This window comes from Mauremys reevesii, linkage group 10, assembly GCF_016161935.1.
Source record: "Mauremys reevesii isolate NIE-2019 linkage group 10, ASM1616193v1, whole genome shotgun sequence".
NCBI classification, from domain to species: Eukaryota; Metazoa; Chordata; order Testudines; family Geoemydidae; genus Mauremys; species Mauremys reevesii.
In genome coordinates, this window is record NC_052632.1 from 64,610,603 (window position 1) to 64,754,781 (window position 144,179).

At 42.9% G+C, this 144,179-nt stretch overlaps 2 long non-coding RNA genes across 2 annotated transcripts; one reads left to right on the plus strand and one right to left on the minus strand.

Annotated features, from left to right (window-relative positions):
- The first annotated feature begins 47,528 nt into the window (after positions 1 to 47,528).
- Positions 47,529 to 101,863, plus strand: LOC120373752. The gene is made up of 4 exons (XR_005585690.1): positions 47,529 to 47,666; positions 58,059 to 58,267; positions 100,207 to 100,356; positions 101,283 to 101,863. It is a non-coding gene; the product is annotated as an uncharacterized LOC120373752 (long non-coding RNA).
- Positions 99,062 to 100,230, minus strand: LOC120373754. The gene is made up of 2 exons (XR_005585692.1): positions 100,154 to 100,230; positions 99,062 to 99,169 (listed from the first exon to the last, which is right to left on the minus strand). It is a non-coding gene; the product is annotated as an uncharacterized LOC120373754 (long non-coding RNA).
- Positions 101,864 to 144,179: the final 42,316 nt, after the last annotated feature.

Sequence of the window (144,179 nt, forward strand, 5' to 3'; positions counted from 1 at the left end):
CTCCAGGTGGAAGGGACAGATAAAGGAGGCAGCCCAACTCAGTCTGGGCTGGCTGAGGAGGAGGAAGGGAATGTGCTGCATGCTCCTGCAGAGGCACCTGCGACTCTCCCAGAGGTGGGAACTATGGACCCGGACTACACTGTGGATGACCAGCCGATAGCGGAGACCAACTGGGACACTGAGCCACTGCCGGCTGAGACGATGCCTGAGATGTTGTAGAAAGTGAGCCAGGGAATGTTTTAGGAGCTGATCCTTAAACCCTTAACTGTGAATTTCCCAGCTTCATAGGGCCCTGGTTCAGAACCCAGTGGATTAGGGTGGGCCCAGGTTCCCCTACACCCCTCACCCACTTGCCATTAGGTGAGGCTACTGAGGGCTTGATCTGTCCCACCAGGTGTCTACAGACTGATTGCTTGTTCTGCCTCACCCAGAGGGTCTGCACTCCAAACAGCTATTGCCTCCCCCAGCCAGGAGACTCAGGGGCCATAGACTGTTTGCTTTTGCTCTGTCCCATGCAGGGGCTGTGGACTGATTATTTGCTCAGCCCTGCCAGGCATCCTAAGCACTCCTTATTGCAATTGCCTGATCCCACAGGGAGTCCTAACGATTGTGCGGCAGGGTGTACCAACCCTGCACTGGGCCAATGAGGGCGGCCCCACTCGACACGCAGGGCCCTCCATGACAAGGTGTAAATGTCATGATCTCAGTAGCATCTCGGGGTGAAGTTTGGGGAAATATATTAGGGCAGACGTAGTGGCACCCAAAATAAAGGAGTTGATTTGCAGTCTCAAAGAAGCAAGATTGTAAAAGTGGTTCTCACACAGGAAGGGGAAAAATTCTGTTTCCTTTTCTATGTTCTTATGTAAAATGTATAACACATAGTCCCTGATCGACAGCCCACTGAATTTAATGGGGAGCTTTTCCATTGACTTCAGTGGGCTTTGGATTAGACCTTATGTGCTTTTTTGCATTATGATTTCCAGTGGAGAGAGAGTAGAAAACAGTAGGTGAGGGTGCCTTGCCACAGTCAGATAGTGCAGCACATACTTTCTTCTGGTAAACCTAATCAGCTCCAACACAAGTTTCGGTAAGTGGCCCTGAAACAAGCAGTGGTGTGGCCCTGCAGCAAGAGAGACAGATTTTCCTTTAGAACAACAAACATGGTTCTTCTTGGAGTGCTTGCTCGTATCTATTCCAATTAGGTGCCGCGTGCACAGTCGCCGTCGGGTCCGCTGTGGAGCCCCCTGGAGTTGAGCCTTCATGGCGCTGCATATAGGGCCCTGCCGACCCACCACCTCTCCAATTTCTTCTTACCGCCAGTGACGGTCGTTGGAACGCTCCCTCTCTCACTTATTGAGTGGTCCCCTAGTAGCTTTTGCTTATTTTTTCTTGTAAATAGTTTAGACAGTTGTTATAGTTGTAGTTTAGATAGGTAAGTTTTAGTGGTTATCAGGGGTTCTTCTCCCTGTTTTTTCCTTTCCCTTTTCTGGGATGGGGCAGAAAAGGGGTTCAAACTGTGTGGGGTCTGCCAAAAATGGATGCCCAAAGGCAACCCACACACAGCCTGTCTAAAGTGCCTGGGTGCCCCAAACAGACAGGTGCAAGATCTACAGGAGTTTTCATCCCCACACTAAAAAGGAAAAGGACCATAGATTAAAGCTCCTGTTTATGGAGGCAACCCTGCAACTGCAATCGGAGTCGAGGCCCAGGGATCCAGCACCGGGTTCCTCTGCATCAGTACGCGGTGCACCAGCTTTGATTAGGGAGGCCGCACCAAGGAAGGATTCTGGGACTAGAGATCCTCAGCACCAGCACTCCCCGGCACCAAAGACAGCACCGTGTGAGTCTCGACACTGCTCCCAGTAACTTGTGCCTTGTAAGAGGTACAGGAAGACTGACAGGGGGTGCTCCCCTTCTCAAGCGCCGTAGTGTGAGACAGTTAAGGGAATGGGACCCATGCCAGGTCACTCCTCTCCAGCAGTGCAACAAGCGGCACCACTGACTCCAGGTACACAAGTGGGCCCGTCGAGTCTGGCGCCAGTGGAAGAGAGACAGGAGGAGGACCTGGACCTTTCGTCTACCCCTACCCAGAGACTTTTGAAGAGGCCCAGGACCTCATAGCTCTGACGGATCAGCATTTGCCAGTGCCCGAGAGACCATTGGCGAAGCCACCAGTGCCATCCTGAGGTAAACCCTCAGTGTCATGGCGACACTCACCATCCCCCTGGCACCGCACTGCCTTGGTCATCGCGGTCCAGTTCCTCGGTGTCCGACTCTGACGCAGACTCATAGGTATCGAGGAGGAGCAGGCACAGAGGACAGGGGCTGGACATGACCAGACCTTTTTTCTGGTACCGTGGCCGGATGGTACATGTGTCACTATTCCTGTCTACAGGAATCAGGCCTACCTGGAGAGGTGCAGCAGACAATACAAGACATACCTTTTGAGGGGGCAACGTTATTCTCGGAGAAGACTGACTCCAATGCATAGCTTGAAGGACTCCCATGCTTCTCTAAGATCGTTGGGACTGCACAAGCCAGCCAACCAACACAGGCATTTTAGGCCTGCACTTTGCCCATACCAGGGCCAGCCCAGACAGGCCCACAATAGAAGGTGGCCTAGAAACCAGAACCACTGTCGCCAACCCCAACCTCTGAGCAACCAGGGATCTTGTTCATCTAGACAACTGCTGGGCCCTAGACAGACCTTTTGAAGATATGCCTGAGGATGACATACCAATGAGCCAACCAGATCCTTCCTTCCCCTTTTTGGCACATCTATCCCATTTCTACCAGGCCTGGTCCCAAATCTCTTAAGATTTTTGGGGTCCTTTGCACAGTAGAAATGGGATAGTCTCTCTAATTCTCTTAGCCCTCCCTCCCCCTTCCCCATCCCTCTTCAGGGACCCTTCTCACAAGCATCTCCTTTTGCAGGAGGTGTAAAACCTCCTGTTAGCAGGAGCTGTGGAGGAGATTCTGCTGGAGCTCAGGGGAAAGAGGTTTTACACCTGGTATTTTCTAATACTTAAAGCAAAGGGGGGGCCTCAGACCCATCCTGGACCCACACAACCTCCTCTCCCCTATGTCAGGAAGTCCTCCAGCTCTGGGAGTTCTGTACAACACACTCGATCCTTCTGGAAGCTTCCTACCTGCTCGGATCTCGGAAAGAGCTGGCCCAGGTCCCAATCCAGGAGATCTGTGGAGCCGTAATGTGGTCCTCAGTGCACATGTTCACATCTCATTATGTTGTCACCGAGCACTGCAGGGATGATGCAGCATTCAGCAGAGCTGTGCTTCAGACAGTGATTCCATGAACTCTGACCTCATCGCATAGGTAAAGCGTGGGAGTCACCTAATTGGAATTAATATAAGCAAGCACTTGAAAAAGAAACAGTTGCCTACTTTCTTGTAACTGTTATTCTTTGAGATGTGTTGCTCATATCCATTCCTAACCCAACTGCCTTTCCCTCTGTCAGAGTAATCTGGCAAGAAGGAACTGGAGAAGAGGTGGGTCGGCAGGGCCCTATATGTGGCGCCATGAAGGCGTAACTCCAGGGAACTCCACAGCCGACCCAACGGGTGCTGCACAGACACCTAATTGGAATGGATGTGAGCAACACATCTTGAAGAACAACAGTTACGGGAAGGTAGGTAACCGTTTCTTCTGTGCTCTTGCCTGAGGGTCCAAAGTTGAGAATATCTCATTGAGTCACTTTTACAAAAGGATCTGAAAGCTTTGGGTAATTTTCATATGATTTCTTGACTCTCTCAGGCTATAGTTGTTCTTTCACATTCTATTGACTAGCTCTTGTACTTTGCCTATTCAAAGATGGTTCTTTTCAGAAAAAAATTGCAGATCAATTTTGTTTTGTTTTGTTTTGCATAAAGGTGAGGAACCTCATGAAAAATACATAACCAAAACACTTTGGACTAAATCTTTCCATCGTGTAACTCCATTGACTTCCCTGATTTCAATTAGATTACCCCAGGGATGTACATGGGATTTTTCTGCCTAATAAGACAAAACCTTCCTTTATTCAGTTTCTCTCTCTGTCAAATAATAGTAGAAATGAGTTCTCTTTAAAGCAAATGAGCAAGGAAATGAGCATCATGCATAAATATGCCCATACTGTATTAGAATGAGTGCTTGAAGTATCCACAAACACATCAGGCAAAATGGGTGGTATAAATTCCTTTGTCATGAAAACACTACATTAATCTTTGATTATTGAGTGAAAACAGTAAGACTCTTTTGGTGCCTGAGACAGGGAGCACAGCACACTGCCAAGAAATGCTTCATGCTTCAGTTGCTAATAGGTTCACTAGCAAGTGCTTTTAAAGGACTGACTCTTACATTTCTCTGTGTAAGTCCTTGCTGGCTGATTTCATTACATATACAAGTTTATTACTATGCTTAACTCTGTCTTAATTTTGTCTTAGTGGACATTAGTAAAGTATTAGTTTTTAAGAAATGTTTAGAAAGGCTCTTACCCTAATGGGATACTGAAGCCAATCAGCTGAGAAATGATTAAGCAGCAGAAGCCATCAATGGAAGATATAGGCATTCTTCTGCTTGATTGGTAATGAGTTTAAAATATAGGGGTTTATAGTATACTTGATAGGTAATTGTAATAAATGTTAACATTCATAGACGTCATATGAGGGGCCCAATCCTCAGCTGGTTTAAATTGGCATAGCTCCATTGAAGTCAGTGCATTATGCCTGAAGCTCCATTGAGGTCAGTGGAGCTGTGCTAACTTATATCAGCTGAGGAGTATTTTAATGAAAATTATGGGTTTTTTAAACAAAACTGTATTTTAGCAAATCAGAACCAAAAGGAAAAAAAGCAGGAGATTGGACAACTCTGTACTTTTTTGTTAAGGACATTTGAAAGAAAGGGCACTAAGTATAAAAATCATCCCACTATTTAATATACCATTTAATTCCTTTTGAAAGTCAAAGCCGAGTTCTATTTCCTTATCAATTTCCTCTGTTATATTAGGTTTGAGTTATTGCTTGCTCATAGATGTTAGGCTGTTGTCATTGTTTTTATTTTTTAAAATAAGTACAACTAAATCCCATATACAATTAGTAGGTGGCCCTTTAATGTAAACTTAGTCATTATGGTACCAGTAGCTTCAAAACAAAGTACTGAATGCTCTGATTGAGAGTAACAGATAAGAGTGCTTTATGTGATATTTAAGGAACCAAGTATCAGCATATGACTGGAAGTGATAATACACAGTGACACACAAAGATGTTTTGAATGAGATCCCCTTTCTTGCATGCCACTTAATATATATTGAGTAGTGTCACTACCCTATCCTTTTGGGAAGTGAGGGATGAGTGACAGAGATCTTCACCATGACCCTCCATAGGGGCTACTAGGATGAGATTATTCTTTCCACACCCTGGCAAGGCTTCAGGAACCCATCCATTTGTAGTGAGTCTCTTTCCCCAGAGACAAGGGGAAATTTTTTAACTTAAGTACTCCTGTTAGGCTACGTCTATACTACCCGCCCGGGTCGGCAGGTAGCGTTCGACTTCTCGGAGTTCGATATATCGTGTCTCATCTAGACGCGATATATCGAACTCCGAACGCGCTCCCGTCGACTCCGGAACTCCACCACCACGAACGGCAGTGGCGGAGTCGACAGGAGAGCCGTGGACTTCGATCCCGCGGCGTCTGGACGGGTGAGTAGTTCGAACTAAGGTAGTTCGAGTTCAGCTACGCTATTCGCGTAGCTGAACTTGCGTACCTTAGTTCGACCCCCCCCCCCAGTGTAGACCAGGCCTTAGTTGCTTTCCCTGCTGGCCCACCCATTTTCTGCCCATGTTATGCCTCCATCTAATTTGTCTTCTAGCTTTTGGATTTGTATTTCCCAGTCATGTATTATACTGACCTTCATGTCAAAATATCAGTGTGAATGTACTCTGCTATAATTTTACATTGAACATGGAAGTGTTTATTTAAATTATGGAACAATTAGACTTTTCCTTAGACTTCTTGAGACTTTGAAAAGGACCTGAATCTTGTTAGAGTTTCACCACTTTTTGCTGCATGGTAGTGTGCTTCTGGAGTGGAATTTTCAAAAGTGCTCAGTACTGTCCTAACTCCACCTAAAGACTTCTAATTGGAGCAAAGAGTCAGGCCAATGCTGAGTGTTTCAGAAAATCCCATCCAGAATTTACCTTCATTTGCTGCTTGACCTGAAATTCAGTTTGAATATTCAAAATTTAACCTCCAAATATGTCTGTCTTTATCTTTCACTTTATAAAATGGTCTTATCACAACTTCTAGATACATGTACATGTGTATTAAAGTGTCACAACTACAAATGGACAAAGCAAGTCAATTCAAGAGAAGCCATGCAAATCACCCACCAAAAAAATCCTGACTAGCCACCCCCTTAAACTATCTAATCTACCTAGAGTCTTGTAACGGTGTCCATCACTGTAATATCTGAGAATTAGATTCTGCCATCATATAGGTGTAAAGCTGGATTTTCACTGTTGTAAGAACAGAATTTGACCATGAGTGAATAAGTAGGCCTTTCAGTGTCTCCTGAAAGTCAACTATCTGTCTCCTGAAAGTCTCTACCAAAAGGGGAAGGAAATTCCAGAACTGAGGAGCCCATTGAGACAGCATGGATCAGATTCTTAGTTTGATCTCAGTTACACTAACATAAGAATATAAGAATGGCCGTACCGGGTCAGACCAAAGGTCCATCTAGCCCAGTATCTGTCTACCTACAGTGGCCAATGCCAGGTGCCCCAGAGGGAGTGAACCTAACAGGCAATGATAAAGTGATCACTCTCCTGCCATCCATCTCCATCCTCTGACGAACAGAGGCTAGGGACACCATTCATTACCCATCCTAGCTAATAGCCATTTATGGACTTAGCCACCAAGAATTTATCCAGTCCCCTTTTAAACATTGTTATAGTCCTAGCCTTCACAACCTCCTCAGGTAAGGAGTTCCACAAGTTGACTGTGCGCTGTGTGAAGAAGAACTTCCTTTTATTTGTTTTAAACCTGCTGCCTATTAATTTCATTTGGTGACCCCTAGTTCTTGTATTATGGGAATAAGTAAATAACTTTTCCTTATCCACTTTCTCAACATCACTCATGATTTTATATACCTCTATCATATCCCCCCTTAGTCTTCTCTTTTCCAAGCTGAAGAGTCCTAGCCTCTTTAATCTTTCCTCATATGGGACCCTCTCTAAACCCCTAATCATTTTAGTTGCCCTTTTCTGAACCTTTTCTAGTGCTAGAATATCTTTTTTGAGGTGAGGAGACCACATCTGTACACAGTATTCGAGATGTGGGCGTACCATGGATTTATATAAGGGCAATAATATATTCTCAGTCTTATTCTCTGTCCCCTTTTTAATGATTCCTAACATCCTGTTTGCTTTTTTGACCGCCTCTGCACACTGCGTGGACATCTTCAGAGAACTATCCACGATGTCTCCAAGATCTTTTTCCTGACTCATTGTAGCTAAATTAGCCCCCATCATGTTGTATGTATAGTTGGGGTTATTTTTTCCAATGTGCATTACTTTATATTTATCCACATTAAATTTCATTTGCCATTTTGTTGCCCAATCACTTAGTTTTGTGAGATCTTTTTGAAGTTCTTCACAATCTGCTTTGGTCTTAACTATCTTGAGTAGTTTAGTATCATCTGCAAACTTTGCCACTTCACTGTTTACCCCTTTCTCCAGATCATTTATGAATAAATTGAATAGGATTGGTCCGAGGACTGACCCTTGGGGAACACCATTAGTTACCCCTCTCCATTCTGAGAATTTACCATTAATTCCTACCCTTTGTTCCCTGTCCTTTAACCAGTTCTCAATCCATGAAAGGACCTTCCATTTTATCCCATGACAGCTTAATTTACGTAAGAGCCTTTGGTGAGGGACCTTGTCAAAGGCTTTCTGGAAATCTAAGTACACTATGTCCACCGGATCCCCTTTGTCCACATGTTTGTTGACCCCTTCAAAGAACTCTAATAGATTAGTAAGACACAATTTCCCTTTATTGAATCCATGTTGAGTATTGCTCAACAGTTTATTTATTTCTTTGTTTCTGACTATTTTCTTTTTAACTATTGTTTCACCTAATTTGCCCGGTACCTACGTTAGACTTACGGTCTGTAATTGCCGGATCACCCCTAGAGCCCTTTTTAAATATTGGCGTTACATTAGCTAACTTCCAGTCATTGGGTACGAAGCGATTTAAAGGACAGGTTACAAACCTTAGTTAATAGTTCATAACTTCACATTTGAGTTCTTTCAGAACTCTTGGGTGAATGCCATCGGGTCCCGGTGACTTGTTAATGTTGAGTTTATCAATTAATTCCAAAACCTCCTCTAGTGACACTTCAATCTGTGACAGTTCCTCAGATATGTCACCTACAAAAGCCAGCTCAGGTTTGGGAATCTCCCTAACATCCTCAGCCGTGAAGACTGAAGCAAAGAATCCTTTTAATTTCTCCGCAATGACTTTATCGTCTTTAAGCGCTCCTTTTGTATTTTGGTCGTCAAGGGGCCCCACTGGTTGTTTAGCAGGCTTCCTGCTTCTGATGTACTTAAAAAACATTTTGTTATTACCTTTGGAGTTATTGGCTAGCTGTTCTTCAAACTCCTCTTTGGCTTTTCTTATTACACTCTTGCACTTAAGTTGGCAGTGTTTGTGCTCCTTTCTATTTGCCTCACTAGGATTTGACTTCCACTTTTTAAAGGAAGTCTTTTTATCTCTCACTGCTTCTTTTACATGGTTGTTAAGCCACGGTGGTTCTTTTTTAGTTCTTTTACTGTTTTTCTTAATTTGGGGTATACATTGAAGTTGGGCCTCTATTATGGTGTCTTTAAAAAGGGCCCATGCAACTTGCAGGGATTTCACTTTAGTCACTGTACCTTTTAACTTTTGTCTAACTAACCCCCTCATTTTTGTATAGTTCGCCCTTTTGAAATTAAATGCCACAGTATTGGGCAGTTGAGGTATTCTTCCCACCACAGGGATGTTGAATGCTATTGTATTATGGTCACTATTTCCAAGCGGTCCTGCTATAGTTACCTCTTGGACCAGCTCCTGCGCTCCACTCAGGATTAAATCTAGAGTTGCCTCTCCCCTTGTGGGTTCCCGTACCAGCTGCTCCATGAAGCAGTCATTTAAAGTATCGAGAAATTTTATCTCTGCATATCGTCCTGAAGTGAAATGTTCCCAGTCAATATGGGGATAATTGAAATCCCCCACTATTATCGGGTTCTTAATTTTGATAGCCTCTCTAATTTCCCTTAGTGTATAAATCTAGAGTAGCCATTGACTTCTGTGGAGTTACTCTGAAATTGCACTTATATAATTGCAAACAGAATCTAATTCTCCCTATCCTCCAGCGGTCCAAATTTAATCTGAGAACTGGTAGCAAGAGCTTAACTCAAACAGCTTAATAGGACTAAATCAGAGGACCCGGATAATCTCCATCCAAGAATATTAAAGGAACTGGCATATTAAATTGAAAGCCCATGAATCTGTAAACTCAGGGGTCATACACTATGACTGGAGAATTGCTAATATAGTTTCTATTTTTAAGAAAGTGGAAAAAATGGGATTTGGGAAATTACAGGCCTTTTAGTTTGACCTCAGTTATCTGCAAGGTCTGGGAACAAATTTGGAAAGAGAAGGTAGTTAAGTATATAGAGGTAAATAGTAATTGGGATAAAATACAATATGGTTTTACAAAAGTAGATTGTGCCTGACAAACCTGATCTCCTTCTTTGAGAAGATAACTGACTTTTTGACAAAGGAAATGCAGTAGATCTAACCTACTTAGATTTCAGTAAGGCATTTGATACAGTTCCACATGGGGAAGTATTAAATTGGAGAAGTTGGGAATTAAGATGAGAATTGAAAGGTGGATGAGGAACTGGTTAAAGAGGAGACTACAGTGGATCATACTGAAAGATGAACTGTCAGGCTGGAGGGAAGTTACTAGTGGAGTTCCTCAGGGGTTGGTCTTGGGACAAATCTTATCTAACATTTTTATTAATGACCTTGGCATAAAAAGTAAAATTTACAGATGACAAAGTTGGGAGGTATTGCCATTATGGAGGAGGATCGGAATATCATACAAGACGATCTGGACAACCTTGAAAACTAGAGTAAGAGAAATGGGATGAAATGTAATAGTGCAAAGTGCAAGGTCACTTAGGGAATAACAACAAGAATTTTTGCTATAAATTGGTGACTTATCAGTTGGAGGCGACAAGAGGAGGAGAAAGACCTGGGTGTATTGGTTGATCACAGGATGACTATTGTGATAGAGTGATAGGTATAAAGGCCTGAGTCAGCACTCTTCACAGCCAGCTCCAATCAGGCAAGGCAGATTGGAACCAACTATGCAAAGCTGTGCAAAATTTGTGGGCGGGGCAGGGCAAAAAGGCCAATTAAGCCATTAGTCAAGAGCCCACAAAAAGGCACAGGAAGAAAGAGCACAGGGGGAAGCAGGTACTAAGAGGAGAGAGAGATTGCTCTTCTCTGCTTGGGAAAGGTCTTAGGTATGCTGTGAAGGTGGTAGGATGCAACTGTAAATAAACTGCACAGGGTGTTGAACCAGCAAAAGGATCCCCGCATAATCTGTGGACTGAGAAAGAGTCAGGATCAAGGCAGCTCTGTTACTATGGACCTCCAATGTGATGCTGCTGTAAAAAAGGCTAATGCAGCCCTAGGAGGTGTCAGGCAAGGTATTTCCAGCAGAGACAGGGAAGGGTTAGTACCATTATACAAAGCACTGGGTAGACCTTATCTTGAATAGTATGTGCAATTCTGGTTTCCCATGTTTAAGAAAGATAAATTCAAACTGGAACAGGTGCAGAAAAGGGCTACTAGGATGATCAGAGGAATGGAAAACCTACCTTATGAAAGGAGACTCAAGGAGCTTGCTTGTTTAACCTAACCAAGCAAAGGCTGAGGGGAGATATGATTGCTCACTATAAATACATGAGAGGGATAAATACCAGGGAGGAAGAGGAGTTAAATAACTAGTTAAGTTAAGGGCCAATGTGGACACAGGAACAAATGGATATAAACTGGCCATCAACAAATTTAGGCTTTAAACTAGACCAAGGTTTCTAACCATCAGGGAAGGGAAGTTCTGGAACAGCCTTTCAAGTGGAGCAGTGGGACAAAAAACCTAACTGGCTTCAAGATTGAGCTTGATAAGTTTATGGAGGGGCTGGTATGATGAGACTGCCTATAATGGCATGTAGCCGATCTTCGACTGCTAGCAGTCACCATCAACTGATGATGGGACACTAGATGGAAAGTGCTTGGAGTTACTACAGAGAATTCTTTCCTGGGTGTCTGGCTGGTCAGGGTCTAACTGATCACCATATTTGGGGTCAGGAAGAAATTTTCCAGTGGATCAGACTGGTAGAGACCCCATGGTGGTTTGTTTGTTTTTTGGCTTCCTCTGTGGCATGGGGCCTGGGTCACTTGCAGGTTTAAATTAATGTAATTATTGATTATCTGTAACTTGAAATCTTTAATTCATGATTTGAGGACTTCAGTAACTCAACCAGAGGTTAGGGGTCTATTACAGGAGTGGGTGGGTGAGGTTCTGTGGCCTGTGATTTGCAGGAGGGCAGACTAGATGATCATAATGATCCCTTCTGGTCTTGAAGTCCTTTAGTCTGAGAGTCTGTAAGCTTCCTATATGTCAGGCTGGAGCCCAAGAGGAGAGACTGTCTCTGTTAACCAGGAGCCAGGCTATGTAATGTTTATATATAGCACCTCGGCTTAATAACAATGAAAAAAAACATTTAAAGGTCCAAGCAATGAAATGTTGTATACAACAGGGGTGGCCAAACTGTGGCTCACGAGCCACATGAGGCTCTTTTACTGTTAAAGTACGGCTTGCATAGCCCCCTCACACTCCCCATTCTCCACCTACCAGACTGGGGGGTGGAGGGGCAGAGCTCGAGACCTCTACCTTGCATCAGGGTGGTGGGGCAGGGGCTTTTGCTCAGCGGGGCGGGGGTCTCAGGGCTTCAGCCCTTCAGAATGAACCTGCCAAAGCTCAGGGCTTCAGCAGGAGCAGAGCTGAAGCCTCAAGCCCCGTCAGGCTCCTCCCACAGGGCTGAAGCCCTGAACCCTGGCAGGAGCACCCATGCTCTCGAACTTCTGAAGATTGTCATATGCGGCTCCGAGAGTCACTAAGTTTGGCCACAGCTGATATATAATGTATTCCTTGCATTGTTAAAATCACCATGCTCTTGTAGTAATGTTGTAACTGCTCAGAAGAAATGCACTAGTTATCATATATTATAGGCTAACTAATTAACCAGGTTAAATTTTAAATTTGAAGAGTACACACATGATGTTTGTGACTGGTAGTTGCACAAACATGCCTTTTTTTTACTAATGAAACACTGAACTAAGTTGTATGAGGCAATTGTGCATTCTCAATGTAGCAATCACAGCCTCCCATTGATTTTTTGTTAACATCAAGAACATTAGCAAGAAACTGGCTTAAATAAAAAGCAAAGTGTTGTTGCTTAATTGGCAATAGATCAGCTATTGACAGGAGAATGTTGAAATTTTTCTAGTTTTTTTCTTTTTAAGGTTTGAATCATTAATTTAAATTAATTACATCATTTATTACATGAGGAAACTAGGCCCCTTCAGGATCAGGAATCTGTTCAATATTTTTACACTTGCAGTCTTGCCAGAAAAACTTTAAAAAAAAGAAATTTCTGTAATGATTTAATGATTTAGAACACGTGCTTTTTAAATACTTGCATGGCCACCATTCTGCTGTATCTGTAGCTTTAATACAGGACTGAGCAAAACAGGAAATTTAGTGCAACGACTGGAGGACAACAACAAGCAGGCCTGAGTTTCTTCTAAAAGTACTGCTTAATGAATTATTTCATCCTTATGCTTTACTGCACCAGATCTCATTATTGTGAGGTGGTATCAGATATTGTGATGCTAATCTCAGATAATGATGGTCATGCACATTCTTTCATTTATTTCACAATGTAATGTTGGTGGATGGAAGGAGATATTTTGGCTAGGAATACTATTTTGATAAAACCTAGAGTAATTTTGGAAAATACTGGCATTTAAAAAGGTGATTTTTGAAGCCGTTTTGATGATCCTCATTTTGATTTTATAGAGGTACTGAAGTACAGTGCCATATGAAAGAAGAAGACCAAAGTAAAGGTGAGTAGGACTGGTAGGTTGGAAACTGATCAGAATAAGTTATCAATCAGTTAGAGAAGGTGAAAAAGATGGTGCAGCTGAGAGCAGTTTTGCTCTGGAAAAAGAGATTTCAGGAGAGTGGTTTGATCAGCTTGACATGACATAGAAGTTTCAGAGGAGGAAAACAAGCCAGTATTGATTCCTGACTTTTTGTACACATGTCTGTTCTGTCTGTCTGTCTCTGTCAAGGACACAGCAAGGAGGCTTCTTTTAATAATGTTTTGAAGCTTGGACTCCTTTGCCTTATCACCACATACCAAAAACAAATGTGTGGGATAGTTGGTTTCTGATACATTTTGTTTCTTTGAAACCAAGAAGTCTTCCAGAAATGAAGGAATGTTACTATTTTTCTTTACTTTCATGCAAAACAGAGAAGTATTCCAATTCTATAGGATTTGCTTCATAAAATTTGTAGACAGAATGGTTTAAATTAGCGCTGTTAATTAATCACAGTTAATGCCTGCAATTAACTGAAAACAAAATTAACATTTACATTTTTTTTAATGGCATTGATCACATACCTCTGGGCGGGGAAGGAGGCATTGACTTGTGGAGGGACCTGATAGTGTCCGTTCAGTCGCAGTAACCCAATCCGTCTCTGGAGGGCAGGAGAGAAGAGAAAAGAGGAAGTGCCTGCCATCCCATGGTGGGAGGGATAGCTCAGTGGTTTGAGCATTGGCCTGCTAAACCCAGGGTTGTGAGTTCAATCCTTGAGGGGGCCACTTAGGGATCTGGGGCAAAAATTGGTCCTGCTAGTGAAGGCAGGGGGCTGGACTTGATGACCTTTCAAGGTCCCTTCCAGTTCTAGGAGATTGGTATATCTCCAATTATAATAAAAAAAATCCTGGCTCCGGCGGAGAGATAGGGATCCTGACCTTGCTGGGCCCCATTACTCCCAGCTGGCCTCTTGCTCCAGGGACTGACCCCTCCCCCACAGCATGCCTCATTGCCCTGGCCAGCCCCTCACTATGGGGGTATCTCATAGAGAACAGGGGCCTGGAGAGCTCAGTCTCCCTGTACCAGCCTTAGGCTTGCCAACTTTCCAATGGCATAAAACACCCTAGTCCCACCCCTTCCCTGAGGCCCTGTCCCCTGCCTCAACCCTTCCCCACGTCCCCACCCCAGCTCACTACATTCTTCCTCCCTCAGTGGCTCACTCTTCCCCACCCTCACTCACTTTCACTGTGCTGGGGCAGGGGCTTGGGGTACGGGAGGGGATGAGGGCTCCAGCTGGGGCTGCAAGCTCTGGGGTGGGGCTGGCAATGAGGGATTTGGGTTGCAGGAGGGGGCTCTGGGTCTGGGGGGGGCACTCAGGGCTGAGATGGGAGTTGGAGTGTGGGGGGGTGAGGGCCCTGGGGTGGGGCCAGGGATGAGGGGTTTAAGGTGAAGGAGGGCTCCAGATTTTGGGGGGCTCAGGGCTGAGGCAGGGGGTTGGGGTGTGGGAGGGGGTGAGGGCTTTGGGGTGCAGGAGGGGGCTCTGGGTGGGTGGGGTCTCAGGGCTGGGACAAGAGGTTGGGGCTTGGGCACAGGCTTACCTCTGGTGGCTCCCAGTCAGCAGTGCAGCGGGGGGAGCTAAGGCAGGCTGCCTGCCTGTCCTGACGCTGCGTTGTGCACGACCAGAAGTGGCCAGCAGGTCCAACACTAGGCAAGGGGCAGGGCAGAGCTGCTCTCAGCTGCCGCAGGCACCACATCCAGCTCCCATTAGCCGGGAACTGGCCAATGGGAGTGCAGAGCCGGTGTTCAGGGCAGGGACAGCGTGCAGAGCCTAGGAGCCGGAACTGCTGGTCGCTTCTGAGGCACAGTGTGGTGTCCCAGGACAGGAAGGGACTAGCCTGCCTTAGTGCTGCAGCACCACCGACCAGACCTTTAATGGCGCAGTCAGCAGTGCTGACCGGAGCCACCAGGATCTCTTTTCGACTGAGTGTTCCAGTGGAAAACCGACATCTGGTCACCCTACCTAGCCTCTCCTCCCCTACCACATGTTGAGTCCCTGGTATAATCTACCGTCTCTTGCAAACAGGGGCTCGCTCACATGAAGATGGCCCACCTTGCTCAGGAAAAGGCGGTGAGCCTGAGGAGTCCAGTACCAGAAACCACCTTTCAGAAGCAGCAGCAAGACACTTCACTCATCCTCCTGCACAAGTCATTGCTTGCTCTCTCTTCCTCTCCACCCATGTCCTCCCAGCACACTGAATGCAGATTTCTAAGATGAAACTCTTCCTCTTTGGACAGGAGGTGAGCCTGGCAAGCTCACCCAACCCGACAGGAGCAACATCAAGAATTCACCATTTTTCTGCACAACTCACACCCCTCCCATCTCCAGAATTCTGACTTCCTTAGATAAAAAATCTTACACCCCACCACAAGGGATATCAACCCCTCACCAGTGCAACAGGGACTTAACTCTTCTCTCTTGGCTGAGGAGGCCATGCTCCCTTGGCTCTGTTGGGCATAATCCAACTGGAGACAGGATATTAAAGGCAGCAGAGAAGCTCAATCTGCGCTGACCCCCGGTAAGGAAAGAGGAGTGCTGCTGACTGCTGAGGGAGGACCTCCTGCATGCCAGGATGCGGAGGCCAGCCAGCCAGAGACAGGCCCCTATACACAGGCTTGAGATGCCACAGAGAGGGGAGACACCTTGGAGACCCAGAGACTATGAACTTCTGAGAGTCGGGTAGGAAGTAACGCAGGGAAACTTGGTGGGGAAGCAGTTGTAGAACCAGAGACAGGCTTGGTGTGTTTCGGTAGGATCCCCACTGAGCAGGTGGTGGGCAGCCCTGCCAATGACAGGGCCCTGGGTTGGGACTTGGTGAAGAGGGCAGGCCTGGGTCCCCCTATCCTGACCACCATCCATCCTGGGGTGGTGGCCCAGCTCCCTAGCACTCCCCGTATTATTGACTCTGGCCATCAGGCTGCGCTGCCCTGATCACAAGGGTCGTATCACTGACTAAAGCCACAGGGCCACGCAGCCCCAAGATCAGGGGCAGCCCAACAGATGCAACCACCGAAACGCACCCCACCCCCCATGGTGATGGGTGTATCAACCCCGTGATGCCCCTTCAGTAACCCAAGACTCCTCTAAAGGAGGAACAAGAAGTAGGACTCACTGGATTTGTAGGCTCTAAAGTTTTACATTGTTTTATCTTTGAGTGCAGTAATGTTAAAAAAAAAAGTCTTAGTAAGTTCAACTTTTATGATAAAGTGACTGCGCTACAGTACTTGTATGCGATGAAATACTATTTTATCTTTTTTAAAGTGCAAATATTGTAATAAAATAATATAAAGTAACACTATATGCTTTGTATTTTGCATTGTAATTGAAATCAATATATATGAAAAATGTAGAAACCCCCCAAAATATTTAAATAAATGGTATTCTATTATTGTTTAACAGTGTGATTAAAACTGCCATTAATTCGATTAATTTTTTTAATTGCTTGAAAGGCCTAGTTTAAATGAATAAATCATGATAAACAAGTGAAAAGATTTCCTCTTATATTGACTCCTGCATCACAATGATTTGCAGAGTCAAAAAGATGAAAATGCACAAGTGCCTTCAAAACTTTTTTTGGGTGAAAAATGCGGATTGGTTAGAACAAAAATTTGGGAAAGGGTCACTTTCAATGAATTATTCAAGTAAAAAATATTCTGAAAAAAGTTTCAAAATTATCAAAATGTCCCATTTCAACATTTTCAAAATGAAAATTTGCAGTTATCTGGTTTTAAATGACTTTTCATTTTGAAATTTAAGATAATTTGAGTAGAATTTTTTTTAAAATGGTTGAAATCACAACGAAATGTCTCAATTTTCAAAACAAAAAGGTTCAATTGACTTGAACCAATTTTTTTTCAGATTTTTGTTTGTGAAAATTTTTGGTATTTTGATTCTTTGACCTGATTCAGGATGGGAAAATATTTGGAAATGTCAAATAATTTTGTGGGACAGGAAAACTACTGTATTTCCTGCCCAGTATACTTCAAGGTGCACAACTCCGGAGGCTCTTAAAATGGTAGCATCAGCTACTGGTAGACTAAATACATAGGGCCAGAATAATCTCTAGTTTATACTGATATAAAACTGGAGTAACATCATTGAAGTCAATGGAGTTACATGGGTATACAGTTAGTGCGAGTGGAAAATCAGATTCAGACATGCTGATTTAACTGAGAGCAAAATTCGACCCATTGATTCAAATTTATTGTTGCATATGCGGGCCAACGTGAATTATTTCAGTGGAGAAGTGTCCCTTTTTGTCAATGGTGAATTTATCCCTTTGGCTTTTGTCTATCTCCCCCCCCACGCACCCGCTTCATAATTTGGAAGTTTGCTTGCTCTGCCTTTGCATCCATCAAAGGATATAGCAAAGAACTGCTACTTCCACACTTATTTAAAGAACAGTCTTTGAAGAATTACTAAGTCTGTTCCACTGCAAATTCCATAGTTTGCCTTCTCTAACAACTCTATGCCCAAGGCCAGCGTTCAACTTGCTGGTGCCCAGGGCTGAAGCCGAACCCTGAGCAGTTGCCTGCTTGCCATCCCCTAACACCAGGTGCTATCTGTGCCATAACTCTGTCTTCACTAGCACTGTGCATTGATGTTTCATTATAACATTTTGCAGCATGATACATGAAAAAATGAACATCACACAATGAGCTAACGTATTTTTGAATTCTCTGTGGTTGCTTTACTTTTCACAACTGGTGATGATCTAAGACAGGCATGTTAGATCTAAATCAGTTTTGCTAACTGAAGGAATAATTAAGGCAGACACCAAGGGAAATAGGAAGTGTATTGCTGGGCTTATCCACCTAATTTGCTCTTTTAATTCCTGGGTTTCAACTAGATCGGTAAAATAAGTGTTTCTTCCTTTTTCTAAGCCTTCTTCCCATTAGTAACACAGTGTTACTGTAATTGTGTGAAGTTTTCATTGTAATGAAAAGAAGCATAAAAAAATTCTGAAGAGAAGAATCTTTTTGATCCATATTTCAGAGAGCTTGAATACACAGAATTTCTATTGTATTCTTTTACCCTCAGCATTGTTGGAAAAAAGTACCCCTTTATATGTAGTCTTTTAAGTGCAAAGATAAAAGCTCTTCATTCTTTGTATTCCGTTTGCAAAGAGCTCTGTCCTTGCAGAATGAAAACATCTTTTTAATGCAATTATTTTTGTTGTCGGGAACTTAAAAAAGGCAGTTTTAGTCATTGAAGAATGTAAACAGATAAGCATTGCTTGCATGCCTCATGCATGTGATTGAATTGTCATGTGAGCAGTTTTGAGTCACTGGGGAATCTTTGAAGTGGGACTTGCATGAATTCTAACCACATTATGATTCCTGTTAAAAAATCAAGTGTCTGAGATTTCAGTCACCCCATTCTAAAATACAATAGAACGTTAGAGTTGTGAACACCAGAGTTACAAACTGACTGGTCAACCACACACCTCATTTGAAACTGGAAGTACGCAATCAGGCAGCAGCGATCCCCCTCTCCCCTCCGCCTCCCAAGCAAATACAGTACAGCACTTTGTTAAACATACACTACTAAAAATAAAGGGAAAGAGTTGACAAGGTAAGGAAACTGTTTCTTTGCTTGTTTCATTTAAATTAAGATGGTTAAAAGCAGCATTTTTCTTCTGCATAGTAAAGTTTCAAAGCTGTATTAAGTCAAAGTTCAGTTGTAAGTTTTTGAAAGAACAACCATAATGTTTTGTTCAGAGTTATGAACATTTCAGAGTTAGGAACAACCTCCATTCCCGAGGTGTTCATAACTTTGAGGTTCTACTGTAAAACGAATTATTCACTAGGGAAGGAGGGAGTATTATCCTAATGCATTTTTAATAAAATTATCTTTTAATGTGTTAGAGAGGGTAAGACTGTTTTAAAAATCTTAACCAATGGATATCTTCCTTCTGTACCACTTACAGTGCTTACAATTTTCTGTTGTTGTGTATGCTTTCATCTATCCTTTAACACCTCACCACTGATCATCTTGATTTTAGCTGATATCTCTAAGCCAAATGCATGTTGGGATATATGTCTGAAAACATCATTATTCCTCTCACACTCACATGGTATATGCCTGTGGTATGTTGGCAAAAACAAACGTGATACCAGGTCCTTTGTTAACCTTTCACTGCCCATGTTTACTAAGCACACTGGGATTTCATGATGAGAATTGTTTCTTGCTTACAGCAAGTAATATTGTGAGACAACAATAAGAGAATGTGGGAGGGAGAATGTCTGTCTACTTTTTTTGTAACATCAGAAAAAGAGCAACATTGCCTGAATCTGTATTACATGTGAAACATTTTACGCAACTCTAATTCAAATACGAAAAGGCTGAAATAGAAGTAAAATTACAAAGTGGTGTCAGTGTGATCTTTGTATGCATCAAGCAGATGAATACATTTTGATAATGTGTGAACAAACAGCTTTTTATTCTGATGAAAGGAAACTGAGGCTTTTGTTTCAAAGTATTAGGGCAATGAAAATAAGAGGAGATTAAGTGCCATAAATTGAGGTGGCATTTTGTGATTCAAATCCCATTGTCTGTCTCCTGGTATCATGGAGTCTTATCCATATGATCTATTTATTAATATAACCCCTGGCTTTATTGGATCTGAACATCACACAATTGTTAGCCAATTTAGCCTCAAAACAACCATGTGAAGTGGGAAAATATTCCTTTTTCTAGGCGGGGATCTGAGGCACAGAAAGATAGTGACTTGCCCACAATCACACAAACTTTGTAGCAGAGCCAGGACTAGACCCTAGGTCTGCTTGTGTCTAAAGTGCAGTGCGTTAACCATACCACTGGCCTTTTGCTCCCTGTTGTGCGATACCTTTTTTGTAAGATCATTATTAATAAGGGTCAATTAATAACATTTTAATGTTATGAAGTTCAAGTAAATGCAGCTGAACAGAAGTTGAAGTTGCTGCCCTTGTTCTGAATCTTAAATCTGCTCCTAAATTTCGTGATTTGCTATGTAATTTAGGCCCAGTCCTCCAGTTCTGATGTAGGCATATCCCTGTGATCGTACGTATCTCTGCATTCACTCCTGGCACACTATTGTAATATTCTGTGTTCAAAGTATACCTTGTGAGGTATCATTTGAAAACTCACAATTTGCTGATCATTATTGATAAAATGTGTGTGGCAACATTGTATATAAAGTTATAAAATTCCACTGTATGGTGTTACTAAAACATGTTCCAAGCCTGGGGCGTGGCCAAACCAGTTCCTCAAATAGAAAGGACAAGCTGATACCTGAGCCAGGTGTAAACAAGGACAAATGGGCCATCACCTGCTAAATGGCTGTTCACTGGCAGGAAAAGGAACATGAGTGAAAAATCTATGTCTTAGCAAAGAAACAGCATGGAGTTCCCATCTTCACAGTTTGCCTATTGCCATGCTCCCAGTTGGAGATGTTTCTCAAAGGAGGGAGAGCACTGTAAAAAAGAGGAGCAGAATCCCCAAAGTATTCCACCAGAAGTTTAAAAAATACAGGACAAGAGAATCAACTAGGATTATGAAGACAAAAGTAGTTTACTCACTGCAAGATGAAATGCTGAATATTCAAAGAAGCACAGTGCCACCGGTTTACAGCCACAGAGCACTTGCCCATTCCATGTAATATCACCTCACAGCATTTGGAAAGTCTCATACACAGTCAATGAGGATTCTCTCCAAAATTTCAATAGAAATTTTTAAAAGTTTGCTTTTTGATGGTAAAATGTTTCTTGAATGGGAACAGGGACTTGTTCTTGATGAAACGATCCAAGGTGGAAGCTGGTCCCATAGGGCCATACATAAGAACATAACATAAGAATGGCCGTACCGGGTCAGACCAAAGGTCCATCTAGCCCAGTATCTGTCTACCTACAGTGGCCAATGCCAGGTGCCCCAGAGGGAGTGAACCTAACAGGCAATGATCAAGTGATCTCTCTCCTGCCATCCATCTCCATCCTCTGATGAACAGAGGCTAGGGACACCAACATTGTGTATAAATGGTTTAGAAGAGCACGTATAAAGTATCCCTCTCCTTAAACTAAGTAATTCTATTCATTTAAATGGAAATTGTGTAGGCAAGTTAGTAAGAAAACCATACTGTTTTTGATCTAGCATTGATTGGAGGGGAGGAGGGGGTTAAGGGAGGCAAATATCGGATTCTATTCACTGGGCTCAGAAGAATCTGTGTTGAAAAAACTCAGTTTGCTAAACAGATTCAGGCAGGAGTTTTCAATCACTTTCACAGTGCCGAGTGCATTTTAATAGAGAGAGAGGCCAGTTACCTATTTGCAGCCTCTTCCAGGCTGCTGCCCTGTCCGCATGCAGTTGATTATCAATGCACTTTCTTCCATGGAAAAGTAATATGCATAAAGTTGTTTAATATTGCAAACTCTACTCTTGTCTTTAGCTGCTAAGGTTACATGTGACTAGCCATGTACCACAGGTTCAGAACCACTATGTTAGTACGTGTGTTGTATAAAAAGTCAGACTGGTATAATTTAGAATCCTGTAAAAACTTTTTACGTTGGATCCATTTCAGCAAATGTCTTTTGAAAGAATATAACTTTAACTGCAACCACTAATAGTTGTACAGCTGATAGTAATCTCAACAATAATACAATAACATTACAGTAAAAGTTACATCATCCAGTTGGCCCAATTAATCATAAATTAAAAAACAAGTTAAAACAAATAGAATACATCTTAAATTTGCACTTAAACAGAATGAGAGTAGGAACATTCTTGTTAACCAGGGCAATTCACTCCAACAACAAGTGCATGCTATTGTCTTTACTGTATGTTGTCATTTCAGGTGACACATTTTGGCACTGAAGCTGTTAGATCTAAATCAATCCAACTGATGACAAGAGGAGCAAGGAATACTAATTCTGAGGTCATGCAAATTGGTTCCTGTTGTTTTTGAAGGGCTTTCCAAGTCAACTCAAGATCTTTATAAATTAATGTAAAACTTAAGTAGTAATCAAAGGAACTAGGACAAAATTTGATCTGTCATGGAATGTCATGCACCAAACAAAATTCCAACTGCTGCATTCTATATTAATGGAACATTATTAATCAAACAATTTGGAATACTAAAGTCAAGCACTGTAGGAGGTCACACAGATATTGATCATAAACTTAACACCAAGAGAGGAGAGAACCCTAAAATTAATGGAGATCAAAAGATGTAGAGTATGTTGGCCCCATGTATATAACAATTTCATTCAATTACATTTAAGAACATATTAAATATCATGCCTTAATGTTTAAAAACAGGTGATAAAATATAAATTGCAGAGAAGCACTATTATTCAAATAATACTATACATAATGCTAACCTATTCTGTTGGGTCATTTAACCTGAAAGGAATGTGTAAACACTGAATAATAATGGAACAAAAGGGAAACCCCAGGAGAATATACAAGGAACAGGATATGGCTAAGTAAATAAAGCCACAAGTTGGTATCATTGCTGAAAAACCTATCTTCAGCTTGATTGCAAGATCAGTGATACCAAAATGCAATCAGAAATTAGTCATACAAATCTGATAATGCTTGGTCATGAGTATATGGACATATCATGTGCATTGAGAAACGGGACTTTCACCACCAAACCAATGCACTCTGTGTACAACAAATGGGTTGCAAAGCTGCTTGTTAACACTCTAAAAGATTGCTAACAACAAGGTATCGAGACAATTGTCTGGCTGTGACCCACTTGAGCATTTTGGCAAGAAGGGGTAAATTAAACACTGCTCAATAATTGGATTGTACGTCATGATCTAATTCACTCTTTTTCTTGAAAGGATTGGGGTTACGAATGGGTTGTTTTAGGAACTGCAGAAGCAATTTAATACAGTTGGGAGAGCTTTCATTAGCAGTTTGCTAATGGGCATCAGTAAGCTTAGGGATCAAGAGAACAGACTGGAGGCTTACATTTCTGAACTAGTTTCCTGACCTCAATTTACTAGATGACATTAAACTCTGAAAACGTTGGTATAGAAATAAGTAGAATAACCATTGGCTTTTAATCACTAATGGAGAAATGAGAGAGGAAGTGAACTTCAATCTTATCCATGACAAGGCAAATTCCCCATCAGGAAAAACCGTACGATTTGTATCTGTACTGCCATTAAGTATAAGGAATTGATCAATGTTTTAAAATAGGGTTCCTCTGGGATTTTCCAGACCATCAACAATGAGAGCTGACTAATACCTCTCCCTAGCCAGCCCTGTAGTTTGATTGTATTCATTAAGCTATATATTTTCAAAGCAACTTGGTGTATAATAAAGCCAGTTGCTCTCTAATAAGGATGCTTGAGTTTGCAACCTTTTCAGTTTCTCAGGTGGCTAGTAAACCAGGCACCAAAAATTCTGTTGACCCAGCCTAGATATAACTGGAACATTTGAATTTGTTAACCCTAGGAAGTGCTTGAAAGGACCCCAGCATTTCCCACCCTGGTCAATGGGGAATGAAGAACTGTAAGGATGAATTTGCCTTCAGGATAATGGAAGTTGGAAGTGGGAATTTAATGAAAAAATATTTGAAATTATGATACCATTCACATGTAAGTTATATGCTATAGGAAGGAAGATGTCTTTCTCTGACCTTAATGGGAAACTCAATGCTTTTTAAAACAATGGGGCAGATCCTCAGCTAGTATAAATTGTCATAATTCTGTTGAAGCTGTGATAAATGAAAGGGAAAATGTCTGGGAAGATGCAATTAGGTTTATCTCTCTTATTTCTTTATGACTTGTGGATTCCTCTGTGCTAACCCCAGGTGCTTTTGTTTTACTTATAACTTTTAAGCTGGACCTCAAGAGAGCTATCTTGATGCTTAATTGTTTTTTTTGTTTTTTTTTAATCTAGCAAAAAGCCTAAGTTCCAAATGTATTTTCTTTCTTTTTGTTTTTAATAAAATTTACCCTTTTTTAAGAAGAGGATTGGATTTTTGTGTCCTAAGAGGGTTGTGCATATGTTGTTTAATTAGCTGGTGGCAACAGCTGATTTCCTTTGTTTTCTTTCTCAGCTCTTCCCTAGAGGGGGGTGGGGGTGAAACGGCTTGAGGTTACCCTACAGGAAGGAGTTCCCAAGTGCACCTTCCTGGGTTCTTAAAGGGGTTTTTTGCACTTGGGTGGTAGCAGCATCTACCCATCCAAGGTCAGAAAAAAGCTGTAACCTTGGGAGCTTAATACAAGCCTGGAGTGGCCAGTATTAATTTTTAGAATCCTTGCGGGCCCCCACCGTCTGCACTCGAAGTGCCAGAGTGGGGAATCATCCTTGACAAGGTGGCAGAGCGGTGGGAGCATTTTGAACCAGAAGCACAGACCTCAGGATTTTAAAAGGACACATTTTTCCTTTTGGCAGCCTGCAAAGCCAGGGAGTTTTTTTCTTTCTTTCTTTTCTTTTCTTTGCTGCTTGAGGGGGAACAGACACGAAAAGAGTTCAGCCTGCCAAGCCAGGGAGTCTAATAAGCAGTTTGCTTTTTTTTTCTCCAGCTTCATGGCAACAAAATAGGCTAGAGTAGGGACGCCCTGTGCATGAGAGTGCGGTTGGGCACCGAAACCATAGAGCAACCAGTCTTCCCACAGCTGCATGCCCCAGATCCAGCCCAGACATCCAGCTCCATGACAGAAATGCAGGGAGGGGATGAGGGACCAGAGCCTTCCCAGGAGAGAAGGGTCAGCCCTCCCCCACCTGAGATCCCAGGGCCAAGATGGGTGCCCTTAACCCAGGTCGAGTTCTAACTGCAGAAGAAAGGAATTTCTTCCTAGAGATGAAGCACTTGGAAGCAGAGGAGAAGCGCTTGGAGGTGGAAGCAGATGCAAAGTGCGTGGAAGTGGAGGAGAGGAGAAAGGCAAAGCACTTGGAAGTGGAGCTGAAGTGCTTAGAGCTGGAAAAGGCTAAGCTGGGTCAACCAGGTAGCCCTAACAGTCCTTCTACAAATACTGCTCCCCATTCCAAAAAATTCCCCACATACAAGGTAGGTGATCATACAGAGGCTTTCCTAGAAAATTTTGAAAGGGCCTGCCTTGGGTACAGCATGCCTCCAGACCAGTATATGGTGGAGCTGAGGCCACAAACTCAGTGGGCCCTTAGCAGGGGTGGCAGCTGAAATGCCTAAAGAACACATGAACAAGTACGAACTTTTTAAACAAAAGGCCAGAATTAGGATGGGGCTAACACCGGAGCATGCCTGTTGGTGGTTCAGAGCCCTAAGGTGGAACCCAGACATAGCATTTTCCCGACACACCTACCACATTGTAAAAAATTGGGATGCCTGGATATCAGGAGCAAATGTTAAGTCTGTTCTATGTTCTATGTTACATATGCCGTATAACATATCTCTGTAAAGGTTATGATCTACTGAATATATTCATCCTATTTGTATGCATGTATCATTTTTGTATTAAAAGTTATGAATATTTGCTATGTACTTGTTTAATTTTAAGTAGCCTCAGTGAAGCAGTTGATCAGCTTCCTTACTATTCTCAGTAAGTGCCCAATCAAGAAACACTTAAGCTAACAATGAACTTTGAGATGCCAATCCACATCTGAGCTTTCCTGAGAATGTGGCCTGGCTTGTAAGGATTGAGTCATGCATGGACATGTGACTTGTCCATATGACTCCAAAACTCCATCTTGGAGCTGGATCCTGCACAGGAGAGAGGAGAGGGTCTCCACTCACAAGATAAAGTCTATTTAAGCCCCTGGGAGACCCCTCCATTTTGTATTCAGCTGGCTCAAGAGATAACCTTTCCACCCCCAAAGGATACCTGAAAGAAACTGGAACAAAAGATAGTAACCACAGAGGTGTGAGTGATTGCTGGACCCAGACTAGAAGGAGGCTAGTCTGTAAAAGAAGCTTACTGGAACATCTCTGAGGATAAGATTTCATCTTAATCGCTTTATGACTGTATTAGGCATAGACTTGTGTGTTTTATTTTATTTTGCTTGGCAATTCACTTTGTTCTGACTGTTATTACTTGGAACCACTTAAATCCTACTTTTTGTATTTAATAAAATCATTTTTTCTTATTAATTAACCCAGAGTATGTATTAATACCGGGGGGGACCAACTGTGCATATCTCTCTATCAATGTTATAGAGGGCGAACAATTTATGAGTTTACCCTGTATAAGCTTTATACAGGGTAGAGCGGATTTATTTGGGGTTTGGACCCCATTGGGAACTGGGCATCTGAGTGTTGGAGACAAGAACTGTTTTAAGCTGTTTTCAGTTAAGCTTTTAGGGGATGTGGTTCAGACCGAGGTCTATGTTTGTAGCAGGCTAGCGTGTCTGGTTCAAACTAGGCAAGGTTCTGAAGTCCCAAACTGCCAGGGATATTTTTAAAGAGATAAATTAAATTGAAATTTAAAACATCAAAACCCAAACTGTTTAAATTTGTCTTTTTCTTTAACAATTAAGTAATTTTCAATGTAAATTTATTCCCCTCGAACTCCACATATGCCCTAATTCAGCCAAGTACTGTAGCATGTACTTCATAAAGCTGGCCAATGAATAGTTGCAAGGAAAAAGAATATTTTTTTGTTTTCTTTGAAATTCAGGTTGTCATAAAAACAAACCAAAAGCAGTTTTTATTGATGAAAATTGAAAAATGTTGGCATTTTGAGATTTCAATTTTTGACAAACTGATTTTTTTTATTAACATGGTGTTTTTGTCATTAAAAATTTCATTTTGGTGAAAAATGTTTGACCAACTGTAGTGCTAAGCTTTAAGCATGTAAGTACTCCTATTGACTTTGGTGGGACTATTCTTGCTTAAAATTATGCACAGTCTTACATACTTTACTGAATTGGGGCCACAATGAAAGATATTTTACCTTCTCCAAAAAAGTCCCTATTTGCAAGCTCTAGTAAGGGAATTTAGTATAGCATTGTTAGGACGAATAGGTTTCTTGATTCTATTGCTTTTGCAAATAGCAGATCCTTCAATACAAACTACTTGCATATTATCCTTCCAAACAACATACTTTTAGTGAAGTAGATAGACAAAGAGGGGATTATTGCACCACTTGTAATATGTTGATGATCCCAGTGCCATCACCATGTAATCATACCTAGGCTTTTGAATCACTGCTTTTAAAAGGAATTTGAGTTCTAGGAGGAACGGTGAAATGTTCCAAAATATTGGTGCTAAGGGGTGAAGCAGTTTCCTTTCTGTGAGATAACAAGGTTTCCAAAAGTGTGAATGTGAACAGATATGCTTCTTTTATGAATGTTTTTACTATGCTGAGCTTCTGAGATCCAAGCATCTATTTCCCCAAATGTTAATTATATTGCTCTTCTAACTTCATCATTTATTACAGAGGCTTAAATTATTAGCACTTGTCTATACAATGTAACCTTTCCTGGTCCCAGAAGCAGCATTTAAAGTCTTAAAATTATGTCATCATAATATTAAATGTGAGCTTTAAAGGTTAGAATAAATGATGCATCTTATCTAAAATGTAAGGTGAATTCCTTGTATCAACTAATAGTAACACCATATATATATGAAGGACAATGGTTGGACACAATGTACACATCTTTTTTCTTTATATGTAAAATATTTACTAGTAAACGGTTGTAGATTTTTAAAAAAATATAACACAATTCTGGGAATATAGCCAGCAGAGGGCAGGTCTGGAGGTCCACGGTAGAAAGATAGCTCAAAAAATGATTTTGCAGGAGAGTGCAATGTGTAATATCAGGGGAGGAAGCCCAGGCATTGGGGTTAGCATGCACCAACTTTATTTTGGGAGAATGTGACCAGCACCCAAACAAGATGAAGTGGGTTTGCAGGGTGCAAGCTGGGCAATAAGAGATTGTAGAAGAGATGCATGTTTAGCTATCGCTTATTGCAGTCTAGCAGCTGGAACGAAAGTGAAGAGGCAGCACCATGTGTCCAGCCAGCTGTCTGCAGCGAGTACTCTACAGACCACAGTTTGGGAAATTTCTTCTTAATCTCTATCAGTAGTTAATCTATGCCCTGAAGTATGAGGGGATATATTCCTTATTCAGTATGTTAATCTAACTAATGTAACTGGATCTTCCCATTACCCTTTTTTGAATCCTACAAAACTCTTGGCTTATATCTTGAGGCAGTGAGTTTCTTCCACAGAATAGTTATAAATTATGTAAAAAAAATTTCTTATCTGTTTTAAATTTGTTGCCTTTCAGTTTCTTTGGCTTTCCCTGTGCCTCTTATATTATGAGAGAGGGTATATGGAAGTGCCCAATTTACTTTCTCTGTAACATTTATTAATTTAGCTTATTAAAGAAGCAACATGTATTGACACATATGATTATTGGGTTGCTTCACCTTTGGCGTAAATGGGCATAGCTCCATTGCAGCTATGCTAGTTGAACCTGCTTATGCTAGAATTAATCTGGCTATTAACAGCTAATTAGAATGTAAACTAGACAAAGGTCTGGCTTGAGCAAAGACTTACTTGTGATAGCTTTGCATTACTAGATGCCTGAGCTCAATTCGAAGTTGTAGATGAAAATTGTTTATGGTTCTTTTAACCCAAAGCATCTCTGCACTTCTCTGCTAGTGTACCTCAAACTGGCCCTGTATCTATCTTTAGTCTTTTAGCCCAGATCTTTTTATTCAGACATTACCAATTGTGGCAAACATTTACCAGTCAAAAAGAGGAGGGCACAAACTAATTTTCACTTTTGAACAGAATCCTAAAACAGGATTTGAACCTCCAAAGTATCCGGAGATGAAAAGCTTCTGAAATGCAGAAATTTAAAGTGCAAAAGCACAAAGAGACACTTTTAAAACTTTATAGACTTGGTTGTAGTACAGTTTCTCAGTCTAAAAAAAAGAGAGATTTCCTTTGTGATGTCTCCCCCCATATTTAGGATGCTTATCAGCTATTTTTCGGAAGGCAAATGTTACCTTGTTAATTTTTATAGTCTTAGGGTCCATTTTGTGCTTTGCTGTACTTAACTCGCAATATCAGTTCTAGGTAATAATGATCAAAACAACATAGTCACCTCCTTAATTTGTGCTCATAAATCCCATTTTCATTTACAAAGATCAGAAGACCTTTCTCTTCACAATGGACTCTTGATCTATGATAATATTCATAGACTCCAAGGCAAGATGGGACCATTGTGATAATTTGTCTGACCTCCTATGTAACACAGGCAATAGAACTTCCCCAAAATAATTCCTAGAGTATATTTTTAGGAAAAACATCCAATCTTGATTTTAAAATTGCCATTGATGGAGAATTCACACCTCATGGTAAATTGTTGCAGTAGTTATTACCCTGTTAAAAACATTTGCACCTTATTTCCAGCCTGAATTTGACTAGCTTGAAACCTTTCTCTGCTAGACTGAAGAGCCCATTATCAAATATTTGTTCCCCATGTAGACTGTAATCAACTCACCCCTTAACCAATATTGGATTTGCATTAACTACAGCACTTAGAGCACTTGAAGTTGCCAATTGCTGCATTAAGTGTCATGCAATTATTGGGGAAAAAGGCAACTCAAATAACTCCCTAAGTTAAATCAAAGTTCTTTTCAACTGAAAGTGATTTTATTCCAACCTCTGATCTGACCCAAAACAAGTTACTATATTATGGAAAATGTATGTGGGTTAATAAGGATGAACTGCATCAGCTAAACCTTAAGAGCTATAAATGAATACAGAGAATTTAAATAATTTTATTTTTGTCAGACCATTACAAAAATATAATATAGGAATATATTCAATCAAGAAAAGAGTAGTTGCAAATCCTATATTAATCTATCCTGAGTAACTCCTGTAGTTGTAGTACAAATAAGGTCATTTCTGACATTATATTCACCCCAAATGTTCCTATCTCTGCTGCCAAAATGATTCCTTCATCCTGTTTGCCTTTCAGTCCTTTAAAGCATGTTTTATGGATAGAGTCCCTGAAAACTGGAGAAAGGTGTGAAACTGAGGCTGTCCCATTTGAATAGGCCACTGTGCAATTATTAATGTTTATCCCAGGTTGGGGGGGAGTAGGAAGCAGTGGAACTGCATTCTTATTTTTGCCAATTTCACCTTCAGATATACATTTAATTGGCTTTGGCAAATGTATGACATCAGGTCCATGCTTGTGGTTTCATCTATCCATTACAAATATATCCAGTTAACAGTTAAAAGCAGTGAGAATATCTGAAATAGATGCTGCCTTATTCAGAATAATAGTTGACAGGCATGAAAGAAATTGTGGTAATTGATGCACATCTTACGAAAATGAAAAAGTAGAGACGCGACAGTGTGGATGAAGAATGATGTAAATAGGTTGTCAGAAAATTAAGTCAGCTGGTAAGATTTGTAGAAGAGACTGAAGAACACTTTTTTCAAGTAACTAAACCTTTATTAGAGATGGACCTGAGCAGTAACATTTGGGGATTTGGGTTTGGCCTTGTCTCTACTTGAAAAAGATGGTAGCAATGATGGTGAAAGACCGAGGATGTTGTATTTCCTTTTGGCTCTAATAACTCCCTTGCCAGAAGTAGCTTTTCCCATTGTCTGCTTGCCTTAATACGGACACCAATTCCCAGATTCTCAGCTGATATGAATCAGCACTATTGAATGATTTACACCAGGGATCGGCAACCTTTGGCACACAACCCATCAGGGAAATCTGCTGGGGGGCCGGGATGGTTTGTTTACCTGAAGTGTCCGCAGGTTTGGCCGATTGCAGTTCTCACTGGCCACGGTTCGCTGTTCCAGGCCAATGGGGGCTGCAGGAAGCAGTGGCCAGCACATCCCTTGGCCCGTGTTGCTTCCTGCAGCCCCCATTGGCCTGGAACAGTGAACTGCGGCCAGTGAGAGCTGCGATCTGCTGAACCTGCAGATGCTGCAGGTAAACAAACTGTCCCAGCCCGCCAGCGGATTTTCCTGATGGGCCACATGCCAAAGGTTGCCGATCCCTGATCTAGGACAACCACCGAGAGCACTAATGTTACTGCTATATGCAATAGGCAGCAAGTGGGGGATGCTGGGAAGGGCGAGTTTTACTGGCACCACCCTTTGTTCTTTCTTCACTCCCCCTACTGCTATTACAATTTTTTTTTCTGTAAGCCTGGAAAGCAAGAGGCTTCTGTTTGCTTCCCAACTCTGGTGTCGCATAGTTTACCATTTGATGGTAAAACTCACTGTGGCATCTTGCCCCAGGCTGACACAGAATTTGGATATTTGAAAACATGGGTAACAAACCTTAGGCAAATCTAGCCAAACTATATCATGCATCAAGAACAGGTTTTCTTTGAAATGTGCTCATTCCTTTGATCTCATTTTAATGGATACTCTCAGAGGTATTTGTTGTGACCTTAATAGCATGCATAATTACTTAGGAAAGAAAACAATAGACGGGAGTAAATAGAATACTAAATGTGCATAGCTTATTCTTTAATGTTCTTAATTTTCATTAAGTTTCTACTCTCTTCACTTGTATTTGCATTTGCTCTCATATGTAAATGAGATGGTAATAGTTGATTAAGGTTGTCAGGTTTTCAGTCTCACATGTCTTTACTTTTCTACTTTCTATGGAAGTCTCAGAGCTTTTTTTCTCTTCTCAGGCTTCCCTCAAAAGACTTTTGCTGTCTCTCTCTGATGTGGTCTTCGATAATACCAATTACAGTGAGCAAGATTGTCCCTTCAAAATCTGAACAGATGGTAACCTTATGGTTTGTGAGTGTTTCCTGGTTCACATATTCATTTTCCCTTTTGGGTAGTTCTGATTATCTAAAGCCTGCAGGATAATCAACACAGTCTGTTCTCAGAACTGCAAAAGAGAATAGACAGGTATAAAAGGGTCTATACATTCTGTCTGGTTCTTGTAACCAATGAAAACAATCCGAGTGATACACAGTGTTTCTACAGAGGTAAAGAGCATATCTAAGATGTCCAAAAGCTGTGCTGGTGGAATTGGGGGATGAGGGCTAGCACCAGTGCAATAGAAATATTGGGGGAGGGATCTGTGTTTCCACCCCCACAATGTTTTCTTCCCCTACAATATCTTGCAGCGGCAAGAGCAGAGTGGGACACAGCTGTGTTCCTCCCCTGCACAAACACACACAAAAACAGGACCCAGAGAAGGGGCCGAAGCAGCTGCCAGCTGGTGATGCACAATATCTGGCCAGCCACTGATGAGCAGACAGGACTCTCTGGTCCAGTCCAAACCCACCTCCCAGCTACTGTGGGTCTCAGCAGAGACGCCAGGCCCTGGCGAGAGGCAGGAACACATGTGGCAGCAACCAGGGTGGGGGATGGGCTAGGACACTGGCATGTGGGTGGAGGGCAGTGGGACATTAATGCATAGGATGCCAGCAGCTGAAGAACTGTGCAGGAATGGCAGGAGGAACTATTGAGACAACACCCCATCCCAGCTTGTAATGGTTGGCCTGCCTCCCACAGTCTCTAGCTCCCCTTATTCCCCCTCCTATCCCTCCATCCCCCCCATTCACAGGGAGCTTCCCCCGTTCAAAAGTATTCATTTAAACACTAAACCCTTCCCTACGAATGGGGAGGGAGGGATAAGCGGGGGAATGAGGGATGCTAGAGACTGGGGGCGTGGAGGAGCTAGCTCCAGGATGGGAAGGGGCATCCCTGTAGTTCCTACTGCCGTTTGTACAGCATATCCTCGGCAACTGACACCCTGTGTGCTGGCCCCACTGCCCCACCCAGCTCCCACTCCAGTGCTGGTGCACTGGGCTTTCCCCAACCCAGAGGCTGTTGCCCTGTGTACCTCCTTGTCCACCAGCCAGGTTCTGGAACTTTGTTCTGGAACTTTTTCCCACCCTGCCCCAGTGGCTGGTGAATGTGCTCCTGCCATTCCCCTGGGCCAGGTGTCTCCACTAGCAGCATAGTGGCTGGCTGGTGGGACCAGGCTGTGATGGGGTTTCCAGGGTGCAACCTGGACTGTGGGACCACTGAGCCCTCTGTCCCACCTACCTGGGCTATCCCTCTCACACTGTGATGCTGTTGCCAAGTTACAAACATCTGGCGGGTACTGTACTTACACAGACATCTGCAGGCAGGGACACATGAGTTACACGAATGCTTTGCCAGCCACTCATGAACCAACAGTAGAGAGGCTCCAGCCAATTCCCTCCCAGCCTTAAACCCCAGAACTATATCATCTTGCCCTGGTCAGAAGCCTGAGCAGTGTAAGTTCATTATCCAGGCCACCCCTCTCCCCATGTGGAGAGGACACAGACTAGCCTTTTAAAACTGAGCTGAGATTTCCCAAGCACTTCAACCAAAACACCTTGTTTTAGGTAACTATAAAACAGATTTACTAACTACAGAAAGATTTAAGTGTTAAGTAGTAAGCATAGAAATCAAAGTTGGTTACCTAAGAAATGAAGGTAAATTTGCAATCTGAGTTTTATAAACTAACCAGGATTTGAATCAGGTAATATCTCACCCTGATACATAAACAGGTCACAGATTTTCACTACACAGGTGGGAACTACATTCCAGCCCGGGACCACCCTCCTCCAGTTCAAAGTCTTTGTCCTCCAGATGTGTTTCCAGGTGTTGAGTTGTGGGGAGAGTGAGGCCAAATCATGATGTCACTTCCCTTCTGCATAGTTTCTTCCAGCTTGCTGAAAATATCTTTTGCTATGACATGGGTCAAGTATAGATGCCTTTTGGGAGAGCGGATTCCCTTCAATGGGCCATCAGTGCATCTGGCTACTCCATTGTTGTACCAGAAAGGCTGATTGTGGGTGTTCCCAACCTCACAATATATTTCAGTAACACACATATAGCAAAACTTCATAACTTCACATACAGTTGTAACCCTTCTCCTAGGTGGAGCCAGCAGCAACAACAGCCGGGTTCACTATCTCGGGGTTCCTTTTCAACAATGCAACATAAAACCGGCTTGAGCCCCCACCCAATGACCTGGGACAATTACACATCACCCTTGGACGCCTCTAAGAGGCAATACTTCCTCTCTCGCAAGCACAGAGTCTGAGTGTAGCAAAAACTTTTAATAAAAGAGGGAAGTAACTCAGCATTAATTTGGGAAAGCACCGCAACTAGGGTTCATAAACATAAACCATGAGCAAAAGACCCACCCCCAAGTAAGTTGGGCAGTGTCTTTTTCCCCTCAGGTTCTTAAGTCAGACAACCCAAAAGTCCCTTTAATGTGCCCATCTCCCAAACACTGGGAGAGTAGAAACATAGATCCACCCCTCTAATATTTTCACTGCAGGGGCACTAGCCTATCCCCCAAGTTCTGCCACCCCTGCATGAAGGAATTCCTGTATCTCTATTCCAACACTGGAGCCACAATTAGATTAGGAATATGTACGGTAATAAAATTAACAGCCTTCCTTACAGGTGACCAAGATTGTTATATCTAACTCTACTCAATCTTAAGAGCTCTGTACTTGTAGACATGGCTTACAGTATTTAGGCTAATAGTTCCCAGTTATTGCCTGTGACTTTTCTCTTCCCTGACTCACCAGTGCACACATACACCTCCTGAACTTCCTTTATACCGAGTCTATGGCCTGAATGGAGCATAAATTCTTCTTAGTCAGGGCCACAAGAGGAAGGCTTACCAAACAGTACTGTGTGCCATCTGTGTCTACACCTAGAAATACATTAGGGTTTAAAATGTCAACAATAAATTAACGCAGGTGCTAAAACAGAAAATGGTTATTGCAGGTCTCCTGAGAGTACTGAAATTAGGATGTCTTAGCTGATGAAATGTTACCTGTACACTGTGATTTCAGACTTCCTTTCTCAGTAATCAGATTTCTTGTTCTTGCCAATAGTTTGACAGGGAAAGCTAAATTTTCCTCTATTTGTTTGTAAGATCAGTATCTATATATTTCTCTAAGGATTTTTATATTGCCTGAGTATCTTCCACTTAATAGCAATAGCAAAGTCTCTAGTGGACTCAGTGGAATTTCTGGCACGTTTTCCTTCACAGGGTAAGACCTCTTCTTGGGGTAGGAGCTTTTTTTCAGGAGGGTGGGGGGAGTTGGGAGAGGGTGGGAATGTTGAGCTGGGTATGGGAGTGTTCAAATTGTGAATGTCACTTATGATGGAAAGGCTGTCTCAAAGAGGAAGGCTTTCAAACAGTTCCTAAAGATGGTCAAAGATGTGATGTCCTTAGAAGATTGTTCCATCAACAGAGAATTCTTTGTCTCCATCTCTCACATGTTTTCTCTTGGGCTTTGTGATCTGCATTATCTAGAGGAGCACAGCTGTCAGTCATTCATAGATTGAAATTTGGACAAGACACTTCATTTAAGAGTGCTGTAGATTTGGTATCTTTTCAAATCAGACATACTATATTTCTTAAATGTAACACTGGAGGTGGGAATGAGTTTTGGCTGTGATTCTTTGATACGTTCATATCCAGAATGAAAGACATTTTAGTTGCTTTGGGGCCAGTGCTTTCTTAACTGCCACTTAGTCAGGGGGTGGCTTATTTATTTAGGTCCCATTTATTGACATGTGTGTCAGGTCATGCTGGCTCTCTAAGAAACTGAAACTATCCCCCTAGGGGACTGCTTGGGCCTGATGATTGTATAGGGTAATTGGGCTGGGCAGAGTCTGGTATCACTCCTTTCTAAATTCTTATGTGAAACTTAGGGCATGTCTACATGGCTCTTTAATCTGCAGCAGTGGGTTGTACATTTTAGTCTGCACTAGTGTGTGGACCCTGTTGGTGCACACTAAACATTTCCTAGTGCACGTTAACATAGTACTATTGGAAATGGGACCACATTAATGTGCAGTAGGGAATTTTTCATGCACACCAGCAGGGTTCACATGGGCCAGTTAGTGTGGGACAAGCTAGTGTGGACTACAGTTTACACCTCTCTGTGGTGGACTAAAGCACTGTGTAGACAAGTCCTTGAACACCTCACCACACCTTCCATTTTTACCCATGAAACTACATACATACAGACTGACCAATAATCAGGTCAAATTAAAAGAAACAAAGCATCATTAAACTAACCTTAGAGATATGGTGTGATCCTTGCAGTACATGTGTGCCAAACTCTGCCTTGAGATGTTCCTGGCTGGCAATTACATAGGTGAATGCATGTACGTAAGGGCAGAATTTGTCTCATGGTAAAATTAAATCCACCATTTGGAGACCTGTGTAATACAAAGTGGATTAAAAATGAAGTGTCATTCTTAGCTCTGGATTTCTTGTCAGTTTAAACAAGCCCCTTAATGTAGCTGTAACCTTTCCATTTGTGAGAGAAAGTACATCTCATTCCATGTGCTGAAAGAGAGCCTTCTTTTCAACACATTCTGGAATAGTAAAATCGTATTATCAGACCTGTCAAGTCACACTGATTCACAGTATGACAGGCAGTTTCCAAGAGTAGAGCAAGGTCAGATGATAAATCCATATAATTCTCATGGTTTCTGCTGGTCCAGTCACAACATTGATTTCTCAACTGCCATATGTCACACACGTCCTCTAGCATCAGGAATGAGAGAGGTGGAGCAATAAGAAAATCAGACAGCCAAGTGAAAAGCAGTAGAAATTGATCTGGAAAGAAGCCAGAGTTTTCAGCAAGACGTCTCAGTACAAATATTCCTTCAGGGGAAATGGCAACAGAAAGGAAAAGGCCCCTCAAACAGGTCCTTTCCAAACAGAAAATGTCATTGTATTATAAGTATGTAACCCACATACTTGCATTTTAGCATTTAGGCGGGGTAAATAGGGGAGGAGACAGTATGTAGGACATAGTTCTTGTTTTTGTTTTGGGGGACTCTATGCCTGCAGCCTTGCCAGAGCTGCACATGGCAACTCTGCTGAATGGCTTAGAATCATTCAGAAATTGATTGTGGCAGGCACTGGAGATGATCATTAGCTGTTTGAAGCTACTTGGGTGACTTCCATTGTGGGCAAGCGGCCTGGCAGGAGACACCCACAATCACACTCTGAGAGTGGAAGCAATGGAAACTCAAGGGATGGGGAAGGAGTTTATAAATATGAGGAGTGAGAGCCAGACTGGAGGGCACAGTGGTTGAGCAGAACAAGGACCAAAAGGATCTGCAATAAGGTTGTGGATTTTTCCAGTTTTATTGGATTAGACTGCAGGGTCCCCCACCTCACTGGAGAAGATGACTAGGATTTGCTGCAGGCTGAGCAAATTGCAGAGTGTTGTTGCAAAGTCTCAAGGAGAGTTTGAAGAAGGCCATGGGATAATTATTTGTTTAAGGAGTTGGCATGACCTATAGAGGGCTCTGAAAAGGGCAAATTTCATTCGGGGTGTATTAGCAGGAGTGTCATATGTAGGCCATGGAAAGTAATTGTTCCACTCTACTTGGAACTGGCGAGGCCTGAGCTGAAGTACTGTGTCCAGTTTTGGGCACAGCACTTTAAAAAGATGTGGACAAATTGGAGAGAGTCTAGAGGAGAGCAACAGAAATAAGAGGCTTAGAAAACATTACATGTGAAAGGTAAGGTTGAAATAATTGAGCATGTTTAGTCTATAGAAGAGAAAACTGTATGTGTGGGAGGGAGGCCATAAGTCTTCAGATATGTATAAGGTTATTATAAAGAGGACATGGATCAATTGTTCTCCATGTCCACCAAAGATAGGACGAGGTAATCAGCTTAATTTTCAACAAAAATATTGATTAGATATTAAGAAAAACTTTCTAACTATAAAGATAGTTATGTACTAGAACAGGTTATTTCGGGAGGTTGTGGAATCCCTGTCACTGGAGGTTTAAGAACAGGTTAGATAAACATTTGTCAGGGATGGTCTAGGTATATTTAATCCTGCCTTGGAACTTAAGGAGCTAGTTGAAAAGAATCTCAGAACCATTATTATCTTGCAGAACTAATTGAGGATGGGTGAGGCCCCAGTTGACTGGCGTGCAAACATAGTACCTATCTTTCAAAATGGGAACAAAGAGGAGCTAGGGAAATATAGATCAGTCAGCCTAACTTCAATACCTGGAAAGATACTGAAACAAAATAACAATCAATTTGTAAGCACTTAAAGGATAATAGGATTATAAGGAATAGCTAGCATGGATTTGTAAAGAACAAATAATGCCAAACCAACCTAATTTCTATAGAGAACAATGCAAAGTATTGCAGTTAGGAAGGAAAAATTAAATGCACAACTACAAAATGGGAATAACTGACTAGGTGGTAGTACTGCTGAAAAGGATCTGGAGGTTATAGTGGATCACAAATTGAATATGAGTCGACAATGTGATGTAGTTGTGAAAAAGGCTATCATCATTCGGGGTGTGTATTAACAGGAGAGTTGTATGAAGACACAGGAGGTAATTGCCCTGCTCTACTCGACACTGGTGAAGTCTCATCTGAAGTACTGTGTCCAGTTCTGAGTGCCACACTTAGAAAAATGTGGACAAATTGGAAAGAGTTCAGAGGAGAGCAACAAAAATGATAAAAGCTTCAGAAAATCTGACCTATGAAGAAAGGTTAAAAAAATCTGAGCATGTTTAGTCTTGAGAAAAGAAGTCTGAGGGGGGACCTAATAACTGTCCTGAAATATGTTAAGGGCCTTTATAAAGAGGTTGGGAATCAATTGTTCTGTGTGTCCACTGCAGGTAGGACAATAAGTTATGGACTTAATCTGCAGCAAGAAAGATTTAAGTTAGATTTTGGAAACAAATTTTTAACTGTAAGGGTAGTTAAGCTTTGGAATAGGCTTCCAAGGGAGGTTGTGGAATCACCATCATTGAAGGTTTTTAAAAACAGGTTGGACAAACTCCTGTCAGTGATGGTTTAGGTTTACTTGGTCCTGCATAAGCTCAGGGGGCCAGACTTGATGGGCTCTCGACAGGGCCAGCTCCAGGCCCCAGCACGCCAAGCGTGTGCTTGGGGCGGCATGCCGCGGGGGGCGTTCTGCCGGTCACCAGGAGGGCGGCAGGCGGCTCCGGTGGACCTTCTGCAGGCGTGCCTGTGGAGGGTCCGCTGGTCCCGTGGCTCCGGTGGACCTCCCGCAGGCGTGACTGCGGATGCTCCACCGGAGCCGCGGGACCAGCGGACCCTCCGCAGGTACGCCTGCAGAAGGTCCACCGGAGCCGCGGGACCAGCGGACCCTCCGCAGGCACATCTGCAGGAGGTCCACCGGAGCCACGGGACCAGCGGACCCTCCACAGGCAGGTCTGCAGGAGGTCCACCGGAGCCACGGGACCAGCGGACCCTCCGCAGGCACGTCTGCAGGAGATCCACCGGAGCCGCGGGACCAGCGGACCCTCCGCAGGCACGTCTGCAGGAGGTCCACCGGAGCCGCGGGACCAGCGGACCCTCCGCAGGCACGTCTGCAGGAGGTCCACCGGAGCCGCGGGACCGGCGACCAGCAGAGCACCCCCCGCGGCGTGCCGCCATGCTTGGGGCGGCGAAATTGCTAGAGCTGCCCCTGGCTCTCGAGGTCCATTCCAGCCTTCTATTCCTATGATTCTGTAACATACTTAGTAATACTTAACAAACTGAGTAAGCCATTTGAGGTAACAGTTGGCATTAGACAAGGATGCTTTATGTAACCCAGGAACTTCCTTTTGGTAATGGGCAGGGTAATATAAAAGATCACAGAACAACTAAGGAGCATTCAGTGGACTTTCATACAGAAGGTAGAAGACTCGACATTGCAGATGACCTAACCTTCCAGTCACAGATATATGCAAGCTAAAACAAATGATCTCCAGACCTATGCCCAGTTAGTTTGGCTTAAAACCAACACAGAGAAACCTGTGAGAATCAACACACAGCAAGGAACACCAATAACACTTTCTGGGACTGACATAGAAGAGGTTCGTTCTCAATAGCATTGTAAGCAGAACAGGTGGAACAGATGAAGACACTCAAGCCAGAATAACAAAATCCAGACATGCCTTTGGAACCCTAAAGCTGATCTGGAGAAACAGAAACCTTGCCCTCTGAACCAGGGGTGCTGGAACAATTTGTATTGTGGGGGCTGAGAGCCATTGAACCAAACTGTAAACCCTGTTATTAATAGAAATCACTTCAAGCCAGAGGGTGTGGCAGCACCCTAGTTCCAGCATCTATGCTTTGAACTAAATTCTGAATATTTGCCACCTTTGTAAGGTCTATCTTACTATATGGCATTGAAAATTGTCTAAATTCCAGGGTTTTTATAAAGAGCTGCCTTAGACAAATCCTCAACATCAGATGGCTAGAAAAAAATCAGAAATGAGGAGCTTTGGAGCAGGAAAACAGAAACTGATAGGACAGGAAATTATGGAATGAAAATGGAGATGGCTAGGACACACACGGAGGAAAGAACCAAGCAACATAACAGGACAAACATAACAGTACAGAAATTTCCAGGGCAAGAGGCGACAAGGTAGACCAAGGACTACTTGGAAACACACAACAGAAGCAGAACTGAAGGTCATTAAAATGAAATGGGAAGAAGATAAGACTGCAGTAAGAGACTGCCAAAGTTGGAAGGCAGAGGTGAAAGCCCTATGTTCCAAGTCCAGGTCAGTCACTCCTTGAGGTAGGTATTATAAAGAATATTTGTACCTTTTGTAGCTGAAGAAATGGAGGCTCAGAATCACACAGCAAGTCTAGGGCAGTAGAATCTAGCTCTCTTGGTTCTCATTCCAGTTTTTAACCACTAGAAAGTACTTTCTCACTTTAGATCAAAACCATAGTTGAACATGTAAACTGTTTTTGGAATGTTTATCCATCACTACTGCCATCATTCCAGCATATTACCCAAATCCCTTTCAGTGCTGCATATCAACATTTATCTGAAAGCTAAAGGTTGACCATCTTCCATGTCCTTAGTAAAAGGGAAGCTCATTTTAGTCAATAATTTGTAATTACATTGATCATATCTGCATTCTGCAATATGACCTGAAAATTGAAACTGTCTTTGGGTCTTTGAGGTTTGAGTAGGCAATGAGCACATGATTATTAGCTGGTTGTCTGCAATACTGTTGTTTTCACTATTCTTAATAAGATCTGACAATATGCTTGGCAGTGTTCAATGCAAAAGTGAAGGCAGTCCCTGTACTGAGGCGCTTACAGTTTAACAAAGACAGAGAAAAGAAAAGTATACACAGTCTTGTGCTACTTCTTTTAGGAATTATTAAAGAAGTAAGTTTATGTCAATGGAATGCAAAACGAGATTTTATTGCAAACAGCTCACAATTGGTATTGCGTTTATTTACTCCAGAAATTAGCTCTTTTTTAAAAAAAGAGTAATATTTTTGATCAGCAGTAGTTTCTTTTTTCCTTGTTTCCTTTTTTAAAATTTAGCTGAGTGATGAGAATGTGTTAATTTATAACCCCATAGGTGGCAAAAAGTTAATGGAAATACAGCACAAACACAAGTATCGGGGAATTAAAGGCCTCTAGTTAACCACAAAACAAGACCCAATTCTTTCCCAGGAATGCAATAAAATTGTTTATAGTCGTAAAGAAAAACATAAATTAAAATTTACTGCAGAGTACAATTTGTGTGTGATGTGGATGCACAGAACCCTTGGTAATAAGCAAGTCTACCCTCAGGCATAGTTTCATAACTTAGTACTGTGTACTATGGTTTACTACTTAGATTAAAAAGTTGTTTAAATAGATGTTAACTTCAGAATCATGTGAGATGATAAATATATTTAAGTGTTGACACTGAAACAATGTAGAATTGTTATAATGTATTTTTTATATAGTGCCTTAGGTATACATTATCCCTTGCAAACATATAGGAACACAAGAGCCAAGATTTCCAAAAATGGGTTCCAAAAATTAGTCGCCTATGTTAGTTTTAGGTATTTATGTGAGTGATCTTATATTCAAATGTTAAGCATTCAGAGCAGCTCACATTAAATTAGGTGACAGCTACTGGTAGTTAGCATTCTTGAAAACCTGGCCATTTATTTGGATGCCTAAATACGTACACTATAGCGTAACTTTAGGCTCTTGTTTTGGAAAATGTTGGTCCCTGTCCCTGCTCTGAGGAGCTTACACTCTAATGTAGGCAGATCTGATGTAAAGGTCATGATAGGATAGGTTTCTGGTCCAGTCCTGCAATACTTGGCTTTAGTGGGAGTTTTGGCTGTGCAATGCATGGACCAGTAATGCTCACAAGATCAACAGTGAACATAGGCACAGAGGAGAAGAGGTCAGCCATGAAATGCTAGAAAAGAGTAATGAATTTTAAGGAGGGTTTTAGAGGGTGAGATGGGAAAGAAGAGGCTATTCCCAGTGACAAGATGAGGAAACGTGTGTAAGAAAACAAAAGAGATCACAAAGAAGAGAGAATTGGGTGGAGCATGTTTGGTGCAAAGGGAATGGAGCTGAAAGAAATAAACTGACATATAGAGCAGAACAATGGAGTGTGGATAAGTCAAAGAAAAATTAATTTCCATCAGAGCTTGGAATACTGTATAAGGCAAAAGGCCTTTATCCATATGGTGACAGTCTTTGGGTTACACACGCAGGACTTGAAGGTGTTATGTTGTCTTCCAAAGTGGGATTCAGAGGCGTGTTCTGTGGCTGACATCAAGAGCCATGGGCTTGATCCAAAGCCCACTGAAGTTAATAGGAGCCTTTCAGGCCCTATCTACATGCAGCAATTCATGAAAATGAATGTACTGTGTGTTCTGGTTTCTAACTGAAATTGAAGAGGATATGAATGAGAATTCTGACATTTGTTTGGAGATTTCTGCATAAATAGGGCATCCATCTGTGTTTTCCTCTGTGAAGGTCAAATTATTAGAGCTCCAGTCCACTGAAGTAAACCAGAGTCTTGGGCCCCAGAACTGCACAAAAATGTGAAAGAAATACTTTGATTCCAGACCAAGTTTGAATCTGACTAGTTTCAGTATTGACAATAACGGTCTCTCTCTGTTTTGGCTATGAGTTACTTGTGAGACTTTTCAATTCAGTTTTTGCAATGAAAGGGGAAATCATTTGCTAATATGTTGCTGCTTTTATGGTAAGATAACCTAAAACTAATTGTTTAGTTTCTAAAAAACCTCTTATGTGCTATTTTCCTTGTTCATCTTAGCAATTAACTATAATTACTGATAAAACAAACTTCTTAAATATCTTACATTTTTAAAGACAAAAATATACAAGCACCATTGTAGGCAATGACTCTTATCCAATATGCTGTGGGATCAAATATAAAGCTGAGGAAAAAGGACAAATAGATTAAAATATTAATTCAGAAAAAAATCATTAAAATCAATAGGGACAGGGGCGGAGGTTGACAAGTGTTATTTCTAATTTGATGTAAACAGATTACATTTCTAATAAATACAATAAAACATGTATTTGGCTGGAAGATGAATACAGTAGAATGAATGGTGAAATGGAATCACATGTTACTGCAATGTATTCCAAGGGATTTTCATTTTGCTCCCTTATGGGAAAGTCAGAGATCCAGTAGAAACTGGTCTAAATATTTGTAGAGACAGGGTGGATGAGATAATACTTTTATTGGATCACCTTCTGTTGGTGTGAGAGAGAAGATTTTGAGTCTACACAGAGCTCTTTTCATGTTTTCTGACCCCCAGGTGAAGAAGAGCTCTGTGTAAGCTCGAAAGCTTGTCTCTCTCACCAACAGAAGTTGGTCCAATAAAAGATATTATCTCATCCATCTTGTCCCTCTATTATCCTGGGACCAACATGGCTACAACCACCCTAAATATTTGTAGAATTCAGTAGAAAATGATACCCTTCCACAACTATTTTGAACCATCTTATAGAATTCTATACAAGGGATTCAATTCTCTAATAATTCTATAGGATGATGCAAAAGGTCTGTAGACAGGCTATCATACTCTATTAAATTCTATAGGTCTTTTCCTTAAGTGGAAGAGAGAGAGAGAGAGCTTTTCCTTCAGCTATAAGAAGGTTCCACTGTAAAAGGGATTAGCACCAGCTCCTCTGCTTAGTCAGAAGAGTTGAAGTAGGATAGAGCCCTGGCTGCCTTCAGACATGAGGGTAAAAAGATGATTTTCTGGAGCTGTGCTGTAGTGAATCTCTGCTCGTAGTAAAATTGTTTTATGTTTATTAAAGCCCCCTAAGAAAAAGTCAGTGCAAGCAGGTTCCCTTGTATATGCCATGCTGCTTGCTAATAGCCCAATCCAACTCCCATTAAAATAAATGGCAAAACTCTCACTGACTTTAATGGGAGTTGGATTGAGCCTGAAACAACTAAATGGTAATACCAGTTACAAAGTAGCCTACCAGGAGAGAGCTGTCAGCAAGCAGGGAGGCATTTCTGTGGATGCTAAATTAACATGGTATTTCATGTTCTCTCTAGCTGTCCACATTTCGGATATTTACATTTTTTGTCCTGTAGTCTTAATCATTTTTGAGTTAACAATGTTCTCTAGCTTTCTGTGAAGAGTGCTAATCAGAGATCTTTTGGGGATCAATCCAAGATACTCCTCTCCTCACCACTATGTTCAGTGATTTGGCTGTCGGGAGGAAAGTACTTCAACATGCTCTTGGAGGATTGTTCCATCTTCCTCATTCATTGTGAAGTAATTAGTTAGATCCCATATTAATGCCTTCACACACAACACAAAATTCTACTATGAAGTTGATTTTGACTAAGATTTGACAGAGATTTGGGTTGCCTATTGAATCAGTGTCACAATTTTCCCCAGCTTTGGTGGGATGGCTGAGGGCCTGCTCCTCAGTGAATTCACCGAGTGTAGCTATACCAAGTGAACCAGTAAAGCACATGCATGCACTGGAGTAAAAAGCTATCCTTTGCTTTGTTTGCTGATATTAAAAAAATTGCTTTGGGATCTTAATCCAAAGACCATTGAAGTCAGTGGAAAGGCACAGTGAATTCTGAATCCGGCCCTAGTCATTGCAGTCTACCTGACATGGCTTGACATGCAAAACTGCACTGAAGTCCATCAGCAGCCTAGGAAGAAAGTTATGTGACCAGTGCAGCTCAGGAGAGTTGAAATGTTTATTTGCTAGAATTTTGAAATACTATCAAATGGTTCACTAGAGGTCTGATAATCTGTAGCTAAGTACCAAATTACATAGCCCAACCCAAATTTACAGTACCTTATATGTTTATGAAACTCCTTAGGGCATTTTGCAGAAAGCCTGCTCATTTATCCATTCTGGCAGCTGTCATACCAGCATGCATATATTTTGGTGTGGGTTGCTTTTTCATTTTAGAATTGTTAATATTTTATATTTAACAGGCTGTTTGACATTAGCATAACAGGAGGAAAGTTGCTTGTGATTTTTCTCTGCAATCTAAGTTATGCTTAGTTAAAATTGACTTTCTGAAAAACCTTTTGACTTCTTAAGAGCATCTGAAATGTGCCAGATGACTGATGGAAAGTTTCAATTGTTCTCTTCATTTCTGAAGAATAACAGAGGAACAGGCAATTGAATTTTTAATTGGACACATTTTTAAAATAGTTCTTGTGCACAGATCATCAATACAGCTAATTACTGTATGTGGACATATAGTTTCACCTTTATTTAGAAAGAAAAGAGATTATACAAGACAAGGAAAGAGAATGATTTTAAGGGGATACCAATCTCCTTTACAAAGAACCCAGCCCCACTCCAGAAACCGTTTATATTTACAAATTTAATGTTTTATTGAAGAAATGGTATTTCCCTGTTTCTTCCCCATCATTGTTATGTGACCAAGATATTTGTCTGGAAAAAGAAGTGCAGTGTTCCCTAAGCAGTCTTCCACCTTTGTCTGGACAACTCTTGTCACTCAGCTTATCATGGATACAGTTCTGGTGTCTGCGAAAGAGAGGGCAATTCTGGTTGTTGAAGTCAATGGGAATTGCCATGGTTACGGATGTAGGCTGGCAGGGCCATCCCTCTGCATCCATGTCTGAGGAAGGCCATGCCTCCTTGCAATTTGGGTCTGCTAAAGCCTTCTCCAAACAGGGAAAAGGAGGGGAATTAGCAGTTCTCAAGGGGCCTATCCTGCACACAGGGTGGGCACAGTCTGGGCTCTGGCCTGTAACCAGGAAGAGTGGTAGTAGTCTATCTGACTAGCTGTTAAGCAGGGCGACGTAGCCAACAGTTAGGTAAATAGGAGATATACCAATCTCCTAGAACTGGAAGGGACCTCAAAAGGTCATTGAGTCCAGCCCCCTGCCTTCACTAGCAGGACCAATTTTTTGCCCCAGATCCCTAAGTGGCCTTCTCAAGGATTGAATTCACAACCCTGGGTTTAGCAGGCCAATGCTCAAACCACTGAGCTATCTGGTCTGCAGCTGGGCAGAGCAGCAGCAGTTTATTCACTCAGCGGCACCCAGCCAAGGCTCGGACCAGCAAAGCAGTCTATTCATCCCACCTTTAAGTAGTCCAAGGCAACAAGCAGTCAGGACTCTGGCCTGCAATCAGGCAGAGCTGTAGCCCCAGTCTAGTCTATGGGGCTCAGGTTCGGGGTGAGCAGAGGAGCACAGGCCTCCTAACCTACAGAAGGGGAGCACTGCCACCCCAGTGGTTGGGTGGCAGGGGGGATGCAGGCCCACCCAACTCTACCAGATCCCAACCCAGGGCCCTAACAGTGGCAGAGTAGTCTGCCACTGGGTCAGCAGGGATCCACCCACAACACCCTGACCTGATTTCAGGCTCACTCTCTAGCAGACTATTGCCTGGTTCCCCTGGGTTGTTTCCTTCTCTCACCCTTGGGCATACTTGGATCCCGGGCTCATCCTCAATCTCCCCAGGGTACACTGCCAAGGGTAGCAGTAGTAGTTCCTCCACATCAAGAACATCAGGGCTCCTTGGAAGCTCATGCTGGTCCTTGGGGTAACAGCAGTTTGCTTTAGGGCTCCACTCCAGCAGCAAGGAAGAAGCATCTCTCTCCTCCAACAGCTTCCTCCCAGCTGAGCTTCTGGGCCAGCCTTTATATTTTCCCTTCCTGTCCTGCTCCTCTGCTTCCTGCATGCAGGGTTTGGCCCTCCTGGCTCCACCCACCAGGCAGCTTGCAGTGTTCCATCCACGTCTGCATCTGAGAGAGGCCATGCCTCCTCGCTACAATGGAACACTAGTTTTACAGGAGTTTTGCCGTTGACCTCAATGGGAGCGTGATGGGATATATCAGACCCTCTGAGGCCCCCTGCTGGAGACCTTGTGGCTCTGCCACCCACTCCCCCAGAAAAGGGCAGTGGAGAGGGTCCTCCAAGCTGCCTAGAGTGGCTGTGTGGGAGACAGCCAATTGGGGCCCAGCAGGTCAATATAAGAAGAGCTGCAGGGCCACCATAAGTTTCAGTTCCTTGCTAGAGCTGGAGGAGTGTGGATGGTGTGTGGCTGGCTGAGGGAGATGCAGGACCTCAGCTGAGGTAGTGCTGCCCAAAGCCAGGGAGAGTGAAAAGGGGCCCTGAGCTGGTTGTGGGGACTCTATCAGGACAAGGCCTTGAGGTAAGGGTGAAGATGGTACAGGTCCACAAGGAAGTGGCCCATGGAATTAGAGCAGCATTGTGACTTAGATAAAGGGACACAGCAGACAACTGCTATCTACAGGGTATCTGGGCTGGGACCCAGAGTAGTGGGTGGGCCAATGTCCCCCCAAGCCCCAGTTAGTCACTGGGGGAAGTGGCTTGGATATTAAGGCACCTAGAGAGGGGAACTGAACTACAGTGGCCCAGCTGGAGAGACCCTAAGAGGGTGAAGACTTTGTTGCCAGGAAGGGAGTCCTGAGGCACTGCTGTATCCTGGAACAGGGACAATTTGTGGAAGACATTACAGAGAGTGATGAGAGATCCCTATTAGACTTGTACCCTAGTAGGGGGTTTGCTTTGCTTTCATCACACGGACAGAGTGTGTATGACTTGGCTGGAGGGCTGAGTTACTGTAGTGTAGACATACCACAGAGAGTGAGTGCAGGCACACATACTCGGCTAAGGGGGTGCTTATGAGAGGTGAGTGTACCCTGTTACGGGGAGTAGGATGTGGCCATGAATCAGGCTGGAGATGGCCAGGGAGTTGTTAGTAATTAGGAAGCAGGAAGCCTCTGTTGAAAAACAGTAATGGCTAGCTTGTGTCTTAGCCTGCAGTGGTGCATGAGAGAGGGAAGAAGACTAAGGAGCTTCCCTTTCCACCTTGTGCCTTTGCACAAAGGCCAAGCACAATCCCAGCCCTAGCACATATGGTGTAGATGCCCTGATGACTAACATTGACAGTAATGTTAGGCTTGTTAAAGGAGATGGGTGTAGGAGTTGCAAATGGTGGCGCTTCCCATCCTTCCTTTGTCATAGCCAGCAGATGGAAAAGAGATGGAGGGCACATGCTGGACTTTTCCGAAGGAAATGGTAGCAGTTGTACTCCCAGCAGCATTGTGCCAACTTCAGAGCAATGTGTCTGGGTTTTCCCACTGGGGTGGTGGACCTCCACATCCCTTATCCGATGGGGCTGTCTTAAAGGCACCATCTAACCTGTGATCTTAGAAATTTGTGATTACAAAAACAAATACAGCAAAAGAGATAACTAATGGATTATTTGCAAAAGCAGATGTTATTTTTGTAGGCAGTGGGTCCGTTCCTATTCCTAACTGCAACTTTCAGCCATAACTCTGAAAAAAGGAAAGGATGTGGATTGAATGTTTTCTTGAGGACAAATTTGAAAAGCATGATTCCATGCTGAATTACTATTTAAGTCTATTTACATCTGAAATCGTGGAGTGTGTTGCAGTACCACAACACAGTCTTTTTTCCTTTATAAATTGCACTTGGCATGACATTCCCTTCTGGAGAGCTCATGATGACAAGGGGACATTGCCATCAGTGGTGGAAAGAGACAGTGTTGTATATGTCATGATCAAGTGGTGATCTGGTGAAATATTTGCTCAAAGAGAAAAAGTCTAACAAGAATGTTAGAACTAACAAACATCACCAGTCCATAAGCAAAGCTGTAGAAACACCAGGTTTCACTCTGAAGACCTACTTCTCCTCTCATTACAGCTTCACATCTGTAACTCCATTGATTTGAGTGAAGTACTTCCCGATTTATATCAGGCCCCAAGTTTTTGGGTTCATCTGAACCAGAAACTTAAAATGGAAAGGAGGGGGTCCTGAAATTGCAATCCAGACCTGCCAGAAATATTCAGCAAAAGCCATATGAACGAGAAGTGGCTGATTCTGCCTATATCTAGTTCTGATTATGTTCAAGCTTGTAAAACTCTAAATGTACATGAAACTACTGCATTTTACCTTGTTTTTTTATACTTGTACTGAAGGTATTAAAAAAATGCATGATAAGCGCAGAGCTCCTTTTAGTGTCAATGGGAGTTTAGTGAATCAAGGGGGAAATAGACCCCATAGCATGTAATTGTCCACATTTTTAACCTACTATCTAATGGATTTTATTTCTTTTTTTATGAAAACTTTTTATTATTAATAGAGTGCTCGAAAGAAACTAATGAGCTGTAATAAATTTGCATACTTATGAAGCCTGATCATTTATTCATGGAGATGGCACAGAGAATGAAGGGCTAGCATTAATTCTGCTAGAAGTTAGTCGAGAATACATGCTGTTCCTCACTGTGTCTGCTTTGGAACGCTCTTCACTTTAGTTTTCACTGAAGAAAAATACAGGCAAATTCTGTTTAAAGAGAATTTCCTTTTTGGAATGTTTTGCTAATTGATAAATAGCCCTGAAGTTTGATTCACATGGCTGTTCATATGAGGTATTGCAATAACTTAAAGTTTTCAATACCTAAAATTTTCGAAATATGGGAAGAAACCCAGGCTTTATTGAATAACTGCAGATATGTTTGTCTTGAGTACAGGTGGCAGGAGTAGACATAGTATTATTTTGTATTTTAATTGGCATTAATTTAGCACTTTCCATGTTATTTAGAACAATGAATTATATGCTTGTAGCTCACTGATTGTATGCAGGCAAATGCAGCAATTGTTATCCAATCAACAATATGTCATCTAAAACTATATAAGCTTTTCTATTTCAGCAGTAGTTATAGTAACTGAGGGTGAATACTATCTAGGGCACCATGACACACTAGCATTGCAACAGCACTAAATATATGTGCAGAAGTAATCAGAGCAAGCTGAAAACAACAATAATAGTGATGTTATTTAGCCCTTATTGCATTTTCCATCTTCTAAACATGACATAAGCTTAAATCCTCACATCACTTCCTGTGAAATATGGTGGATATTATCAGAGCAAGGCAATCAACTTGCAATAAATAATGTATTGATGAATGCAATCCTTATTCCTGGTTACAAAGTGTCCATATACAGACTACAGTTTTTATGAATTTGTTGGCTACTTAGATTGTCAATTAGTATTTTGTATGGAACAGATTTCGGGCCATGGATTCCTTCCAAATTGTGTGCTGTGAGAATTGTATTGAATATTTTATTTTCACAATTTGATATTAGAGCTGTATGACTGGTAGCCTAAGCCATATGGTATTGTTTCTTTTCCCCAGACTACAAGGGCCAACCTTCATGAGAAACTACTTCCACCAATGCAGATATCATTTAGTGTAATGAGTAAATGAATCTCTCTTCTGGGCCTGAAATTTTGTTAATGTTCATATTAACAAAACTTTGTTCACACAAATGTTTATGAGCAGTAAATAAAAAAGGGATGTAAACTTGGTGTAAGCACAATTCTATTTTAATGTCACTGACTGTTCAAGGGTGCTCTTCACTCAGCTCTAAATGATTTATCTCATGGGAAAATTGAAGTAAAGAGACTAAGCAAATTACACTTCTAAGCTGAAAGAGTCAGCTTAGAAGTGTAAAGAAATTTGACCTTGAATGTTACCTGAAGATGTGCAAGGGCAAGCAACGCGAAGTGTACATTCCTGTTTCATGTTTATTAGAGAGTGTAAGGCTGGAATAGAAGAAGGGTGGCAATATTCAGGAGTCTTAATGCTTGGGATTGGTTTGGACTCATTTCTAATTAAGGTGGTCCAAAACATCACCAAAGCAATTTCTTAGGCCTGGTCTACACTAGGGGGGGGGGTGTCGAACTAAGGTACGCAAGTTCAGCTATGCGAATAGCGTAGCTTAACTCAAACTACCTTAGTTTGAACTACTCACCTGTCCAGACGCCGCGGGATCGAAGTCCGCGGCTCTCCCGTCGACTCCGCCACCGCCATTCGCGGTGGTGGAGTTCCGGAGTCGACGGGAGCGCGTTCAGAGTTCGAACTATCGCATCTAGATTAGGCGCAATACTTCGAACTCCAAGAAGTTGAACTCTACACGTCGACCCGGCAGGTAAGTGTAGACCTACCCTTAGTTTACAAATGTTAAAGTGCCAGCGCTACTTAATTTTCCATAAAGTTCTAATCGGAGAGAACTCTGTTGGACTCAACTTCTAAGATGATACACACTATAAATGACTAGTAACAAGCATCAGTGCCTGTGTTAATCATTCTAATTCAGCTCCATGTGTTTAGGCAGCACTACAGTGCATGTTATTTTTACTACATAAGTAATACAAATGGTGGAAGTCTAAAGCGCCAGATTTGCTTTGCAACCCACTTTTTTTTTCTTTATCAGAAACTACCACTTGAAAATAATCTTTTCAGTAACAGGGAAAAAATTGACCTATTTTTCTCCCATACAATTGTCAGCATTTGTGGGTATCCAGATATGTTCTGAATAGGCTTTCGTGCCTAAAATAGCTCCAGAAACATAACATAACCTACAGAGACCAACAGCAGAGCTGGGGACATTTATGCTTTTTCTTTTAAACCTTGGTGATGTTAATTTTTCCTTCCCAAAAGTACAGAATTATGGGGACTATGCTCAGAGACTATTTTGCAATCCAACAAAGACCTTGAAGTTGCCAGGTTTAAATAGATTTTTTTTTTAATACTATACAGTATTGGCTCATTTCTCTTGCTTCATAAAGAAATTAAGATAATCACAGCTGGGTTAAATTGTAAGATCTACTGAGCTGTCATAGTTCATTGGCTGTATTGGTGCTATCGTTACATTAGCAGGGAATATGTTCAGTTGTAAATAACTTAACTGGAGGTAAACAAAGCATCAAGTTACAATTTGTTGGGGTCTATTTGGACAGAAATAATAGTCATGCTTAACAAGATCACATAATGAGTGTAACAAAACAATGATGTTTTCTAGTATTTTTATTGCAGTACCAAAGAAAAAATAGGCCTCAGTAATAGGATGCCAGTTAGACATAATTAAACATAAAACAATACCACAGAGCAAAATGTTTTTAGTCACTATGGCTTTTTGTACACACAGATATTTCCTATACAATCACATACATTCAGAGTGACTTATTTTAAATTAAGGACATGACAAATCAAGGAGAAACTGTCTTCGTGAAACAGTAGCACGTGTTTCTCCTCTGTGGCAGTCTGCACAGAACTGAACAACTCCAGAACTGAGTCCTTTATTTACACTGCAGATCTCTGTTGTTTGGTCTGCACTTATTCTGCATGCAGAACTCCCATTAGGCTAAACTCTTCCTTAGGTGAAGAGAATGTAAATGGCTGAGAATGATCAGAGTATTCAGTAAAGAAGAAACATGCTATCTTCAGGTTGTTTTAAACCCAACTGAATTACCAGGTGACCCTACTAGCTATTGGAATCACACCACAGGTAAGGTTGTTGAGAAGAACCAAAAATTATTTGTCATGAGTCTATAACTTTGAGATTTGATAATTCCAGTGAATCAGTTGGACAAAGCCCTCCTCAAAGCCAGAAGATGACAAGAATCATGCTTTTAAAAAGTAGGAACCTAAAGTGAGGGGCTTTTGAAAATCCCATTTATATGATTTAAGAATACATGTCCCAGTAGGCTTTTAAATAAATGATTTGGTTTTCAAAAAAAATGCTGGCCACCCAGTTGTTCCCACTGCGTTATTTGGACCTATAATTTCTGTTAAATATTATTTTCAACTCTAACAGGAAGACAGACAAGAGGACTAGATCAGGTTCTAGGCAGAAGCTGTATGGTAAAGTAGGGAAAGACATATTAACTATGGAGCTGGAACTGTTTTCCTTATTCTAAAAAAGTTCCTTGCCCAGTATTAGAAGAAAGTGACTCTTTCTGTGACTCTACCTTTGTCATATAACACAGAAGATTGATTTCAATGGAAGTAAAGAGGAGTGTATACAGTGTCTAATAATTTATTAGGGGGAAGAATAGTATTAGGCATGATCTACACTACATGGTTAAGTGGACACAGGACAGCTCATGTTGATCTAGCTGTGGATTTGTCTACATTTAAATTTCACTCCCACTGATGTAATTGCCTTGCTGCACTGACTTAATAATACCACCTTCCTGAGTGGCATGGAGTCAAAGTTGATAGAGTTAGGTTGACACAGTGTCAGTGTAGACACTGTGTTACTTACATCAACTGTTACTGACCTCCAGGAGATGTCCCAGAATGCCCCTCTCTGACTGCTCTGGTCACTGTTGTGAACTGGCCAGGGGGACAGGGAACCTCCCCTCCCCTTTAAGCCCTGTAAACTTTTGAAATTCCTTTTTCTGGTTGCCTGGCTTGGCGAGTACACCTAGCAACTTTTGATTGTTGTGTTCAACTGCTGGCTACGTGCTGCAATCCTCTGCCAAAGGTTTCTGGGGAGGGCTGCCTTATTTCTTCTACTGCAATAGGACACTTTCCCATGCCATTCAATGATTACTTCAGAAGGCACCATTGCAATACACAGCCCAGTGGCATATAGCCCCAGGCAGCATCAGAATGCCTGCAGTAGCTGTGCTCTCTCTGCCTCCATTATCCTCAAGTGTGAGATATCCACTGCCTGTGGAAAATGGTGCTACTATTCAGTTCCATTGCCCTATACACCTATACTCATGTGTGTGAGCTATTTCCCCAATCCCCACCCTGGGCCATACTCACCATGGCTAGTGCCGTGACTGGTGCTGTGCTGTATCAATCCCAAGGAGAAGTGAGTAGTGCTTACAACTTGTGTGGATCAAGGGGAGTGAGTTCAGTATCCTAAGTTTCAATCTTGGTTGTGAATACAGACAGTAGTACCTCTGTGTGTTGTAACTTCAGCTGCTGGTATTGTGGGCTTGAGGGTCTTCCCCTCCTCACCAGCAGAACACCTGAACCAGATAAGAAGGGGAAAGAAGAGAACTTGTTCCAAGCCAGTGCTGCGTCAAAGAGTGAGCACGGGGCCTGAAGGACCACCCTTGCAGACAGCATGGACCAGGATAGAGTGGAGAGGCGAAAGGCACAGGAAAGGGAGAGGGACATGCAGCAGAAGATGCTTGTGCTTCTCAGGCAGCGAACAGAGATGTTGCAGACTCTGGTGGACCTGCAAGTTCAACCATCCCATGCTTGCCTCCCTCTGCAGCCCATAAATAACTCTATATCAGGACCTCTCTACATCCCCCACCCTCAACATTCGATGTGGCATAAGGGGCCATTGCATTACCCTTAATACTTCACCCCCCCGGGGGGGGGGGACATTAAAGACAATCACAGCTGCACATACACTAACCTGTGAAAGACACGGCTGGTGTATGTGTACCTGAAATGGAAATGACCTTTCTTTCCACTTAATTTATTAAATTTTACTAAGTTATAAGTGTTTTTTATTTGTATGGTTATAGAACAACATTCTATTTTTGAAACATATTTTAACTTTTTATTAGTTTGCAACATATACTCACTTGTGCTGAGCTGGTATGACACCCACCAATTTCCTGTCACTTCATTTTGTCACAGAACTCATAACATCATTGACAGACAATATTTAGTAGGTGCATTGGCAATGTTATATTCCTACACACACAGAGCTCACTATAAGGTTCATACTGGTCTTCAACACAGCAAAGCCAGGTAGAGCCCACTACAGCAACATACCCTACTCTGCCTCACTATTAAAATGGTATTTCACAGCCTCCCTGAGCTGTTTGGTTCCATGATAATCTCTTCTTATAGCCCTGGTATCTTGACTGTTCAAAATCAGCAAAAAACTATTCCACCTCTACCCTCCACCCCAGTGGAAACTCCCCCCATTTTGTTTCACAGATATTATGCAGGACACAGCAGGTAGCTATAACCATTAGGCTTTTTTTTCACTGAGGTCCAATCTGGTAAGTAGACAGCATCGGTGACTTTTCAAACAGCCAAAGGCACGTTCAATTGTCATTCTGCGCTTGCTCAGATCTGTACTTGAAGCACTCATCAGTGCTGTCAAGATGATCAGTGTACAGCTTCATGAACCATGGGAGCAAGGAGTAGACTGGATCTCCCAGGATCAATATTGGCATTTCAACATTCCCAATGGTAATCCAGCGGGCAGGAAAGAAAGTCCCTGCTTGCAACTTTCTGAACAGTCCTGTGTTCTTAAAGATGTGTACATCATGCACCTTCTCTGACCAGCCCATGTTGATGTCAGTAAAGCATCTTGGTTGATCCACCAGCACTTGCATTACAATAGAAAAACAGCCCTTTCTGTTGATGTCTGGTGTGTCAAGATGGTCTGATGCTAAAATAGGAATATGCATGCCATCTATCACCCCACTGCAGTTCGGGAAACCCACTGTTGCAGAACCATCCACTATGTCTTGCACGTTACCCAGAGTCACAGTCGTGCATAGCAGGGGGTGATTAATGGCCCAAACACATTTGCATTGCAACAGCCGTCCTGGTGGATTTCCCAATTCCAAATTGATTCCCAGCTGACTGGTAGCAATCTGGTGTTGCAATTGCCACTCACTTCTCAATTGTCAGTGTGGATCTCATTTTGGTGTTCTTGTGCTGGAGGGCTGGGGCAAGTTCAGCACACAGATCCAGGAACATGGACTGGTGCATCCAAAAGTTCTGCAGCCGCTGCTTGTCATCCCAAACCTGCATGACAATGCAATCCCAGCAGCCAGTGCTTGTTTCTTGGGCCCAGAACTGATGCTCCATTGTATACTGCTGCTCCTTGAGGCCGCCAACAACTTGGAATTGTTTCTTTCTGTGTCTCACAGCAATCTAGCCTCTAAGGAATCATGTTCCCTGCAGCAACTCTTGTAGCTCTGCAACACTCATCCTAATAGTGCAGAACTGTTCAGAATCCATGCTTTTGTCACCAATGGCGGACAGTGAGGAGTGACCGGCAGGTTTGCAGGGATTTTGAAAAGAGGCAAGAAATATTATGGGATGCAGATAAAATTATGGGATGGAGAACACCTGCTTTATGGGAAGTTGAACCCATGTTCCCAGTCATACCAGTTTGAGATTTCAGCCCCATAAGGCATTGCAAAAACTCCCCAAAATACCCTGTGCTGGATGGTGGCGAGCTGCCCAGTGGGATAGCTCTCCATGGTGCACTGCACTCTACATTGATACAAGTGCTCCTGGTGAGGACGTGCACTGCTAACACAAGGAGCGTAGTGTGGACATGCACAAGCAATGTAATAACTACGGTAGCTTTGTGTTGATGTTACTTAGGTCGACATAATTTTGTAGTGTAAACATGGCCTTAGTGAAAAGAGAAGCAAAATGAGGATTTAAAGGAAAACTGAAACAAATCAGAAATGTCAAGAGACGTGAACCAGAGCCTGGAGTCTTAAGCCAATGAACATTTAGTTTAGTAGAAAAAGTGAATAGCTTCCTAATGAATTGATTCACACTTCCTGTTTGTTGCTGACTACAGACTCTGTTCATCCTGTGTACTTCAACTGAACAAACTAACAAAAGGCTTCCAAAATATTCTTTCAAATTAGAGTCTTAAGACACTCTTATGCAGGCAAATAGTCCATCATGATCCAGATTTTTGTTCATGGCTTAATTCTCAGTTGTCGTTTGCTGCTGTCAAACCAACCATCTGTTTGGACTAAACTTGTTTCCTATTCTGTCCAGTGGGAAAGAATTTAGCAACAGAAAAACCATTTCACCAAGGAAAGTGGAAATGTTTTCTGGAAAGCTGAAGTTGCCTAGTGTTTTTTCATTAAAATCCCCTTGTACTCCCACAGTTTATAATCATTTGACATTTTGGAAACACAAACATTTGAACATAAGCTCCAGAAAATTAAAAACATCCCAGATTTGATCACACATTCTTAGAAATGCCTAGTGAGTAACAGATATTGTGCAGTAATTTTCTTTTCTGTCATGGAGTCAGGAAGAAAATGATACAGTATTAGAGTAAGTTGCTGTTTAGGCAAAGTGGCCAGGTGTGACTAGTGAAACTAATAACATGTGCAAACACGCCTGTCTCTGCTATTGCCTGTTTATCCACTGGTTTCATATTGTTTCAGAAGTCTGATTTCACCTCACTTAAAAACTCGGGCTTCAGCTTCAGCCCCCGCAGTGGGGCTTGGGCTTCAGCTTTCTGCCCTGGGCCTTAGTGAATCTAACACTGGCCCTGGCAAACCCATTAAAACAAACTTGCCAACAGTTTGAGAACCGCTGCTATAGTATATAGAACAATATAAACAAGTCATTTCCTATCTTTTGAAAAGAAACTAGGGCCAGTATGTGAGTAAATAAGTAGTGGTGAAGACAATGATCAAAGTATCTTTTATTTTACGTGAAACAGAAGGTGACATAGGGTTGTTTTGATTAAAAAAATCACAGGGTAAGCGGTAGAGGCCATCCAACGAAAGCAAAATTTATTTTACGTAAATGCAATCTTTTTGCAAAAGTTTTGAGTACAGCTGACTTGGGCTCTAGGGAATTTGAAGATTTCATATTGTAAGGTTGAAAAATAAGAAAGAGGACTTTGAAGGGATATGGGCTTTGTTTTGAGACCTATTATTTGGGTTACAGCTATTCATAATGCATATTTGTGTGCTTGTAGTGGATTGCCCTCTTATGTACTAATATTTCTATTGCAGCAGTACCTGAAGACTCCCAAGCAGAGATTAGGGGACCCATTGTGTTTAGACCTCTACAATCAAATAACAAAAAGAATCCCTACACCAGATATCTCACAATCAAGGACTTAGACCAGTAGTTCTCAACCAGCGGTATGTGTACCCTTGGGGGTATGTAGATGTCTCGATATTTGCCTAGTTTTACAGGCTACGTAAAAAGCACTAGAAAAGTAAGTACAAACTAAAATTTCATACAAATGACTTGTTTATATTGCTCTATATACTATACACCGAAATATAAGTGCAATATTTATATTCAATTGATTTTTTTATAATTATATGGTAAAGCAATTTTTCAGTAATAGTATGCTCACACTTTTGTATTTTATGTCTGATTTTGTAAACAAGTAGTTTTTAAGTGAGATGTAACTCAGGGGTACACAAGACAAATCAGACTCCTGAAAGGAGTACAGTAGCCTGGAAAAGTTGAAAGCCACTGGTGTAGACAAGCCCTAAATAACATACAAACTAAACAGTAGAAACTCTAATCAGAATGGAGAGTTTGTTTTTAATTACAGAGGTTTATAATAATGAAAAGGGAAGTGATTGTTGACTATCATATTTATATTTAAACAAATAAAGGGCTATTACTTCCCCACATCTCTTCAAAACTAATCAAAACCCACTAAGTAGAATATATCTCCATTCCTTTCAAGAAATCAGAGAATAGGCTTCTTTTTCCATTTTGCATTTTATGTCTGTTCAATCCCACTCATGATAACATGAGGAGAAGACTGAAAATTATGGCTGATAAACAGCTTTTTCTGTGTATTGCAATGAGATATAGAATATTTCTTTATTTTAGGTAGCACTGATCTTAGCTGAACATCATCATCCTCACACTGGTGAAATGGGAGCATTAGTTTTTTCTATTGCATTCTAAGTAACTGTAGTTCATTCAGAACATTTTACTTGTCCATTTTTCACAACATGCATTGAGCAGATTAGATTTTCTAATAAACTGTTCCTTGTTTCATTTAAAATGTTACATTACAGCAGCAATCAGAAGCCCAAATTAGGATCAGGGCCCCACTGTGCTAGGGCCTTTATTAAATACAAGGTAGGCAAGTTCTCTGTCCCAAGCGATTACAGCCTAACAGGGTGAGGGGTGGTGCTGTTGCTATGGAGTTGAACTCCTGTTTAAAGTTAGGAAGTATCTGAAATAGCGATGGATTGAACCAGTGGAAGTCAAGTCACCTCTAAGGCCTGGTCTACACTAGGCCTTTAAACCGATTTTAGCAGCGTTAAACCGATTTAACGCAGCACCCATCCACACTACGAGGCCCTTTATATCGAAATAAAGGGCTCTTTAAACCGGTTTCTGTACTCCTCCCCGATGAGAGGAGTAGCACTAATATCGGTATTACCATATCGGATTAGGGTTAGTGTGGCTGCAAATTGACAGTATTGGCCTCCAGGCGGTATCCTACAGTGCACCACTGTGACCGCTCTGGACAGCATTTTGAACTCGGATGAACTGGCCAGGTACACAGGAAAAGCCCTGCGAACTTTTGAAATTCATTTCCTGCTTTCCCAGCGTGGAGAGCTCATCAGCACAGGTGACAACGCACAGCTCATCTGCACAGGTAACAATGCAGTCTCCTGAGAATCGATAAAGAGCTCCAGCATGGACTACATGGGAGGTACTGGATATCGTCAATCTATCCAGCCACACACTCAGCCCAGAAGAACAGTCTGTCCTATCTCGGGGACTCTCTTTCTGCCCTGCCACCCCCACCAACATGATACAGTTCTGCGGCGATCTGGAAGCCTACTTTCGCCGTCTCCGACTCTAAGAATACTTCCAGGACAACACTGAACAGCGCACTGATACACAGTTACCCTCCCACCAACAGCACAAGAAGAAGAACTCCACATGGACTCCTCCTGAGGGTCGAAATGACAGTCTGGACCTATACATTGAATGCTTCCGCCGACGTGCACAGGCAGAAATTGTGGAAAAACAACATCGCTTGCCTCACAACCTAAGTCGTGCAGAACGCAATGCCATCCACAGCCTCAGAAACCATCCTGACATTATAATCAAAGAGGCTGATAAAGGAGGTGCTGTTGTCATCATGAACAGGTCTGACTACCAAAAAGAGGCCGCCAGACAACTCTCCAATACCAAATTTTACAGGCTACTTCCCTCAGATCCCACTGAGGAATACACTAAGAAACTGCACCATCTACTCAGGACACTCCCTACACTAACACCGGAACAAATCAACATACCCTTAGAACCCCGACCAGGGTTATTCTATCTACTACCCAAGATCCACAAACCCGGAAATCCTGGACGCCCCATCATCTCTGGCATTGGTACTCTCACTGAAGGACTGTCTGGATATGTGGACTCTCTACTCAGACCCTATGTTACCAGCACTCCCAGCTATCTCCGTGACACCACTGATTTCCTGAGGAAACTACAATGCATTGGTGACCTTCCAGAAAACACCATCCTAGCCACCATGGATGTAGAGGCTCTCTACACAAACATCCCACACATTGATGGAATACAAGCTGTCAGGAACAGTATCCCTGATGATGCCACAGCACAACTGGTTGCTGAGCTCTGTGCCTTTATCCTCACACACAACTATTTCAAATTTAATGACAATATATATCTCCAGATCAGTGGCACCGCTATGGGCACCCGCATGGCCCCACAATATGCCAATATTTTTATGGCCGACCTGGAACAACGCTTCCTCAGCTCCTGTCCACTCACGCCCCTTCTCTACCTACGCTACATTGATGGCATCTTCATCATCTGGACCCATGGGAAGGAGACTCTGGAAAAATTCCACCATGATTTCAACAGCTTCCACCCCTCCATCAACCTCAGCCTGGACCTATCTACACGGGAGGTCCACTTCCTAGACACCCCGGTGCAAATAAGTGGTGGTCACATTAACACCACCCTATACCGAAAACCTACCGACCGCTATGCCTACCTTCATGCCTCCAGCTTCCATCCCGGGCACACCACAAGATCCATTGTCTACAGCCAAGCACTGAGATACAACCATATCTGCTCTAACCCCGCAGACAGAGACCAACACTTAGAAAATCTTCACCAAGCATTCTCAAGACTACAGTACCCACATGAGGAAATAAGGAAACAGATCAACAGAGCCAGATGTGTACCCAGAAGCCTCCTACTGCAAGACAAGCCCAAGAAAGAAACCAACAGGACTCCACTGGCCATCACATACAGTCCCCAGCTCAAACCCCTCCAACGCATCATCAGGGATCTACAACCCATCCTGGACAATGATCCCACACTTTCACAGGCCTTGGGTGGCAGGCCAGTCCTCGCCCACAGACAACCTGCCAACCTGAAGCATATTCTCACCAGCAACTGCACACCGCACCATAGTAACTCTAGCTCAGGAACCAACCCATGCAACAAACCTCGATGCCAACTCTGCCCACATATCTACACCAGCAACACCATCACAGGACCTAACCAGATCAGCCACACCATCACCGGTTCATTCACCTGCACGTCCACCAATGTAATATATGCCATCATATGCCAGCAATGCCCCTCTGCTATGTACATCGGCCAAACTGGACAGTCTCTAAGGAAAAGGATAAATGGACACAAATCAGACATTAGGAATGGCAATATACAAAAACCTGTAGGAGAACACTTCAACCTCCCTGGCCACACAATAGCAGATTTTAAGGTGGCCATCCTACAGCAAAAAAACTTTAGGACCAGACTCCAAAGAGAAACTGCTGAGCTCCAGTTCATCTGCAAATTTAACACCATCAGTTTAGGACTAAACAAAGACTGTGAATGGCTTGCCAATTACAGAACGAGTTTCTCCTCCCTTGGTTTTCACACCTCAGCTGCTGGAACAGGGCCCCATCCTCCCTGATTGATCTAACCTCGTTATCTCTAGCTTGCTTCTTGCTTGCTTATATATACACACCTGCCCCTGGAAATTTCCACTGCTTGCATCCGAAGAAGTGGGTATTCACCCACGAAAGCTCATGCTGCAAAACATCTGTTAGTCTATAAGGTGCCACAGGATTCTTTGCTGCTTATATGGGGAGAGGATTCAGTGCTAACAGAACTGCGTTCCAAAAGACAAAATGAAAAAGTATTTGGAAGAATTTCCAAGGCTATGATGGAAAAAGGCCATAGCAGGGACTCAATGCAGTGCAGAGTGAAAGTTAAGGAGCTCAGACAAGCCTACCAGAAAACCAAAGAAGCAAATGGAAGGTCCGGTGCAGGGCCAAAAACATGCTGCTTCTACGCTGAGCTGCATGCAATTTTAGGGGGCTGCACCACAACTACCCCACCCCTGTCCGTGGATTCCGAGGTGGGGGTTGTAATCTCAGCCATGGCTGAGGATTATGCGGATGGGGAAGATTATGATGAGGAAGGTGACGAGGACGACCTTGCAGAGAGCACACAGCACTCCGTTAGCCCCAACAGCCAGGAGCTTTTTCTGACCCAGACGGAATTACCCTCCCAGCCCTTCCAAGCAACTATCCCAGACAATGACGCCATGGAAGGGACCTCTGGTGAGTGTACCTTTGTAAATATCAAACATTGTTTTTTAAGCAAGCGTTTTTTAATGGTTGATTTGCCCTGAGGACTTGGGATGCATTCGCAGCCAGTAAAGTTACTTAGAAAAGTTTTGTTAACATGTCTGGGGATTGAGCGGAAATCCTCCAGGGACATCTCCATGAAGCGCTCCTGGAGGTACTCCAAAAGCCTTTGCAGAAGGTTTCTGGGCAAGGCAGCCTTGTTCCGTCCACCATGGTAGGACACTTTACCACGCCATGCATGTAGCAAGTAATCGGGTATCATTGCATGGCAAAGCATAGCTGCGTATGGTCCCGGTGATTGCTGGCATTCAAGAAACATCCGTTCTTTATCTCGCTGTGCTATCCTCAGCAGAGTGATATCGTTCAGGGGAACCTGGTTGAAAATCAGGAATTTAATTAAGGGGACTTAGAGATGGCCATTTTCCCACTGGGTTCGTGGATTGCAGCTTAAAAAAAATTCCTTTCCTGCACGTAGCCAAGCGGGGGGAGGGGAGGAGTGAAATACCGATGAGCTTTTTTGCGTTTGGTTAGCAGGGATCTTCCCAGCTAACAGCCACGTGGTGGGGGGGGTAGGTGGGTGATTAGCAGTGAGCTTTCATGGTACCAGCCATGCGGTGGGGGGAGGGGTAAAGCACTGCTGAAGTCGAAAGACAGTGGCTTACCATGGCCGCATGCAAGCTGAATTCTGATGTCCAGACCTGTGTCTGTGAGATCTGTAACACCAGAGCCGCAGGCACTCAATATTAAGATGAAAAATGCGACCTTGTAGTGAAATCACATGTGCTATGTAGGTGAATAGTGCTGTTCACTGTGAAAGAGTATAACCATTGTTCTGTAAAATGTATCTTTTAAAATACTTCTCTCCCTTTTTTCCCTCCCTCATGCAGCTGCAAATTTTTCAAGCCTCCCTACTCCATCCCAAAGGCAAGCTCAGATAAGGAGGAGGAAAAAGAAGACGCAAGATGAAATGTTCTCGGATATAATGGAAGTAACCCACAAGGAAAGAGCTCATCTGAATGAGTGGAAGGAGGTGGTATCAAATTACAGGAAAGATGCCAGTGAACATGAGGACAGGAGAGACACCCGAGATGAGAGGTGGTGGCAGGAAGATCGGCAGGAAGATCAGAGGTGGCAGCAGGAAGATCAGCGGTGGCGGGATGCAACTCTGGGGCTGCTGCGTGATCAAACTGACATGCTCCGGCGTCTGGTGGAGCTTCAGGAATGGCAGCAGGATCACAGAGTGCCACTGCAGCCCCTGTATAACCACCCTCACCCCTCACCATGTTCCACATCCTCCTCACCCAGACATGTAAGAACGCGTGGGGGGAGGCTCCGTGCACCCGCCCACTCCACCCCCGTGGACAGCCCAACCAGAAGGCTGTCATTATTGTGAAATATTTTTAGTGGGCTTTTCCATCCCTCCTATCCTCCTCCCAAACCACACCCAGGCTACCTTCTCAGTTCTCTCCCTCTTTTTATAATGAATTAATAAAGAATACATGATTTTTAAACTATAGTGACTTTATTTCCATAAGCAAGCTGTAATCGAAGGGGGAGGGTGGGTTGCTTACAGGGAATGAGTCAATCAAGGGGGGTGGGTGTTCATCAACAAACACAGCAGTCACACCCTACCCTGGCCAGTGATGAAGCTCGTTTTCAAAGCTTCTCTGATGCGCACTGCTTCCTGGTGTGCTCTTCTAATCTCCCTGGTGTCTGGCTGCACGTAATCAGTGGCCAGGTGATTTGCCTCAGCCTCCCACCCCGCCATAAAGGTATCCCCCTTACTCTCACAGAGATTGTGGAGAACACAGCAAGCAGCAATAACAAAGGAGACATTGGTTTGGCTGAGGTCTGAGCGAGTCAGTAATGTGCGCCAGCGCACCTTTAAACGGCCAAAGGCACATTCTACCACCATTCTGCACTTGCTCAGCCTGTAGTTGAACAGCTCCTGACCACTGTCCAGGCTGCCTGTGTATGGCTTCATGAGCCATGGCATCAAGGGGTAGGCTGGGTACCCCAGGATAACTACAGGCATTTCAACATCCCCAACTGTTATTTTCTGTTCTGGGAAGTAATTCCCTTGCTGCAGCCGTTTAAACAGAGTAGTGCTTCTGAAGACGTGAGCGTCATGAACTCTCCCTGGCCATCCCACGTGGATGTTGGTGAAACGTCCCTTGTGATCCACCAGTGCTTGCAGCACCATGGAAAAGTACCCCTTGCGGTTTACGTACTGGGTGCCCTGGTGCTCTGGTGCCAAGATAGGGATATGGGTTCCATCTATTGCTCCCCTCCCCCCCACAGTTAGGGAATCCCATTGCAGCAAAGCCATCCACTATGGCCTGCACATTTCCCAGAGTCACAACCTTTCATAGCAGCAGGTTAATGATTGCTTTGGCTACTTGCATCACAGTAGCCCCCACAGTAGATTTTCCAACTCCAAATTGATTCCCGACTGACCGGTAGCTGTCTGGCGTTGCAAGCTTCCAGAGGGCTATTGCCACTCGCTTCTCCACTGTGAGGGCTGCTCTCATCTTGGTATTATGGCATTTCAGGGCAGGGGAAAGCAAGTCACAAAGTTCCATGAAAGTGCCCTTACGCATGCGAAAGTTTCGCAGCCACTGCGAATCGTCCCACACCTGCAACACAATGCGGTCCCACCAGTCTGTGCTTGTTTCCCGGGCCCAAAATTGGTGTTCAATGGCTAGAACCTGCCCCATTACCATCAGGATCTCCAAAGCGCAGGGGCCCGCGGTTTGAGAGAATTCTGTGCCCATGTCCTCATCACTCTCATCGCTGCACTGCCATAGCCGCCGCCTCCTCGCCTGGCTTTGCAGGTCCTGGTTCACCATAGACTGCACGAGAAACGTCCATGGTTGCGGTATTGAGCTGAGCAGGGTTCATGCTTGCCGTGCTATGGCGTCTGCACAGTTCACCCAAGAAAAAAGGCGTGAAACGGGTGTCTGCTGCTTTCACGGAGGGAGGGGTGAGGCTGTACCCAGAACCACCCGCGACAATGATTTTTGCCCCATCAGGCACTGGGATCTCAACCCAGAATTCCAAGGGGCGGGGGAGACTGCAGGAACTATGGGATAGCTTCGGGATACCTACCCACAGTGCAACGCTCCGGAAATCGACGCTAGCCTCGGACCATGGACACACACCGCCGAATTACTGTGCGTTGTGTGGCCGCGTGCAATCGACTTTATACAATCTGTTTTACAAAACCGGTTTATGTAAATTCGGAATAATCCCGTAGTGTAGACGTACCCTTAGTGTTTACTGAAAAAGAAATTCTGAAGTTTAAGTGTTAATGGAGGAATTATTAACATGCTGCCTGCCTGATCCAGTTCCTTGTTGTAGCTAAGGAGTTACTCTGAATTTCATGATGAATATTCCTATGAGTGAAATTTACAACAAATAGGTTGTGTAACCTATCTCCATAATGGCCCATTAATATTCCTGAACTATCCTTCCCCTCAAAGTGGTACTTGAGATGATGACATAATTTATGGCAAAGTTTGTGGTGAAGTCATCTTTTCTAGAACTGCCTTTTACAGTCCATGTTTCCATCTGTGGAAAACAAACAAAAAATTCACAGAATCTGGCATAAGCACTTGCAGGCAAGTTGGATATCTTCATTAGATTTATAGGTACCAGCTTGGGTCATTCAAACCTAGACTATCTCTGAGTAAATGCAAACAATTCTGTTCTAATTGAAGTCATAAGGAAAACTCACACTGAATTCTAGGGGAGCAGGATCTGGCTCTTTGGTATCAGGGTTATAAATCTGCAAAAACTAATTGTAAAATGTAGATTTTTTTTCTTTTTATAAGCTGTAAATATTTATGATGGGGTGTGAGCTAAATGATACTTTCAAGAATTTTCCAGGAGTGATTCACTGGGTCTGTGTTACTGAGTACTTAATATTTCAAGGTATAGCTCTAACTCAGACTGGATTCCACAGACTAAGTTACCAACTTTCCTTAATCTCTACTGTTATTTCAGTCTTTTCAGTTGGGCTGCAACTGCTCAAATAGCAGAAAGCAGGACATTGAGGATGCTCTCTTCTTTTTATAAGTGCAGCGCTGTTGCCGCAGAAATCTTCCAATAAAAGCAGAAGAGTCCCCTTTAGGTATTGCATATCCTTGCCAGCCTGACTCAGAATATGCTGAAAGATAGATAAAGAAATGAAATGGAGATGACACCTATAGGGCTAGTTTGAAGTAATGCAAGGTTCTACACACTGCCACAAGGCTCTCATAAGAACATAAGAAAGGCCGTTCCGGGTCAGACCAAAGGTCCATCTAGCCCAGTATCTGTCTACCTACAGTGGCCAATGCCAGGTGCCCCTGAGGCAGTGAACCTAACAGGCAATGATCAAGTGATCTCTCTCCTGCCATCCATCTCCATCCTCTGACGAACAGAGGCTAGGGACACCATTCATTACCCATCCTGGCTAATAGCCATTTATGGACTTAGCCACCATGAATTTATCCAGTCCTCTTTTAAACATTGTTATAGTCCTAGCCTTCACAACCTCCTCAGGTAAGGAGTTCAACAAGTTGACTGTGCGCTGCGTGAAGAAGAGCTTCCTTTTATTTGTTTTAAACCTGCTGCCTATTAATTTCATTTGGTGACCCCTAGTTCTTGTATTATGGGAATAAGTAAATAACTTTTCCTTATCCACTTTCTCAACATCACTCATGATTTTATATACCTCTATCATGTCCCCCCTTAGTCTCCTCTTTTCCAAACTGAAGAGTCCTAGCCTCTTTAATCTTTCCTCATATGGGACCCTCTCTAAACCCCTAATCATTTTAGTTGCTCTTTTCTGAACCTTTTCTAGTGCTAGAATATCTTTTTTGAGGTGAGGAGACCACATCTGTACACAGTATTTGAGATGTGGGCGTACCATGGATTTATATAAGGGCAATAATATATTCTCAGTCTTATTCTCTATCCCCTTTTTAATGATTCCAAACATCCTGTTTGCTTTTTTGACTGCCTCTGCACACTGCGTGGACATCTTAGAGAACTATCCACGATAACTCCAAGATCTTTTTCCTGACTCGTTGTAGCTAAATTAGCCCCCATCATGTTGTATGTATGTATAGTGTCCTGTGACCTCATCCCTCCACGTGTAGATGTGGTGGCAGGAGCCCTTCTTAGAGGTGCAGGAGCAGCAGCAGGAATCTCTTATCTTCCCTTCATCCCAGAGAGAGGCTGAAGTGGAAGTAGAGTGGCCCCAGTATTTACTCAAGTAACTAGAGTGAGTGGGTTGAGCTCACTGTGCTCATCTTCTCCTGCCACACTTGAGGCTCCCTGCTGTTGTGGAATTGGTGGGGTGCCTCAGAGCAGCGAGTCATGGACTTAATAGCCCATAGAGATGTGTGGCATCGGTGACCCTGTTAAAAGTTATTGTCACAGGTGGTCGGCAGCCTCAGGCAAACGTCACCTCATCAGTTACACTCAGGTCACGTTATTAAGCATTTCTTTGCAACCATAAGGGCTAAAAAATTCCTTTGTTAAAAAAATGGACAGCTGAGATTCTGACCTTATCATTTAGCTCCAGAGTTGATGCTCTAGGCACAGACCTGTAGCACCTACACCTTAGTCTAGTCTTGGTCACCTGCCTTATCTAAGGGTACATCTACACTACGGGACTATTCTGAATTTGCATAAACCGGTTTTGTAAAACAGATTGTATAAAATCGAGTGCGCGCGGCCACACTAAACACATTAAATCGGTGGTGTGCGTCCACGGTCCGAGGCTAGCATCGACTTCTGGAGCGTTGCACTGTGGGTAGCTATTCCGTAGCTATCCCATAGTTCCCGCAGCCTCCCCCGCCCCTTGGAATTTCCGGGTTGAGATCCCAGTGCCTGATGGGGCAAAAATCATTGTCGCGGGTGGTTCTGGGTAAATGTCGTCAGTCACTCCTTCCTCTGGGAAAGCAACGGTAGAGAAGCATTTCGCGCCTTTTTTCCCTGGATTGCCCTGGCAGATGCCATAGCATGGCAATCATGGAGCCTGTTTTGCCTTTTGTGACTGTCACCGTATGTGTACTAGATGCCGCTGACAGAGGCGATTCAGCAGCGCTACACAGCAGCATGCTTTTGCTTTTGCATGACAGCAGAGATGGTTATCAGCCATACTGCACCATCTACCAATCCATAAATTGGTAAAAAGATGAGCATGGCTACCAGTCGTTTTGCACCATTTGCTGCTGTCATAAGTGCCCCTGGCTGCTCTTAGCCAGGGGCGCAAAAGCCAAAATTGGGAATGACTCCCAGAGTCAATCTCTCCTTTTTGGTATCTAAAAATAGAATCAGTCCTGCCTAGAATATGGGCAAGTGTACTAGAGAACCACTGTATCAGAGAGCACAGCTGCTCTGTGTCAGATCCTGCAGAAATTATGAGCTGTATGCTATTCACAGGGGGTGCTCCTGCAACAACCCCACCTGTTGATTCTGTTCTTCCCCCAGCCTTCCTGGGCTGCTGTAGCATTGTCCCCCCACTTGTGTGATGAAGTAATAAAGAATGCAGGAATAAGACACAGTGATTTGTTAGTGAGATATGAGTGGAAGGCAGCCTCCAGCTGCTATGATAGTCCAGACAGGACAGTAAGGAGTGTGGAGGAGAGGAGCCCAGCATCCCTCTGCTAGTCCAGGGGCAATTGAATCTTTTTTTTACACATGAAGGGTGGGGGCTGACAGAGCTCAGCCCCCTGTTGCTATGACGACGATGGTTATCAGCCATACTGCACCATCTACCAGGAAAAATTAGGGCCAGGCACCCTTGATAAACCTCACCGATGCTAGTCTGCATGGTTACCAGTCCTTTTGCACTGCCCCATGTGCCAATAGGCTGATGACGAGGACGGATACCAGTCGTATTGCACCATCAGCCACCCATGGCGGGGGGGAACAAGGATGTTGGTGTTGAGTGCTGCAGCATCGGGTCTATCTGCAGCATTCAGTAAAGATAGGGTGACATGTTAAAGAGTCAAGAGAGGATTGTTTTCCCTTTCACTTCTGGGGTGGGTAGGGGGGTGCGTAAATTGCCGAGCTATGCCCTGACCCACCGCGGACACTGTGTTTGACCCTAGAAGCATTTGGAGCTCAGCCAAGAATGCAAATACTTTTCGGAGACTGCAGGAACTGTGGGATAGCTTGAGTCCTCCAGTCCATGAGCGTCCATTTGATTCTTGGGCTTTCCGGTACGTTTGTCACTCAGCAGTGCGCTGAGCCCCTGCTATGGCGTCTGTCTGGAGATTTTTTAAAAATGATTTTGAATTTCGTCTTCTGTAACGGAGCGCTGATAGAACAGATTTGCCTGCCCTTACAGTGATCACATCCGCATGGTCCATGCGGGAGCTCTTTCTTTATTTTGATTTTTAACTGCATCGCCACACGTGCTGATCTGAGCTCCACGCTAGGCAAACAGGAAATATTCAAAAGTTCGCGGGGCTTTTCCTGTCTACCTGGCCACTGCATCCGAGTTCAGATTGCTGTCCAGAGCGGTCAGTGGTGCACTGTGGGATACCGCCCGGAGGCCAATACTGTCGATCTGCGGCCACACTAACCCCAATCCGATATGGTAATACCGATATTAGCGCTACTCCTCTCGTTAGGGAGGAGTATAGAAACCAGTTTAAAGAGCCCTTTATACCGATATAAAGGGCCTCTTAGTGTGGACGGGTGTGGCATTAAATCGGTTTTACGCTCCTAAAACCAGTTTAAACGCCTAGTGTAGACCAGGCCTAAGTCCTAGTAAAAGAAGGGAAGATTCTGACCCTTATTGAGAAGAATAGCTGCAACTTATTGAGGTTCTTCACTAACACATGGTGCTGTGGATGATGTTTTGCTGTGAGCAATAATGTCACTAAATAGTAAACAAAAGAAGCTTTAGAATTTAGGAGAAGCTTAGATCTTTGGCGCTGTGCCTCAAATTATTCAAAGGTGAATAATTAGCTTTTAAAGAATTTTATGAAAGAATCTCAGTAAATTACTCAGAGTTCATTTTCTTCCTCGGTTTTATTGGTTGCAATGATGAATGGAAGACAAAGAAATGTATGTCTAAATGTAGAAAAAATAGCAAAAAGTCTGAAGGTGAGATGGTAAAAGAATGTGTGCATTTGATGGAGTGCAGTGCAGGGCAGTGTACTTAGTGCCAAGTTGTGGCCTTCCATGGATTGTCACATGGAAAAGAATTGCAGGAAAAAAGGGGTTGGGACAGAAATTATATTGGGTCTCTTTGATGACATGGTTTCCCCTCACTGGCAGAAAGGGGGTGAAAAGCAGCCCCAGGGAGGCTGTGCCAGAGGCAGCCAATTAGAAATTGGCTCAGAGGAGCAGCCAATCGTGGCCCATCAGGCTCTCATAAGAAGGGCTGCAGGGCAGAGTAGAGTTCAGTAGCTGACTGGAGCTTAAAAGGAGAAGACCAGGCCCCTAGCACGAGGAAGGATTGCCATCACCTGGGACAGAGCAGTGCTGCAAGCAGGGACTGGGGGAGCTAGAGAGAGCTCCTGGCTGTCTGCTAGGGCCTGCAGGCTGAGGCCCTGAGGTAAGGCAGAAGAGGGCGCTGGAGCCACATCGGAAGTGGTCCTGGGACAATGATCTGAGGGAGTGGCTGGACAGAGGTTGCAGGTCCCCCCGAAGGGGGGGAACCCAGAGTGTGGCACAGCTGGAGGGCAGTGTCACTGAAGAGGACACCGCAGTCCTGGGAGTGGTGCGGGTCCTGGAACAAAAGTAATGGTGTCAGTGCACCACCAGAGGAGGGTGCCCTGGCAATTAGAGCTAATTTCCGTGACAGCTGACAGGAAGTGCCAGAGTGGTGAGTTCTTTCAAGAAGACATGCTATAGGAGAAGATGAAATATGGAACAGTTAGTATGTGAAAACAGGTGGTTCTTTATAAGTGATCTATTGTGTGAAGTGCATATTTTCCAGAATTGGGGTTTGTTTAGTATATTATTGAGTAAATAAAACAGAGGTGGGTGGGAAGAATTCAGGAGGAGATAAAACAAAATGTTAAATTCTAGGTATTTAGTCTTATTATGACATTCATGCTAAATCATTTTCTCAGCTCTTCCCCTCAGTGTATAGGATGCTTTCATGTTTTAGATCTTGCTATAATTGTCACTATCTGTGGACCAATAAAATTTACTTAAAAAATGTGACTAATGTATAACACTTTGTGAAGGGTAAGCAAGGAGATTGCAACACAAGCTGGAGAAGTGCTGTAATAAATTATAGATTCAATAAATTATTGTACCCTGTAGAGTTTCAATTACAGAAACACATAGTTTACACACATAATTACTGAAGAAGCACATCTACTCTGAATTACAGGAGATAAATTCTTCTGATTGTATATTTAGTTGCAAGGATAGCAATCGCAGACACACACCCAAGCTCTAATACAATCTTTTCAGCAGTAAAACATACTACTAGATGAGGAGTGTGGAAAATGCTGATAAGAGGCTGTTGATTCATATTCACACAGAGAATGAATGAGGCAAGCTAATTGCTAAGCAAGACCTTTGAAAGTTGGCTTTTAATCTAGACAGTTTTTATCCTGTAGATGTCTTCCAAAGCTGGTTATTTGAGGACATTTATCTTCACATTTGTGTGTGTGTGTGTGTGTATATACTTTTTTACTTATGTGTACAGATATTATGTCATTAGAGTCGGTGTGAAGAACGTCAGAGATACCTGTATGTTTTTTATGAATATTGCATGCATCTCTGTGTGTTTGTAATGTGGCCTACTATATGGAGCAGCACTAAGGAGTATCTCAGTCCTAGGTGATTTTTATAGTCAAGGCAGACAATGAATCTAACTGAATTGCCAATTAATTAATTTGCCAGGCACTAATTCCTTTGAAGCTTACCTCGACCAGTTTGGAATCAGGAGTCTGGCTTGACCAGGAGTCTGGTACATTGACTCCAGCTATATTATTCACATAACTGCTGGAACATATCGAACAGCAGGAGAAGAGTTCATCAGTAAAAGCCATGGGATACTGCCAGTTCCTTGTTTACTTAAACACTGCAAATTAAGCTGTCAGTTTAATAAGACTCTAGCAATGCTAGTATCTGGGGAGCCAAACTGGTGTTGGGCAATGTCTGCCCTGCCTTTGCAACTCTGTTTTTTTCATTAATTTCTGAGGGCAGAAGCTTCAACTTCCTACTGTTCCATAGAGTGGTTAATCTGTCTCTCTCTGGCATTTATGAGTAATTGTTCATCTGATACACTTTTGTTAATAAGCTTGGTGCTATGCTTCGTGCTTCTTGCATTGGAACAGCGGCTAGCATGTGTCTGTTAAATACTCTGGGTTTTCTTGTGAGCATGTTCACAATGAGGCTATTTACAGTATCATCCAGCACAAAGTCCCTGAGACTGAATGGTAGAGTGGCTGTAATTGGCTGGTGGTAGAGGTGGCTCTTACAGTCCGTCTGCTTCCCGCAGCCATTGGCAAGAGCACATTGGCTTCCACCATCCCAGTTTCAGGGCAGGGTTAATCAGGGCAGAGGTTGCAAAGATCAAGGCCCTGGTCATGTTTAGGTTTGCTTTTCCAGGCCTCTCCAAACTACTACCATTCTAGAATGTGAATGTGTATTTACCTTCCCTACATGGCAGAATCATAGCAAACAATTGGCTTCCTCTGGAGTTAATGTTAATGCCATTCTGCAGGTTGGATGCCAAATGCATGATGCCAAAGCTGTATGGCTGGCACCTTTCCCTTGAAGGCTAGGCCCATTATGTCTGGAAAATGTATAGCAAACACAAGGCCCTAATCTTGTTCCCATAGCATCAGGGTAGCTATTCTTTTGCAACTTAATGCCATTATAATGCTTTCCTTTAAGCTGTGTCCTGCTTTTTAGCATAACTCTCTCCACATTTGATAACTTACTTTTGAAACGCCTCTGAGATTGCTGCTAAAAGAGGTTTATAACTGTTCAGACACAATCAGTTTAAACTGAGACTATTTTAGAAAAAGAGACAAAGTGGTGAGTTTGAGGTTCCTTGCACGCTGTCTGAGCCTTGAGGAAAACACCTGGGTGCAGCTGCATTTGGATTTTAATTTTATTTGCTGAATGGAAATTCATTTTCCTGACAGTACTGCCTGTGGTTTACAAGTGCTAACCTATCAAAGAATTCAATATTTGTCACAAATAGTGGGTAAGCCACATAAAGAGGATTGGGGCACATTTCTTAGGCATGTATATCAATACTAAATGATGGTATGGAGTCTTCCTTCATTTGGAACATATGTTCCTTTTTCCTACCATTGGCAGCTAGTGATGGTCCCCAATCCTTGGATCCATGCAGCCCTGATCTTCTAAGGTGTTCAGAATCCAAATTCTGAACCTGATTGGGACCAGAATGTTGCAGACAGTCCCTGTCAGCCTGGATCTCCTCATCACCAAATTTAGGGAAATTTCAAATAAGGATCTTCATCCAAATTTTACAGCATGTGCCAATCTCTTCTGAAAATGAGAATTTACAAAATACTTACCTTGCCATACCAGGAATATACTATAATATGTCAATGTAAAATGAATTTCCTATGCTTATTTACAAAACAGTGTTCAGTTCATTTTGTGAGCATTATGATGCGCTGGGGCATGTGTTTCTGGTCTGTTCATCCATATATTGGCAATCACCTGACATGGTTTTTATATAACATTCCATTGCTTGTCTTCATGGACATAAGCGATACTGTCCAGTTTTGAAAACTACTTATAAGTTAAACAATTTATGGAAAAAACTATATTTTTCTAATATGAAGTGATTTATAGCAGAAAAATCAAATGGAAGAACATTAATTTCAAGTCTATTTAAATCTCTGGATTAGATACCAGGAGTTCCACATGTGGTTTGGACTTTCCCTATCTTTCTCCTCCTATCTCCCATTGACACAGCAACTAAGTTCACCAGACTCTTACAGAATAAAGCCACTTCCAAGTCTTACTTTCTTTTTGCAAAGGTTGAGCCAGTTTTAAATCGAAGTGTAACATGCTTCCCTCCATCTAAGTGCAGCATTGCCATTAACATCATTTGTCTGGCCCCAAGTGCCTATTTCAAAAGCTATATCAGGAACTTAATTAACTTCCACTGTAGTTGCTTACAGGAAGCATACTGACTTGAAAATGGCCTGGTTGCGCCCTCAAAGTATTACTGTGAGCCAGGCATGGGCAGCTAAGTGAGAAGGAGCGGGGACAGCTGAGCCATGTGAAATTCTCTTTTAAAGGTCACTTGCTTAGGCACCTGGCTCAATAGAGCTTCATAAGTGTCAGATGTCCTCTAGAAGGTTTTGATTTCGTTTGTAAAAACTACAGTGAGAGCTATTAAGGGTGACTGATTCTGCTTTTTATAAGTCCAAGTTCAATGCCAAGGATGCCCATTGTCAGCAGAGCTAGGGTGACCGTTTTGGCCGGGACAGTCCCCTTTTTAAACTCTGTCCTGGCCATCCCTATTTTGGGCAAAACTGGGCATTTGATCAGTTGGGAAGAGCACACAGAACAAATGCCCACTTTTGTCAAAAAATAAAACGGGTGCAGAGGAACATGCAGGGTGCGAGGGCGGGGGTGCCAGCTCCTGGGGGAGGGGGAGCAGGGCTTGCGCAGGGGACAGTCAGGGTTCCAGCAACAGCCTCTTGTAGGGGCAGCCAAAGTTACAGCTATCAACAACCCCAGCCTTACAGGGGAGGTGTGAGGGGGAGTATGTGTGGGCAGGCGGCTCAGGTCAGCCCCGTGCAGTGTCCCGTTTTCCCTTTGGGATATATGGTCACCCTAAGCAGAGCGCTGAAGGCCTGGGGGAGGCAGGGAGCCAGCCTGCCATAAAAATGAGATAGCAAATACAAAAAGATCCCAGTGGGGGCAAATTCGCCTCTCAGATACCTGTATTTAACACCCCTTGTAGGAGTAGTGTGGAAGGGTAGCATTTGGGTTACAAGCTTCTGGTAGCTGCATGTTTCTAAAGCCTGCAATACTGTACTGAAAATGGCATTCAATGCCAGAAGCACAAAAATGCTTTTGAAATGCCTTGTTCTTGGAGCAGGTTAAGATGGAATCCTTGGATCTTGGGGACATAGGCTTGGTGTTCTAAGGTGGCCCTGCTATAGCAGTGATAAATTAAGAGACTGTCTGTGATGGGAAGGGAAGACCAAGCTCTTATTCAAGGACATGTGTGTTAGGAACTAGGATGAGCAGGAAGGTAAAGTTTGTCTGGATGAAGGAGAGTGGAAGAAGAGCTTTGCCGCCTGTCAAGGAGTCTCTCTAGGCAGGGCCCAGGAAAAGGAGCTTGTAGAGAGAGGGTAATGTCTTTTCCAGGACCTGAAATTTTGTTTTGATGGCTCATAGCCCTATCTTAATCAACCCTATGTTTCCATCCACTCCACCCCACTCTCGAGCCCAGTTACATATTATGTATGTTGGTATCTATTATGTAGGTACAATACACTTGTCTGGTGCTAAGGCTTTCTTGCCTATGTTTCAGGCCCAATCCTGCAAGGTGCTGAGGCTCTCCTGTGAAGAAGTGATTACCTTTAATTCCCACTAACTTCAAAGGGAACTGAGAGGTGTCAGCATCTTGCTGGATCAGGCTCTTCATGCTTGTATTCAAGTGGACTTTAAACATTCATGTGATATTGCTAACAAGACCCAATCAGCTGATCATTAAGTTACTGTCTTGTTCTGAAACTGGAAGACTTGCTGCAATTAATATTGGCATAAGATTGTGGTGGTGCTTTTGTGTATTGCTCCTTTATATTTCAGAGAACCATACACGCAACCATTTTGTTTTCAGAGCCCTTGCAGTCTGTAACAAGGAGCAAGACACACTGATTTCTTGTCAGGATATTTTGGATTAAGGAAAAGCAACATGAAAACAGTCATTTACACTGAGGGAAGGTGGTGGTTCTGTGTATGGAAGAAACATAACATGTATCATTTACAAGCCTTGAAATGTGCGATGGGACAACATACGGAGAGAAACTGTGATGTGAACTTTTTTTAGTGTGGTGGGTTTTTTTTAATTTGCTCAGTGTTCGGGAATAAGGTTTTTCTTGTGTTAAATCTAATCATTTGGTTCTAACATTAGCATACCCCATCCTCAGCTGATGAAACATGCACATACTATCATGCATATATCCGTTGATTCAGATTTATTTAACTCTGAAACAATAGATCAAAAAAGTGCTTGCAATAGAATATGTATTTAGCTTTAGCTCTCTCTTCTCATTTAGGAATATTTTTTCTTTTGCTTTTTAAAAGATCATTTCTCTAAAGATTTCCTTGAATTTTCCAATGGCAGGTGTGAGAGTCATCAAGAAAAATAGGGGAAAAAATAACCCTAAAGCTCACTGGAGATGAGGTTTCTGAACATCAGACACAGCAGGGATTTTTTTCTATGGGTTCAAATGCCTTGTAGGAACAGCATGTGGTCTCTAATGAAGTTCATGAATTGACAATCCATAAAGTGATCTCACTGGTGACTTTTTTTCTTTTCTTTTTTTTACTTTCACTTTAAAATGAAAGTGAGATTATAATGATAGCTGATTTAAAGTCTCCTGATGCTGACAGATAATGAATCAAATTGGCCCTAGTTATAAAATGAGCCCCTAGAAGAAAATTATAATCAAACTCCTAAGTGGTTATAATCGCTAAGGAACAGAGTAGAAGGCTATTTAAATAATGCTCCAGCTGTAGGCAGTGTGAAGGGTTTACACAAGCCTTGAATCTTTTATTTCTTACTTTGTCACAATTATTATCTTAAAGTGAACAAAAACATTTCTAAAAGCCATTACGCTGTGTGACACACAATACTCCACTTCCTGAAAAATGATCAAGGGGATTTGATATCACATTCTTTTTTTAAATGGATACGTGGGTAGGGTCCTTTTTTTTAGCATGGCTCCTGGTCTTCCCTTCATGGTGAGGACACACTAACAATCTGTGCTTATTTACAGTGTCTCTTTAATTAAGAAGCTTTTGAGGTAAAGCATATAAGAATTTTACAAATGTGTTCTAGGCATAGGGCTAGGTTTAGTGTAACCTCAGGTGCAGGGACTCCAATGGCAGAAAATCCAATGGTGAAGGTATTTATGATGGGAAGCTGGAGGGATCTGCAAGCAGAGGTTAGGATAGCCCCAGGTGATTGATGTATTTATTTAGCATCACTGACCCAGGCTCCACTAGTAGTGCCCTGGTGGAAACTGAAGCTGCTTTTCACCTCTAGTGGGAAGTCTGAGGAAGGATAGGCAGTGGATATATTCCTTCTGGGGCATGGCTGTGATGACTCAGGAAAGTGCAATTTTACAACTCCTTGTAACAGCAAGAGGAATATATTTTCACATCCTCTGACAGGGTCTAGGGGCGCTACCTGGTCCCTGGTGAATAATTTGTTGTTTTCCAGCTTGACTGCCCCTGCTGCTTGCACAGATGCTCAGAAGAAGGACTGTAGTTTTGACTAATGGGAGAATGCTTTTGGGTGGCTAGGACTGCATACCAACATGTGATAAGAATAGAAGTTTTCTGATTTCTTTCTAACCCTTGAGATAAGGCCAGGCTGACTGCCATTGTTTCTTCTCTCATCTAGTCGGGGGTTACATACAGAATATAACTCCCAAGGAAGATGATGGCCGGTGTCAACAGATAACGAACCTATTGCAGATGTGTGTTAAAGCATAGCTGTTTGAAGAAGTCATTGGCCCTACTCACATTAGTAAGGCAAGCAGGTTTCAGCTCCCACCACCCAGAAATCACACTGAGATGAAGAGTAAAAATATTACTAACAGAATTCTAAGTTGAGCACTAAAGCTGGTTCTGCAGTGCTAATGCTAAATTCGTTATCCCTGACAATGTGAAGAGCAATGAGAAGGTAAATGTCAGAAGTTCAGAGTTTGATAAAACACCATTGTAAAATTATGTGGTCAGGGTTTCAGTTAGTCTTTAAGTGATCCATGGACACCATCTGGTCTTGTTTTTTGTGTATGTAATTTAGTACAGTACCCATAAGGCTACTGCTTGTTGAATGAAGTGAATGATCTAGATGAAATCAAAACCAGTAATGTGAAAGAAGAGAAACAGAGGCAATTAACATTTTGTGTGTAGATGCAGAAGGGTGTGAGGTTTTACTCCCTGGGGATGATTCTATCATACAGGAAAATGCCCACTTCTCATGAACATTAACTCTTAGCTATAATGCCACAAAGTTCTCTTGGGCAGGGATTATGATAATATGTAAGCTAGGTCTAACTGCCTAGCAAAAAGAAACATACAGAAGGAAAAACTGAGAGCCTTAAAAGGAATATGCAGGATAGGAGGAGAGCCACAGTGAATGATCTTAACATACAAAATGGAGATAATCCTTCCTTATGCTAATCACTGCATTTATTCTTTGTTAAATTTGCCAAGTAAATTATTTATCGGCATCCATCAAAGCTCTTTACAGCATTAAAAACAACCCTTTATCATTCAGTAATTCAGGAAATTGAAATGCAATATCTCTTCCTTCATATTATGGGGGTGGGTTTGTGAAAGGTTTTAAGCTGTTTATTATTTTATGTACAAAATATATTAACTCAACCTCTTCACAGAAAGGAATCCACCTAATCAATGAAGGTTGAGAAACAGGGTCTAAATATCCTAATGATTTGAGAGCTGGGAATCCGATTCAACTCTAGCTGTGAGGCTGAATGAATTAGGGACAGATTCTTTCACCTTTCTGTACATTGTGTAGCATCTTAGTCCACTGTGGTTCTGTTCAACATGAGTGAGGGCAGCAGAATCAGTCCATCAATGGTTGTAAAATACTTTAAGTGTCAGGTGGTAAAGAAATGCAAAGTATTATACTAAGGCAGATCTACTGTGACCCTGTTATTCTCACTCTGTTCAGTTATGTGGATCTTAATGCTAAGCAGAACAATGGCCACAATGGCTCTGATTTTGTATCTTTCTCTGGATAATTCATTTTTAAACAGATTGCCCCTGCTGGTGGTTGTGTCAAGAAAGACAAATCTTGCATTCTCTTATTTTGTTCCAGTTTATTGCTTCTCTTATTCATTCGCTCCTCAAATTTATTTTCTGTTGCTCTTTTCCATAGTGCACTATGGATTTAGGGCTAGACAGTAATTAGAACATGTGGCCCACAGTTAAGGGTGCAACATAAGGAGACATTGTGCCTCAAGAATGCCTCTCGGTACTACCCTGCCCCTGTTCTGCTGTTGCAATGGGGAAGGTGGTTGTTGGAGAAAGTAATGGAGCATAGTTGCAGCCTTCTACTTTAGCTGACTCTCATATGGGCATTAGTTATTACCCTTACACTCTTCACCAGTTGCTCCTATAAGGAAAGGTCTGTACTCTTTTGAGGCTAATGAAGGGCTAAGGAATAGTGGTAGAGGGACTGACGGGAATGAAGATAAGGGGGTAGACATTACGGTATCTGAGGTAGAAGCCAAACTTGAACAGCTTAACGGAAGTAAATCAGGGGGCCCGGATAATCTTCATCCTAGAATATTAAGGGAATTGGCGAGTGAAATTGCAAGCCCGTTAGCGATGATTTTTAATAAATCTCTAAACTCGTACCGTTTGACTGGAGATTAGCTAATATAGTTCCTATATTCAAGAAGGGGAAAAAAAGTGACCCAGGTAACTACAGGCCTGTTAGTTTAACATCTGTAGTATGCAAAGTCATGAAAAAAATTTTAAAGGAGAGAGTGGTTACGGACCTTGAGGCCGATGGCAACTGGGACAAATTACAGCATGGTTTTACGAAAGGTAGATCATGCCAAACCAACCTGATCTCCTTCTTTGAGAAAGTAACAGATTTTTTAGACAAGGGAAATGCAGTGGATCTAATATATCTTGATTTCAGTAAGGCGTTTGATACAGTACCGCATGAGGAATTACTGGTTAAATTGGAAAAGATGGGGATCAAAATGAAAATCCAGAGGTGGATAAGGAGCTGGTTAAAGGGGAGACTGCAGAGGGTCATATTGAAGGGTGATCTGTCGAGTTGGAGGGGGGTTACCAGTGGAGTTCCTCAAGGTTCGGTTTTGGGTCCGATTTTATTTAATCTATTTATCGCTGACCTCGGAACCAAAAGTAGGAGTGGGCTGATAAAGTTTGCGGATGACACCAAGTTGGGAGGTATTGCCAATTCGGAAAAGGATCGGGATATCCTCCAGGGAGATTTGGATGACCTTGTAAACTGGAGTATTAGTAACAGGATGAAATTCAATAATGAGAAGTGTAAGGTTCTGCATTTAGGGATGACTAACAAGAATTTTAGTTATAAGCTGGGGACGCACCAGTTGGAAGTAACGGAGGAGGAGAAGGACCTAGGAGTCCTGGTTGATCGTAGGATGACTATGAGTAGGCAATGTGATGTGGCCGTTAAAAAAGCTAATGCGGTTTTGGGATGCATTAGGCGAGGTATTTCTAGTAGAGATAAGGAGGTGCTAGTCCCATTATATAAGGCGTTGGTGAGACCTCATTTGGAGTATTGTGTGCAGTTTTGGTCTCCCATGTTTAAGAAGGATGAATTCAAACTGGAACGGGTACAAAGAAGGGCCACTAGAATGATCCGAGGAATGGAAAGCCTGTCGTATGAAAGGAGACTTGAGGAGCTCGGTTTGTCTTCCTTAACCAAAAGAAGGATAAGAGGAGATATGATTGCACTCTTTAAATATATCAGAGGGATAAATACCAGGGAAAGAGAGGAATTATTTCAGCTCAGTGCTAATGTGGACACAAGGACAAACGGATATAAATTGTCAGTCAGGAAATTTAGGCTTGAAATTAGACGAAGGTTTCTAACCATCAGAGGAGTGCAATTCTGGAACAGCCTACCGAGGGAAACAGTGGGGGCGAAGGACCTCCATGACTTTAAGATTAAGCTGGATAAGTTTATGGAGGGGATGGTATGATAGGATAATGGGTTCAGTCAATAGGTCAATAACGTGCCACACTGGTAATTAGTACAAAGGGTCAATGTTGGGATATTGTTAGCCTTTTCCAGAGGGTCTGGCTGGAGAGTCTTGCCCACATGCTCGGGGTTCAGCTGATCGCCATATTTGGGGTTGGGAAGGAATTTTCCTCCAGGGTAGATTGGCAGTGGCCCCGGAGGTTTTTCGCCTTCCTCCGAAGCATGGGGCAGGGGTCGCTTGCTGGTGGATTATCTGCTACTTGAAGTCTTTAAATCATGATTTGGAGCATTCAACAGCAGAGTCAAGGGAGAGAATTAGTTCAGGAGTGGGTGGATCGGCTTATGTGGCCTGCATCTTGCAGGAGGTCAGACTAGATGATCATAATGGTCCCTTCTGATCTTGAATTCTATGATTCTATGAGTGTGCTAGGGCAGGCAGTCCAGTGTGGACCACACAGAGCGGCATGCTTTCTCCATTCTAACTCCCGGCATGGCTAGCCCTTGAGGAGCAAGTGTAATACAGATACCATGGCTTCTAAGTAGACTATACAAATCTTGCAGTACTACAACACTCAGAATCCCAGCTGGCTTTTTGTTTTGTAGCAGAGAGTTGGGAATGTTAAAGGACAAAATAATCCAATGATCCATCAAAGGCTGTTCCTATAAATCAGGGAATACAAATATCTCAACCTCACAACCTTCTTGATAGAGTCACATACAGGCTACTAGGAATTTTGTTTAGTTTCCTATATTTTAAGACGTACCCAGTGTCATCTGAATTAATCGTTAAAACGCTTGAATGAATTGCTGCAGGAGTCTACCAATTAATGTGTTCTGTCATTTTAAAGTACCCTCGTGTCTCATGTCATCTTGTTGCTATCTCTTTGCTACCCTCCAGCACTGACTATTTTTACTGTGTCTAATAGCAACAGACAGTGGGGGATGGCAGGTTTAAACCTTTCCTGTCAGTATGAGGAAATTGAAAGTCTCTGCAGCCTCTTTCTCAAATCTCTTTACAACTCATGCAAATGTGAATTCTTTCAGGGCATGATTTTGCCACCCTTACTCATGTTGAGTAATGCCTTACTCTGCAAGTGGTGCATTTGATTTGAATGGGATCATACTACTCAACAAGAATAAGGGTGGCTGACTCACCCTTGAAGAGAGTGCTCCGATAGCCAGTACAGAATGCATGAAATCACACAGGGATATTCCTCTTTTTGTGAAAATGTAGCTATATGGCCCTCATAAGTACCTGGATAGAGAGAAAAAAGGGAAGAAGCAGGCATGCCCAGAGGCAAATCTATGTAAAGATTGATGGTTCTGCTGCAGTGGGCTGTTTGTCATAAGGGGAGCTGTGTGTGAATGTATGTAAAGGGAACCCTCAGCAGTGAGGCAAAGTTTTATAGCTAGCACAGTTTCCTTACAAAGTGTGACTTTAGAAGCAAGGTGAACTGAGGTAGGAATAAAAAATTTTTTATTTTAAATTTCACTTCAGGTATAAATGTGAGTTTTTGAAAAGAATTAGACACCAAGGTTTTGAATTTTTATACAAGTCGCTTCTGGTGCCCTCTTTGTGCATTCATATTGTTATAAAAGAGCACTGTTTTCTATTGCTTGCCTTTCAGATTTTTCATTAAAACGCATTGCTAGCAGAGACATCCTGTGGGCATAAATGATGACTTTTTAAAAATAATATTCCTATATAAATAGATTTTAATGCTAACAAGCAGAAATTCAACTGTTTTGTGTATTTGTTTTTAGCCAAACATACATGTTACCCTATCCATTGCATTGATCAGGTTGGGTGCAAAGATGTTTCATGCCCTAGGCGAAACTTCCACCTTGCGCCCCCCCCCCCCGAGCCCTGTGGCAGCTCCCCGCTCCCCCTCCGCCCTGAGGTGCCCCTGCGGCAGCTCCCCACAGCCCCAGGAGCCGTGTGGCAGCTCCCCGTCCCAGCTCACCACTGCTCCGCCTCCTCCCCGAGCATGCCGTCACCGCTCCATTTCTCCCGCCTCCCAGGCTTGTGGCACCAATCAGTTGTTTGGCGCCGCAAGCCTGGGAGGGAGAGAAGCAGAGCGGGGCAGCGTGCTCAGGGGAGGAGGCGGAGCAGAGGTGAGCTGGGGCAGGGAGCGGTTCCCCTGTCACACACACCCTTACTTGCTGCAGGCGGCCATCCCCGTGCCCCCCAGCCCCAGGTCCCTCCCCCTAAATGCCAATGACGACCAGGGCGGCCGAAGATCTGGTCACCGCTGAAGGGCCCGAAATGCCGCCCCACAAATGCTAGTGCCCTAGGCAACTGCCTAGGTCGCCTAAAGGGTTGCACCGGCCCTGGCATTGATTAGTGCTACCAATAGCTACCAATACATCACATTTGTACAATTCTAAATTCTTATCTTGGAAATTTTCTTTGTTAGAGTGTTCCAAGACAAAATCAGTTATGATGTTTATATGATGATAGCCAAACAACTGGAATGTTTATGATTATGAGCAAACCATTCCTTGCAAAGGAAAAGGCAACATTCTTGGGGTATGAAGATTCAAAACAGCTGTGAAAACTCTTCAAAGGCGAGGTTTGCTATGAGTAGAGCCCTCCTAAACTGCAGTGATCTCAGTATTGCTGTTGAGACTGTCTCTTGATTTTGGTACAGTAAGTTTTAAAGTAAATGTGCTTCATTCAATATATTTTTGTCTTTTGTAATTGCAGGACAAATTGCAAGCATGAAAAGCTCTTGTACAGCTGTGTATATATAGTGTGCAAAACAAATACTGGGAAATGTACATTTGTTGTTCGTTTTTAACCAAGGTAAAATGGGAACTCAGGAATCAGGATTGTAAAACTGAGCAGGAAATAATATTGTAACTTAACCCCACAATTGCTGTAGGTAGCAAGCTGAGCAATTCCTTTTTTTAATATATTTCACATACAATTAAATAGTATATTCTTTTTCTAAATCTGTTACAGGAACTCTAGCATAATGCTGTGTGTTTTACTTAGGTACTTACTTGGTTTGAATACAATATCTGTGTAATGAATTCATTGGTAATATTGTTCCAATTCGTGAATGCTGAAATGAAATACCAGATCTGGACACCCTGCAAGGGGAAGAGGACGTGTGTAACAGTGTGCTAGGAGCCTAGAGCTACTCCAGCACTCTGCTCACAAAGGTACTAGCTCTTTGCCCCCCAGTGGATTCAGTTAGTGGGATAGATGCTCATTGCTCTCAGCCTCCTGCTGAATTAAGCCAATCAGCCCACCAGGTGGGAACAGTTAGACAGGAGGGAAAGGAGGGATTGGGGAGGGAAGCTGGTCTGGGCCAAGATGTACAGGATGGTGAGATTTTGTCCTCTCCCTCCCCAGAGAGTGGGCTAAGGGGGAACTTTACTTCCCCTTGTGCATTGCTGCACAAGGCTATATAGGTGGAAGGGACTTAATAAATAACACACTGGTGCTTAGAAACTCCAAAGTGTCATGCCTATGTGTGGTGGTCCAAGGGGTGCAGAAGGTTGTTACAGGTTGAGAGATCACAGCTTATATGTGAATTTCAAATTCTGGAGTTTCAATCTGCATATGTGAAGCTGAATAACTTTGTAGTTTGGATACAACTCTAATTCAACTTGATTCTAGGGCTTACATTTAACTTGATTTGATAAATTCTTCTGTTGAGGGGGCTAGGTGAAACTGAAAATTAAAAACAATAGCAATTGAATCCTTGATTAAGCTGATTTTTAAAAATATCTAAATAGCTGAGAGGCCAAAATTCTAGGTTAAGAATACCTAGAACCACAGTAGTGTTCAGAAACTGTACTTAGGATGGGGTCCCATTGTGAATGGAACTGCACGAACACATATGGGGACATGGATTTTGCCCCAGAAATCTTACAATCTAAGAAATAGCAACATAGATGATTAGACCACAGTACTTTGGAGATGGATACACTGAATATCATTCAGTCTACTGTGTTGGGCACATTCCAGTTAAGACTGTAAGGCCAAGATTTTCAAAACTTACTTGTGATGTTTGGATGTCCATCTTGAGGGGGAAAAAGGGGCATGACTTTCCAAGGGTAGGTGCTCCAGTGTGTCAAGTTGGACACCTAAAATCACTTTTCAAATGGGGAAAAAAGGAGGAAGAATTCTGCTGTGCTCTGGTTGAAGTGAAATGAGGGATGGACATGTAAATATTATTGTAACGTTAAATTTTACATTAAGAATATTTGAGAAATTAAAATAAAATTGATGCATCACTCTGTACTTATTTATATGCCACAGCATTTATATAATGTGTCTGGGAATGCTCATTGACATTATCAAGATGCCACACACCATAAACCAGGGGTAGGCAACCTATGGCACACATGCGAAAGGCAGCACGCGAGCTGATTTTCAGTGGCACTCACACTGCCCAGGTCCGGGCCACTGGTCTGGGGGGGCTCTGCATTTTAATTTAATTTTAAATGAAGCTTCTTAAACATTTACTTTACATACAACAATAGTTTAGTTATATATTATAGACTTATAAAAGAGACCTTCTAAAAATGTTAAAATGTGTTTACTGGCACATGAAACCTTAAACTAGAATGAATAAATGAAGACTTGGCACACCACTTCTGAAAGGTTGCCAACCCTTGCCATAAACTATCTAACAAGAGGCCTGATACTTGCATAAATTTTAAACTTTTTAAACTGATTCTACTTTAAATGTCCTGTTGTGACAGAAATCTTTACCACATTAACCTAAAGAGAACTTACAGGGGGATTTAAAAGGAAATATGCATAAGTTTACAAAACTGGAAGTTGCTCTTTTTTTCTTTTCTTACTATGAACTGAAATATATAGGCACTTACAGCCAAAGTATTTGGCTTGGGAAAAAATGAAGCAGGAATGCTACTGCCTACTGAATATGTACTTGTAAATTGTGTCACTGTAGATCAGTATTTTGCACTGGGATCTGGTCTAGACTGTGGGCCAGATTCTCTGCTGGCCTAATGTCAGTGGAGTTGTGCCAGAGGAGAATTTGGCACAGCAATTCTACCATTTATCGTTACATTATCAGCAGTGGAGATTAGCAAAAGCTCTGCAGCTAACAGCCCCTTGGTTCAATGGGAGGGAAAGCTGGCAGGGTGACTGAGCAGCCCTTGAATATACCACTTGCTTCTGCCAGAGGCTGTCAACCTTCACGGCCTATCTGTTCTCCCAGGCCTTCAAGGAGGGAGGTGAGCTTGGAGAGTAAGGTGGCTAAGACCAGTAGTGTTTAAACATGAACAAGCAATTCTTTTGAACAAGGAAAGAGTGTGATGCAAGGGATGTGGTTTAATTAGGCTACAACTTCATGAACTTAACTCATCTAGGAACTTCCAGCAATAACTAGTACAGTGCCAATCATCATCCCTTCCTGTACCAGACATGAAGAACCTCAGCACCATTCCCTAGCCTTCCAGTTCCTCTTTATAAGAGAGCCAATCCCCCTATGGAACGAGTACCTGCATTGGACACCTGCCACAAGTGGTGACAGCAGGGAGCTTGGCTCCCCTCACTCCCAGTCCTGTTCCCAGATAGCTAACTGTCAGCCAAAAAATGTATCTACTCCCCCATCAGAAGGATATACTCCATTGTCCTGAATGATCCAGGTACCAAATAAGATATTTTTGGTGGGTTAATACCAAATGCTTTCCAAATGCTTCACGTCTTCTGGCCTTGTCAGCCCACAGAAGTCTGGCAGCTCCCTGCCATATCCATCACTGCAGCATTTCAGAACCATTTACAGTCACTCCTGGTGAAAGGTCTTGGATCTGTCCTAAATCTCTCTTGTGTCCTGATGACTAAGTCAACTCACTAACAAAATCCCAGGGGATTTCATCCAGGTGTACAATAATTTCAGGCATCTACTTCCCAGCTGCTAAAGAGTATAAGATGAGCATCAGCTGGTCCCTGAACATCTTTTGCCATTCCAACTCAGATTTGCCTCACCATGGAGGCCCAGCTGTGAATCACCAGGGGAACTGGCTGCTTACGTGTGGGCCCAATGCATGTAGATCCAAACATCATTCCTTCACTCCTCAATCCATACCAGTTCACAGCTGCCCCGCCACTGAGGCCCAGCAGTGAACTTCCAGGGAAACCAGCCACCTGCTTGCTGGACAAATGCACACTATTATGCCTGCACATCCTGTTACTGGATTCTGTGACCTGTTCATGTGATTCTGAAGAAAGGAATAAGTAGGAAGAGTTTAGCACATAAACCACTGATTCATCAGTGGGGCCAGTGAAAGTGAGTGAGGGTGGGGGAGAATGAGTGCTGGAGGGAGGGGGGGTGGAGTGAGTGGAAGATGGTGCCTCAGAGAAGGGTCAGGGAAGGGGCAGGGCCTCAGGGAAGGCGTGGGGCAAGAGCGTTTGGCTGGCAACCCTACCACCATCCCTTCCCGACTCCTGAGGGGAGTGGGCATTAAAGGAGCCACTACCTATCTGCCTTGAGATTGCTGGGGTTGTAGTGTGTGAGGAAAGATTTGAATATGTTCTTTGGTATAAATGTACCTACAGAGATTTATAGGCACTTTGTTTAAAAACTTAAATAAATAAAATGAATTATTCATTCATACTGTTCAGCTTAAAGGTTTGGGATCTCCTATATATTTGATCTCGTGCTTCTTCTTTGCTGCTCCTTAGATGCTCCAGGATTTTTAGAAGTCATTAGGGAAGAGGCCCTGCTGTGTGCTCCAGGTAGTGAATTTGCATTATTCTCGAGCAAACTATTCTCTGAGCTCATCTAGTGTCTTCCCACCCCCATCTCCTTTTTCCTCTTCTGTTTTTTTTTTTTCTGCTATACCTTTGCCTTGGCCCTCAGAAATGAAAGGAGTATACAGGGTTATTAGCATTTACATGCAGTCACAAGGGTGTTTTGCCTGGATAAGGGATTGGATCCAGTGTGTCCTTTCTCAATCAGTGTTATGTAATGCTGTTCAAATGAGCTGATTCACAACTCACTTGACAAAATACTTAGGTCCCAATCCTGCATGCAGCTCTGCCTGGGTGCGTAAATAATATTTACAGAGAGAACTGATGGAATTGGGGCCCTATAGGCTTCTCGTGGGACACACATCATTTCTGCTGATACAGTGTTCTAGTTTGTGCATTTTTAGAGTATTTGTATTTTATTGGAAGGGTCATGCCCATGAAAATAGACATTTTCCTTGCTTAGGGGCTTATTGACTCCTACTTAATGTCACAGTTCTCTGTTTTGTGTTCCTGAGTGTTCATTTTTATTGCATGATAAATGATTATTTATTGGACCTAGTTGAGATTGCCAGACTCCTGCCTCCTTATGATCGTTGTTTCAAACCTAAATTTATTTATCAGTTCAAGTTTCCTTATCTCTTTCTCTGTAGTGAAGCTGTGGACTCATGCTTCACTAGCCTCAACTTATTGTTATGGCTAAGTATATGATAGTCAAGTTGACTTACGGTATGTAATTAGTGAGGCAGGCTGAGACACATCATTCAAACGATTGTCAGGCAAAGTATTCACACAGAACCCCTGGAGCTATCCCACGTGTTAGGAGCTTGATGCCATTTCCTGTGGAGCCAGATGGTAAATTGTACGCAATCCATAGTTACGGTCCATGTACAATGAATGAATATGCTTGTGCTGAACAGAACATTCCACAGGCTGCATTACAGCCTACATCCCTTCACTTTTGCTGTATTTTATTCCAAATTTTATTTAAGCTACTACATAGTGATCATCATTACAACCTCCATATGACGTCATTAGAGTGCAAATAAGTCAAGATGGGATGTTCCAAGCAGACCCACGTTCACATCAAGCAGCATATACTTAGTACTTTGTTAAAGCAAGGAAGCAGTTAAAGCTGGGCAACAATTGAACTGTGAATTTGTCAGCTGCTGCAGTTACTCTGAAGATATCAGGCTGTCACTGTTGGGGCGGATATATGGCTACAAGTATATTGCAGGTTGTCTTGACTTATAATAAGTGATCTGCCCCTGGCATGACTGACAGCAGCATGAGTAAGGCTGATGAACCATTTGGGTGGTGACATTCTGACATTCCCCTGAGCAAGTGCAACAAGAACAGCTGCAGTGGTGCTTCCCAATGGTAAATAAAATCTACAAAGTGTAAGAGAAATAAAGAGAACCCCAACGAGGCACTGAATAGTTTGAAATCATTTTAAACATTAAAATCCCCACACAATTTCACTTCAAAATTGCTGAAGACCTAGCCCCTGCCATGTGTCAGCTAAGATCCTTGTGTAGGATGTAATTCTCCCCCTTCTGCCCCCCCCCTCCCGTTTTTCTTCCTTTGGGCTCAATCTCTCATTTCAATTTAGTTTCCTTTCCTAATTTCTTCCCCTACTCATAGATTTTCTCTCTGACTCCACATGGAGCTATGAAATGATGTTCAGGGCTGGACCAGCTAATGAAAATAGCATCCCACTGCTCTTGCTGCCCCTGAAAGCCAGTGAGCAGATTCTCAAGCTGGGGCAGCCTAAATAACAGCCATATCCTTGAGTCACATTCCACATCTTTCCTCAGTGTGGGTTTATTAAGCAAAAGAATACACAAAAGGTTCAAAATAATACCAAATGCTTAGGGACAAGGACCTTTCCAGCTTTCCACTGCTGGGGAGAGGGAGGGCATAGCCTACTCTTTTGGTAGCCCTTCCTTGCTACTGTGGAGAGCCCCACTCCTGGGTCCTTCTCTGATTTTTTGGTCTCCCTATATGGATAATCTTTATTTATAGCAGGCACTGCTTGCAGCCTATAGTCACATGATACCTGTTGTGCTCCCCGAATGCAGTCCCTCAATCTTAAAGGGCCAACCCTTGGAACACACTGTAGGAACACATGCATGCACTCCAGAACCTGGGCCCTCTTACACTTCCCAAGTGCTTTTGGACCCATTCTAAATTCCCCTGAAGCCTTGAAAAGACTCGCATTGACGTCAGTGGATTTTGTATTGGCCCTGAGTGCCCAAGCATCTTTTTAATAGATTTTTAAGGCTAGAAGGGCATGTGGTGATCTAGTCTGACCTCCCGCATACCACAGGTTATGGACTTCCCCCCCAGTGATTCCTGCATTGAGTACAACAATTTGTGGTTGCATCCCTTTTTTAGAAAGACATTCATCTACTATGGTGATCAGCCTCAGACCATGTGGGAAAATAGCTGCACTAGTGAACCCATCCCGACAATACTTCACATCTTCATACCAGTCCAGTGACCTTAAATAGAAGAGACTATCTTTAGAATGGCCAAATAGAACATGAAAAGATACAGGGGAGGTAATGATTCAAAGTCCCAATTATATGATCACGTAGCATTTCCTGCAGAACTCCTTATTTATCACAGGAAAAGAGAAAATTCAGAAGTGCTATTGTACTACATGACGCTCTTTCTTTCTTTCACTGAAGATGTCTTTTATGTTATATAAGACAATTTGAATCCTCTGAACAAATCTCTAAAAATCCTAATAAAAATTGTAATACAGTGTAGCTCAGGCTGGGATCTGACACATTCAGGAAAGGAAAAAGTGATATTAAAATAGATCTAGTACTGAGTGGGAGCTAATCTTGATATCAGATGACATTAATAATATAACAGAATTCGCTGTGCAAGTTGGCTTCAGTGGAGCTCAGCTTTCTAATTGAAACCTTCCAAGAAAATTGCACCAAGTCATCAAGGTGGTTATTTTAAACCACTGGAAACAAATCAAGGCACTGAGCAAATATCAGTGTACAGGCATCCAAAGGGGTATATTAGATTAAGCTGTTTAAATGAATGTTGACTTGTGCTTGTTTAAAAATCCGGAGGTTCTATTTTAGTACATTTAGGATAGGGCAGGTAAAACTATGAGTTAGAGCAGAGCTGTAACTACACATTTTAGTGCCTGGGTGAGCAGGCATGTTTACGCCCTCTGCTGTTTTTTCATGGCATTTCTCCACCCCATTTTTCCATCCCCATGGCTTTGTGCCCTGGGCAGCTGGCCCACTTGCCCCGCCCTGGTTACAGCCCTGAGCTAGAGTATCAGGTACAGCTATGGGGGAAAGGGAATAACGATTACTTGGTATAGATATTAAAAATATATGCTGCATCCATTTTATTACATTCTATCATCTTTTAATCAAAGCCTCTAGTCTATATCCTGCTGCCCTTTGGCAGGATGGGTAGCAACCATCTACTTTATTTCAGATACAGTGGCCAGAGAACATTTTTAAAATATGTTAAAGGCAGCTAGACAGAGAATGGGGATCAATTATTCTCTGTGTTCACCACAGATAGGACAAGAAGTAATGGGCGTAATCTGCAGGAAGAGAGATTCAGATTAGATATTAGGAAAAACATTTTGACTACAAGGATATTTAAGCACTGGAATAGGCTTTCAAGGGATGTTGGGGAATCTCCATCTTTGGAGATTTTAAAGAACAAGTTAGACAAACACTCGTCAAGGAAGGTCCATCCTTAGTGCAGGGGGCTGGACTAGATGACCTTTTAAGGTCCTTTCCAGCCCTGTCTTTCTGTGATTCTATGAGATGAGCTGGAGATGTTGTTGTTAAAGTCTGATCATTTGCAGCAGACATTTTGGATCCATTTCTGAAAAGGATGAAACCCCCCAGGATGCTTTGTAAACTGTTTTCAGTTGAAACATTGTATTTTGCTTCTGCTCAATGGATGTTAATTCAATGGAAAAGCATCCCATGGAGTGGATCAGATAGTGTAGTGAAGCAAAGATGAAAGGCAGGATTTCACAGGACTGTCTAAAACCTGAACTTTGCCTGGTAGAAGTTTGAAGTGATGGTACTGCTAACACTTACCTATGTAAAAATCTTTGACTGCTAATACCTCCTACCAAAAAAAAAAAAGTGGTATTGCAGAAAGACTAGTGCACCTTCACTTGAGTAATGATGATGGACAAAACAGTCATCATCATCTAACTTTCACCTTCTCATTCAGAAACACACAGAGCCGTCACAGTGAAGCACTCTGGGATAGCTCCCTGAGGCCAATACCATCGATTTTTGTCTGCATTACCCCAAATTCAACCCAACAAAGTCAATTTTAGTGCTACTCCCCTTGTCGGGGAGGAGTACAGAAGTCTATTTTAAGAGCCCTTTAGGTTGACGGAACAGGGTTGGTTGTGTAGACGCATTCATTTTTAAATTGACCTAATGTGTCTAAATTCAACCTAACCCCGTAGTGTAGACCAGGTCATGGTCTAAATATACTTAATCCTACCTCAGAGCAGTGAGATGGACTAGATGCCCTCTTGAGGTCCCTTTCAGCCCTACATCTGTATGATTCTATGGTTATAGTGCAGGAAATTACCAGTGTAAAGTTACCCTTGTTTTCTTATGGTTATTTTGTCCAAATATTTATAGGGCTTGTATAATAGAATTTTCTCTAGTCTTAAATTTTAAACAGAAAGCATTAGAAAGAATAGTATATTTATCTTCAGGCATTAATTGTCTTTCCCAAAGTTATGCCCTGAGGTCTAGATGAAGAAAAGAGATTTAATTCCAACTAAACAACTGAAACCACAAATAGAATATTCTTCCTTTATCCTCTAAGTGGATGCCACAGATATTTACCCACCTAAGGGTTGGCGCAAGTACAGAGCTGTGTGGTAGCCCATTGTTTATGATACAGAGTGAGCTGGTCTTACTACCCAGGTACCCCCAGAGGCATCTGTTACTCAGCATGGTCCACAGCAGGCAAAGTGTTTGGTAGCAAGGTATAATTTTAGTAAATTTCAGCATCATGCCCTTAATCCATACAATATCGTATGCAGATGACAGGTCAACAAATATTGTGCCAGTGTTTAGGGTTTTTTTTAGCCAGCTTCAATGTGAGTTGTGAGTGCCAACACTTGGTCACAACAACTATGTTTTGGCGAGAAGCCTACCTGTTCGACAGGGATAATTGGCTCAGTAAAAGGGCATATTCCTTTGAGGATGATACATTCAAGAAGTGTATAGGTCGTACATAGTAGAGAAATTGGCCTATAGCATTCCACTTCATCAGGGGGCTTTCCAGGCTTTGGAATGGCAATTATCATTGCTTCACGCCGTATTTTGGGGATCTGTACTGTCCTTGAGGTAGCGGAGTACAATGTTGCTAGCCATTGGAGTTCTACGGGGATGAGATGGTGGAGGAATTCTGGTGGACTACCTTCAAGGCTTGTAGCCTTCCCTTTTATCATCGCAGCAAGTCCTTCTTTTACTTCCTCAGTGCTGACAGTGGAAGGTTCTCCTTGGGGGAACTGATCCAAGTGTTCGGTAGAGTTGTTGATACACTTCTCTTCTTATGTGTTTATCAAGTGACCCTTTTGTGTTCTCCACCAGTTTGGATGGATTTTTGGTGGCCATTACTCTGTGGGATTAGTGGCCCCAAGGTGTTGTCATAGCGTCCAGGCTCGACAACTTCAATGTGTAAAATCAAGGTTTTGCACACAATCAAACCAGCACTGGTGTCTTGCTGTGTCCAGGGAGTGTAGCAAGGCTTTTGCAGTATGAGAGTTCCTGGTCTGATTGTATTGCTGCAGCAACTCCTGCATCTCTCTCATCCAGCAGGGAGTGTGCTTTTTCTGGAAACCTCGGGGAATGTTTTTCTTTCCTGCTACTTTCAGGCACCCTGTGAACCACTGATAGCATTCCAGTCTCGCTGGAATCCTTGCAACAGTTATCTCAGCTGTCTGTCTGTAGGTATCCCAATCAGCTTTAGCAAAATTCCATTGTGGTACCTGTTTCAGAAAGAACACAGGAATTTTGATGCCCACATAGATCATTATAGGCCTGTGTTGGCTGTTTTGGAAATGCTGATAGTAATTCATGTGTTACGATGAGTGTGTTACCACTTTGGTCTTCAGACGTGAATGTTAGGTCTGGGTTGTATCCACATTGCCAGTGGCTTGAATGGAATGTTGATTGTTTTAGTTCGTAAATTAGTTGTAAATCTCGTGCTGATATCCAGTCCATGAGATCTTTGCCATCGATTTCATTTGTTTTATAGCCCCACATAGTGTGGTGACTATTAAAATTACCTGCATAGATGCATGGAATAGGAAGTGGAGCGGAGGTGAGCTGGGGGGGGAGTGGTTCCTCTGCCCCCCCCCCCCGGTTACTTCCTGCGGCTCTCCCTGTGCCCCCCAACCGCCGCAGCTCCGCTCAGGGCTGGCTCCTGGCTTTTTGCACCCCAAGCGCAAAAAAAAGGAGCTGGAGTGCCACCCCTTGGAAAGTGCCACCCCAAGCACATGTTTGGAGTGCTGGTGCCTAGAGCCGGCCCTGACCCCAGGTCAATGGATACTTTTGATCTTACCCCAAAGACAATGCTGTAGTGAATTTCTGTAGTAAACTAACTAAAGATTTATTAGCTAAGAAAAAGAAATGTGAGTTATTCAGAGGTTGAAGCAGATAAAATACATTGCAAGTGAATCAGAGTTTTTAAATCCAAATGGTAGCAGAAGTTTAGTAATCTGCTGGTTTTCCATAAGTCTCTCAGGGAAACCCAAACAGCTTTGGGGATCTCTTTTGTGTATCTGGAATGCCCCCTGAAAGTGTCTAAACAGCTCAGAGATACAGGCTTGCTCCCAGGGTTCATTCTTATAGCTGTCTTCCCTGGAAAGCAGTCTGGCATATGTTCCCATCACCATATGGGTCCATAGATTTCCCATTGTTGATCACAGTGGCCCGTACTTTGACGTTAGCATGCTTCTCATTTACAGTTCTAAGGCTTCAATCCTGGTTAATGGGCAATGCAATTACAGAGACATACATAATGCATTTAGTTTCAGTCAGGCAGACAATCTTTCATTAGTTTTCCTGGACAATGTGATAGCCAGAAACAATCCTTCATTAGTTTTCATGCAGTTTTACACATTAAATAAATTCTCACCTAAACGCTAATACATCCTTTGATCTAGGATTAATTATCAGGATACACATCATGTAAATCAACAAGTTACGGATGAGTGAAGACAATACCATCAACATTTTATTTTGATCTATATTAACAAGTGAATTGGTTTGAACACATTATGACCTTTTAACATGTGATGAATGTCAAAGAAAATTGATCTGTGGCTTTAGCCTGAGCTGCTCTTGAAATTGCATTAAGCAACCTGACAAAATCTGTCTCATGTGGGTCATTCTTTCTATCATCCTCTCCCTATGGGTGGAATTGTGTATATATAGCATAGTGTTTTGGTAATGTTTTTGTCTTGGGTTGGAATATACACTCTCTTTTTAAAATATAGCTTGGGGGGATGTAGGTTTACAGCTAATTCTTCCTCAAGGATAGAACAAATGTGCTTTCTCTCTAATGTTATGGGCCACTTGTTGGGAACTTTGATCAAACTGCTGTTGAAAGGACTGGGAAAGTGATTTCCATACTTTAAAGACAGAAAAACATTTCATTTCTGTTAATGCACTTGATTTGCTGTATGGGAGGCTCCAAGATTCAAAGGTACTAGAGTCTTGTGTCCTTGCTCTCTGATATGCTCCCTTTTGAGTGCATTGCTTCATTGTCTGTTTTCTGTAATTTCTTGTACTGTTCAAGGCCTGACCTTTCCTATGCCCTCTCTAATGTAGAATGGATTGCAATGGAAATAAGAGAGTGAGATGATAATTGGTGCCACAAATCCTTCTGCTAAAGTTTTATGAGTACTGCATTTTTGCTTATAATCTCTTCACTAGAGAAGTGTGCTGCTATCTTTGTCTGCTTGTTTGCCTACCAGTAAGAGTTATCACTGTACTGTGTGTATAATTAAGAGAACAAATTAAAAAAAAAAAAACAGACTGGGACCATTCCGTGAGGACAGCAAACAAATTGATTAGTGCTCTTGGTAAAGGTTAATCTCACTCTTGTTAATTTCGCTTTCTCTCTGTGGGCTGGTCCACACTAAGAAGCGGGGTCGAACTAGGGTACGCAAATTCAGCTACGTGAATAGCATAGCTGAATTCGAAGTACCCTAGTTCGAACTACTCACCCGTCCAGATGCCGCGGAATCGAAGTCCGCGGCTCCAAGGTCGACTCCGCCACCGCCTTTTGCAGTGGTGGAGTACCGGAGTTCGAACTATTGCTTCCGGAGTTCGAACTATCACGTCCAGATTAGACGCGATAGTTCGAACTCCGAGAAGTCGAACTCACCAGGTCGACCCGGCTCGTAAGTGTAGACTAGCCCTGTATGTATGTTTGTATAGAGCTTCTTTCAGAGGTGCTGAGCACCTACAACCCCAGCTGATGTCAGTGGGAGCTGCAGGTTCTCAGCCGCTCTAGACATCAGATCCATAGTGCATGGTATACCTGGAGTTTTACAGCCAGCAGATATTTACTTCTTGCACAGCTCTAGTGAAATTGATAGTGTTTCAAGGACCACTGTTAGGACTTAGGGGCAATCAGTGAGGTTATTCTTATAATTAACTGATTTCTATCTTGCCTTTCCCCTACTAATCCTCTTCCCTATATGGCATCTTTCCCTATTCCTGAATTTAGAACATACATATTGATCAGTTCTGTTTATTTTTAAGCCCCACACTTAAAAAAACTAGACGTTACTCAGCAAACTGTCTGTCAATGCTTTACGAGAGCAATAGACAATAGTCTCATGTTAAGTCTTCCGCAGCCGCACATTATTGATTTCTCACATCTTTCACAGGATCCAAAAGAGAGCAGAGGGCACTACTATTTTAATTAAATACAAAAGTTTGTATCATTAATGTTAGAATCTTAAGGTCCCCAAAGTCAGGAAATGCAGTGTGAACAGTCTCATCATATTAATCGTAATTTATCCACATTGCACACAGAGGGCTCAAACTTGATCTTGCATACCCAGCCACATCAGTCCCATTGAAGCAAACTGGAACTGTGTAAGCAGATCTGAGAACAGAAATAGACATACTTAAACAGCGCTAGCCTTCAGTGATATTCCATACTTTATGTACAATGTTTGAGTTAAGGTTGTTTCCAGACTTTTATATTTAAAATTTCAATATTGAGCCAGATCTTACCCAAAAACATGGGGAGGAACTTTCATAGTTTTTTATTCCAAGTTCCTTGTGAGAGGCATCATTTGCCTCTTTGCAGAAGAAGCAGGGCTAAAGCCCTGAAAGCACATAAGTAGAGCTGAGCAAAATTTAAATTTATGTCCCATGAGAAATTCCAATATGTCAATGTTTGTTTATGTTCCAAATCAGGATGAAATGTTGAAATGTATCTTTCTTTTGTGGAACAAATTATTAAAAAAAAAATTCAACTCAAAGGTGAAATGTTTTGTTTCCCCAAATCAAAATCAAAATGTTTCATTTTGCTGCTTTTATCTTTGTTTTCTTATTGTGGTGCATTATCTCATTGGAGTTTTAATTCAGGAGCCTGATGCCCCCACTCACCCCTAAGAGCCAGGTTGCCTGGCTGGACTACATCTCCCATGATGCACTTGTAGTCACGTGACTTCCATGATACACTATACAGGTTTGATCAGAATGGAGTCAATTTGGTCCCTCTTGTATAAGGGAAGATGTAGTCTTCCAGAGAGCTCAGCCCATAGGGGAGAATAGGGGCTGAGGAAGGGGGAGGGGAAAGAGAGAGATGGAGAAACAGACACAAACTACAACTCCTATGAGGCACTGCGCCAAAATAGGGAAATGCAACTTAATATTGAGTTGAATAGAAATGAAATGTTTCAGGTGAGTTCAACAAACTGAAATATTCCAGGTCAGGTCAAACTGACTTGAAATAAAATATTTTGTTAAGATTTTCCCAAAACGTTAACAAAGGTGAAATTTTCCTGTGGCAGATTTTGATTTTACAGAAACTGAATTTTCTGTCAATAATTTGATAGAAAATTCATAACAAGCTCTCCCCATAAGGTCTGTGTGAAATGATAGGACAATCTGTGCTTAAGCCTATAGGTTTCCTGTAAGACCCCCTGCTGCTCCCTCCAGTTCTTTGTTATTTATAACCTGGGCTGGAGACTGGTATTCAGTGAGAATTAGCTTGCACAGTTTAGACATTTGAGTTGTCCCCTAATCTTTTCACATCAGAAAGTGTTTATTTTCCCCATCTTTGCATAACTCAAAAATGGGAGGAATTTATTAAACCCGGACCTGAATTCAGTCCTTAGTCATTACTTAAGTAGTCATTAATTATTTGTTTAATTGAGCAAGTATACCAATTCATCGTTCAGAATAATTTGAGTGTTTTATGTGAACATATTTCAACTAGTGTATTTGCTTGCAAATGTTTTGCTGTGTGCTTTGATAACCTGCTGGTCAATATTTAAGCTGTCGGGTTTCTTTAGTCACATGGCATTATTTCTATTTCCCTCTATGGATGACTGTAGCCTGTAAAAATGGGAGATGGGCTTGAATAGGCCACATTGTTGAATGTGAGTGTTCACCAGATATTTATGTGAACAAAATGAGTTGTCAAAGAAAGGTAACTGAGAGAGGCAGTAAACATGATCCAAGAAATGTTAACAGAATTTTTCCACCATTTGCCCATAGATGGATCACCAGGAGTTAAATTCTCTTTTCCAGTCTTCTGATTCTTTCAAGCCTGCATGACCTGTGCTGTAGAAAACAGCAGGTCAGATGAGGTTGGAATAGAACATTATTTGCACTGCCCTTGTTTTACTTAGAAATGTGACTTCTTGGTTAATTCCTAAAGTCTCTAGAAAACAGGTGTGTTTTAGCACAATGCTGAAGCGTTCTACTGTATCTATGGCAACCCTGGTCTCAGACCATTTTTATTTTATCTAAAGAAATAGGCTGGCTTCCTGAAGATAAGTAAATTGTTGTTCTGAGCTGTTAAAGAGCTCTGGTAATAAAAATACTACTGAATACCACTAATGATTTTGCATGAAATAACAAATTATATTTCTGCAAATCATTATTTGCCAGACTAATTATAGATTTTTTTTTATAGAGAAACACAAGAAAGAGCATGAAATTGGACCTCATTACCTATTCCAATCATTATTTCTGGCATTCTTCTTTTGTTAATCGTGTCCATATACTCTATTGTCTGACCACTGAAATAATGAGCTGGCATTAAAATTTGTAAATTAGATCCAGTGTGTTAATGTTCCCAAACAGAATAATACATCTAAATAATATTGCTTCTTTAAAGGAGAAAGTGAATTTTGAAGACAGTTTTATTTGAAATAAACACTTTTTTCTTTATCTGCATTTGTATTTGTTATTTCCTTCCCCTTAGTCGTCTTTGATTTCTTCTCTGCATCCATATCCCCAATGCTCCCATGTTTAATGATGGGAAGAAATGGCTCATTTAAGTCTTCTCAAACTTAGAGGCATTCAAAAGGCGCACAACAAGCATCTTGTTATCTGGTGCATACAGCTGGATTGGACTCCTTTCCAAAGCTATTGCCACAAACGCCTTTAAAAGCAGATATTGGAGGTAAGGGTGCGTGCAGAGAAGGTGGGTGAAAGAAGAGACAGAGCGACTTGCTTTCCTTAAATGCCCCACATTTTGAAATATTGTTTGACTGACACTGTTTACCACACAAGTGATGAACAAAGTCTACCTCACCATCCTAGTGATGAAATCTCATTGTTAATTTTTCCTTTTTCCTGGACTTCTAGGTATTGATATATATCCATATCAGCACTCCCAGAGATAGTAATAAAAAGGACACCTATACATAGCAGACTGATGCAACAATACAATTCAAGATGAATAGAATTCTCATCCCACTTATTAGAATCACACTTACCAAGGCTCACTACTCAAAGGTTTGTATGCAGTGTTGAGGTAGCCATGTTGATCTCAGGATATTGGAGAGAAAAGGTGAGTGAGGGGACCTGAAGAAGAGCTATGTGTAAGCTTGAAAGCTAGTCTCATCAACAGAAGCTGGTCCAATAAAAGGTATTACCTCACCCACCTTGTCTATTCAAAGGTTTGTTTTTCTCCCTCAGAAAGGAGGAAATGCCAAGCTATATAAGCCTGTTTAAAATGGGGTCTTTTGGTCTTACATCATCATCCTAAGTAAAGAATATACACCATGGAATAACCAGATAGATTAGCTCATATATCCAGGTAACTTACTGGTATGAAAAAAAATATGAATTGGGCAAATAGACCAAATATTTAAGTTCCTTTTTGTTTCTTTAGTGGTGACTCATCTGTATTACACATGCTCTTCTAAATGTCGCACCTTAACAATGTTTCTTCAGAGTTCTAACTCCGAACTGCCTCTCCTTTGTTTTATGCTTTAAAATGCAATGTATGTGGAGCAGCGGGGAGAAGGAAGGAAGGTAAATTCACTTCTTTCAGTGATTGGCTGCTCCTAGTTTGATGAGGTCTCTGAAGGTTTCCCAGTTACTGAGAATTAGTCTGTAAAATGGAGCAGGAAGAAGATGAACAAATTTGCACTCGTTTGATGAGCACTGTAAACTAAATCATCTCATTGCACTTGTCAACACTTAGCATTTAGGAAAAAACGGTGTGACCGCATGCACATAGAAATTGATAATCCGGTTCAGTCAACTCTTCATGAAGGCTTCCACAAAAACATATGAGACTAAGAACATGATTCATTATTAACATTGTATGCAGTTTTCCAAGTTAGCAGGCAGCACGTTTGCATTGACAATTACTTTTTTTTTTTGCCTTTATTGAATCCTGAACAACATACTGAACTTTTTTTTTTCTTTTTCAGTTCAAGGGAAAATCAGTCCTGTCAAAACAAACCTCAGGCTCTTTAGAATGGAGTTGAGATGAAAGGGGTGTCTGAAAGTTTGGTAGATTTAAATCAAGACTTGGCCAAACTCAAGAATGACGAAAGTTCTCTTTTTTATAGAATCCTTTTGTACTTTCTTGTTTCTCATAAAATAAATAAACTCCTCTGCTTTGGGACTGAAGCTCAGTTAAAACCTACTGAATCAGATGCAAAGAGTGTTAAAGAAAGAGTACATGCAGGCAAACTCTGTCACTTTCATCTTACATTTTTATGATATGATTGTGAATTATGCTCTTTTGCGTTTAAAGTTAAATATAGAACAGCTAGTGGAGTCGTAAAGTTAGGTGTTCATTAAAATATTACCTGTGCTGACAAGTGGGTCAGTTTTAAAAAAAAAAATCCTTCTGAGTATATACTACTTTGTTATAACTGTGGTTTCTTTTATTGATGAGCTATATTACTTAATTTGATGAAAAACCTTGTTATAATAAATTCCATTGGAAAGAAATATTTACCATGTGGGAAAGATGAATCCATTGTGTTTTTTTTAATGATAGTAACTGCACTTAATATTATGTATTGTAAAATTTACTAAATGGTCCAATATAGCATGGACATATCTATGTTTATATTTTCAGAAGTTGTACTGTTTACCTAGAATGACCAACGTAATAAAGGCAAGATAAACCATATGAGAGACAGCGATGTTTTATTCATGGTACAAAATCATACATTTGTTTCTGTGATTATCCTTTCAATCATCATTGATGAAATATGGGACATGTCCCATATTGACTTTTATGGCACACTGAGCCATAGGAGATATTTCTTAAAATAAGCAACTTTAAAATAAGGGTCACCTTATATATGCAGATATCTTGCAATTATTTTTACCATAGCATCCACTTTTCTACTGCCCTATCTTATGACAGACTAATTTTTTAAACGTTGTTGTTTAGCTGCTGGCATGCAATTAAAGGCAATCTTAATTTCATTGTTCAAGAAAGTGACATGCTGGAGCAAAAGGTCACCATGAAAGGGCTTTGAGAGAAGATACTGTATGGAAGCATTCAGCATGAAAAAATATCAGTCTTGCTAATGTACATGTTTTCTCCCCTGAAATGTATTTAGTATCTGAGAGCAACTGAAATTTAAGTAGTGATTTTTTGAGGCGGGAGAGGATAAAGAATGAGAGAAATCTTGAACATACAAATGGTCTGGGCTAGTGTTGACTCTGGTGGCATGCTAGTTTGCAAATCTGGAGAACATAATGCATCGGAGAAGCATAAAATCAAGGAAATGTTTTAACCTAATTAAATTTTTTCCTTACGAAAAAGCATTCAACTAACTTCTTTAGTTCCTTCTTTCTGCTCACGTATATTGGCGCTCCCAGCAGAAGGAGAGGTAAGCAGAAACAGATGCCAGGGCCGGCTTTAGGAAGTGGCCCCCCAACATTTTTTTTTTGCGGGCAGGGGCAGGGAAAAAAAAAAAAAAAAAAAAAAAAATTCTAGCAACTCTGTTCCTGTAAAAAAAAGTGCTGCTTTAAAGAATGTTGTGCTTTGCTTAATTTGTTGTGTATATTTATTTTTTTTATTTAAATTTTTATTTTAAAAATTTTTTTTTAAAATTTTAAAAAGTCCTCCCGATGGCGATTTAAGAAAAAAAAAAAATACGGATGTAATGAAAATATGCTATGCGTTAACTTTTAAAAAATTTTTTTTTTTAAGAAATGAGAAAAGCCTGATGAGATCTGTTTCACATGTGTGGGTCCTGGTGGTGGGGTGGTGGGTAGTGACCAGATTTCCAGATTTTATAGGACAGGCGGGGTATTTTTTTTTTTCTTATGTAGATTTTACTACCCCCCCCCCCTGTCCCACACACTTTCTGTCTGGTCACCTGGTGTGGTGTGTCATGTGGTGGTGTGCATGTGTGGCCTCCCCTCTCTGAGGCAGGTGTGCAGGGTTACTGCCTGGGGGGGGCAGCAGGCAGGGAGGGGGGGGGGGCTGCTGCAGGGGCAGGCAGGGGCTGCTGGGGGGTAGGGTGGCTGGCTGGGGGCGGGGGTGGGGCGGGGGGGGGGGGGGTGGGGGGGGGTGGGGGGTCGGGGTGGGGGTGGGGGGGGGGGGGGGGGGGTGCCGGCAGGGGCGGGCAGGGAGGGGAGAGGGGGGGGGACAGAGGAGGTGGGAGGCAGGGGCAGGCAGGGGGGTGACAGGCAGGGGTGGGGGGGGGGGGCAGGGCTGGGGCTGGGCAGGGCTGGGGGCTGGCTGGGCTGCAGGCAGGGCTGGCTGCAGGCAGGGGCTGGGTACAGGCAGGGGGTGTGTAGGGCAGGCAGGTACTCCTCCTCAGGGTCTCCTCCCTCCCTCCTCCCCTCCTCCTCCAGGGGCTCAGCAGCCCCAGGGGGGGGCCTGGGGGCCCCAGGGCCCCAGGCTTCTCCCCAGGGCCCCACCCCCCCTGCAGGCCCCCAGGGGGGCCAGGGGGGGGGGGGGGGGGGGCCGGGGGAGGGCGGGGGGGCGAGGGCCCCCCCCAGGCAGAGCCCCCCACTTTTCCAGCAGCCCCCCTCCCTCCAGAGCAGTGGCCCTGGCTCTTTGGGGGCCTGAGGCTGCCCCTGGGGCTGCCCCACCCCTGGGGCCCACAGGCCCCTGGCTGGCCCAGGGCCAGCCCGCCTGGTGAGGCGCCCAGGGGCCCCCTGGGTTGAGGGCCCCCCGAGGCGGCTGGGGGACAGATGCCAATTAATTTGGTACAAGGACAGCTCTACAACCTGAATAGAGTGGTCCACTGATATTAATTTACTGCTTTTTGAAGTCTTTAGGAAAATGACTTTAATATAGAGCATTATTTCAGTTATTTAAGTATAGTCATTTAATTAGTAAGCTCTCTTATGGAACACCCCACTTTACGCTGTCGAAACTTAATACTATGTTCCTTACTGTGAATTTAATCTATTGCCTGGTCCACTGGTCAGTTATTACACATCATGCTTTGAAAGGTTTGCTACTAGAAAAGATTAATATTTTGCTCACTTCAGAACATCTATACGTCTGATTGTAATTGAAGCTCTCAAACAGCATTTATCATTTCATTTATATCCTGATGTGTGATCCTTTGGCTACATCAATGAGAAAGAGAAAAGGAAAAAAAATGCAAGCTATTCTCCTTGACAGGGATTCTTGGTCCTCCTGGGGTTGTTTTGTTTTGTTTGTTTGTTTTTCAGCCACAGAGTGTATGCAAGTTTGGCTGCTTTAGAGTTGAAAAGTCATGGAAAGACTTTTCATAGTGACTAGGGCCGATGAGTTTTAATAGAGAACGTCTGTTTAATCAAGAAGGCTTGATTCAGGCTGTATGTATTCACATGCACCTTGCAAAATTAATTACTGTATGTCATAGTGAACTTTACAAGATTGGTAGAAGTATTCATATTTTAAGCTGGAATCCACTTCATTCTTGCTGCTTCTTAGGCTCGGAATGGTCTCCCTTATAATACACACATTCCCTGAAGGCTCACCTTGTTAATCCACCATAGAGACAAATGCCACAAGTGCACACAACTGACAACATTCATACAGCTTTTGAGCTTGGGCACCTAGGGTGTTATGGATTGTGACAGGAACTTTATGTAATATGCTGTGCTGAACACAGTGTTTACTTTTCTTTAGGTAGTAATAACTTTTCTAAGTGTGGAGGGATTTTGTTTTATATTTGGTGAATGCGGCTATTAGACATAGAAACACACGCAGTTATGACATTTTATAGGTACCATAAGGGATTTGGTACTTTTTTGTTGTTTGGTTTTTACTAGCCAATGGACACCCAGCCTTTTCTGCTCATAAATACCTAAATGTTTAGTATAGGACTTAAGCCTGACACCCCTTCTTTGCTGCTCCAGAGAGCCCTGATGGTCAATCTGGTGTCACTGTTGGGGAAAGGGGAGAGTTCAGAATGCTTGGAGCTCTACACAAAGGACCTCATTCACTGAGTGCCACAGAAGTATGTTCTGCAGGACTCTCTGGTGTCCCAGCACATGTGGAGTGGGGGTTAATGAGCGTGACAGGTGTTCCATAATTACACAATTGCCAGTTATTATTTCTTAGTAGTGGTTGCAACACCTGCTGGAGCTACTGCTCTGCAGGGTATGTGGGGGGGAATTTCTGCATCAGACCCTTGTGGCTTTCACCTGTGCACTGCTCAGTTACTAAGGCTTTGTTGCAGGAAGACAGGTTTAGCCCAGAAAGTGTATGTAAGTATAACCTGAGATCAAATGCACAATAGGTGAAATCTCTAGTGCTATGGGGTGTATTGAATATTGTGTCCATGGGTAGCATTCCCTTGAGTCAGTCCTCACCCATGTCAATGGGCGTTCTGCACACAAACTGAAGCACAGTCTAGTTCTCAGTGAGTAGTTGGCCATGCAGAAAATAACAAAGTAAGGTATGATTGAGTGAAAGCACAGGAGAAGTACTTGTGTTGCTTAGAGATGTGTGTGGCTCAAACAACTTTGAACTTTGGAGATGCTGGAACTTGAACCCAAATATGGCAGTTTGGAGCCATTTCAGATAGTATTAGACATGTTGTATAATCTCAGTTTGCTGAATAAGAGTTAATCACTGTCTTAACATGCAGGACTGTTTCTTGTCTTAATTTGTAGAGTTGTTATAAATTACATAAGAACGGCCGTACTGGGTCAGATCAAAGGTCCATCTAGCCCAGTATCCTGTCTACTGACAGTGGCCAATGCCAGGTACCCCAGAGGAATGAACCTAACAGGTAATGGTCAAGTGATCTCTCTTTCACCTGCCATCCATCTCCAGCCTTTGACAAACAGAGGCTAGGGACACCATTCCTTACCCCCATCCTGGCTAATAGCCATTAATGGACTTAACCTCCATGAATTTATCCAGTTCTCTTTTAAATGCTGTTATAGTCCTAGCCTTGACAACCTCCTCAGGCAAGGAGTTCCACAAGTTGACTGTGCGCTGTGTGAAGAAGAACTTCCTTATATTTGTTTTAAACCTGCTGCCTATTAATTTCATTTGGTGACCTCTAGTTCTTGTATTATGGGAATAAGTAAATAACTTTTTTCTTATCTACTTTCTCTACATCGCTCATGATTTTATATACCTCGATCATATCCCCCCTTAGTCTCCTCTTTTCCAAGCTGAAAAGTCCTAGCCTCTGTAATCTCTCCTCATTTGGGACCCATTCCAAACCCCTAATCATTTTAGTTGCCCTTCTCTGAACCTTTTCTAGTGCCAGTATAAATTGATGCTAGCATCTCGACGGCTTTATTCTTAAACATAGAAAATGGATCTATGGTTAAATTAAACAAAGTAAACTGCTCAATGCTAGAGAGCTGACAGTGAAAAATATAGCAAGCTGCTTTATTGAATCAGTGACTGTAATAGCTGTGGATACTGGTGACTGATTCACTTTAAAATGCAATGAATGCTTCTGAGGAGAATATTCTGAGTTGCTGTATCACTGGTGGGCAGAATGTATGGAATGTATAGGCTATGACTACACTTCAAACTCTACAGCAGCACAGCTGCAGCATTTCAGTGTACAAACTTAGGCCTGGTCTACACTACAGAGTATCTGACGAAGTGGGTACATGCATCCGACGAAGTGGGTATTCACCCACGAAAGCTCATACTCCAATACATCTATTAGTCTATAAGGTGCCACAGGACTCTTTGCTGCTACTACAGAGTTAGGGCGACATAAGACAACTTATGTCAACCTATATATGTAAATGTCTACATTAAATTTTTGCTCCTGCTGATGTAACTGCCCCGCTTCACCAATTTAATAACTCCACCTCCACAAGAGGCATAGAGTCAATGTTGAAGTAATTAGGTTGACGCAATGTAGACACTATTTCTTATGTTGACTGTTACTGGCTTTCGAAAGCCATCCTACAATGCCCCACCATGACAGAACAATTGATACAAGCGCTCCTGCTGAGAACATGCACCGCCGACACAAGGAGGAAAGTCTAGACATGCACAAGTAATGTAATTACTGTGGTGCCTGTATGCTGACATAAGTTAGGTCGACTTAATTTTGTAGTGTACTCATTCCCTTACTACAGCGACAGGGAAGGATTTTCCTGTCACTGTAGTAAATCCATCTCCCAGAGAGGCAGTAGCTAGGCCAACAGAAGAATTCTTTCATCAATCTAGTGTTGTCTACACAGGCACTTAAGTCAGCTTAATTATGTTGCTCAGAGATGTGGATATTTCACACCCCCCCCAGTGACATAGTTGGCTTGATCTAATCTTTTAGTACAGACCAGCTCATAGTGTATATTACAATAAGAATACATTCTTCTCCAATGGAAAATAAGTTAGAATCTAATTGTAATATGACTGGTCTTTCCACACATGTATATGTCCCATTAAACAGAGCAAACATCCCACTGCCAGCCACCAAAAAAAGGAATATTTCATGGCTCTGACATCAAAGCCAAGATATGTGTTTTTCTTCACACTTCAGAAAAATCACATTACAACTTTCTTAGCATGTGAATAACTGTGGCCAATGGGAGCTGAGGGAGCGGTGCTGTCAGAGAGGGGCAGTGCAGAGAGCCACGTGCCCTCCAGCCCCTCCCCAGGAGTCACAGGGGCATGTTGGCTCCTTCCGGGAGTGGTGTGGGGCTGGGACAGGCAGGGAGCTTGCCTTAGCCTCATTGCACAGCCGACTGGGAGCTGCCCAAAGTAAGTGCCTCCCAGTGGAAAGCTGCACCCCAACCCCCAGCCCTGAGCCTCCTACCAGAGCCAGCACCCCATACCCTCTCCTGCACCCCAACACTCTGCTCTAGCCCAGAGCCCCCTCCTGCACCCCAACTCCCTCCAAGAACCTTCAGCCCAGAACTCCCTCCCACATTGCAAACCCCTTGTCCCCAGCCCGGAGCCTGCACCCCCTCCTGAACCCCAACCCCATGCCCCAGCCCAGTGAAAGGGAGTGAGGGAGGGGAGGAGCAAGTGACAGAGAGAGGGGGGATAGAGTGAGTGCGGCGGGGTAGATCCTGGGTTGCCCTTAAATTCAAAAAGTGATCTTGGGTGTAAAAAGGTTGGAGACCACTGGTTTAGATAATGTTTAATCTTGTCATGAATGCAGGGGACTGGAATAGATGACCTCTTGAGATCCCTTCCAGTCTTGCAATTCTATGATTTTATGCTTCTTGCCTTGGTATCTAATAATCTAGTGCTACTATAAAACAAATGATTAGTAATAATATTAAACAATACTATCATTTTATTTGTTTGGCTTCCTCCTGGGCTCACTCTCCAGGGTCTCTGGTACTAGCTTTGACGTACAACAGGGTTCTTGGGCCAATAAATAGTTATAATTGATTCTCTTATCTTATTAGTGTCATTCCTCCTACAGCCCAGACTCTATCACCAAGCAGTCTTCCTATCTTACACTCTACTGGGCTAAAACTGGCTCTCCCTACACTATCTTAACTCCATTCCGATCCCTTTTTAAAAAATCAAAAACACAACAAGCCTCTGAATTCTTTACTATTAGCTATGGTATATTTGCCCCTGAGAGAGTCATCCCCTATATCTCACCTGTGCATCCAGGAACATCTCCCTCCTTTGGGTAATCAGAGGTTTAGATTAATTATGCTAATCAGCCACTCCAGGCTGGCACAATTAACCAGAGCATGCAATACCTTTGGAAATCTGTACAGGATCTTCCTTTCCTGCTGAGTTTAATTTCACAATCCAGTGCAATAATTTAAAAATAAAGCCAAAAAACCAAAACCACACTGTTTGCTTTTTCATTTTGTACAGTAGATTACACTAAGCCTCCAAAAAAGCCCATGGGGGGAGAGGAGGCAGCATAACCCCTGAATCAAAATGCCCTTCTACTTGCTGTTTCATTTTTGCTGTGAGGTGATATACTACGTTATAGAATATATGTTTATATCCCACCATGAAACATTTAGCTGGAGCGCCATGTTCAGTTCTGGCGGCCTCAACACAGGAAAGGTGTCAAGACGATCTACAGAATGGCTAGTAGAGTGGCAGTGTTAACATTCGATATGAGAGACTGTAAAGTTTAGAAGACTGTGAATGAAAAAGGTATAGGGAACTTGATGGAGGTGTTCAACGTTAGAAAGAATTGGTGAAAACTGACCATACCCACCCTCATAATGTGAGAGCAAAAGGATGCTCCGTGAAATTGCCTGCCTTTTACAGCCTTCTCATTGTTTGTTAATATTGGGTCCCTGTACACTCAAAGGAAAAAGGGACATAGATGCACTCTCCATTTTACTTCACATTGGTTTGTTTGTTTTTAATTTACTCTAATCACCAAATAAATCTTTAGTATATGTGCTATTTTGATCAGTCTAAGATGGCGACACTATGATGAATTGCATTTGCTGGGACATTGTTTACATTCTCACTGTTGAGGCAACATCACAATCACCTCTTAGAGTAAAAAAGCACTAACAAAATAGACAACTTCATTTATTTACTTTTACTAACATTGCAAGGCACTAGATAAAGATTTAGTGTTACAGGAGATTCAGAGCTGGGAACTCCAGGGGTGAAATCCTGGTCCTGTTGAAATCAGTGGGAGTTTGGCTACTGACTTCAATGAGATAATGATTTATCTTCTGAATGCTACATCCAAGTTTTGATACTGACTTCCTCTGTGGCTTCAGCCAAGTCCCTTAGATTGGGGGTGCAGGTGGGAATGTGTGTGTGGGGGGATGTGTGTGCAGGAGCTCCCATTTAGTGCTCAGGGTGGGGGTGGGGATGTGTGGGGTGCAAGAGTCAGGGCAGGGTGTGTGTGGGGGGGCTGGGTATGTAGGCAGGTGAAGGGTCAGGATGGGGGGCTGGGTGTGTGTGGGGGGCTTCAGGGGTCAGGGCAGAGGGCTGGGGTGCTCACAGCAGGGGGCTGGAGGGGATATGACCCATCCCCACCTCTTCTCTGCCTCCTCCGCAGAACAGTAAGCACGCTGTGGGTCCACTCCCCCTCCCCCTTCCCCTTGCAAGGGCGATCAGCTGATCGGCGGCAGGGAGAGGGAGTGGGAGGGGAAGGAGCAGGAAAGTACCACGCTGGGGGAAGAAGCGGGGGATGGGGGAGCTTGGCTGCTGGCAAGACCAAGCTTCTGCCTCCTGTCCCTGCAGGAGAGAGCCTGGGGGCGGGGGGCGGGCTGAGTGGGCCCGGGACCCTGGCAGGTAGCAGCATGCCATTAAAAATCTGTTCGCGTGCCATAGGTTGCCGACCCCTGAGCTAAGGTGTTAAGTGCAGCAAAATGTCATCAGAAGCATACAACGATCAAAATAAAATGTTTATTTTCCATTTATTTAAACCATTCACACCTCTTTTGCAGATGGCTCCAGAATTAAACCTAATAGGAAAGGGGACGGAGGACAATGCTCTCTGTTTCCTTAGCCAAAGCGAACTGGTCCCAGTACACACTGTCATACCTGATGTTGTAGGATTAGGCTATAAAATGTTCAATCAATAGACAGATCCCATGCCCATATTAAAGGTATGTAAGATTTGAAATGGAATCTCCCAATCAGGGGCGGCTCTAGGCACCAGCAAACCAAGCTGTTGCCTAGGGCGGCCAAATCTAGGGGGCAGCAGGCTGGGCCGGCGGACCTGCCGCAGTCATGCCTGCGGGAGATCCTCCGGAGCCGCGGACGACCGGACCTGCCGCAGGTATGACTGCGGAGGGGGGCTCGTCCCGCGGCTCCGCTGGACCTCCCGCAGGCATGACTGCGGCAGTTCAAGCGGAGCCGCCGGACCCGCGAACCGTCCGCAGCCGTGCCCGCGGGAGGTTCGCTGTTCCCGCGGCTCCGGTGGAGCTCCCGCAGTCATGCCTGCGGCAGGTCCGCTCGTCCCGGGGCTCCGGTGGACCTGCCGCGGGAGCTCAACCGGAGCCGCGGGAAGAGGGGACCCGCCGCGGGACCGAGGAAGGGCGGCGCAGCGCTCCGCGCTGCTTGGGGCAGCCTAATTTCTAGAGCCGCCCCTGCTCCCAATCCACTTCATAAAATGCGTTTCCAATGGCCATCAACGCAAGGAAAGGAGAAATGAGATTTATATGAAAAATGTGCCTCAACTTAAAGGAACATTGTTAACAAAAAAAAGTGTAATAAATACATTGATTTTACTTCAGGATACATATTCTCCTCAAGAATAGGGCAAAATTCTCTTCATTTCAAATTGTAGCTATCTTATTGGCAATGCCCATTCTTCCCTTGCTCCACATGTGGAGATTCCATTGATACGAGAATGAATTTTTGCATGTGGACTAGATACAGAATATACTGTTGAGCTCTGTATTTAGATAAAACAGCCCCAGTATGAATTGGAAAAGAAGCATTTTACCCATCATTTGAAGAGGAAAGCCCAAGGACTTAGTTATGATGTTTATATCATTCTTGATGGATACTGCTAATGTAAAGTACATTACATTACGCACTTTCAGAAAATGTCCGTGTTGCCTTTCACAGCAACTCCTTCCCTTCAATAGATTTCAAACTTAGATGGATATTCTTTAAAATATCATTTAGTTTTGAATATCACATATTTGTAATGATATTAGAGGTTCTAGCATTATTCCCCATTTTTAGCTTACAGAATATTTCTGAAACCTGTAATATCACTGAGAATGAACATTTTAAATACAACTACTGTATGAAATACACAGATTGCCCCATTTAACATAAATCATTGTTTTGTTTTTTTAATAAAATATATGGGCCAAATTTTCTTGTCAGTTATTTCTGTACAACCCCAATTAAGTCAACAGCGTTGCACAGGTGTAACTGAGAGCATAATTTAGCCTTCTGCTTTTGCTTCCCATCTTTATTTTATGAAGACTATTAATATTCTGCTCATAATTTTCTGTAATTTCTCATATCTGTGGAGTTGCTGATTTTTCATTTTATATGGTTTTCTATTTAATTTAGTGATATCCTATATTAAAATGGGAAATAGGAAACAAAAGAGGTCAAATCTTGATTTAGAGTGCCAATGAGACATCTTTAAAACTCCTTTAAAGAGTTAACTCAAGCTTTATTAGTACTTCTGCTTTTCCTAGCATAGGTTGACATTTTTAGCATCATCCCTGATTTTCAGTGTTACAGAGCAGAGAATTATGAGTCAGATTACTTCGTGTGTCGGGTTATAAACATGAGCCATGAATCCCTGAAATCCTTTGTTGTTTTAGGCAGAATACATTAAACTCTCCCCATTTAGGGTTTAGTCATCCTCTTCATAAGACTTTTGATAAATGAGGTCATTAAAATTAATACAATATTAAAAACTGGTCTCAATAATTATAATGTTTCAACACTATTTCTTCCTAGATTAAACTTTCTATTTGTTTTATCTTTCCATCCAAGAACTTTAACAAACCTTATTTATAGCAGCCCTGAAGCTTTGCAGCTGGTTATAGCCTAAGGCAACCACAATATTCTTGTCTAAACCCTTTATAAAGTAGGTTTAAATTACATAGCATCTTTCTATGGAGAAGTTTCAACATTCTCCATTTTATTCCACACCTTATATTTAAATATGTTGATTGTCTTTTAGTAATCATATTTTTAAAATGTTGTTTCAGTCCTTTCTAATCCTACCAGGTAATTTGTTTGATACTCATTAGCTTTTCCATTAACATATATTCCCACCTACCCATTAACTGAGTCATTGTATATTGACATGTACTGTGGTGAGGGGTTTTCATGTAAGTAGAGGCAAAAAAAAATCTTGCTTATAATAAAACAGATGAAATTTATGGAAAGGGCTTTCTCTAAAAGGTAGTGTAATAAGATGGAAAAGTCTTTTAACCATAATGAGAAGGACTGTGAAGCAGCTAAATGAGATCACCATCCCATATGATCCAACCCAGGTTTAATATGATGCTTTGTGTATTCTGGTACAGGACTTCAAAAGCTTATTCCCACAGACACTAATGCATATGCTTCATTAGTGGACCCATTATGAGAGGTTAAGCATGCATGTAAGTGTTTGCTGGATTGGGATTGTGGTTAGTCCTGTGTAGAAAGCAACTCAGAATAGATGTCTATATGATTGCATTAATACTGAGTCCAAGTGCCATCACTGAAAAGCTCTCTGAAACTTGAGGCACCACAAACTTTTCATTAGCAGAACAAAAATAGAAACAAATTATAACCAAATCTATACTCTTGCATTGGCACTCTCACTGAAGGACTGTCCGGATATGTGGACTCTCTACTCAGACCCTATGCCACCAGCACTCCCAGCTATCTCCGTGACACCACTGATTTCCTGAGGAAAACTACAGTCCATTGGTGACCTTCCAGAAAACACCATCCTAGCCACCATGGATGTGGAGGCTCTCAACACAAACATCCCACACACAGATGGAATACAAGCTGTCAGGAACAGTATCCCTGATGATGACACAGCACAACTGGTTGCTGAGCTCTGTGCCTTTATCCTCATGCACAATTATTTCAAATTTGGTGACAATATATACTTCCAGACCAGTGGCACTGTTATGGGCATCTGCATGGCCCCACAATATGCCAACATTTTTATGGCTGACCTGGAACAACGCTTCCTCAGCTCTCCGCCACTCATGTCCCTTCACTACCTATGCTACATTGATGACATCTTCATCATCTGGACCCATGGGAAGGAGACTCTGGAAGAATTCCACCATAATTTCAACAGCTTCCACCCCACCATCAACCTCAGCCTGGACTAATCTACATGGGCGGTCCACTTCCTAAACACCACGGTACAAATAAGTGACAGTCACGTTAACACCACCCTATATCAAAAACCCACTGACTGCTATGCCTACCTTCATGCCTTCAGCTTCCATCTCAGACACACCACACAATCCATCGTCTACAGCCAAGCACTGAGGTATAACCGCATTTGCTCCAAACCCTCAGCCAGAGACTAACACCTACAAGATCTTCACCAAACATTCTCAAAATTACGATACCCACACGAGGAAATAAGGAAACAAATCAACAGTACCCAGAAGCCTCCTGCTGCAAGACAAGACCAAGAAAGAAACCAACAGAACTCCACTGGCCATCACCTACAGTCCTCAGCTAAAACCTCTCCAACGCACGGGGCAGCCCCAGGCCCCAGCACACCAAGCGCGTGCTTGGGGCGGCAAGCCGTGGGGGACGCTCTGCCAGTGACCGGGAGGGCAGCAGCGGCTCCGGTGGACCTCCCACAGGCGTCCCTGTGGAGGTTCCGCTGGTCCCATGGCTCCGGTGGACCTCTCACAGGCGTCCCTGTGGAGGTTCCGCTGGTCCTGTGGCTCTGGTGGAGCATCTGCAGGCACGCCTGTGGGAGGTCCACCGGAGCTGTGGGACCGGCGACCGTCAGAGCGCCCCCCGTGCCGCTTCGCTTGGGGCGGCGAAATGGCTAGAGCCACCCCTGTCAATACATCATCAGTGATCCACAATCCATCCTGGAAAATGACCCCTCGCTTTCACAGGCCTTGGGACGCAGGCCAGTCCTCGCCCACAGACAACCCACCAACCTTAAGCATATTCTCACCAGCAACCACACACTGCACCATAGTAACTCTAACTCAGGCACCAAACCATGCAGCAAACCTCAGTGCCAACTCTGCTCACATATTTACACCAGCGACACCATCACAGGACCTAACCAGATCAGCCACAACATCACCGGTTCATTCACCTGCACGTCCACCAATGTAATATACGCCATCATATGCCAGCAATGCCCCTCTGCTATGTACATTGGCCAAACTGGACAATCTCTACCTAAAAGGATAAATGAACACAAGTCAGATATTAGGAATGGCAATACACAAAAACCTGTAGCAGAACACTTCAATCTCCCTGGACACACAATAGTAGATTTAAAGGTAGCCATCCTACAGCAAAAAAACTTCAGGACCAGACTCCAAAGAGAAACTGCTGAACTTCAGTTCATTTGCAAATTTGACACCATCAGCTCAGGATTAAACAAAGACTGTGAATGGCTAGCCAACTACAAAAGCAGTTTCTCCTCTCTAGGTGTTCACATCTCAACTACTAGAAGAGGGCCTCATCCTCCCTGATTGAACTAACCTCGCTATGTCTAGCCTGATTCTTGCCTGCATATTTATACCTGCCTCTGGAAATTTCTACCACATCCGTCTGACGAAGTGGGTATTCACCCATGAAAGCTTATGCTCCAATACTTCTGTTAGTCTATAAGGTGCCACAGGACTCTTTGTCGCTTTTTATAAGTCTAGACTGTTCTTTTAAATCTCTACCACAGGCAGTGGTACAGAGTGAGCTTCTCTACACTAGTTTACCAAATGTTTTAAGACAACATAGATCCACTTTGGGATGAAGAATTAACTTTCTTTTAACTTGCTGCTTCCCTGTTTGTGATAGCTCCTATAATCCTCCTCTCAGCAGAGACCCAATAAACTCCTCTCATGGGCAGCACAAGCTGAAACATGCTGTGAGCTAATTACCTTACATGTGGTATTTCAGAAATTACTGGTACCTAATCTTCATAAAGCTAATCACTCAGAAAAGACGGCGCCCAGCAAATAAACACCACAAGCCTTTATTCTAGAAACAATTAGGAATGACCCTAATCCTATTTAAAAAAATTTGGAGTGCTTTCAAAAACGGAACAGTGTGTGGCTGCCTTCACTAATTCTGTAAAGTCCTTGTTTTGTTACTGACCATCCTTTTTGATCCATTTTTGTTTTTCCCTTCTGATCCCCTAAAGCTTGACTTTTCAAATGCCTTTATAAATCTAAAAAGGTAATGTCAGCTGCATCCAATTTATCAGATACCGCTGGCTTTTAAGTCTGGTCTTTTGAATTTCTTATAAATTTCAAAAAGTTAATTTAAATATTTTCAATTCACACATTCTTTAGTTTTAGAGAGAGTGATAACATTTTCTCTTTCATTTTGAATCTCTCCTCCCTCTCCTTTACTTATGCCCTAAATAGTATTTTAGAAATGATACCACTTCAAACAGTCTAAGTTCTAGTGGATACTGCTTGTGCTGCTTATTATCACAGAAGAAAGCAAAGAGTCTAGATTTTTAGTATAATCACAATACTTTGCAATTATACAGCACCTTTTTTCTTCAAAGCACTTTGCAACATTAATTGAGATCACTTAAATCTGAACTGAATGTGTTGTTTTAGGAATAATTGTGACCTCACTTGACAGTCTATGTAGTTCCAGAAGTAAATGTATTTTTAGTAGATATGGGACAAATCACCATAATCTGAATGCCCCCCACTTTGGAAAAGGTTGGCTCCATACACAGACACACACACTGCAGATCACGCTGACCATTAATTAACATAAATACATCCCAACCCAAAGTTGAATAAAGGAGTGCTCTCTATTCATTAAAGCAGGTGGCCTATCGCCTGATTCCTATCCCACACCAGTTTTACACTGACTTCACTGGCGTTACCGTTGATTTACACCAGTATAAGTAAAAGGAGAACTGGCCCTTGAAGTCAGGACTCCAGTTCTATTCTTGACTCTACCACTGACTAGCTCCGTGAACTTGGACAAGTCATATATACTAAAGTTTGTGGAGCCATAAATGCATAGCACCATGTAAATCAGACCACTAATTCAGTTGCCTAATCATAAAAGTGTTAACCTTAAGGCTTAATTACCGCTGAAAGGCTTAATTACCGCTTGTAAAGTGCTTGAGATCCTACAATGCGTAATGCTACTATAGACCAAAGTAGTTCTTCCATATTTAAGGTTCCAACCAGGTTTCATTTATTTCTGATATTCTTCCCCCTTTCTCCAAAGTAACAAACATTTTACTATATGGTCTTCCAAACTGGTAGGTTAGGTCTGGGGCCATGGTAGAATTTTTCCACCAAAGTTGATGTGAATTGGATGAAGGGTTCATGACCAATGACACCCTAAACTTAGATGGGCTCACCAGAGTTCATGGTCTTCTAACACCCCCCACCCCATAACACACACATATAATTATTATCCATTACAAAAGGGGTGAAATTAAATGAAGAGGTAAGAAAGAACCTAGTTTACAGGACTCGTCTAGCTGAAATCTAGTAGACTGCACCAAAGATTACTTTATCATAATCAAATTGGAAAAGCCAAATTGCATCGCAGGCCTTGACATGCTCAATACAGGGCTACAAATGATTGCAGGAGTTCTTAGCTTTCATTGAAACAACAACAAAAAATCAATTTTGAGCAGCCAGACACCAGGGCGATTAGAAAAGCACAGCAAGGTGCGCTGCGCATCAGAGAGGCTTTGAAAAACAGTTTCATGACTGGCCAGACTTCAGTTTGACAGTTGTGTGTGTTTCTCCTTGATGCTAACCCGCCCCCTTTGTTGATTTTTAATTCCATGTAAGACAACCACCCTTTCCCCTTCGAAATAAAGTAACTATTGTTTTGAAACCATGCATTCTTTATTAATTAAAAAAAAAATGAGAAAACCAACAAGGCAGCCCAGGTGTGGTGTGGGAGGAGGGAAGGACAAGGCCACATTGCTTATTGTAGCCACACTAAATATCAAACTGTTTGAATGACAGCCTTCTGTTGCTTGGGCCATCCTCTGGAGTGGAGTAGCTGGGTGCTCAGAGCCTTCTGCCCCCACCCCCCCCCGCATTCTTGGCATCTGGGTGAGGAGGCTATGGAACATGGGGAGGAGGTAGGAGGTTATACAGTGGATGCAGCGGGAATCTGTGCTCTTGTTGGCTTTTCTGCAGCTCCAACAGATGCTTCATCATGTCCGTTTGCTCCCCCATTAGCCTCAGCATTGCGTCCTGCCTCCACTCTTCGTGCTCACTTAATTCTTTCCTGGCCTCTGCCCCTGAATGCCTCCATGCATTAAGCTGTGCCCTATCAGTGCGGGAGGACTGCATGAGCTCGGAAAACATGTCATTGCGAGTGCATTTTTTTTCCGCCTTCTAATCTGCGATAACCTCAGGGACAGAGATGATAGGGGGAGCATAGAAACATTCTACTCTCTACAATTCTGGGGAGACTTCATGGTCACCTGTGCTGCTGAGTGCTGCTGAGTTCGCCATGCTGACCAAACAGGAAATGAAATTCAAAATTCCTGGGGTTTTTCCTGTGTACCTGGCTAGTGCATCGGAGTTCAAAGTGCTGTCCAGAGCGGTCAAAATGGAGCACTCTGGGATAGCTCCTGGAGGCCAATACCGTCGATTTGCATCCGCACTCCCCCAAATTTGACCCAGCAAAGTCGATTTTAGTGCTACTCCCTTCATCGGGGAGGAGTACAGAAGTCCATTTTAAGAGCCCTTTAGGTCGATGGAATGGGGTTGGTTGTGTGGATGCAGTCATTTTTAAATCGACCTAACGTGGCTAAATTCAACTTAACCCTGTAGTGTAGACAAGGCCTTTGAGTGGTTCAAAGGACTGTAGCTAGTTGTAATGGGATGCAAATGAAGAAAGAAACATTTAAACAATATATCTGGGAATATGTACTAAGAGTGAGGGCTGTTAGACTGTACAACAGTCCAGTCAAAAACCCATCATTGTACGTTGTCCTGGTACCTTTACCAGTCATTGACATCACATTTCCTTGGAAAAAATCATGTGAAGAATACGCAACCCAAATGACATGTTCAAAATATCTGAAATGAGCACAACTTGTTTCTGTAGTTATTTTTTAATGAGAATAGCTCGCTCTTCATATATATAATGTAAAAAGTACATCTTAAATGCCTTCATAATTCAAAAGTAATCTATAGGTATCTATTTTAGGCAATGTTATTAATTTAAGACTGATCATAATTGTCCGTTTTTCAAAGGTAGTTCTGACTGATTCAGTCCTTTTAGAGCTACAGATGCCCTCAAACATGTAAAGTGGGCTGAAAATGAAAAGTCACTGCTCTAATTTATTATTACTAATTTATATACTAAGGGTTCTCTCTGTTTATTCCCCTGTGATGTCTGGCATTAAGACACCATCATCAATTAATATTTCACTAAAGCTTATAGACACATTGAAAAGTAGAAGTAAAAATACCTATTTTAGGATGCATCGCCCGCTGACATTAGCGTTGTTCACACTGGCCCATTTGTGGGTGAAACTTATGCTGGTCAGGGGTATGTTTTTTCACACCCCTGAATGACAAAAGTTACTGACAGAAAGGTGCTAGTGTAGACAAAGCCCAACAGATGAAAAAGAAAATGAAGCTTCAAACAATGGATAATAACATTAAATTATTGTATAGCACTTTTAATCTGCAGATCTCAAAGCAAAAGGCAGTGAGTGTTATCATAATTTTAGATAGGGAAATTAAAGCAGAGATAGATGAAATTTTGTCTTATTTGATACAGTAGGTCAGTGTCAGAGATGAGACTAGAACCCAGCATTTTTTCTACTCTACTGCACTGCAGCTACACTATGATTAGGATAGGTTGTCTGGAAATACAAGGTGTTTAGTCACTTACCCTCCTCGAGTTTTAATTTTTTCTTAATATATGATGACATACAGTATGTTGGGGCCAGAGAAGAAAACTGAGAGTCAGGAAGCCTCTTCTCAGCTCTACTATGTACTCACTGTGTGACAGAAAAACCATTTGACCTCCTTATTCTTCAGGGCACTTATCTTTAAACTATAGAGAAGAATGCCTGCCTCGTGGAGTATTGTAAAACTTCGGTAATTAATATTTACCGAAAGGGCAAAGTGGAAAGTAAAAGTGTACCTAATAGCTAACCTAAATCTCCCATGCTGCCGATTAAGCCCATTACTTCTTATCCTGCAGTGGACACTGAGAACAATTTATCCCCATCCTCTTTATAGCAGCCCTTCACATATTTTAAAACTATTAGGTGCCCTCCACAGTCTTCTTTTCTCAAGACTAAACATGCCCAGGTTGTTTTTTTTTTTAACATTTCCTTGTAGATCAGGTTTTCTAAATCTTTTCTCATTTTTGTTCCTTCTCCTCTGGATTGTCTCCAATTTGTCCACAGCTTTCTTAAAGTATGGTGCCCAAAACTGGACACAATATTCCAGCAAAGGCAAAGGCCTCACCAGTGCTGATTAGAGCAGTACAGTTACCTCCTGTGGCTTTCATACAACAGTGCTGTTAATGCACCCCAGAATGATATTAGCCTTTTTCACAGCTGCATCACATTGTTGACTCATATTCAGTTTCTGAGCCATTATAACCTTCAGATCCTTTGCAGCAGTACTATCACCTGGCCAGCTATTTCCCATTATGCAGTTGTGCATTTGACTTTTCCTTCCTAAGTGTAATACTTAGCACTTGTATTTATTGAATTTTATCTTGTTGATTTCAGACTAATTCTCCAATTTATGAAGGTCATGTTGAATTCTGATCATGTCCTCCAAAGTGCTTGCAGCTCCTCCTAACTTGGTCCCAGCTTATAAGCAAATTCTCCATTCCATTATCCAAGTCATTAATGAATAGTACTGGACCCAGGACAGACAACTGTGGGATCCCACTAGATACATGCTCCTATTTTGACAGCGAACCATTGATAACTACTCTTTATTATAGTCTTTCAACCAGTTTTGCAACCACCTTCTAGTAGTTTCATCTAGACCGCATTTCCACAGTCTGTTCATGAGAATGTCAAAAACCTTACTAAAATCAAGATATCACATCTATATCTTCCCCCGTCTATTGGCCAGTATCCCTGTCAAAGAAGGAAATTAGGCTGGGTTAGCATGATAGAATATGTCTAACTTATCCAAATATTCTTTAACTTGTTCTTTCCCTATCCTGTCTTGTATTCTTTCCCCCTTTTTAATATTAATCATGTTAAGTATCTGGTCACCGTTATTCTTTTCAGTGAAGACTAAAGCAAAATAAGCAATCAGCACCTTTAGCCTTGTTGATGCCATCAGTTATTAGTCTTCCTTTCTTGCTAAGTAGTTGACCTACAGTTTCCTTTGTCTTTTTTTTTGCTTCTAATGTATTTATAAAATCTCTTATTGAATCATAGAATTGTAGAATGGGGTGGGGGAGGACATTGAGAGGGCATCTAGTCCAGTCCCCTGCACTCATGGCAGGACTAAGTATTATCTAGACCATTCCTGACAGGTGTTTGTCTAACCTGCTCTTAAAAATCTCCAATTATGGAGATTCCACAACCTCCCTAGGGAATTTATATCAGTGCTTAACCATCCTGACAGTTAGGAAGTTTTTCCTCATGTCCTACCTAAACCGCCCTTGCTGCAATTTAAGCCCATTGCTTCTTGTCCTATTCTCAGAGGTTAAGCAGAACAATTTTTCTCCCTCCTCCTTATAACAACTTTTTATGTGTTTGAAAACTGTTATCATGTTCCCCCTCAGTCTTTGCCTTTTACGTCCCCCTTAGTGTCTTAGCCTTTCTGATTTTGTGCCTATATGCTTGTACTATTCTTTTGTACTCCTCCTTAGCAATTACCCCATGTTTCCACTTTTTTGTAGGATTCCTTTTTGATTTTCAGATCATTAAACAGCTCCTGATGAGCCATATTGGTCTCTTACTATTCTTCCTATCTTTCCTGTGCATTAGGATAGTTTGCTATTGTGCTTTTAATATTGTCTCTTTGAGAAACTACCAGTTCTCAACTCCCTTTTCCCTTAGATTTTCTTCCCATGAGATCTTACCTACAAGTTCTCAGCGTTTGTTAAAATCTGCTTTTTTGAAGTCCATTGTCTTTATTGTGATGCTCTCACTCCTTCCTTTCTGTAGAATAATGGCATTTATCATTTCATGATCGCTTTCACCCAGATTGCCTTCTACCATGAGACATGAGATTTGCAACCAATTCTTCCCTACTAGTCAGAATCAAGTCTAAAATGGCTGCTACCCTGATTACTTCCTACCAGTGGTGCTGGAAAAATTTATACAGTGGGGGTGCTGATAGCCATTGAACCAAATTGTAAACCCTGTATACGATGGAAGCCACTTCAAGCCAGGGGATGCTGCATCATCCCCAGCACTCCTAGTCCCAGCACCTATGCTTCCTCCATCTTCTGAAACAAGAAGTTGTTTCCAATACCTTCCAAGAGCTTATTGGACTTCTTGTGTTTTGCTGCACTACTTTTCCAATAGATGTATGGGTAGTTAAAGTCCTCTATTAGTACCAGATGTTGTGTTTCAGGTATTTGTATTTGTTCTAGAAATGCCTCATTCACCTTCTCCTGATTTGGTAGACTTCTACCATCACTCCTGATTTTTTCTCATTTTATCTTCACCCAGAGACTTTCAACTCCTTCTGGACTTCAGAACAAGTATATATATTTTTATGTACAATGCAACACCTCCTCCCTTTGTATCCTGCCTGTCTTCCTGAACAATCTATAGCCCTCTATATTCCAGTCAGGAGATTTATCCCAACAAATCTCTGTGATGCCAATTAAGTCATAATTTAGCTTATGTATTACTTGTTTATTCCCAATACTCTTGCATTTATGAATAGACATCTAAGATGATGAGGAGATTCCCCCACTGTTTTCCCTCTGTTGCTCCAATGATGCTGTAGTGATTTTTCCATTCTTCCCCTCTCCCCAAAACATCTAGGCCTCTATTAGTCATCTTTTTTTATACCTACCTGTGGGCTTTTGTCACCTGCCCCTTTTAACATCATTTAAAGGCCTCCTCACTAGGTAAGCAAGTTGGAGTGCAAATATACTCTTCCCTTTCTTGGGCAGGTGGACCAGTTCTCTTCCCAGCAGTCCTCCTTCCCAGAGTAGCATCCTATGGTCAAAGAAGCCAAAGCCCTCCCTTTATAACAGGTGACAAGCTAAAACTTGCATTTATGCAACATTTCTAGTTACTCTGGACCTTTTAATATTACTAGAGGTAAAACCTTAATTGGTTTTCCTGTTATCTGTTAACACTAGACATTTCTGAGACACCTCATCATGAAAAGACTATTTAGGTCACTTCATAAACAGCAGAGCAGATTTGTCTTTTGAACAATTTTTTTTTTACTTTTAGAAAGGAAAGACCATTTTAAAATACTGTCATCCAATTGGCTAAAATGAATGACAGTTGCTTGTCTAGTCAGAATTAGCACCATGAAGACAGATATCACAATGCAGTGTTCCCACCAAAACACCCTAATAGTGGTATGAACTGCAGTAATTCTTATCCTACATGCTCTAGATTAAATTTTGCTGTGGATCAACAGACCAAAACTCCCCCCCCCTTTTAAAAAATCCATTAAAGGAATACATGAGATTGATAGTATGAGAATGATTTTTAGTCTGATAAGAAAGCACTTTAAAATAAAATGCAATGCAGGGCAACAGTATTTTTGCAGAATTATATCATGGGTCACAGAGATTCTCTTATCTCACAGCAATCTCATTTTAAATAGTCTGGCAGCATCTGACTTTTATTCACTCCTTGAGATGCTGCAGAGTTTATACTGCCCGATGGAGCCATGTAAATTATTCTATCCAATACTGGAAACACCTCAGGTAGGTGAAGCAGAGGCTGCTGGGTAGGGGCCAGAAACCTCTCCCAAAGACCACTTGGCCTAGGAAGAAGGGGTGATGGTCTCTTACAACCTAGAGTTCCTGCAGGAAATAAGAGCAACAGAGCAGGAGTATGCTGCACGGGCCAAAGAGCAACTGGCCCACTCCAGGGAAATGGGAGTTGGGCCCACAAGTGCAGAGCATCCAAATGGAGTTTCTAGCTCCTTGTATGCTGTGGTTGAATCACTGGGGGAGTCTGCAAGAGCACAGATTTTGTTAGCTGGACCAACAGTCAATTCCTACCCAGAACCAAAACTTGTATCCTTTACTTAAGGCCTGGTCTACACTGGGGGGCGGGGGGGGCAACTAAGGTACGCAACTTCAGCTACGCGAATAGCATAGCTGAAGTCGAACTACCTTAGTTCAAGTTACTTACCCGTCCTCATGGCATGGGATCGAAGTCCGTGGCTCCCCCGTCGACTCCGCCACCGCCGTTCGTGGTGGTGGAGTTCCGGAGTCGATGGGAGCGCGTTCGGAGTTCGATATATTGCGTCTAGATGAGACGCGATATATCGAACTCCGAGAATTCGATTGCTACCCGCCGATCTGGCGGGTAGTGAAGACGTACCCTTTCATGGCACCCACTCTTGAGTCCACCTAAGGCTCTGGGGGTGGCACTGCCACCTTCCTGTAGATTGCTGGCCTGTCTACCCACCCCATAAAGAATTAAACACTACACCAAGAGTCTCTTTAGACCCTTTCTGCAGGAGGCAGTTTATTATTCAAACACAGAACTGCCATGGTAACACAAACAAAGCTATTCCACGAGGTTGCAGGGACCCAGAGGACTTTCCCCTTGCATCTCTTCTCCTACCCCTGCTCCAAGTCCTGCCACAGGCACCAACTTGCGTCCATAGCATCTCTCTCCCCTCTGACCCTTTCAGCTTTTATAGGAATCACTTGACTCCTTCCCAGCTGGGTCTGATAATTCCCTCTTCCAGGCCCAAATGCCTATTCTTAAAGGGACTCTGCCTCTGAATAGGACTGTCCATTAAAGGTACAGACCACCCTGTTACATTCTCAGTAGCCTTTCCCACTTGTAGAGGTGAAACCTTCCCACAGCCCATCACCTCCACAAAGTATGTGTAGCCACACCAGAAGTAGGGGAGAACCTACAGCTGTCTCCGTCTTGCCTCCAAGACATAGTCATTCACAACTGGGTACCTGGGGAGACCTTGCAGTGCACCACTAGGGGGACAGTCAGAAAATCATGATGTTAAAAATGAGCTCCCCTCACCTATCAGTAAACCTTATAATTTAAACTTACATCTGTGCAGTCCTCCCTCTGCCGCATACATGTTGATTGTTTTTTGCAGTCCAACACTTTGCAATATTAGTAGAGAATAGTGTTTCGTTCCTTCACACCTTTGCTTGTATCTTTTTGAATTTAACCTACTTTCCTCCCTCACCAGGTATCTTTGTCACATCCCCACAAGCAGCATTTGCAGCATGAGTAGGAATGCAGCCTACTGCTCATACATGAAGATATGGCCTCTGCGTGGCCTGACTTTTCAGTGCTGAAACTACTGATGTGCTCCAGCCTATAGTTCAAAGGCCTCAGTAAAGTACCTAACCTCATGGATATGCCAACAATACCCCCAAAGATGTGTGTTCTACTCCCTCGTGACAGGACCATCTTTCCTCTTTCAGGTGCATTTTTGAAATCCCATGGTCCCATAAATTCACCCTACCTGCCAAATAGCTTTTTATTTAGGTGTCGCTAGCTATGAAAATTTCAGTCTTAAAGTCAAACATAATGTGTACAGAATATTTTATAGATAAATACTTTTGCACTGGCTTATGCAATGCCATCCTTAATTCTCTCTCTCTCTCTCTCTCAATACAAATACAATGGTGTGGATAATTTGCCAGAGATTAAATTTAATCCAGATGTTCTGAAATCTTTCATTGATTTTTGAAGATTAATATATTTTGTACTAGCACCCAATCTCATGAATATGGAGATTGTGAAACCAAATCTTGCCAAAACCTCCCATTCTACTGCAATAATAGTTCTCAAGTAAATCAGGTTTCCTCTTTAATTTACAGTAACCTGTAATTTACACAAGACATTGACGTTTCCCTTAAAGGCTTGGGCTCTCCCATTGTTTTGCATTTTCTGAACTATGTAAAAAAATAGAGGTTTATTTCTCACTTTGCAAATAAAATAAAATGGTTTGTCAATACGTGAATTCATTTAGGACAAGGAATTGCCAAATAAGTTAGACCTAGTACAGTGGTGAAGTGCCATAGTTTTATTTTAGATTTATACAAATGGCAAGATATGGTGTTTATCCGTATTCTCTATATGCCCTTGGCAGAACTTAAAATACATCACAATTACTATGCTAAATGCGCAGCAATGAAATTCAATATAAACCACCACCAGAAAGCCAGGCAATTTAAAATATCAATTCCTCTTCCTCTTTCACCACTTCCCTATCCTTACTCTTCTAACTTGGCCCTCTCTCCACAATTTCAGGTGTTGGTGAAAAAGTGCTTTGGAGACTGGAGATCATCAGATTCAGGCTGTTTGGAACTGAATGGGATGAAATTCCAAAACTGCAGGTCCCTTCCAGAGAGGGTTGTATCAGCAGACACTTCATATTTACAACAGTGTTGTCTTGCTGGAGCACCTTTGCTGATCTGCTCTGTGGTAATATGGGACAAGGAGAGAGATGGTCTCTTTTGGGTAGGTAGATAATTGCATCTTATTGTGAGGACTGGTGGCAATATGCAAATATTTTGTTCTCTGGCTTTGCAATAATTGTTAACTAACAAACACTTCCCAGGAGAAAGAAGAATCCAATTTCATTGGGAATGATCATGTTTGTGTAAGGGGGCTGTCCCCTTACTAACATTCAGTGCAGGTGTTTTGGTTGGCTAGCTCCCACTACTAAAAGAAAGGGGAAGGGTCAATGAGAAATCAGGACCCTGAGACTGACAGTCCCCAGGAACAATAGGACGAGGCTAATGCTCCAGGTCAGCCTGATTGACAGAGTGGGAAAGCTAATCAAGGAATCAGGAGGCCAGAGTGGGTCCCATCCTCCCTGTGAGTTGGAATTGCCTAGGTCAGATAGAGTGGGGCCGAGCTAAGGAGAGAGCAGGGGTCCAAGCTGAGCTGGGAGCAGAGCTGCAGCAACCAGAGCCAGAGGGGCCAGAAAAGCAGCCCAGGGAGCTGGAGGCAGAGCAGCAGCAGCCGTGCTGAGGCAGAGTGGAACAGTCCGGAGCTGGGTGCAGTGAGCAGCTGGGCAGAGCGAGGGGAACCCTGGGCAGTGAGACCAGCACAGGGAGACGCCTGAGTCAAGAGGCTCTGCAGGCCAGACTTGGAGGTGGATTGTAACCCCGACAGGGCGGGGGCGACACTGGGAAAAAGGGTCCTGCCACTTAGAGCCTGAGAGCATGTGGCCACCGCCAGAGCAAGTGTCCAACCCACAGCATCCCTGAAGCACAGCCAAAGCCTGAGAAGGAGGCCTGGGACCTACAGGGAACAGACTGTGAACTGCCCTGACGTTCCAGAGACACCGTTTGTAGTGTTCCCTGCCACAGAGCAGGGTGATGTGTTTTCCTTTAACCTTTCCCATTTTTCCTTATTCCTTTTTAAACTAATTGCTGACTAAATAAATTGTATTTGCTTTAAATCATATGTAATGATCAGTGGGTCAGAGAGGTGCCCAGTGCAGAGAGAGTACCCCGGAATGGGGACACCCTAGCCTCTGTCCTAGGTGATCACGGCAAGGTTGGGGGTTGAGCCCCCCAGGAATCCTGGGCCCAGCCTTGTTGGAGTTACAAGGACTCTGCCAGACAGGAGAGAGCAAGGGGAGTCCTCGAGGACAGGGAGGCCTCTGGGTAAAGGAAGTGGGAATGAGGACTCAGATCCTTCCGCTAGACCATTTCCCCAGGGTAGTGCATAAGCCAGGAAAGTTCCCCACAATAGCGGGACCATTCCCTCGCTTACATTTGGTAAGTCGTCCTATAGTTTTACTACAGCAGAGTCCTGTGGCATCTTATAGACTAACAGACGAATTGGAGCATGAGCTTTCGTGGGTGAATACATCCGATGAAGTGGGTATTCACCCATGAAAGCTCATGCTCCAATATGTCTGTTAGTCTATAAGGTGCCACAGGACTCTGCTGCTTTTACAGATCCAGACTAACACATCTACCCCTCTGATACTTATAGTTTTACTGTGTCCATGAACTGGCTGAGGCCACCCTGTATGATCAGAAGAGTCAGTTAAGCTGAAGGCAATTTTACCTAATTTCTGAGAGCGAAGGCTTGATTTAGCCCTTGCTGGCAAAGGGAAGTGTAAATTTCATCTTCCTGTGCCATTGGGATTTTCTGCATCTCAGGAGAGATTTGCACCATCCCTCTCCTTCCCAGACACTGCTATCGGAAGAGGATACTAAGTTGTAATTGAGACTACTTAGGAGCTGTACCAGAAGGCTACATGCAATGTTCTGACTAGAGCTGAGTGAGTAATTGATTTTTCAGTTGAGTGGCTGAATTGAAAAAAAAAATTAGGTTTTTTTTTCAAACCCAAATGTAATATTTTGGGTTTTCTTGTTAATATGTAAAACCAAACCATTTTTTGTTTGTGTCAAACTAAACATTGTGAATGTGGATTCAAAATGACATTTTCCAAATGTTTGTTTTGGAGGGTTTTTTTTCTTTATTTTTTTTTGCCAAAACTGTTCACCAAATTCAGCCCAAATTCAGTGCCCTGAAAAATGCATTTTTGTCCAGTAATAAGTTTGCAAAAGAAGATAGGCCCAGCTCTAGTTCTGACTTAGCTCATGGCCAGCTATTGTGTCCATGCCCCCTCCCCTAGCCAGAACTGCCTGCTTTTGGAGCTGCTTCTTCTAGGCCCACCATTACAGACAGGGAATTCCAGCTGTGCAAAAAAATGCTACTGTCTTTTCTCTCAACATGCCATTTACCCTGAGTTCTGGGGCAGATACCAAAACACTCCTGGGCCAAATCTGGCCTAGAAACTGCATTTGAACATTGTTCTCTGATCCTACTAGAAAAAAAATTAAGAAAACATTTTTTCCAATGCCCGAGTCTCTGTGACTGTGGTAGGCAATGGCTGGTACATAATTTCTTCTCTTCCTTTGCAATTTCCCCAGTTCCTGGGAAGTGTCTCTGTTTTATCATTTGGACTCTTGTAATTATATCCCACTTTTAAAGGGAGAAATTAGGAGTTAAATAAAGACACAAAAGTTTAGTTAGTCATTGCCATTAGAGCTTATTCCAAAGCAATAATGCAATAGCAGACTCTTACTTCAAGCTCACTTATTTCCTGTTTTCCCTTCACTCTTGATTTTTACAGTGGAAAATTCTCAAAAGTCCTTAAATGATTTAGAAGCCTAAGTCCCATTTTCAAAGGTACCTTAGCTTAACTGATTTGGTGCTTTTGAAAAATGGACTTAGGTGGCTTTGAGAATGTTTTACATCATGTCTAGTTCTTTTTTCCCAAACGTGAGATAACCAGTGATTCTCTTTTCAGGTGTAACACTTTTTTTTTGTCATTGGTGCCTTAAACCAGCATATGATAGATTGCCAAGAATATTTATAAATATATTTCGCCAAAACAATGGATTCTCAACTACAGAGAACTCGTTTTAAAATACTGTGTTTTCTGTTTACCATAGTCATTCTCTCATGTCCTACCCTGGATCCCTGTAATTTTACAGTGGAAACAGCAGCATGTCATGTCACTTAATGAAAGGGTTTTAAAAGATCTCAGTAGCATATGTCATATGCACAGCAGTTATCAAGTTCTTCCAACAAACATGAAGCAGATCAGTACATTAGAATTGACTATTGGGTTATTGCTATAAATTTGCTCTTTTCTAATTTCTGAGTACACTCTAATTGCTACTATTGTATTGTAAATAGATTATAGATGTCAAAATGTAATTTACATGACCATTCTTTCATTATTAATGCTTTATACTATATTTCCAATGGCCTAATTTTATAATTAAGCCTATATATGTCATGTTCTTGTTGTTTGTTACTCTAAAATATCCAGAAGTGTTCTAGATGCTTTATGATACAGATGAAAAAACTTGCTGTCTTCTCCAAAGAGCTTTAAGACTCATTTAAGATACAACCCAAAAGAGGTATGAAAGGAAAGAGTAGGGACGGGAGGAATGAGTGAGGTATGGTGAAGGTTGCAGCAATGAGATCACACAATAACTCAAGTGAAAAGCACATTATGGGAGAACAATATTGTTATGTTATTAACAATAAAAATGTAATTATCAGCTCACGTACAGGTAGCATGTGAAAAGTGAATTTTTAGAAGGGAAATGAATTAGAAGAGATCAGTCGCATGGTGGAGCAGATCTGGGAGGGCATGTAGGGTGGGATTCGTAAGGGGGACTTAAGTGCCGAACTGCTACTTCAAATGCCTAACTACAACATTTAAGGGCCACTAGCATTCACAAAACCCCTGCTCAGTTGCCACATAACCCTGTAGGTGCCTACAGTCCAGTACTAAAGCCCCCCCTCCCAGGGAATTTCAGTGGCTGGGCATGTGCTCAGCCACCTAAGACCTGAGACTGCCCATCAGGCAGCTGAGCTCCAAGCTCTCCTGCCTGAGCCCCAGCAGAGTTCAGACTAGACATTATCATGCCTTTTTAGTCCCAATGCAGTAGTCCCAATCCTTAGAGCACACCTAAACCCCCACAAAATATGATGATGGTGGTGCCAGCGCTGCTCCCTCCTCCCCTGCACCCAGATTCCTTATCCCAGTGGTTAGAGCACTCACTAAGGATATGGGAGACCCTGGGTTCAAATCCTCCCTCTGCTGATGTGGCATAGGGATCCCAGTCCTGGGTTTACAGTGGCACCATGGAGCCGGGCCCATGCTCATAAGGGGCCCCGGCCTGCTCCGCTTGCACTGAGCCCCAAGACCCCACTGGCTCCCCCCACCTACCACTTGCTCCTCTCGGCCTGCCCACCAGGTAGCTGAGGTCCTCTCTCTGCCCCCTGGCTGGACCCCAATTCACCTCTCTTCCCCCTGGCTGGACTCCAATACACCTCTAGCTCCAGGCAGTCTCTGCTTAGTCCAAACTCATCTCCTTGTTTTTTTCCTACTGGCAAGCTTAGGTGGGTCCCCCCTCATCATGCTGGCTTTTCTGAATCCTGTTTTTAGGCATCTAACACACCCCATGCATTGTACAGGGAGCAGGGGCACCTAAATCAGGGTTGTGAATTCCACTGGGCAGCAAGGCTCCTAAAGATAAGCTGAGCCTTGCAGCATCAAAGTCCTCCTTATGAATCCCATTCTCAAAGCCTGGAGGCCAGTATGGAGAAAGTCAGAGAGAGCAATGTGCGGGTTGGAGTAATACGAAGATTTGAATGTTAGAGACACCAGAGAGGAGGAAATCTGATCAGAGATGATCCAGGGATAAACTGTCGTGTTCACTGTCCGGAGTGAGAAAAAAGATCTGGACTTTTGAAACGTGTCCGAGGAAATGGTGACATTTAGACATTAGTTCAGCAAAGTACTTAAACATATGTCACATCCATCCAAAATACCAAAGCACATGCTTAAAATAAACATATGCTTACATGCTTTGTTGAATAGGGATGAGCTTAAGTTTGTGAATTGGCTCTCCAGCCATAGCCTGAATTAATGGGGAGATGAGTAGCAAGGATTCTAAGATCATTCCCAGGTTATGAGCCTTGCTGACAGTGGTGTTCTCAGCAATAAGAGAGGATGGGCTTGAAAGGCTAGAGAGGATTTAGTAGGAAAAACATAGAGCTCAGTTTTTAGCTGTGTGTTTGTTGGTGGTAAAATACCTGATGCAATGGGGTAGATTACCCTTGGGCTGGAGAACATGTGGCCAAGCCAACCCTGATTACAGAACAAGCTCCACGAGGGGAATTAGGCAATTACCTATAAAGAGCCGGAAGTAGCTGCAGGAAGTGGGAAGCTTAGGAGGCTATACTGAGGGGAATGGGAGTTTCATTAAATCTTTGCATCTGCTTAGAATCGATCAATGTCCGGAAGGCAGTTCTGAAAAACAATGCACGATTCTGGTAGCCACTCAGTCACAATAATGGGATATCTTCAAGGAAAAGGCACTAATTTCCAATTGACAAATTTCTAATATTAAGCTTTATCCTTAAACTCAAATCTCTCTCTTACTTCACTGGTTCTTGTTGATAAAATCCAGTCAGCCTGGAGGGGATTTATAATTCTGGTAATTGCACCAGATGATTAGTACCTACAGAAGCAATCACTTACAGTACATCACCTGCAGATTGATGAACAATTTATTATCAAGAGCTTAATTGCTTGTAATATATAATACATCCTTGTAGTAGAGAGGCACATAGCTAGCTAACTTGTACACATTTATAAATATATGCCATTTAAATTAGGAAAGAGTGAATGTTACGGGTTCAGTGCAGATAAGACTCTGCAGAGCTGGCAGTTAGAGTACTTCTACAAATTCTATCTGATCCCCTTTGGTCTAGAATCAGGCTGTACAGCTCATGAAATTGGGTTTTCTCACAAGACTTTTAGAAGTCCTGGTCTTCAGCCTAAAATACCATTAACATTGTATTCCTCCATTGTCAGTGCTTGTTTAACCCAGGAAGTAGAAATTAAATATGTGAATATATATAAATGTTTAGATCTGGAAGAAGATATGCCAGATTTGTTTCAGCTGGAATTTGGAGTGAAGATTGGTTTAGATTGATTCTTACTTGAACTTAATCAGCTGATGACCTGTTACCCTCAGGGGCCATGTCTCTCCTTCCTAAGCTGGGGTTTTTGGGACCTGGGCTTATGGACTTGAGCATCCACCTGGGTTTACAATTGCTGGACCCAGGTCTCACAGCTGTGCTAACGTGTCCATGCTACACTACGCAGACCTAACTCTGGTCTGCAGCTTTACCTGTGTCCACACTGCAAAATGAACAGGGCTTGGACCTGAGTCACAGTGGGACTTGGTGTCTGACCCACACCCCCCCGTGGGGTCCTAGGATCTTGGTCTGAGTGCTTGTTGACTCAAATCAGAATGATGGAAGTGGGACCTCAGTTCAAATCTAAGTCAGAGCTCAGGCTTAGTGTGCTGTGCAGACATATCCTGATAGGCTCTTACCAGAAAGACAGAAATGGCCACTTTCTCAGGTGAGAGGATAGGTGCCAAAAAGATACCTGCAGTCTATTATGCATGGAGGAAAAAACAAGTGGGCAAGGTCACAGGCAAGATGAAAGGAGCTGTCCCGACAGCTTTGCAAATTGAAACTCTCTCTTTAGTTATAAAAGAAGCACAGTATAGGCGGTGATAGTGCAAGATACCCAACCAATGTAAAGCTCAGTCATGAATCATTGTATTGTTGGCCTTTTTGCCAAGACTGCTGGTGAAGGTGACAGTTGTGATGTTTTTGGTGATTTTGGACACCTGTTCATTGGAAATTGAACTGCCAAACTCGTTTCTCATGAGCCATTATGAGACAGTAACAATTTGGGGTTGTTGCTAATCTGGCCTGGGTTAGAATTGGGATTTGTTATTTTATCTGGATAGGTTTGCTAGTCTCTATTTAAACTTGTTGCTTTAGTGTCTTTCAAAGCACTGAAGATGGATCCAGCAAAATATCTTTAAAACAGTTGTAATATTTGTGCTTTAAATTTAGGGCCCAGCTGCCAGGTTCACCCAAACCACACTTGGTATAGGGCTCATGGAGGAAAGAGAAAGGTAGCAGTAAAGTACACTGTTTTACAATATCCAAAGGCTGCTTCAAATTTTTCTAGCTAGAACAGAAGGTGTGATGGTAGCACGGATATGCATACTTTAATCTAGTGTTAACCTATTTAGCACAGGTAACAATAGTAATGAAGACCTGGGGGCATGGACTTCAGTGTGGGGTAGCAATCCAATTATGTATCCAGCGGGTTCTTACTGATACGGCTAGCCTGTTCTGCCACATCTTCCTGTACTAGCTAGATTAAAATTATTATGGGTATGCCTACCTGCACTACAGTCACACTTTCATTTGCTGTTTAGATATATCCTCAAAGACATTCTGCATCCCCTGTGCACCACCAGAATCGTGCAAAGAGGATGGAGACAGGGGCCCAGACAATAGCTCTTAAATTATTTGCTGTGGAGTGATCTATTCGTTCAGTGAATTTGGGTGCTTTGCTAAGTACTGTTTGGGATATACTTAGAATGAACATGAGAACCAAACTGAGTGCAAACTTTGTTTCTGCATGAAAAGGTAGATAATGAAACAATGGAAAATTTCCCCTTTCCTCTTTTAGAACTGAGTGTACATGCACCTCCCAGGCAATGTCCAAATGCAGCATTTCAGTGCTGGCAGTGGAGAGTCTGCACAAGAGGACTTTGTACGCCCTGCACATCTCAGTGAAGCTCCCCACCCCCCACAGTGGCTCAGTGCACCATAATAATTGAGGGGAGAGTGAGAGCATTTTGGGTATTTCACAATGGATCAGGTCTTGTGAGGTTCCAAGAGCAGACAGCAAGTTACTCAGACAATGATGACTGATTGAGGGAGCACAGCAATTCACAGAGGATTCTCACCAGCCTCAAGGATTGGACCTGTAATATTAATCCACTATGGCCAAACTCTGTGTTGGAGAGGGGAAAAACGGCCACCAGATCTCTACTACCAGCAGTGGCAGTGGCTGGCCACAGGCCAGCTATGTAGGTTGAAAACCCTGAAGCAAAAGGGAATTAGGATTCCTTCCCTCTGCCTTGCTGATTTCAGCTTATGCAGGTTTAGCTCCATTTTTGCAGAGTTGTCCCTTTCAAGTTACAGCACAAATTCTCTTATGGAGAAAGCACCACATCATATTACAGCAAGATATGCATAGCTGCCATTTTAGAGTGGGCCTCCAGTAAATAATGAACTATTATTCTCAAACTTGTCTGCTGGTATTTCTTCTCTGCAATAGTGAAATTTGCTGCTGTTCGTGATAATACTACTCAGTGGGGAACTCTCCCCCTTTCCCTCTACTATTTGTGCCTGCTCATGCTATAAGGCAAGCCAGAGTAATCAGAGAATCAGCACAGCGTGAATCTTTCTCACACTGTGGAAGTCTCATTTCACTGCATGCACTGTTGAAGGGCCATTGGAAAAGATCATGAATGTCTTTTTGTTTTGGGAGCTTAGTGACTGGGGGAAGGGCTAGTTAGAAACACGGAATACGATCCATCTCTCTGTCTGCATTGCAGTACAGTATTGTCAGCACTGCAGTACTGTAACAGGGAAGTGGAAAGACATCCAAATGGGAGATAAACTTCCTTTAAACCTAAAGAAACCTGAGAAGAGAGAATAAATTAAATTATTTGCCACTCAAACTATTGAATTTCCTGGGCCACATCCAGGTAAATGTCCCATTGAAACCAGATTCGCTGTTGAAACCAAATGGATGTTTTGCCTGAGAAAAGTGCAGAGTGAGATCCAGCAAGCTTAGGAAGGAGAGACATGGCCCCTGAGGGTAACAGGTCATCAGCTGATTAAGTTCAAGTAAGAATCAATCTAAACCAATCTTCACTCCAAATTCCAGCTGAAACAAATCTGGCATATCTTCTTCCAGGTCTAAACATTTATATATATTCACATATTTAATTTCTACCAGGTGTTTTAGTCACAGGTATTTTTAGTAAAAGTCATTGCCAGGTCATGGGCAGTAAACAAAAATTCACGCCTGTGACCTGTCCATGACTTGTACTATATACCCCTGAGTAAATTGTGGGGGAGGGGAGGCAGCTTGGGGGTTCCGGGGGTACTGCACATGCCCAGTGGGGGTGGCCCAGGGGGTACTGTGAGTGCTGCAGGGGCAGCTCAGGGACACTGGAGGGATGGCACGGGGACATCACATGTGCTGCGGGGGGGGCTCGGGATCATTGCTGGTGCTGGGGGAGGGCTCAGTGGCGCACAGCCAGGGACCCCCACTGGTGCTTGAGGAGGGAGGTTGGTTGGGTGGGCAGGCTCCCTACCTAGCTCCATGCCTCCCTGGAAGCGGCAACATCCCCCTCCCTCAGCTCCTAGGCGGAGGCATGGCCAGGCAGCTCTGTGCCCTGCCTTCACCCCAAGCACTTGCTCCTCATCTCCCATTGCCTGGGAACTGCAGTGAATGGGAGCTGCGGGGGTGGTGCCTGCAGGTGGAGGCAGCACGCCGAGCTGCCTGGCCACGCTTCTGCCTAGGAGCTCAGGGCGGGAGATGTTGCTACTTCCGGGGAGACAGCAAGGTAAGTGCCGCCCAGAGCCCTCACCTCACCCCATCCCATGCCCCAACCCCCTACCCCCTCCTACACCCAAATTCCTGCTGCTTCAGGGGTGTGTGTGCAGTGGCATGCAACTGCCCCAGCAGTGACCACTTAGAGAGATTAATGAGTTTGCTTAACAGCCAGTTGGCTTTTAGCTCATGCGGTAGGGACTTATGCACTGAGCTCCAGAGGTCCTAGGTTTGATCCTGCCTGCCAACAACCAGGGTCTGTTGGCGTTATATATGCAGTGAAATTAGCCCCTCACTTCAGAGACTCATGTTTTGCTGATGCTGAGGAAGATTTTCTCTGAATGAGAGGAGTAACAGGTAAAGAAAGTGTAAGAATACAACACCTCTAGCACTTGTTTGAAAAGCTCAGAATGTTCTAGACCATGTAGAATTCCCTTGATGAATGTGCATTTTTATCATGCAGTGAGGTGTGGAATCACCTAAACCTAGAGTGGAGCATTTGCTTACAAGATGGTAATAAGTAAGTAAGTGTTTATAGGAACTAAACAGTTGTTATAAATTAAAGCTAGAGAGGCAGCATGGTTTAGTGGCTAGGACACTGGACTGTAAATTAGGAGACCTGGCTTCTTTTGCCACTTCTACCACTGGCTTGCCATGTGACCTTTGACAAGTTATTTCACCTCTGTGCTTCAATTTCCCTTCCAAACCTTTGTCTTTCTTGTCAAGTTAAGCTGTAAACTCTTTGGAGCAGGGATTCTCTTCTTATATGTTTGTACGATACTTAGCACTGGGGTAGGGAGGGTGTTAATCTTTCTTGAGATCTCTAGGTGCAACCTTAACAATAACAATACAATGAAAACCAAATTCAAAATAAAACCACAAATGCTTTTTTAAAAGCTTTCTCTGTTTACTTATACCTGTTTTGTCTTTTCGTTTTCATTTTTTCTTTATAATGGTGATGAAATTACAGCCAATGAAGAAGGGCCATATCCTGCAGTCTTTCCTCAGGCAAAACTCCTGTAGATGTCCACTGGATGGTTGCCTGAGTAAGCATTCTAGGATTTAGCCTGTAACAAATAGATCTGACACATACATTGCTGAGAATTTCATTATAGTATGTAGAACAAAGAACGGGTAAGACAGGTTGAAAATAATGAGAGGAAGGTGACTACTGTTCCATCAGAAATGGAGGTGTGTGTGTGTGGTGGGGGAAGGATAGTGTAGGGAACACCCTGTAGATGGCAAAAATTACTGAAACTACAGGCAATGAAAAGACAGACACTCGCAAAGAGCACCTCCTACCTATCTTTGAACCTGACAGGATGAGAGGCAGATAGACAGCCAAAGGAAAGCGTGATATTCTGCAGCTGTAAATCTAGAGCAGACTTTCTTCTCTTTCTCTTTCTTTGCTCACCACATTTGTGTCAGGTTTTGATCTGTCTTTTGTTTGTCTGCCACTTCTTTCTCTATTTTTTGTTCTGTGTTGGTCTTTAATCTCTGTTTTTTCGATTCCATTTTTGTTTCCTGTCCGAGACTGTTGCATCTCTGTTTTTATTCTGTAGCATCTTTTGTCTTTGAATCCTTCTGTGACACTTTCTTCATTGTCCACTCTCTCAATTTGAAATGGTGTACTGAGTGTGAACAATAAGTGAATTGATTCAGAATGAATTGACAACGGCCATAGTGAATGCTGAGCTGTAGTCTTGCTTGGAATTGATTTTTTTCACTACCTCCTTGAGCTAGCTCTTTAAGAAATAGGGACAATGGTGGAAAGAAGAAAACTTTTTCATTCCACATTGAAAACTCAGACTGCAAGAGATCAGAGAGGAAATGACAGGTTCAGAAGGAACAAGAGTAGGGCCTAAAAATTGTTTATAGAGGTGTGACAGAGAGGCCTATTGGTGGTTCACTACCACCAGTCTGTCAGCAACTCTTGCCAGGCCGGACATACTTACTACACCTAACACACTGTTATCATGATATAAAACCAAAAGGTGGCATGTAATATATCCTTTGAAAACTAATAATTCAGTGACTATTAATATTCCTGCATGATGAATGTATGGTGTGTACAGAGTTATAAATATGTGCTAGAATTATGTTCTCAAAATGTATATGGCAAGCCACGCCTAAGCCATGTCTATTCCAGAGAAAGGAATGTGGTTCCACCTGCTGGAACATGTTTCCAATATAAGAACTTAAGAACGGCCATACTGGGTCAGGCCATCTAACCCAGTATCCTGTCCTGCGACAGTGACCAATTCCAGGTGCTGCAGAAGGAATGAGCAGAACAGGGAATCACCAAGTGATCCATCCCCTGTCACCCATTCCCAGCTTCTGGCAAACAGAGGCTAGAGACACCCTCCCTGTCCATCCTGGCTAATAGCCATTGATGAATCTATCCTCCATGAATTTATCTAGTTCTTTTTTGAACCCTGTTACAGACTTGGCCTTCACAACATCCTCTGGCAAGGAGTTCCATGACTGTGCATTGTGTGAAAAAATACTTCCTTTTGTTTGTTTTAAACCTGCTGCCTATTAATTTCATTTGGTGACCCCTAGTTCTTGTGTTATGAGAAGGAGTAAATAACACTTATTTATTTACTTTCTCCGCACCAGTCATGATTTTATAGACCTCTATCATATCCCCCCCTTAGTCATCTCTTTTCCAAGCTGAAAAGTCCCAGTCTTATTAATCTCTTTCATATGTTCTTATGTGTTAACCATTTCTATCCTTGCTCCTTACACCTGGTATCCCTTAAACTGGTGACTTTTTGTTTAGTAAACTTGTTCTACTTTTACTATAAACCAATTCAGTGCTGTGAGTGAAATAAGAATGTTTGTCAAGCGTAGGGTGACCAGATATCCCGATTTTATTGGGACAGTCCCGATTTTTGGGTCTTTTTCTTATATAGGCTCCTATTGCCCCCCACCCCCATCCTGATTTTTCACACTTACCTTCTGGTCACCCTGGTCAAGCGCCAGTTAAATTAATGAGCTGCAGTATATTGTCTCTTTAAAGGAGCAATGAACATTCTGTGAATGTTCCAAGAGAGGGCTGGATGCTGCAGAGAGACATCTCTGTGGAACTCAGGAGTTGAAGTTCAGTGTTTGTTAGCTGCAAGGCAAGGTATGGACTTGCAGAGTCCAGGAGAGTTTGCTGGCAGGGCAGACAAGCTGGTGTGTCAGGGAGTTGTAACACATCTTAGCTATAGCAAAACATTCACTTGCTGAATCTGAGAGGGGTAACACAATAAACTCACAATTCTGAGAACATCAGCAGATTGTGACATTAGCAGACGACTTTGGGGAAATTTGGGACTGGGAAGGTGTTGGTGTCACTGCAACTGGTAACTGGGCGATGGAAGCCAGAGTGTGACCTGCATGATTGTTGGTGTCAGGACTGTCAGCCTTAGCAGCATAGCATTTAAGGCACCCAGAGCTGCAGGGCATGTGGTGGCAGTACCCCTTACAGGTCTGGGATGAACCCCTAATGTCATAAAGAGTCACGATGACTGAAAGTCAGTTAAAAATTATAACAAATTGCAAAATAGAGAAAATGCCCTTAGCCATTCATAAAATGCTTTGAAATGTCCTTAAAATGTAACGAAGAAGCCTGCTACTTGGGAGCCGAGTTGCAAAACTAATCCTCTGAGGCAATATTACTTTATTGCTGCATGACATCTACGTATGACTTGAAAGGAAATAAAAAATATCCAGGAACAGAAGGCTTATAATTGAAAAAATTTGACAGAAACTCCTTTGTGTAGTGTTCCATATCTAAAGATTTTTCATAACCATGTCAGAATCTCATTCCTAATAATTTCACATGTTGAGATAAAAGTGTTATCTAAAGGATAGTGTCTGAATTTATATTAATTTTTCAGTTATTATTTCTTGAGTAGATCCAGATTCAAAAATCTGTACAACCAGTGGCAACTGCCAGGTTTCTGGGGCTTTTTTCTTTTCTTTTCTTTTTTTTTTTCGACTGAACTACTTTTCTTACAACGTGCCAGAACTTGACATTTCTTTTAAACTTTTTCTAAATTTCAAAGGAGCAAATAAATTTACAACACTGGAAAGTTTTACAGTTTCTATGTTTAACTGCTTTTTGATGTGTTACATCTCAGGACATTAAATAAAAACATGTTCTGCATAATCTTAATTGAGAAGACTCTTATCTTTGCCTGTAATTACTGATGAACAAGATTTCAGCATGGATTGAGCTGTAAGATACATGAATTGCATACACTGAAATCGGAACAGATTTTATTCTTATTTTCTTGTCCTGGTAAAGTATTGTGTGTTAAACCTGGTATACCTGCCACCACATAGGTGACTGTATTCTAGTGATTGATAGAGTGTTTTCTATTTTATATAGCATGTAACTCCCTTGGAGATGCTTGAAACTGAGAGGTGCTATATAAGCATAAGCTAGTATTATGAGGATTTCAATACTTGCATAGTAAAACATGTCCTTTGAAATATCTAGGAATGAGCGCCTCAGTACCTACTACAGCATGAGAGCTTTTACTGCACCCTAGGCAGTGAAACAGAAACCAAGCCAATTCTACGTAGTCATAGAGATGTCAGCCATGGCTAATATGGGACTGCATTTTACCCCACCTTCATTAGAGCTGTACACAATCATAGCACTCACCTCAAGATTGAAAGGATTGGCTGTCATCTAAAAGACGGGTGCTCTGGGCTGGTGGGGAGGCTCCAGCTTGCTTGGCCCATTTCCCTGGCAGCTGGGCCTGGGAGGGGAGCAGAGGGGGTCCGGTGAGCCGCTGTCCCGGCCAGGCTCTCTCTCAGGCAGCCACCACGCTTTGCAGAGCAGCAACCCAGAGTGGCCAGCTTCAGCTGGCCTGAGAAGCAGCTCCCTCCTGCTCCTCACCTGGGCTTGGCTGCCAGGGAGAGCGATGGAACATGCTGAGAGGGAGGCACAGTGGGAGAAGGACGTAGGTATCCCCCTGCAGGTAACTCTGGTGGGACAGGGAGAGCGTGGTGGCCCCAGGCTGGGCGCAGGGCAGGGAGTTTACTGGTCAGAGGAGACATGTGAGGCGGTTACATGTCCTCCCCTTTAGATTGTGCCGTCCCCCCCGACACACACACTATGGGGAGGCATGAGTTGTCTATGCCCAAGACTCTTGCCTACCAGGCAGGCTGTCTTGGCTTTCTAAATACTTTGTCACCCTTTTGAAGTGTTCAGTTATATTTCTTGTACTTTGTTTTTCCTTTTGGATTAAAGTTGGACGCTGTTATAAAGCAATAATATGTTTTGGCTTCTTCTACAGATTACTCTCTGGCATTCCTCCAGAGAATGGGTTTCCTCATTGATTTTTTTTAACTACTTCAAATAAATTTGAAAGACTTCATAAACTGCCAAAAATGGTTCTTAATTTGTTGTGTTTTCTCTGCTTTTGTTTTTTGTGAAGGGTGACCTTTGGGTAATTGATTTTAAGCATGAAAATTACCAAGTAGGAATTATTTGCTGCTTGTGGGGAATTAAAAACAATGGAAAATATGACTCCAGTCTAAACGACCAAGCTTGCTGGCTCAATTTTTGAGCTTTTATTCTTATAACCTTATTAAGTTTGAGAAGCACATGAAAGTGTTTCAGGAATTTTTAGAAACATTTGAAAGATGGTGATCAAATCTACTAATTATTGATCCAGCAATATTTGCAGTTAAAGAATCTCTGTGCATCACAGAACAATGGCCTAAAGACAATGTTGCATTTATAGATTGATAGCAAATCACTTCCTTCATTACAAGAAGTCTTACTCCTCTTAACAGATATATAACAGTTTTTTAACGTTACCTATTCTAACCTGTGTTATTAATGATTCTAAGAAACAAAAAATAATAAAGCTAATTGACATTGAATATGGAATTTAGGAGAGTGTGAGAATGACTCCATAGCTCAGTGGTTAAGGCATTCACATGGATTGTGGGAGACTTAAGTTCCTGCTCAACATCAGGCAGAAATAGGATTTGAACATGAGTCACCTACGTGCTGGGTAAGCATGCGAACCACTAGCTCAAAGCATATAAAGGGTCTGCTACCATCTTTGGCTGTGAATACCAACTGGTGATAGGTGCCTATATCCCTCTTCTGGGCAAGGCTTACGCCCCACTCCTCTCCTCTGAACTTCCTACTGGCTAGTTTAGGTGGTTCCCTGCTCAGTTTTCTGGTTTTTGTGGATTGTATTTTTAGGTGCCTAACTTTCCCATGCATTGTTGGGGGAGCATGGTCACCTAACTCAGGGCTATGGATTCCACTGGCACTATGTCTATACTGCAGCTGGCTGCAAGCCTCCCAGCCTGGGTGGACAGACTCATGCTAGCAGGCCCTGTGCTAGCAAGCTAAAAATAGCTTTGTGGACATTGTGGCACTGGTGGAGGCTTGGGATAGCCATCTAAGCTCAGACCCAGGGGTTGGGTAGGTCTGAACTCAGGTGGCTATTCTGAGCCTCTGCCGATGCAGCAACATCTGCACAGCAATTCTTAGGGTGGTAGTGCAAGCCCAGCTAGCACAAGTTGCTGGGAGCGGTGGCCAGTAAGTCCCTCGGCCCACGCTGCTTCCAGCAGCTCCCATTGGCCTGGAGCCGCGATCGGCCGGACCTGCGGACGGGGCAGGTAAACAAACCGGCCCGGCCCACCAGGGGCTTTCCCTACAGAAGCGGCGACCCCAATTTGAGAAACCCTGGTCTACCTGGACTGGGAGGCTCAGGCCCAGCTGCAGTGTAGACATGCCCTAAGTGGCAGGGCACCTCAACATTAGACATTACAATGCTGAGTTTAAGTCCCCATGGTGGATGTAGCCAAAAGTCTATAATTACTTAGGTTGGAATGTAGGCGGGTCACCATTAGGTAACAAGCTCAATTTTTCAAAAATTCATGAGCTGTATATTAAAACTGTAGTTATTTCTCAGCCTGTTGTATTTGGGATACCCTCTGAGTTTCTTCGTAAATGTATGTCTACTCTGCTAAAAAACCACCAACAGCTAGCCTCTGTATGCCGACTTGGGCCCATGGAGCTCAGGCTGCAGGGCTATTAATTGGAGTGTAGATAGTCAGCCTTAGGCTGGAGCCCAAATGCCTACACTACAATTTTATAGCTCTGCAGGCCAGCGGCGCCAGAATAGGAGGAGTGGGGGCATAGCCCTCCCACTTTTTGAAAGTGGGTTTGCTATGGGCCCTCCCTACCCTTCTCTTCCCCCTCAAGGCCCTGCCCCTCCTGGCCACGCTGCCAGTTGGAACCTGGGCAGTTGTGGGGCACCACGCCATGGACCCTCCCCCAGCCCAGGTTGGAGGGCCAAGAGCAGCCCCCGGCCCATGTCCCCGCCCCATGGGCCCCCACTCCCAGAGCATGTGGAAAGTCTGCAGCTCTTCAAAGTTTCCTGTGGAGCTCTTACCATGGCTGGGCTGCCACATCCCAGCCAGAGCCAGGTAGGGGTAAGAGCCATGCAGGCAGCTGTAGGGAGCCCTGGGCCCTCTTGCCTTGGGTGGGAGTTCCCAATGCAGGAACATGGGCCAGGGGATGCTCTTGGCTCTCCCACCCTGGGCAGGTGGAGGGTTCATAGCACCATGCACAGCTCTTACCCTGACCTGGCTCCAGCTGGGGGGGCACAGCCCAGCCACATGGGCAGCTGTGGAGTCATGGCCCCTTCTACCCTGGGAAGGGGGCCCTGGGGCAGGGACATGGGCAGAGTTTGCTCTCAACCCCCCACTGGCAGGTGGAGGGTCCACAGCTCCCCACAGCTGCCCACGCAGCTCTTACCCCAACCCAACTCTGACTGAGGGCCACAGCCCAGCCATGGTAAGAGCTGCACGAGCAGCCGTAGGGAACCATGAACCCACCTGCCCTGGGTGGGAGGTGTCTGTGGGGTGGGGACATGGGCTGGGGTTGATTTTAGCTCCCCCACCCCAGGGATGGAGGGTTTGCCACTCCAGCTTCTGGCTTTGCTGGGGGTGGGGCCACAGAGGGCAGCCCCCCCTCACTTTAAGGACGGCTCCGCCACCCTGCGCCAGCTGATGGGCCAGCTGTGGGTGTTTTATTGCAGTGTAGACATACCCTTAGCTGGCTAGACAGTCATTCAGCACAAATGGAGGGAGATTAGTGAATCCGGTTCTGAGACACCTAAGTCAGCATT